This window comes from Candoia aspera, chromosome 2 (assembly GCF_035149785.1).
Source record: "Candoia aspera isolate rCanAsp1 chromosome 2, rCanAsp1.hap2, whole genome shotgun sequence".
Lineage (NCBI taxonomy): Eukaryota > Metazoa > Chordata > Lepidosauria > Squamata > Boidae > Candoia > Candoia aspera.
The window spans coordinates 151711491-151855669 of record NC_086154.1 but is presented as its reverse complement, the minus strand read 5'-3'; the positions used below and the strand labels follow the sequence as shown (position 1 = coordinate 151855669).

Sequence of the window (144179 nt, the reverse complement as noted above, 5' to 3'; positions counted from 1 at the left end):
TATGCCAGTTTATATGATAAGCAGTGGTTTTACATTATATGAGTCATCTTCTGACTGCAGTACTATGTGAAGTCTCAAATCACTTGAAATTAAAAGCAGTGCAAAAATATTGCAACTAGAAGCTTTATTGAGGCAGACTGCTAGAATCATGGGACACCTTTATTGCCTGTTCTGGTTACCAGTTCATTTTCAAGTCCAGTGTAAGGATTATTGCAATGCGTTCTACGTGGGGCTGCCCTTGAAGACCATCTGGAAGCTATAGCTGGTTCAAAATGCAGCAGCATGAACAGTAACAAGCACCTCTTGGTTTACCCGTGTGTCACACTGCTATGCAAGCTGCATTGGCTGCCAGAGAGCTTCTGAATGTAATTCAAGGTGCTGGTTATTACCTCTAAAGTCCTGTATGGCATAGGGCCTGGATATCTGAGGGACTGCTTATCTCCAATCGTTTATGCCTGCCCAGTATGTTCCAACAGAATGGGTGCACTCCAGTGCTCTCCATTAAATGTTGTCATCTTCTGGGATCAAGGAAGCATGCCTTCTCTGCTGCAACCCCCACCCTCTGGAACAGCATCTCCCCACCCCTCGCCAGGATAAGGAAAGCACCCTCTCTCCTAGGGTTTTGGGAAGCTTTGAAAATCTGGCTTTGGTCCCAGGCCTGGGGTTGATGTTTATTTTTGGTCTAAGGCCCCTGTTTTGTTTTGTTGATTTTGTTGTTTATTAGATCATTTTAGTCTGGGCCTGTCTGTCTGATTTAATGTTTTTAGCTGTTTTTATGTTGTTTCTAATTTTGTACACCACCCAAAGTCCATTGCAGTTGGGTGGCTAATAGATTTAAATAAATAAATAAGGTGATGGTTAATACATTTAACTCTTAAATGGTTTGGGATTAGGCTATTTGATGGACCATTTCAACCATGTAACATTGTCTGTCTTGGAAAATAAAACCATTGTGTCACTCTTAGGATATGCTTTGCCTTTGTGTCACAACTGATGGCAGCATGCAAGAGGTCTTTTTAGTAATATCATCACATTGGTAGAACATCCCACAGTAGAATTACATCAGTGTTTGCAAGCAGAATAGAATGAATTTCTTTAGATTAGCATTTCATTCAGTTCTCTCTCTGTTTTTAAGTCATTGTACTCCTGGTTTTTTTTAGCTGTTAAAAACATGATAAGGAAATCATCTCTCTCAAAGGGTTCCAGTGTCAGAGGTTATGGGAATCCAGCACTGTCCTGGGCTCATGAAGGGAGAAGGAGAGGATTAATATTCATACTGTTTTGGGCATTGGGGACAGTTTTTCTTCCAGTGAGAGGGACATTTTTTAAAGCAGCTAACTCCATAGTGAGTGATTTTTAGTCCTGCAGATCCAGAATGCTCTCAATCTACTTATTCCATACTCCTTTTTTCCTGTCCTGAAATTGCAGCTCTGATGTCAGAGTGGAGAGCTCCAGATATTTTTTGCAGAGTCAAGGAAGAGGAAGAAAGATCTGGTTTCCTTCCTCTGAAGTCAAAGTTTTATCTCTAACCTCCTAAATCTGTAAAGTTTTTTGTTGCTTGGATGCCCTTCTAAAAACCATAGAATGCCATACACAATGATTTTTTACATACTTGTATATCTTGTAAGCTGCCTAGAACAACCCCTTTGGGGAAGGGAAAATATATAAATGTACGTTTATTTTAAATCATTAAAATTGAAATACTTCTTTATTATTTTCTCAGAAACATGCCCTGATGGAGCAGGTGGCCCATCAGACTATAGTGATGCAATTCATTCTAGAGCTGGCTAAGAGCCTGAAGGTTGACCCTAGAGCTTGTTTCAGACAATTTTTTGCTAAAATCAAGGTGAGTCTTTTGCCCAGGTAAGTAAAGAGAAAGCATACTGTCAAAAACAATGCAGAGGGAATAGAGTAAAACTAAGCATCCTTTCTTTCATAGGAAAGCCTTGCTGACAGCAAGTGACTTCTGATTATGGAAGTCCAAAAGTGTTACTGTTTGATATTGGACAGTCTTAATGATTGAATCTTTTTCCAAACTCCATTCAGACAGCTGACCAGCAGTATATGGAAGGTTTTAACGATGAACTGGAATCCTTCAAAGTCCGAGTGCAGGGCCGGGCTAAGGCACGCATCGAAAGAGCTATGAAAGAATATGAAGAAGAAGAGCGGCAGAAACGGCTGGGGCCAGGGGGCCTTGATCCTGTGGATGTATATGAATCCCTCCCATCAGTGAGTAATGCAAGGAAGCTGGTGCCTCTACCAAAATCAGTTGATCCTTTTGTTTCACTGTGTGTTCATACCTGCATATTAATTGGAGTAACTAACAAATACAAAACATTTAAAGCAAATTGCTTTGCCTTCTGCCTTCTTTAGCTGCTGTGATATTTAAAAAAAATGCCATAGTTTGTGTGGCAGTCACAAAACTGATTTTCATTTACTCATGTATCTGTGTGGCAGAGTTAGTTCCATCTCAGACCAAATTTGCTGGGTAATTTTTCTGCAGAGCACTCTTCATCATTTTAAAATTAAACTAAAACGGTGATTACAAATGCACAGCATACAGTAAAAGCATAAATAGAAAGAAAAGAGAAAAGAGAAGAGAAAGAAAGAAAAAGAAAGAAAGAAAGAAAAAGAAAGCAGTAACATGATGATAAAAGATCTGGGAGAATAAAAATACGTTTGCCAGTAGATGAAGCTGAATAAAGAGGTCTTCTCAGCTCATTGGGAGGAACATTCCAAACCGGTGGTGAGGGGGGCTACCACTGAATAGGCTCGTTCTCAGTTAGCATTTACTGCACCCCAGCGTGGCAGGGCACCTGGAACAGAATTTCTAGGGACAAATTTAGAGTCCAGTAGTTAAGGCTCTGGGCTAGAAACCAGGAGACTGTGAGTTCTAGTTGCGCCTTAGGCATGAAGGCCATCTGGGTGACCTTGGGCCAGTCGCTCTGCCTCAGCCCAACTCATCTCACAGGGTGGTTGTTGTGGGGAAAATAGGAGGAGGAAGGAGTATTTGGTATGTTCGCCACCTTAAGTTATTTATAAAAATAATAAAGGCAGGATAGAAATTAAATTAAATTACAGTACAGTACAGTACATTACATTACATTACAGGCATACCTCGTTTTTTTGCTCTTCACAGATACTGCGGTTTTTAAACAAATAGAAGGTTTGTGGCAACCTTGCACTGACCAGTGGCATTTTTTCCAGCAGCATTTGCTCCCTTCATATCTCTGTGTTACATTTTGGTAATTCTTGCAATATTTCAATTTTTTTCATTCTTACTAACCAGATGATGATTAGCATTTTTCAGCAATAAAGTATTTTTTAATTAAGGTATGTACCATTTTTTAGATGTAATGCTATTGCACACTACAGTATTGTGTAAACATAACTTTTATGTGCACTGGGAAACCAAAAAATCCATGTGACTTGCTTTATTGTGATATTTGCTTTATTGTGTTGGTCTGGAACTGAACCCTCAATATCTCTGAGGTCTGCCTGTATTAAGAACATAAAAGAAAAAAATATCCTTTAGATACTATAGTTGTATGAAGAATTTTATAAAGTTAGCACAGCATCTTGACTTATGACAGGAAATGAAGTGGGAATCAGTGAAAATTGCATGCAATTAGCATAATGTCATTAATTTTCTTATATATCTGTTTCCTTATTGTGCGTAAATTGTATATTGTTTTTCCTTCAAAAGCGGTACATAGCATGTGTGCAAAAATTTACACAATATCATTTAAAACATTCAGCCATAACCCACAAAAATAGTCCAATTCTACATATTGCCCATAATTTATTTATTCATTCATTCATTCATTCATTCACATTTCTATTACCGCCCATCTTCCCCCAAGAGGGGAACTCTGGGCGGTTTACAATAAAATTATCCTTTAAAACCTCAACACATAAAATTACCAAATCAGCATCTACAGTACTAAAAGAATAAATATAAAATCCAAGTGGGAAAATTTCCATTCGATAGGGAGAACTCTATGTCACCAGCCACCCCCAGGAAGAGCTATTGCCCTTCCTATCCCAGGTGTTGTCTAAAAGTAAGGTCCAAAGGCTAAATTGCCCCCAAAATATTCAGGTGGGGAAAAAAAATAAGTGTACTTGAAAGCATTCTTAGCTATTCTGTGGCTGTTGATAGGAAATGAAGGACTATTTTGGGATTCATGCAGCATATGTGGTTACTTTTTTTCTCCCACCTGCTTGGGAGAGGGAAAAAAGTACCCAGAGATTTTTGTTGCTGGCTTATTTTGAAGGGAGTAGAGGGAAGGAGAAAATGATTAGAATGCTGTGTGCTTTCCCAAAGTTACTGAAATCATCATCTGCTTGGCTCACTTTGCAGGGGTATGTGCTAAAATTAAGGCAGAAGTGTCTACTGGTAACAATGGGAATAATCTAAAGGTCCATAAAACTTAACAGGAGCTGAGAATGACAATGGACATAATGGTAACCACATATAAATAAAAGAATGGATTCTGAAAGTGAGTGGACAGAAATGAGATCTTTATCTAAAAAGGTAAAATGATCTCGTTTCTGTCCACTCACTTTCAGAGATCTTTTTTACCTTTTTAGAAACTGAAATTAGAATTTATGATTCATAGTAATCTAATGTGAATTCTGTATTAATACAAGCAGGTCATCTTAATTTATTTACCTTTTTTTTTTTTTTTTTTTGGCAAACCAGTCCTAAAAGAGCCATTGACAAATAATTATTCTAGTGATGTTTTGCATTTGGAACATTTATCCTCAGTATTATTATGTAAACAGTTTATATTTCTCCTGTTCCATGGTATAGGGTTATGCTGAACCTTAAAAAAAAACTTACCTATGATTCCTTTTGTTGATGCATTTCCTTTCGAGTAATATGTAGAGTTCCATTTTCTGTCTGGCTGGCAGTTTGAGGGGCGGTGGGGCCAGGTGATTGAGGTGGTGATGGGGCAGGGATGCTATGGTGGGAACCGGAGGGCGGGCCATCTTTGGAGAAGTCACCCCCCGGTGTTTATTACCAGTGGTGTATTCCAGCCCTCTGCGCTCAAACCCAGGCCCTGGACAGCAGACTCGTGGTGGCCCTGGTCTCTGGCTGTTGCTTCTTAATGCCAGGTCAGTTAACAACAAGGCCCCCCTCATATGTGATCTGATCACTGAGGAGGGGGCAGACCTGGCATGTATTACCAAGACCTGGCTGGGCCCAGAAGGAGTAGCAGCTTTGTTGGAGATGTGCCTGGCCGGGTTTTGGGTGTGGCACCAGCCAAGATGCCAGGGCAGGAGAGGAGGGGTGGCTGTTGTCATCCGGGAATCTCTACTGGCCTTCAGGGGCACTGCTCCATAAGTGGCCGGTTGTGAGACCCTGTTCTTCAAGTTGGGTTCCCGAGAACAGCTGGGAGTGTTGCTACTGTACCAGCCTCCCTGCTGCATAGCAACCTCCCTGCCTGAGCTGCTGGAGGCCATCTCGGGGTTGGCAGTGGAGTTCCCCAGGCTTATTGTTCTGGGGGACTTCAATCTGCCTTCCCTGGGGCATGCCTTGGAGGCGGCTCAGGAGTTCATGGCCACCATGGCAGCCATGGGCCTGTCCCAGATTATTTGGGACCCAACTCGAGACAGTGGCCTCACACTAGACTTGGTTTTCTTGTCAGAGCAGTGGCAATGTGATCTGAGGGGACCCTGGTGTCCCTGAGATTCTCTTATGCCACCCAAGGAGGCAGGACCCATTTGATGGGTCTGCCCCTGGCGACTGAACACAACAGGGTTTCAGAGGGAGCTAGGGGTTATACATGAGGACCTGCTGCACAGTCCAACGGAGGCCCTGGCTGTGGCCTGGAATAGAGGTGGCCGGGGCCTTGGACAGGATCGTGCCTGTGCGGCCTCTCTTCTCCCATCGAACCTGGCATTCCCCGTGGTTCACAGAGGAACTGAGGGTTCTGAAGAGGATTAAGAGACATCTAGAGCGCCGCTGGAGGAAGACAAAGACAGAGTCTGATGGAACACAAGCTAGAGCCGCTATTGAGGCCTACCTTGTGGTAGGAAGAGCGGTGAAATGTCAGTATTTCTCCACTCTTATTGCATCTGCGGAATGCCGCCCAGCGACCCTGTTTAACGTCACGTGATCCCTCCTGGGGAAGGGGGGTCCAGTGACCTATCTTCCGGGCCATGCTGAGGAGTTTTCTGAGCATCTGCAGGATAAAATCACTCGGATCCGCTCTAAGCTGGATTCCAAGCATGAGGCAGAGTCTGTGGAGATGCTGAGGGAATGGACTTACCCTGTTATCTGGGAGCAATCTGATCCTGTTGGACCCAAGGAAGTGGACAGGATCTTCCGGACAGTAAATGCCACCACTTGTCATCTAGACCCATGCCCCTCCTGACTGGTGAAGGCAGTCCAGGAGGTAACGTGGTTGGATCCAAACTATGGTTAATGCATCCTTGACAGAGGGGGTGTTTCCGGCGGCCTTTAAGGAGGCACTGGTGCACCCCCTTCTCAAAAAGCCATCGCTGGACCCTACTGTTTTGGACACTTTCGCCCAGTCTCCCACCTCCCCTTTTTGGGGAAAGTGGTTGAGAAAGTGGTGGCATTGCAGCTACAGAGGGCTCTGGATGAAACGGATTATCTAGACCCCTTTCAATCAGGTTTCAGGACCAGATACGGGACAAAAACAGCATTGGTCGCACTTATGGATGACGTCTGGTAGGAGCGGGATGGAGGCAGTGCATCCATCATGGCTCTTCTTGACCTCTCAGTGGCTTTCAGTATCATCGACCATGGTATTCTTCTGGGTCAGTTCAGGGAGTTGGGGGTGAGCGGCATGGCCCTGCGCTGGTTCACCTCCTTCCTCCAGGGCCAGTCCCAATCGGTGGTGATAGGGAGCCAGAGGCCTGACCCTCGACCCCTCCTTTATGGGGTTCCGCAGGGCTTGGTACTCTCTCCGCTCCTTTTTAACATCTACGTGAAACCGCTGGGTGCGATCATCCATCACCACAGGATGAGGTATCATCAGTATGCTGATGATACTCAATTATACATCTCTGTCTCAGGTGAAATAAGTGATGCTGTGACCGTCCCCTCCAGGTGCCTGGGGGCTGTAGGGATCTGGATGGGGAACAACAGGCTTCAGCTGAACCCTGGTAAGACAGAGTGGCTGTGGGTTAATGGCTCTTCCATATCTGGGACTTCGTCATCTTTGGTTCTGGATGGGGTTGCACTGCCCCAGACAGACCCGGTGTGTAACCTGGGGGTCCTCCTGGACTCAGGACTCCTGCTCAAAGAGCAGGTGGCAGTCGTGGCCAGGAGGGCCTTTGCACAAGTTCGTGTTGTGCGCCAGTTATGCCCTTTCCTGGACCGGGAGGTCCTTCTCACGGTCACTCACGCCCTGGTCATCTCCCATATAGACTACTGCAACGCGCTCTACATGGGGCTACCCTTGAAGAGTATCTGGAAGCTACAGCTGGTCCAAAATGCAGCTGCGCAAGCAATTTTTGGGGCCCCTAGGTCAGCACACATTACACCATTGCTTTGCGAGCTGCATTGGGTACTGGTTTGCTTCCGGGTGCAACTCAAGGTGTTGGTTATTACCTTTAATGCCCTTCATGGCATGGGGCCAGGCTACCTGAGGGACCATCTCATCCCTATTACATCTACCCGTCCCACCCAATCATGCAGAGGGGACATGTTACGGACCCCGTCTGTAAGAGAATTCCATCTGGTGGGGTCCAAGAAGTGGGCCTTCTCTGCAGTGTCTCCCACCCTCTGGAACATCCTTCCCCCAGTCATAAGACAGATTCCGTCTCTTGTGGCCTTCCGAAAACAACTAAAAACCTGGTTTTGCCACCTCGCTTGGGGCGGGAGGGGGAGTAATCACCCCTGGAGATGGTTAGCGCTCTAAAATGTCCTCTTAGATACACGTGAGTGATATTCCAACTAGTATTGGCATCTGGATTTTATACTGTATTTATCTTCAATATTATATTTGTATTTACACTTATTGTGGTATTTTAATGTTTTTATCCTTGTGATAAACCGCCCAGAGTCCCCCCTTTGGGGGGAGATGGGTGGTGGCAAAATTTAATAAAATAAACAAACAAACAAACAAACATGACTTATGTAAACAGTAAGCCGTATAATTCCAAAGTTTTTGTTTGTTTGTTTTAAATCCAATCCTTTTCTTTCTCCAGTTCCTGCTGTCACTTAGAACTTTTTCTGGTCAACACCATCTTTTTTGTGATTTCTTTCAGGGCCTCCCAAGAGTGGGACAGTGACTTCCAGCCACCTTTTCTGGAATGTTCCTTCTTAGCCATTAACTGTTCTTTTATCCTGGGGTGGATTTCACATTTATGAAGGCTGGACAAAGTGCCCCCATGGTTTCCCAAGTAGTTATGTTGCTCATGTTCCTCTCTCAGCTAGTACCATAATCAGACACAGTGAAATTCAGCCATAGCTCTTCTGGCCTAGCACTGCACAAACAAAATTGCCTGTCTTAATTTGTGGTAACTTCTTGGGATCAAAGGACTAGGTGATCCTGTTCTCCTGACTGCTGTTTTCCCTGACTCTCTGTTCTTGTATTGCAGCAGGTTATGCTGGGTTTTTTTCTTCTCAGTTATAGATGCCATTTAATGTGTCCCAAGCAACTCCCCAAGTTCTTGATTAGAAGTGTTTTCTAGCTTTACTATCTGGAGATATTTTTAACTAGCTGAACTTTACCACTTTCTCTGACTTGTATTTTTGGAGGGGACTTTTCTTCTGTGAAACATTAGGTTAGATGCAAAAATACCAGACTGGGAAAAGTTCTTTCCTTACAATTGCTTTTTCTCATGCTTCACAGAAAACTTAATTGTCGTTTTGAATTTTTAATGGAATGATGAAGTAGTGTTAAGAATGCTTGTCTATGCAGATTCTGTCCTTTGATTGCTACAATATTTCTTTTCCCAGGAACTTCAGAAATGCTTTGATGTGAAAGATGTGCAGATGCTTCAGGATACTATCAGCAAAATGGATCCTGCTGTGAGTATCCTTGGAACTGGTTTAAGAATTAGGTTCTAGTTTTCCTCCATGCTACAGAATTTTATTTCCAGATAATTTCCAAGAAATATTGGTTCCTCTTCTTACATACTTGCATATCTATGTGCACTCTCCTGTCTGACCAGTGGCTTGGAGATACTTAGACACAATGTCATCATTAATTATTATTTAACTCTCCTTGTGCCTTGCAAATTTGAAGAGCCTGCAACATCCTTAATTATCTTCAACCCTCTCAATTTCTGGTATGTATCTATGCAAATTAAATGCCGTATTCCTTGGTTGTTAAGAAGCCAGTAATGGAAGCAGTGGGTTTTTTCTGGTTAATCTTTCTTTTGCAAAGAACATCCTCAGTTCAGGTATTCTTCCACTTGGGTAGATACAGTATTGACTGTGCCTCCAGTTTTTTGTTCATTAGTGCACAATTTTTTTATTTAAAATTTTGCATAGTCCAAAGATACCAAAAGTGTTATGACTGCAAAGGTTGAGCCTTGGTAAATTTCTGTATTAGTAACTGAGTTTGGTAAGTTTGTTGATTACTTACTTTGCATACTCAGAATGATATCTAATGTCCTAAGCTAGAGGAGAAATGTGGGGAAAACAGTACTTAATTCATAATATAGCTGAATGTCATGAGCTGGACCAGCGTGCTTACTGAAATCAGGAAACTGCTAATTTTGGCGCCATCACTTGTCTGCCTTCATAATTATCTTCCTCTTTGAGGGTATACATGCTATTTTCAAAAGATAACCACCACTGCTTAGTGTTTTTTCAAATATTTTTCTAAACTTTAGCTTCTGCAGTAAGTTTTGGAAGTGAAAGGAGGCCCTATGAATTCATTTCAATTGTTAGGATATCTAACATGCAGTATATTTTGTATTTCTTACAGGAAGCAAAATACCATATGCAACGGTGTATTGATTCTGGCCTATGGGTACCAAATGCGCAAACAGCAGAAGGAGTGGAAAAGGGTGACAAGTCGGAAGGTGTCTATGAGGAGGTTAAGAAGGAGAGCTCTGAGGAAGAAAAAGGAAACCCCTGAAGCCTTGGCCACATGTCTTTAAAGCAGATTGCCCCATTTACTTCTGCCCTTTCTTTCATATCAAACTGTTCAATGATGATGTGCTTTATGCATTTAGGCACTTGATTATTGTATGAGCTGCTTCTTGACTGGCTCTCTTGCTCACCCTATGAACACAGTTCCCAAGTTGTACAGCATTGTTATCTATTGGAAGCCAACATTTCAGGGGAGTCCAGGCAGGCTCACAGTGGCTTGGCATAGCAGTTCCACCTTCTGTCTTGCTGTGGTGATGCAAGTCAGTGTTCTAGTTACAAATGTGCTATTAATATCTATCTTTTTGTTTGACAACGAGTGAAAGCTATTGAGCAAATAAAAAGGTTGAAATAGCTGAGACTGATACGGTGTCAATGGGCCATTGTATGTATCTCCTACAGATTCAAAATATTCATTTGGTTTCATTCCAGTTCAGGTTGTTTGAAGAGTGTGTGTAATGTACAAGATACCATCCTTAGCATCTCAGGTTTTCTTGATAAATAGAGCTGGAAAAACACATCTTCTTGAAACCTTGTGAACATAGCTGAACAACCCTAACTATGGTGGACTGTCCTGGGTCGAGTGGGGCAACGAACAAGCAATCAAGGCAGTTTCTTGAATATATCTTGAGAGCTGTTTGGGGCTTTGGTAACCACTGTGTGGCATATCTTTGATGCTTGGCTTTTTATTGAAATGGTCTAAATCTGTGAGGACTATCTACTTTGCAGTCTTGGGTGTCTGCTTTGCTTTGCCGTGCCTTACAGGAAGTCCCACTTAGGTTTGTCTGAAAGGGAAGTTTCTCATAGCCTACCTTTTTACTAGTCAGCTGTTAGAAAGATAATGCTGCAGTGCTACATTAAGAGCAACAGAGAGGAGCTCACTATAGCAACAGCAAACCAAACCAGAACCTTAAAGTAGGAAGCTATGAGCCTGCTTGCTCTTTCCCAAAATCCAACAATTCCTTGAGTTGTAGTTTCATGTGCTTGTGATTCACTCTACCTGAGGCTGAGAGATATGAAAGCACATTAGTGTTTTGATTGGACTCTTATTCTGAACAGGTGATTGAGCATTATTTTCTCCTTTTTTCAGTTTTATCGGTTGGACTGGTACTTTTGAATAATACGTCCTCTAGCTTGGGGAAGAGGAAGCAAAAATTCAGTACAGTTCTTGATGCACGTTGAGTTCTACTTGCATATTCCCTAATTTTTCATGACTGTTGATACAGAACAATTGATTAGCTCAACCTCATTCATTGAAATAAATTACAGTTTTGCCTAAAGAAGTTGTAAATACATGTTTAGCATTTTACAAAACTTCTTGTGAACATAAATTCCTACTGCGACAAGGAACTGGTTCCCATTCATCAAGTACTGTAGATCAGGGTTTCTCAACCAGGGTTCCATGGAAGCCTAGGGTTCCACAAGAGGTCACTAGAGGTTCCCTGGGAGATCAGGATTTATTTAAAAAATTATTTCAAATTCCGGCAACTTCACATTAAAGAGGCAAGTTTCATTCTTTATTTTTAGTTTAAGAACACTCTTAATGCCTGTAATATAAGCCTACCCATGAAACAAATATAATTTGTAATTTCTGGCCTGTATTTGAGCCTGAATGTACAGGGGTTCCCTGAGGCCTGAAAAGTATTTGAAGGGTTCCTCCAGGGTCAAAAGGTTGAGAAAGACTTAGAAGCTTTAGAAAGAAAGTGAAGAACCTAGGGGCTAAGATGGTATTCTTATCCATCCTTCCAGTTGATAGAAAAAGATAGAAAAAGGAGGAATACTTCAGGTGAACGGCTGGCTATGGAGAATGTAGTGATGTGAGAGGTTTTGCTTCTAAAAATATGGCCTGTGTTATCTTAATTATGACTGCTGGCCCAAGATGGACTACACCTAGAAAGACCAGGAGTATATATGTGGCTGAAGCATGTCAAAGTTCATGGAAAAGAATGCACGCTGGAAAGCAATCATTCTGGAATTGGAGGGTGAGTTGAAATGATAGGCTCTGCCTTTAAAAAACAAGTGCTAAAGTGAGGTCAATGAGGCTACGAAAATCAAATTAAACATAATAGTAAAGGGTATGCTTAACTTGATTCTCATAGCCTTATTGACCTCAAAGTGACAATACACCTGAGTTTAAATGCACCCTTGAAAGTTCCCTTTATCAGTGATTACTTTACAAATCATTTTACTGTTTGCCTTTACTATGAATTTGTAGGCACGCTACTAAGATAAGCAATAAAGTTGGTTCTACTATGTTATAACACAAGCCAACAACATGAAAATATTTGCTTTTCTAAGAAAGTAAGAAGGATGGCTCTTTACCACATTTTTCTACTAAAATCAAATTCATTAGTTATCCTACATAATTTTTACTTATTCAGATTTAATAATGCTTGTTGAAGAAATGAGATAACTTTAAAATAACTTTGCACTTGCTTTTTACATTAAGAGGGGTGTTTTTGTTTTTTGTTTGCATTTGTTCCGGAATTTAGGGAGGTTTTCTTAATGGACTTAAACACTGTTGGAGTTTGATTTTAGTTTTGTTTTTAAGGGCAATTTTTAACTAAATGGATATGGAAAGGATTTTCGGGGGAAAGGGGTAGTTTCCCTTCATTGATATATTTTATTATCAGTGGAGGTAAATAAGACATTTGGATATGCCAGTGTTTCTCCAGCTCAGCAACTTTAAGAGGTATGGACTTAAACTCCCAGAATTCTTAACTTCTTAAAATTGCTAAGCTGGAGAAACACTGGAACATGCTGCCCACTTTCCAATCAGAGATATCTCTTTCCTGTGTCCAGCTGATGTATCATGTGAAACTATTCTAAGCAAGAAAAACAAACAAAATAATTACAATAGATATTCTATTACATCCAATTAAATGAAGGTAATTTTCTTCTTGATAAATAGTTCTCACAGCTAGGAATAAAACAATGGGGAGACCACTCTTGGAAAAAAAAAGGGCAGCCTAATGGAATTGTGCAGTTGTCTTGATTCCCAAACTTTTTCAGGCCAATGGCTGTCCTTCGTCTTTGAACTAAGTGTCTAGGGGGACAGGCTACAAATAGGCAGTATAAGAAGTGGATGGATGGGCCAAGACAAAAGCTAAGTGTCCTTCATCCATCTATATACTACTAAAACTCTGGTTTTTCTATGGGTAACCTTTAACTGGGTGAAACGGTGCATTGTAGTGCAACAATTTTTGAGCCAAGGTACCTCATATGGCCTAAGTTACAGAATGCGTCCAAAATCCGGGACCCATGACTCCCATGGCATTGAAATTTGGCAAATTTTATAAAACATTTTATGAAATAAAAATGATCATGAAACATTTTATGACATAAAATGTCATCAAACATTTCCTGTGGTCAACTCCTGGTGTTTGACTGGGCTATACAGTTCAATATGAATGACATGGGCTATTTTCAAGCCTGCGGCATCTCTGAACATCTCCCTGTTCAGAGGAGTTTAAAGAACTTTTCCAGTGACGGCAGTACATTAGAAGCTCTGCCATTGTTGAAGACATTGAGGAATTTGGTGAAGAAATATCTCTGAAACAATGACCAACGGGTCACAGGTTGTCTAGTTTAAAACAAAATTTAAAAGTTACATGTAATTTTAGTTTAATTAAATAAAGTTAATATAGTTGCTCCCCATACAGAGTATTTTTTTCTCCTCTCACATTAAAAAATCCAATTATTGAGAATGGTGGGGAGATGCTAAGGACTACACCCATGGTACATGGTACAGCCTTTGGGATGTCAGTTGCGATCGTCACCAGTTTTCAAAACCATCAGATTGTTTGCTTGGGTTCCACTTAGGTGGTTTGATTTTTATCATGCCTTTTGGATAAACTGTCACTAAGCATGTGCTGCAGGGACTTCGGTTCCAGCCTGTGACCACTGGCCTGTAGACTATTACAAAGATTTATCTCGTTTTCCATTGTCTTGAATATCTGCATGACATTATCAGAAGTTGTTTGAAGATGTGGACAGAAATCTCATCAATATCAGTTGGAAAGAAGGCAGACCAAAGAAGAAGCAGAAACACCATCTCCAGGACCATTGCTGGCTAGAAGACAGCTACAGCATTTCCCCTCTACTATGCCTGTTTCCTCTTCTTTTTAGTTTGCTTGTCCTCCCTGATCACAGAAATTATACTGGCAACTCTTCCCCAATTTCTTGAATGTTTGACGTACCAGATCACACTGCTGAATCGTATTCAATATGTCATCAGGTGCAACCCCTAAATCCTTTTCACACACATTATTACCAAATACTGACTAAAGATTAAATTTTAACCCCAAAGTCCAGTCCTCCTGAAACAGCATATTGGAGACAAATTTCAGAAACTGGGTTTTATGCGAGAGGTGCTGCTGACACTGGGGCAAGAACAGGCTGGGGCAGCTTTGAACGAAGGATCCTTGTGACATAAGTGCAAATTAAATACCAGCTGGAATACCATTAGGATACTGAGATCTTTTTCAAATGAGCAGTGTATCTTGATCTCCTCACACTTAATACATTCCACAGAGCCCCCCTCCCTGCCTTTTTGTATTTTGGACCTTTGAGTCTGCATTGACTCCTGGCGATTGCCTGGACAGGTCCTGCAGTTTCCTTTGCAAGATTTTTGGAAGTGGTCTGCCCTCATCTTTTTCCGAGAGTGACAGGCCCAAGGTCACCCAGTTGGCTTTGTGCCTAAGGTGGGACCAGAACACACCGTCTCCCAGTTCCTAGACTGATGCCTTTAACCACTGGACCAAACTGAATTTTGTGTCACTGCAATTCTACATCTTACCATCAGGTAGATTGGAGGGCACATTTCAGAAAACTCCTTATGCAGAGATATCTCTGTCCATCTAGGAACCCAGAATCACTGGCCCATGTGTTACGCTATTATAATTTCTACCTAAATAGTTAAAACTAGTTGTAACAGCTCTCCCTAGACTTTTCCCCAGATGACCACATGAATTATTTCCAGCCCATGTCTGTAATCAACAAAGACCACTCTGAAAGTTTTTCTTTTGTCTGTCTCCTAAAATATTTGCTCTCCTGATGCTGTCATTGTGGGGGTTAGGGAGTTGGGATGCTTCTGGATTTGATTTTACACGTAGAGGCTAAAGTGGTAGCTTTAGCTGGTTTCCCTTGGATACTTGTGTCATTGGTCTCGCTTTCTGACAAGGTCAGATCTCACCCCAGAGAATTATGCGCTCCTTGATTGGATTATTACAATCTGCTCCACCTGCAGCTGCAGTTGGGGGGTCTTCAGAAATGCCAGCTGGTTCAGAACGGAGCATTAAGAATGTTTGTAGGTTGTAAAAGCTGTATAGAAGAAAAGATGAAGGGAAGCAGAACAGCACTTAATCCAGATAAGTAGATTCAGGATCCGGTGTGCACTCTGAACATGGTCCTGGACTTGATACTTTTTCAGAGTTCTGCCATCAGCGCAGAAATCCAATCTGATGGTTCTGCAGTGCTTTGGAGCCCTTGGCAGCCCTTGGCAGATTCCGTGGCTTTTCTTGTGCTTCTGGGGTTGTGGTAGACAAGGCGCCATACTGCAGCTCCCTTCTGTGGAGAACGCTGCGTTTTATCGGCTCACTAAGGTGTCCCATTCGGGTTCTTTTGGGATGGCAAAGCTAACATTGCTTTGGGTGTCACGGACTTTCTCGGCTCTCGGGTTAAAAAATCGGCTAGTCGTGAGCCTTAACTTTGCTCTCCCTTGTGCTAAGGATTGTTAAAATCAGAGATGGGGGAAGAAATGGGGGGTGGGGGTGTAGTGGGTTTTGTGTTGGGGGTTTTATTTTTGTAAGCTGCCCGGAGTCACCGTGAGTTTAATAAATAAAGATGATCCAGGACTAGAATATTCCAGAGAAATGAGGAACGTTTCCATTTCCCTCTGGACTGTGTTGACCCTCCCCCTCCACCATGCCATTCCAGGAGCAGCTTGGTGGGTTTGGGAAGTAAATTCTACAAATTGGAAGCACTTCATGGTATTATGGTTTGAATGAAACAAGTCTGTTTTGGGGCCAGAATACCCCATTGAAGTCTTTGCTGGAAATCAGTTTTCATTCAACAAGATGGCATCATCTGAATAAAGAAATACAGACATTTGTGTCCCCAACCAGCACACTTACGATATCAGCACAAGCCTTTCTTGTATTTACGTCCATGAGTACCTGAAATAATCAAGAGCGCATCGTACATCCCTAGCTTATTCCCAGTTCAATGTTGAGCACTGAGCAGGGAATAAGCATTCCATTTATTCTCATGCAGGCTTTATTCCCATCATATACTGCTCCTACCACATTCAGCAACCAACTTTCAACTGCATATTTATGCGAAACATTCCATAATTCACTTTATCATATGCTTTCTCTAAATTCACCTACATATAATCAACTTTCTTTGTCACATTCATGTATTTCTTCATGTTTTACTAAACAGCAGGCATCTGGTCTGCACATCCCCTACCCAATTTAAAGCCACGCTGCACTTCTAAAATTGGTCATTGTCACTTCTCATACCCTTTCAATCAAATTGTGCCAAATATTTTTCCAGACATACTTAACAAACTATTCCTTCCATATTTTTTGCATTCACTCTTGTTCACGTTCTCTTCGTATAGATGAATAATAATTGCATTTTTCCAATTTTCAAAGATTTCAGGTGCAATCTTCATGCAAGTTAAAGAAGTTGCATTGAGACTCCATAAGCAAACCAGATACAGAGATAGATAGATAGATAGATAGATAGATAGATAGATAGATAGATAGATAGATGATAGAGATGATAGATAGATAGAGATAGATAGATAGAGATAAAAATAATTCTCCAGTTGCACCATCTGCTTCTGTAGCCTTAATATTTTTCAACATGTTCATGGAATGAATGACTTCTTTTCCACCAGTTTTGCCTTGGACTCTAACACTTATCAGATTCATTTCAATTCTTCTTGTCATCACATCACTATTATTCCTATCTAAAATATTCCTTCCAGGAATCAGTTTTGCCACATTTTGGCTCCTATGGCACAAGCAAAGCCCAGTTTTACCCCAAGCATGTTCACATCGGAGCCTCTAAATAGGGACTAACTGTCGCCAACATAGTTGCCTGTAAGGAGGAATGTATAGTTCTCTGAATATTCATTTACAGTTCATGAGTCCTTCAGGCACTCTTGGGTCAAACTATTATAAACACTTGAATCAAGCCTTATTTTTTGACAAGGTTAAGTCTTCCAACAAAGAGAGAATTGGTGCCAGGCCAACATTTACCAAAGCTGTTTTACAGTACTGTTTTTGAAATCAGGAGGCAACAAGGTGATAAATGCCACTTGTTCTGTGCCAGCATCTTTTCTGTGACATAATTACAGTTGTATGAAAAATAAAATTACTACTACTACTGCTTCCTGCTTGCATCTGTAGAACTGTTTCCTACTCTTTTAGCCTCCTTTTATTGCCTTAAGAAACTAGCTAACTAGCTAGCTGTCAGAGAGCATTGCCAACAACCCTGAGACAACCAAGTTCTACCATTTATCAGGGGGGCCTTCCCAGGAGAGGCCAATGTTGGGACTAGCTATGCCAACTGCAGAGCTGAATATGTGAAAACATTTCTTTCTCACAGAAGGCCTTCTGACCATTATTGTGCAATAACAGTGTCACTGTAAAACAACATTTGTAGTGTGAAGGCATTCAAAGCACCAAACCCAAGGCAAAGGTATTAAGAGAACTAAAAAGAAAGCAAACAAACAAACAAGGCAGTTTGTTCACATGTATTTGAAAGAAGGAAATGGGCACCTCAGTTTCAGTATCTAAAAGGTAATCATCCAAATGCAGAATTGCTGGGGCTGATTCATTTACTTCAGTGCCATCTGTGTGCATGCAAAAATAAATAATAACAAGTACGCACCTTTCATGCAAAACTAAGAAATGAAGCTGCTATGCAGTGATAGGAAGTAGTCTTGAGTGTCTGCTTTCTCATACCAAATCTAAAGGGCATTGGAGGTGCTGTAAAGGACAGCTTTGAGTGGTCAAGTGGTATTAACCAACTACAATGTTGACTTTTTCTGTACACTTGAGGGTGCCCCAAGTGAGTCTTCCTCATGAGAATCTCCTTTTGTATGGGGCAAAGGAGGCCATCTTTTATTATCAGCAAGTAGCCAAGACTAGAGAAATTGCCTGGCAGACCAGAAAGGAAACCAGAGCACCAATCAACTCTTTGGAAGGGAAGGACTGAGCAAGAATGTGACCTGAGACCTTCAGGCTTCACTCTGGCCTATTCCTTGCTCACCTGAATAGCTCTGAGGCCCCTTATAGCTGGGTGCCTGGCTTTGAGGAACAGCACAGAAGGAAATTTGGGGGACCAACAGGAACATTGTGAGAGAGCTCCTCCTAATCTTTTTGAAGGTGCCAAGATTGTTGCTTAAGGCACCAAGATGTGCTCCGCCATGGTTGAGAGCATGGTGATTCCCTTCATCTCCCAGGGCTCAAACCCACAAGAAACCACTGTCCTGCGGTCTCCTTGCAAGGAGCAACCATCCAGGGCAGAAGTGGGTGATCTCCTGTCCTCTCCTATCCGGACAGGTTCCGTGGGACTGAACTACTCGCTGGTCCTTTGTGTCTTGTCCCAGCCCATGGAAATCACTGACACACAGGTAAGTTTTATATATTTACTAAAAAGGTTTTTGAACAGAACTTTAGTGGCAAAAAGGTTTGAACAAACAATCATAGTCTCTCATGCCCAAAATATCCAGCCCACAAAAACTCAATCAGCTTACATTTGAGGCAAGAGGGAGTTCAAGTCATAACAAGGTACTAGAGGGTCAAACAAATGTGGTATGAGGGTCCAGGGTCACTTGAAAAGGCAGGCTGAGGAGTTAAAGAGCACAGTGGTGAGGTAAACGGAGAGTTGTCACCAATAGATCCATGAGGCGTACAGCTCCCCTTATATAGGAGCAGCATGACCCGGATACGTTCCTTTGGCAGGCTGGGGTTCTCTCTGGCCAATTGTCTTTATGACAGGCCCTTGCATTGTGGGGAGGTGTTAGAGGTGGACTCTTCATCTTCTGAGGCCAGCAATAACTGCTTCTCTTGGTTGCTTGGAAATGCTGTTTTCCCTGTGTGTGGCTCTTTCAGCTGAATCCCCTCAGGCTGATGACTCTCCTGTAACTCCCCTTCATCTTCTGAGGAGTCTGAGCTGGCCATGACACTATCCCCCACCTCAAGGCCCTCCTTTCCTGCAGATTGAGGCTTGGGCTTCTCTGGGTACCATCTATGGAACAGGTGTGTGAGGCAGGGAGCATGAACATCACTGACCTCTTCCCAGGAATGCTCCTCTGGTCCATAACCCAATCCACCAGATACTGGAGGCGGCCCCAATGGAGCTGGGAGTCCAGAATGTGGGCTACCTCATATTCAGGTTCCCCTTCAACAACAATGGGTGGTGGGGCCAGTGTGGAGGAACAATGAGGGTTGGGAGGTGCAGCAGGAACCAGTGAAGAACAATGGAATACAGGATGAACATGGAAACTGGAGGGCAACTTAAGCCAGAAAGCAACTGGGTTGATGATATCTTCCATTTGGAATGGTCCCAGAAAGCGGTAATCCAATTTCTTTGATGGGCGATGAGTATCAAGGTGCTTAAATGAGACCCCCACTAAGTCCTCCACGGCTATCGGTAGACCTGCCTGGTGATTACAATCGGTAAAGCATTTATAATAATCCTTGGCCTTTTGTAACTGTTCTTGGAGAACTTGATGAATTGCTTGTAGTTCCCACAAGAGCTGATACAAAGCTGAAACAGAAGACGCTGGTGAAATCAGTGGAAAGAATCGGGGGTGGAAGCTATAGTTAGCCATGAATGGCGTCATTTGGCTGGAGGTATGTCGAGCATTATTGTAAGCAAACTCTGCCTGTGCAAGGAGGACTGCCCAGTTGTCTTGCTGGTAGTTTGTTAACAAAACATCTGAGATATTGCTCCAGAATCTCATCCACCCATTCCGTCTGTCCATCTCACTCTGGTGTTGCACAGAAGATAAGTGGATCTGGACCTCTAGTTCTTAGAAAGGTTCCTGCCAAAACATAGCAGTGAATTGTGGGCCACAATCTGAACCCATGGCCAGGAAAACCATGTAAATGGTAGATACAGGTAATCCTCACTTAACGACCGATCACTTAATGGCCATTCAAAGTTATGACAGCCTTGGAAAGGGTGCTTTAGGTGCCCGTAAAGCACTTCTGTCCAGTATAAAACATTGCACCCCCTGTGGTCACATGACTGCATTTTGGGTGCTTGGCAACCAGCTCCCATTTAGTTGCCAAGTGCCCTATGATCATGTCATCGCCTTTTGCCATCTTCTCTGCTGGCTTCCCCAGAAAATAATGGGGAAGCCGACAGGGAAGGTTGGAAGTGGAGGGGATGGAGGGGAGGGGAAACCCTTCAGCAGGCTGCAGGAACCCTGCAATCTAACCCTGAAGATTTCTGCTTCTTTCCTGCAGCCACACGAAGGATGTCCACTCCATACATGTAGGGCAGTGAGAACCCTTCAGCAGGCTGCAGGAATGGAGCTCAAATCCTGAAGATTTGAGGTTTGTTCCAGCAGCCCCACAAAGGATTTCCCCTCTGTGCATGGAGGGGAGGGGAAACTCTTCGGCAGGCTGCAGGAACAGAGCTCAAATCCTCAAGATTTCTGCTTCATGTGATCGTGGGGTGCTGGGCAACCATTCATAAATGCGAGCCAGTTGCCAACACCTGAAATACAGTCACATGACCACGGGGTGTGTGTGTGATGTTTCACAATGGCCAGAAGTGCTTTATGGGCCACGAAGCACCCTTTCCATGGCTGACATAGTTTTGAATGGTCATTAAGCAAGGACTACCTGTATCTACTGTTTGCATGGTTTACCTGACCACTAGTTCTGTTAGGATGTTGTAAGTTTCTGTGAGTAGTATGCTCATGGGGACAAGGTGGTTGAATGCTAGCCAGCTTGTAGTAGCACTGCTGCTATGGCCACATCAGAAGCCTCAGTTTCTACAATGAAGGGTTGTGCAGGGTCTGGATGCCGCAGGATGTGTTCTGAAAAACTGCTTTTTAGGCTTCAAAAGCCTGTTGTACATCTTCATCCGAAATGAAAGGTGTTTTCTTGCGCAATAGGCAAGTCAAATGTACAGAGAGATCTGCAAAGCCCAGTATAAAATTTCTATAATAATTGACGAAGCCAAGCAAACGCTGAACATCTTTAGTTCTATGTGGTGATTGCCAAGTCAGAAGAGCTTTTACTTTATCAGGATCCATGGTGACGCCATCTGAAGAAATGCAGTAACCCAAGAAATCAATAGTCTTCTTCTCAAATTCACATTTCTCAAGTTTGGCAAAAAGATTATTTTCCCTGAGGCATTGTAATACTGTCCTAACATGCTTCTCATGGTCAGAGAGAGAAGTGAAGATGAGGATGTGTATTCAAAGTGGCCATAGCGGGTGTGAAAGGCAGTCTTCCATTCATCACTGCTCCGGATATGCACTAGGTTGTAAGCTCCACATAGGTCGAGTTTGGTAAAAACGTTGGCACCGTGTAACCTCTCTAAGAGCTCCGAAAGGTAGCCTTGGGGTGGCGATTCCTGATGGTGATCTGGTTTGGCAGCCAGTAGTCATTACACATCCTGAGCTCCCCTGATTTTTTCTTGACAAACAAGACAGGAGCAGCTGCAGGTGAGGAAGAAGGCCTTATAAACCTCCTCTTCAGATTTGTCTCAATGAAGTCCTGCAACACAGACTCTGCAGACTGTGGCTCTGAATGTGGGTAAATTCAGGCTACTGGAATCTTGGCACTGGGCACCAGGTCAATGGGGCAGTCAAACTCTGGGCGTTTTCGGCGGCAAGTTGATCCATGCTGATTTCCATTGCCTCTTGGCCGGTAGCTAATTACTCTCCCGAGGTGACCGGGAATTCATCTTCCAAGGAGTCTGAGCTGGCCATGACACTCAAGTCGTAGTCACGGTCATTGTCCCTGATCATTCGGAGATGTCTTAGCTTGCCACTCCTCACACAGAAGCTTGCACATATCAGCTGTTCTGATCACTAGACAGATGGCAAGAGACAAATACGAAGGGCCTTCACAAGCAGTCCCTGCGTCTGTTTCTTACTGGGCCAACTGTTAGTTTAAAGATTCTCTCTCTCTCTTGTGCTTCCCTCTCTTCAGGATTCAGTTTATATCAAATCTTTTCTATCTTCATGTTTTTTTTAAACTAAAATCTAACTTTTACTTCAAATACAAAGAGTACCAGTTTGCATTCATGAATAACTAGACTAAGCACGCTATCTACATTCTATATGGCTATATTATGAGCATTTATTTTATTTCTTAATGGGTTGTTCTGCTACTTTTGTTGGGTTGTTCTAATTACTCAGTATTTTTTTAGCACTTCCTATATTCTCTTACAAGTGTTCCTGCTCAATTCAATTCTACAACACTAGGGCTCCTGAGTAGGAAGCAGATTAGATTTCTCATTTGCCCATAGTGATTCCCATTGACTATTCGAGATGCCGAATACCTCTTTTATACAAAACACGAAAATCAGAAGGGTGCAGTTTCTTCTGGATGGGTGACAAAAGCTGCCGTCCTCTCTTCTCCATGACTCAAAGCCTGCTGCATCTCAAGTCTCAAGTCCCTTGCCTGCTCTGGCCTGTGTCCTTCTCCTTTCAAAACCATCCCAACAACTGATACGAATGAAAGGCGCTCTAAAGTGAGAGAGGGAGAAAGGGCTTCGTGTGAGCAGGGCTAGTGGAAACAGTCCCTGGGTCTTCTGATATGAACCTGCATGATCCCTCCCGTCCACCAGGAAGGGGGGAGTAGGACTTACTGTCCCAATGCAGGTGGAGTTGCTCCTTGGCTCCAGACCTGCCTCCCAAAGGACTGACAGAAAGAGCAGCACTGATTTCATTTCCTTCTCCACTCTTAGCAGTATTTCAGCACCAATGTTCTTGCTGATTTTTACAACATTTTTACTCTTTGATCACTGATGAAGAACAGAATGGAGCAAACACACAAAATAACCTAAGCAACCTGGTCAAAAGTAGCATTTCACTATTTCTTGAACAACTTTAACATGTCAACAGCCAACTTAGGGTGAACATTACTACAGGGAAGGCAAAAACCCCACAGGCCGAGTCCAGAGGCAGATTATGGGTAAAATTCCTTCCCAGCCCCATCAACCGGCGACTGACTTTTGTCCAGAGCAAGGGGATGGTATGGCACCCTAGCCCTCTTTCTCTGTGGTGCTGCAAGATGTTCCCTGGTGCGGGGGGAAGTGTTCGAATTCCTGAAAAGACATAGAGATATCAGGTGATCGGTTTCTCTGCTCACAAGCCTTGCCTCAAACTTAACTGAGAGGAAGCCCATCAGTGGACATTCCTCCCTTCATGGGAAGGTCCTCTGCTTTTGGCCCCCACGTTTACCAAGCCGACTGAGGCCATGACAAGTCCCACCCCATCAGAGGAAAACCATGTCCCTCTTCCCCTCCATGAGCCTCCATCCTACAGCTGGGGCAGCTGTGGCCCAGCTTCTTTCACCAGTCCATCAGGTGGAAAGGCCTTCATATTCAGGAGGGTATCATTGCTGCCTACAGCCTGCTACCAAGCACCAGAGGGCAGCCAGCAGCCCATCTGGAGAGCGGAGGGAGAAGGCTTTCGTACCAAAACCTTTGTGTGGTAGGTGACTTGCCTGACTGCAGTGTTAGACCAGAGCGTCAAAATCCTTGCCTGCCTCCTGTCCTTCCCCACACTGCGAACCCAAAGCTGTTCCTCTTGTCACTTTGCACAGGCACTGCTTACAAGCAAGGTAGATGGGAACTGTCCCTTCAGTAAGGAGGCTGCCATTCTGATGAAGCAGGTGACCTACAGAGGAAAGGAGGGAGAAAAACACACCACGGTCTCTTTCCAAGCCCGCTTCGACTGAATGCAGCCGTAACTCCAGAATTCCCTGTGCCCTTGAGCCCAGGGGAAATGAGAAGCTCAGCAAGAGGACTACAGGCTCAGGCCTTGCCTGATCTGAAGGAAGGTCCATGGCCCAAACAGGCCAGGGACTCTATGGAAGACTGCAGGGGCGGGGGGCGTGCTTTTTGGGCTGACACATAGCTATCCCTGGGCAGGAGAAACCCTGAACCTGGGGGATGAGACCTCCTGCCTGATGGCCCACAAAGAGGCTTCTCTTTCCATTACCAATGAACATAGCAGCCGTTCTCCTCACTGAAGCCTCCTTGCTCTCAGAGTACAAAAGGCAGGTGAACACTTCCATCTCCAACTGCCCCTCCAAGATAGGGAACCAAATCTAGGAGAAGAGACAGACAGAAAGACAGAGGTGGGAGATCACCAAGTGCTACATGCACCACCCATGCCTCTCATCCCCAGAGGGGAACAGAAGCCAGAGAAGGGCTCTTACCAGGTGCTTGGTGATCTGATGAAGAAGCTCCTGCAGGCTGTAAGTCCCCCCCACTGGGAGGGTGCCCCCAAGGTCCCAGTGGAGAGCCTCTGCCAGGCGCTGCAGTATATCCTTTGCTGCCTTCAAACAAAGAGGAGAGAAAAAAGCTGGTGCCATTCTTCTCCTGCTTTCCTCGAGTCCACGGGCCAACCTGCAACCCTCTTTCCCCAGGCGAGCCGGGCCCTCACCTTTGCTGCTTCCTCCTTAACGTCTTCCACATGCATGAGCACCGCAATGAGGGTGTGGATGGCTGCTGTCCCCTCAAGTTCTTTCTGGTGCTGCAGAAGAGACCAGATGTATTTCAAGGCTGCCCATCGGATGGTTGCTTCCTCCAGTGAAAGACCAAGGAAAAGGCTTTTTTCCTTGCCCTGCAAGGAATGGCTCCCATGTAGCCTCACAGTTAAGATTTCCATTGACTTTTCCCTCCTCTTCCAAGGAAGGAGGAGCTGAAGACTCATGTGATGGAAGAGTGAGCAGTACTGGGCAGCCAAGGAGGCATTTAGCGGCATCCAAACATCCTCCTGCTCCTGGAGGCCAAGCTGCTCTGCCAAGCCCAAGAACTGCAAGGTGATGGCAGGGCTGGAACTGCAGAGCCCACCAAGGATTGCATGGCAGAGCTTGTTGGTATATGGTGTTTTCTGCCAGAAATTTTAGCTGCAGAGAAGTTACTATGGTAACAAATCACTTTGGCAGGGTGAGAAGGTCAAACTTAATTGTCCTCAGGTTGGGGTGCGAAAAGGATGACCATATAAGATAATGCTGCTGATTACCTGGGGGGAACTTGCCACAAGAAGGTTTTAGTTTCATTTGTGCAGCCTCTCGTTCCAGCAGCCTCTCTTCCTGCTCTGCGTGTGTGAGTATATGAGCTTGTAAAATATGTCTATGTAAAAAGCTTTGGTGCCTATCCAGGGCTCTGGATATGGAACTGTTTATGTTTTATGCTTTTTATAAATACACTTATTTTTATATAAATGCCTGGTGTGTGTTTTTTCTGATCTCTTGGGCCAAATGCTTTCCAGCACTCTGAACAGGTTATGGGCCCAGTGACAGCACCAGAGAGAACAGGGAGATCAGCTCCACACCTCATTCGCATTTTAAAGGCATGTAACAAAGACCTGTGAAGATTTATTCTTGGAGTCGCCTGGAGGCTTTCCAGCTGCTGCTGGTCTACAGGACAAAGAAGCCAGCTGAAGTGACTTGCAAAAGAAGGAAGAAGCCATGGCTGCCTCCCAGCCCTCAGTGATGCTGTTTGAGCATCTATCAGAGACCAACTACTTAAATTGGAGTCTCAAGATGGAGATTATCTTTGCAGGGAGAATCTTTGGATGCCAATCAGTGAGGAAACCCTCCAAAATCCCAGTGCTGAATGGCTTAGACAGAATGAGCGGGCTAGAACCACCATTATCTTGGGAGTTGAGGACAATCAGCTAGTGCATGTGCATGGCATGCAGTCTGCAAAGCAACTTTGGGACGCTTTGAGAGACTTGTATGTGAAGGCAACAGCAGGGAGTAAAGTTACCCTGACAAAAAAGCTGTATAAGTCCTATCTAGCAGAGGGAGATAGCCTTCCTGAACACCTGTATCATATTCAGCAGCTGTTTGTTATGCTGCAGGAGAGAGGTATGGAGTTTGCACCTCTCACAAAATCCTATATCCTTCTGTCCTCATTGAATGAAACGTGGGACATGCTGATTTGTACCCTAGAGGCTATGCCTGAAGTGGACCTCATCCCATCGTATGTAACACAGCGCTTACTCGCTGAATGGGAGAAGAGACAGGAAAGATCTCCCCCATCTCTTCTCGAAAGCTACAGTGCCAGAAAGCAAGTGAAAGGAAGGGGAATGAAGCTGAAGCAACAGCACTAGCTAGCCAGTAATGCTTCACTTGTGATTCAGCTAGACATTTGAAGAAAGACTATGCCTTGATACCCAAAAGTAGAAAGACAGAGAAGAACAAAAGGGCAACACAGAAGAAGGCTCTTCAGACAACCCAAATTGCACAGGTTGCTGAGAAGGGTAATTCTGATGTATGGGTGTTAGATTCTGAGGCCAACTGTCATTTATGTAATTGTAAAAGCTCTTTTGTGTCACTGTCTAAAACTGATGAAGTTTATCTTTGGCTGATGGGTCTGTGACTCAAATTATGGGTCAAGGTGACATGTATTTATCCTGCTTGGGAGAAACTGTGAAAGGTGTGTTGTATGTTCCAAATTTACAATAAAACCTTTTATCTGTAGCACAATTAGCTGCAACTGGGTATGTCATAACATTTAAGAAAAATGGTTGTGAGATACATAAAGATGGGAAATTGTGTGCTACTGGTATTTTAAAAAAACTCCTTGTACATTGTGCAAAGTGCAAGGAAGCCAAGCTGCAAAGCTGTAGTTGGCAACATTCCAACACATGACCAATGTGTACATTTGATGCATAGGAGATTTGGTCATGTTAATTTCAGGTATATAGCACAAATGCCACAGCTGTGTGCTGACCTAAAGGTGAAACCCTGTGACAAATACTTAGACTGTATAGTTTGCAAAGAATGCAAAATACATAAAGCTCCTATGAGTAAGTACAGTGACAGAGTTACAACTGGACTTCTAGAAATTGTACACTCTGACATTATTGGTCCTTTTGCTCCAAGTTTTGGACAAGCCAGGTTTGCAATACCATAATTGATGATTTCTCAAGATACACGTTTATCTACATCTTAAAACAAAGATGAGGCATTTGAGAAATTTAAAGGTTTTGTGACATGGGCAAATGGAAAATTCCCTAGGCCTGTATCTGCACTCCAGTGTGATAGAGGAGAAGAGTACTTTTCTCACAAATTCAAAAGATTCCTAGCAGAAAAGGGGATAGAACAAATTCTTTCTTACACCCCTCAGCAAAATGGTGTTGCTGAAAGAAAGGGCAGAACCTTGCAAGACAGAATGTTATGCTTGCTTAAAGATTCCAGATTATCTTTTCAATTTTGGGCTGAGGTGATATCCACTGCCTGTTATGTGCAAAACAGACTGTATAACTCTGTGATTCAGGACATTCCATTCCACTTGTTTTATGGTGTGAAACCAAAGGTAAACTATCTCAAAGTGTTTGGTAGCACTGCATGGGTTCATATTCCAAAACAGCAGAGAAGGAAAGGAGGCCCCACAACAAAGAAAGCCATCTTTGTTGGCTATGAACAAAGCCAAAGGAGCTTCAGGTTCATAGTGGGTGATAAATTAATAATTAGCAAAATTTTGTAGAGCAAAACTGGGAGAGATTAAATTCTAGCTCTCCAGTTGATCTATCAACAAGAGAACAGCAAGGACTTGCTGATAGTGATCTTTTGCCTAGTGAGGACATTAAGCCAGAAAAGCAAACTGAAGATCTGTCTGATGAGATAGATGCTTCTCAGGAAAGTGATAGGAGTCAAAATTTAAGCCCTGTATTACCTCGCAGATCTCAGAGGAGTAATTAAGGTGTTCCTCCATCATGTTTTCAGGCTGAAACAGTAAAGGCTTTTCACATATTTACAGAACCTGAATCCTTAGAACAAGTAAATGCTTTGCCACCCAAGATTGCACAAAATTGGCATTCTGCCATCCAACAGGAATTAGCATCCTTGAAAGAAAATAAAACCTGGAAACTGGTAAATCTACCTCCCAATGAACGCTGTCTAGGTTGTAGGTGGGTTTTCAAACTGAAAAGAGATGCTGATGGAAAAATCCAAACATACAAAGCAAGGTTGGTTGCAAAAGGGTTCACTCAAAGGAAAGATTTAGACTTTGATAAGACTTTTGCACCAGTTACTAAAGGTGAATCGATTAGATTGCTGCTAAAAATTGCTGCACTCAAAGGAATGTCAGTTCACCACTATGACATTCAAACTGCATTTCTCTATGGTGATTTAGACCACAAATTATATATGCAGCAACTCCCTGGTTATGAAAAAGGGGAGAATCTAGCCTGTGAACTGCAGAAATCAATCTATGGATTAAAACAGGCTGCTAGATCCTGGAATCAAAAATTAGATGAAAAACTGCAGAATTTTGGTTTTGAAAAAGGAAAAGCAGATCCATGTGTCTATGTGAAGAAAGACAAACAAGGCTGTATGTATCTGTGCATATCTGTTGATGATCTGCTGCTGTTCACATCAACAGAAAAACAAAGGCTTGCTTTTGAAGCCTGCATGAAAGGCCATTTCACATTAAAAAGCCTTGGAACAGTAACCAATTATCTAGACTTGGAAATATACAGAGAGAAGGATGATAGCTTTCTGTTAAGCCAACGCAGTAAAATTCAGAAGCTCCTAGAGGAGTTTAACATGCAAGACTGTAAACCAGTCTCCACCCCCATGATATCAGAATTTCAAAAAGAAATAGGAGAAATTCAGTTAACTGAGGCAGAGAAATATAGATCTGCAATTGGAAGCTTACTGTACATTGCAAATCATTCTTGCCAAGATATCTCAAATTCTGTGTCCATTTCAAGTAGACAGGTAGAAAAGCCTACGTCTACTGGAAAAGCACCATCGAAGAGGTTAATGAGATATTTGCAAGGAACAAAGAATTATTGCCTGAAGCTAAATGCCTTTGGAATAGAGAAATTGCAGGCTTTTGCCAATTCTGACTGGGGAGCAGATCTCAGTGACAGGAAATCAACTTCTGGGATTTTAATTCAATTTGCTGGGTCAAGCTTAGGCTGGCACTCTAGAAAGCAAACACTTGTTGCTCTTTCAACAGCAGAAGCAGAGTTTTATTCCCTAGCACAAACCTGTAACGAGGTTGTATGGTTTTAACAACTGTTTAAACAACTGTCTTTTAACAACTAAGACATAGGCATGGAAATGAACCAGCCTATAACTGTTTATGAGGATAATCAAGCTTGTATTGCAATGGCAAAATCTGAAGCTTGCAAGAATAGAACAAAACATATAGATATCAGATATCAATATATCAGATAGCCAAGGGGGAAATAATGTTAAAATATTGAGAATCAAAAGATATGATTGCTGACATTTTAACCAAGCCTCTTGTTGTACCAAGAAACAGAGAGTTGACAGAGAAAATTGGTCTGCAGCTCACTCCTTAGCATAAAAAGGGGAGTGTTGGTATATGGTGTTTTCTGCCAGAAATTTTAGCTGCAGAGAAGTTACTATGGTAACAAATCACTTTGGCAGGGTGAGAAGGTCAGACTTAATTGTCCTCAGGTTGGGGTGTGAAAAGGATGACCATATAAGATAATGCTGCTGATTGCCTGGGGGGAACTTGCCATAAGAAGGTTTTAGTTTCATTTCTGCAGCCTCTGGTTCCAGCAGCCTTTCTTCCTGCTCTGCTCAGGCGTGTGAGTATATGAGCTTGTAAAATATGTCTGTGTAAAAAGCTTTGGTGCCTATCCAGGGCTCTGGATATGGAACTGTTTATGTTTTATGCTTTTTATAAATACACTTATTTTTATATAAATGCCTGGTGTTTGTTTTTTTTCTCTTGTGCCAAACGCTTTCCAGCACTCTGAACAGAGCTCCTCGGGGCTCATCATCTGTAGAGAAAATGGAAGATATGAAAAACTTTCCTCCAATGAAAGAGAGAAGACAACCCTAACCTTTTCTGATCACAGTTGGGTATCTTAGCTAGAGAGTTCCTCCTAATTCTGAGCGAGATCAAAGTGAAGATGGAATGTGAGAGCAGCAAGCCATCATCATTCCAGGACTGAGTAAAAGGAAGAAGTGCCACCTCCCCACATGCTCGATCTTGCCTAGACTAGAGGGGTTAGATCTTATCCTAGGATAAGAAGGCCCACTGGCTAAATCTGTCCAGGCCAGCAACATTATTGCTGTAATTCTAAAGAGAGAGAGCGTGCAGGAAGGAAGTGTCCTCAATCATTGTTCCTGCAAGAGGAGAAGTGCCACAATTGTCTATCCTCTGTAGGTGAGGGCCATTTACCACCTTGTAGTTCTCACAGAGATGGAGAAGACCCTTCCTGCTCAGTTGATGAACGATCAGGCTGGGGTGTTCCAGTCAAGCCATTAGGAGCTTCCTGGTCTTCTCCACAGGGGCTTGGCTCTTGTAATTAGCTAGCAGCTGAAAGAGAGCAGAGCAGTAGAAGGCCCGTCAGTGGCTGGAGGAGGAAAGAGGAGTGAGCTAGCTTCACTGGGGAGAAGGGGCCCAAAGGCCCCCAGGGAAGATGCTTTACCCTTGCTCTTGGGGGAAGCAGGAACATGCCTCTAGGCTCTCCTTCAGCTGCAGGGAAAGCAAGATCGCTTCTGGAGCTTGATCCCTCTCAAGGGACCTAAAGCTGGCCTGCGTTGACTCCCATTTTCTCCTCTGCATCACCCTTGGCAGCCAACTCCCGTTGCCTCCCTGGCTCAGAATCCTACAGACTAAGGTGGGGATTTTCTCATCTCAACAAAAAAGGCCATCACTGCAGCTGAATGCTCCTTTGCCTTTTCCTTCTCCAGGACAGAACTCAGATGTCTCTGGAGGCTGCACATGGCAGAAGTGGAGGTCTCAATAAGGGCCCTGCAACATACCAAAGCTCTTTTGAGAAAAAGCCATCAGACGGACAGGCCAGGTTGGGCTGGAAGAGCAAAATAAAGGTTCTCTTTGGGGAGAAAAGCTGCCCTTTGCCCTCTGACATGGTCACCAACATGGCCACGCCCTGGAGACAGTAGCTGGGGCAGCACAATTTCTCCCTGCAGGTCTCCTGCAGGGGCAGGTGTGCCTCCCTGGCCAGCAGCACCTGGATGATCTCAACTGTCTCCCTGCAGAGCAAAGAAGGCCAGAGTCACCAAGGCATGATCCCGTAGTCTGAGGGGCAAAAGAAATCTTTTGTGCGATGCCCACAGGGAAGCTTCCCTCCATAGGTTCTCTCCCTCCTTTCCCTGGAACACCACGAGAAGAGCAACGAGGGGAAGAAGCTCCCGAGGGACCTTTCTTCTTCCTTGCAGCCGTTCGCCACCAAATGGAATTGGCTGCATCTGTGTGAGTTTGCCCCTCCACCCCACCCCAAGGGTGTTCTGGAAACATCATGAAGGCTACAGATTCCATTTTCTTTCTTTTCCTCAAAGCTTCGAGACAGACCTCATGAGAAAAGCAAGGTGCCCAAGCTGGGAGCACTGCGTGCTTGAGAGCTTTTTTTCCTGGGGTCTGTGCAACACCTGGCCTATCTGAGGAGCGGTCTTGCTGGGCCAGAGTGGCATTGCTAAACTAGAAGTGCCGTTTGGACATGCGAAGGGAAACGGAGGAGGAACTCAGAAGTCCAAGAAGAAGGAGGTTTCTCCTCCCCAGTCCCACTGCTTATTCCAGAGGCAGATGGTCCTCTCCTTCCATCGGTATATTCTGCAGCCTGGTGCCTTTGATGATGATGTCCATCAGGCAGAGCAGAATTTCAGGGAACCAAGCTGCCAGCACCACGGGGCACTCCTCCAACTGGACAATCCTCCCTATGAGCCTGGTTGCTCTGGCCTGAGGAGAGAAGGAGAGCCTGCCTCACCCACAGAGCTCCTAAGGAAAGTTGGCTAACAGAGCCCACCCTGCCTCTTGGTAGAATTGCTTTCTCTGACAACCCTCACCACCCAAAAAGCCAGCCAGCCTGCCTGCCTGCCTTCCTTCCCAAACTCCTTCTCAACAGGATTCAAGAAGTGCCTTCTTGTCAGCCAGTGGGGAGCCCACAGATACAGGTAACACAATGGCATGTCCAAGAGGGAGATGTTGCAGTCTGTGAGTACCAGAGGACCACCTCCTTCCGAGCTGGACCCCTTACCATAGCTGCAGGAAGATGATGGGTGGACTGTTTCTCTTCTCCTCGAGGTAGCCAAGGGCTCTCCTTCACCTTGGCCAGCAGCAAGGACAGGACCTTATCCCAGCTGCGGTAGGACAAGGTGACAATGGCCCAGAGAAACTCACCGCAGGTGCTGGAAAGAAAATTGGGAGACCAAGTTGGACCCTTCTGTCTGTCCCAGGTCCACAGGGAGAAATACAGAAGGGTTGGCCTGATGTTGGACTTCCCTCAAGGGAGGAAGAACCTGCACCCCTGCCTACCTCTACGGGAGCTCTAAGATGTGATATGTGACCAGTTTCATGTTCTTCCAGGCCATGACATGTAGGGAGGGCACAACCTGGTCCAGTCCAAGGGAGGAAATAGAGGCCAGGCAGCAGATCTTATCTGGTGCTTTCTGCATATGTAAGAGAGAAAGAAAGAGGAAAGGGAAGGGGATGGTGAAAGGCTGATTCCTCCAGGTGAGGGCTGAATTGGAGGTTGCAAGAATAGGTCCTTCTCTGGGGAAGCCTTCAGTTTAAACCTGAGCGTCAAACCTTACTCGACATTCCCACAAGGAAGTTGACTGGGTCCAGATCTGGGTCCAGGTCTGGGTCTTGCTCCAGGTCAGGGTCCAGGTCTGGGTCCAAGTTGAAGTATACATTTCTTTCCTTGATCTGCTGTTGAGAAGAGAGATATGGGATGATTAGACCTAGATTAGGGGTCAGTTTGTGGAAAGGGAGTCATCTGAAACTAAGGTTCTGGAGGAGGACAGAGAAGTATTGCTGAGAGAGAACAGTGCAGGATCCGACCAAGGGCCGCTCTGTTCCCTGGACAGGTCTCTCTGCCATCAGCTGGTCGGGTGACATTTTGTCTCACACCCACAGTGCACCAGCTTCCCCATAGGTCCTTCACTCCACTGTGAGAAGAGAGAAGCATTTCTATCTGCAATAGCCACCATCTTGCAAGGCTTCCACCAAACGCTGTTTTAAATAAGTGAGCGGAAAAGACCTAATGCTTTTCAGCCATGTATTCTGGGGAAGGGGTAGCAGTTCCTCAATGGTTGTACAGCTGAAAATAGGGCACCTCTTTGAAATGAGACTGGGCTCCCAGGACTCCTCCTTCAGGCTGCTGACATCCTCTATGGTCTCTTCACCTTCCTCGGGGGAACCCTGTGAATGACAATGACTCCTCTGTGGCCACAAAGGGAGAAGAAACTCAGCAGTGCTATTTCCATGGAACTTGGGGATTCCAGAATAAAGAGAAGGCCTATCGAATGCAGGATGCCTGACCAGAATGGTGCTTCTGTTGCACGATGCATCTCCCGAGTTGGAGGAATCCCCTGCCCCCAGGCCACCCATCCCCCAGAAAAGTAGGCTTTCTACGTTTTGCCTGTCAAAGCCCTGCCTGGAAGCTGGAGAAGCTGGAGAAAAAGGAAAGGTATGGGCAGGGGGTCGCAGCCATTTAGGCCACCAGTCAGCTGCAAAGGGCCCTTCCCTGCTGCTTTGCAGTGAATGAGCCAATCGCAGGAGAGCTTGGGTACACATTTCCAACCTGTGTAAGTTGCCCCAAGAGTCAGGCTTTCTCTCACCCCAGCACCCTACAGCACCCCTGCATGGTACATTCAGGATAGGAGAACTGACCTGAGGGCCCCCCTCCCCAACAGAAAACAGTTCACCCTTCTTTACCCATGGGCTGGAAGAGATGTGGGCTTCCAATGCCTCCTCAGCAGCCTGTCCCTGTCTCTTCTGGGTCCTAGGAGAAATGTCCCAAGAGGGCAGAATGAGAGGAGGGATCCAGTATCCCAGCCTCTTGAAAACACATCATCAGCCTGTGCAGGCCCCAAAGGCTTTCAACCCTTCCTCTTGGGGAAGCTGCCACAATATCTTCACCCTCTGAGATGCCGCCTACCTTGACAGATTGGGAGTTGTTTCCCATTTCACATGCCCCAGGCTGCTGGTTTTGTCTGAGGGCAGGGTTTCTTCTGACGAGTCCTAAAATTACAACCCAAAGGTTTTTCATCTGAATGCATACTTCTGACAGGTAGCCTGTTTTTTCCATAAATATCACCCCAGCCTCCACCACCACGCCATCCGTCTGCTGATCTATCTTCAAACCCACAGAGACAGGGCTTCTGCCATTGCAAAGGTGAGGAGCTGGTCATGCCTTACCGATGCAGTGGAGATCTCCTCTATCGTGTAGAGACCCTGCCTCTTCTGCTCCGGTTCATCATCACTGGGGAGAGATTAAAGGGCCCAAGGATCAAAACTAGCCATGGGGCCTCTTTCAAGAGTGGCCACATGGATGGGCTAAGAAGCCTGTCAGCTGGCCTGCCAAGGGGGTTGACCTGAGTCCTTCTTCCTTCATTGGAAGCAGGTGTTGAGAAGGAAAGGAGCTGAATCTCCCTGAGAAGGTGGCTGCTGAAACAATCTTTGCTCCCTCCCCAGGTGGCCAAGCAGCAGCCCTTGCGACTGGCTGGGTGGGAGGGTGGGACGGGAGGGTTCTTGTTTTCCTTTACCCAGCCCTCCCTTTTCCTTTTGCGCTGTGTCATTTTAAGTCATGCTTTGGACAATCAGAAGCTTGCTCACTTTACTGTGCTTTAAGCATGAGCTCCCTGCCCAGGTGCCTTCATTGTCTGGTTCCCCCCTAGGCCCCAAATAGTCCCCCATCCCATTGATTAAAGAGAGAAGAGAAAGGCTTCCTGTCCGGGGGGCTGACCATGCATCGCATAGAAATCTATCTCTCCCATCTGCAGACACTTCTCATAGCCTTTTTTCTTTGGGACGGTACTGCAGCCCTCTTCTTGGGGGGTTCTGAATCAGCTGAGAGCAGGTACCTTGCTGAGTCGAGAATGGACTCCACATCTTCCAGGCTGTGGGTCCTGGAGGGCCCCTGGACTTCCATTGAATTCTGCAAATGAGATTTGTTCGTATTAAGGCATAAATCCAAAGCTCTCTGCATCCCAATCGGATGGCTAAAGCCTAGGGCGCAAGGTTCAGCCCCCTAGGAAGAGGCCTTAGGTTAAGAGGTTGTTGCTTCCTGTTCTCCAAAGAGGTTACACTCAAGGTCGGGTGCTCGGCAACTTTTCACAAAGATTCTTCCACCATTCGGAAGACGCATCCCTCTCTTCTTTTACCTCGGAGGGGGTCAGGAAAAGGGGGTGCTTAGGCACTCAGCCCCTTCCTCGGTCACCATTTCGTCACTGGATGTCCCTCCACCAGCCGTGACCTGACATCTGGCAGCTAGTTTACAAACCACCCATCTGGAATCTTGCACTGGGGGCAGGAGAGAAGCCAGGCACGAAGGCCGGAGCAGAGGCAGATGGGTCCTCTGCTGGTCCCTGCCCTGGGATGCCCTTTCCAGATGGTGGGGACAATGGAGGAGGAAGATGCAGGACCGTTGAGGAAGAGGCTCCTCAACTCAGGAGGGGGGGAGTGCCTGGAGGAGGTTCAGAGCAGCTGCGCCTTAATTGCACCAGGAAGAATTACTTGAAAAGTAATGGGAATGGGGCGGGAGGATCACTTGAAAAGGCTCTCCAAATCTTGTTCCCTTGCCCTCCAAGCTGTAAAGGTCTTTCCAGGAATCCAAGGGGCTCTTGTTCTTGAGTTTGCCAACCTGACTTGGAAGAGGCCCCACGGCTAGTTTTGACAGTGAGTGGGGCGGGAGTGTTATGGGGATCGCTGGCGAAGCTGGAGAAGATCCCCTCCTTCTTCTCCACCGATCCGCATAACAGGGAGGATTGCTTGGAAAGGCTCTCCAAATCTTGTTCCCTTGCCCTCCAAGCCATAAAGTCTTTCCAGGAATCCAAGGGGCTCTTGTTCTTAAGTTTGCCAGCCTGGCCGGGCTTCCCAGGTGAGAATTCCTCCCCCCCGCCCCGGACTTGAGGCCTCAACTGCCACCGGCCACATTGCCAAACCTTCCTTATCCCTGAGGTAGAAGCGGTGACCCCATGGTGAAAGTTTTCCTGCTCCTGCACTTGTCTCTGTGCCTCTTGGGTCCTGACTGGAGGAAGAAGGTGAAATGTTGAAGAACATCCAGCTAGCTCAGCCTCCCCTTTCCAAGACCAGCTAGCCAACCTGTCGGTCTTTTTTTCCCCTGCAAGCCCCTTGTGGACAGCAGGGGGGTGGGGGGGCATGAACCCTCGCAGACTCTTGCAGCCTGTCAATGGTGCTCTGCTGAGCCCAGGTTTTGGGAGAACGCCTTGGTACCTGGCAGGAGGCACAGGAAGATCTTCCACCCTGTTGCTCCAGAAGCAGGAAAATGGACACCTTTTCAAGACTTTCTGTGAGGAGTGGGGAGCAGAGAAAGAGACCTGAGCCAAGGGAGAGAGAGAGTCAGGGCCCATGGCTTTCTCCCCCTTCCCGGTTTCTTGGCAGCCAAGAGGGCCTTGCTTACTCTGAATAGCCTTCGTAGCACCATAGCAGAGGCTGGATGGCCCTGCAGCGAAAGAGGTTGGTGGCGCAAGGATCAGCTACCAGCAAGAGAGGCCCAGAGGAGTGTCTGCCAGCTGGCAGGCAAGTCCACAATGGGAGTGAGCAGCCTGGGTTTTGGCCTGTGGCTTTATAGGGAAGTCCAGAGTCTCGTTCCCTCGGCAACTGGGGAAACATCCCTATTGGCTACTGTTTGTACCTACACAACAATGGCTGCTGTCTTGTGGCCAGGAGGGCCAGGCAGCCTTGTGGCTGACTCTCTTACTGGCCTTTGGCTCTGCCTTTCGTGTGGGAAGCTGTTTGTGAGCAACGCAAAAGCACAATCACAATCACTCGTGGCACAAAGCACAGAGAGGGGCCAGAGATGCCGACTTGCTTCTCTGCGGACCTCTTGGGCAATCTGACCTTCCTTTCCCCTTTGGGCTAGCACAGCCTGGTATCTCCTGCCCTCCACTTAGTGGGGTCCGAGTCCTGTCTGCTCAGGGGAGAATTTCCCTTCTTTTTCCCAGTGTGGGGGCCTGAGGTCCAAAAGTGGTGACAGAGTTGGGGGGGCATACAAGAGGGGCGGGGCAGTCTCTCCGATGTCATTCAAAGCCACCTCCCCTCTCTGCAGGCCAGCCAGCCTGGATGGTGGTGGTCATGTCAGAAGCCCAAGAAGGCCACCAGTCACTCATCAGAGATGCAGAGTAATGGCAGGATTGGGGGCTGCCGTGACAAAAGCTGTCCTCTTTTCTCCATAACTTAAAGCTGTTGCATCTGTTCTTTGCCTGCTCTGGCCTGACTGCTTCTCCTTTCCAAAGAAGCAGAACAAGAAATAAAACTAAAAGACCAGGAGGTTTCCCCATTTGAGATGAGAGATTTACAGTATGTTTGAAACTAATAAATCCTCGGCCAGCAGGGTTGCACTGGTTCTGGTCCTACCAGAAGTCATCCACACATTCAATCAGTGCTGCCTCAGAACAATACCTGGGCCTGAAACCTAGCTGAAAAGGGCCCAGCTAATTCAATTGTTCCAGGGCCTTCTGGAATGCAGTCCCACCACCTTCTCCACCATCTTATCCAAATGGAAAGGTTAGAGATAGATTGGATGCTACCCAGCACTGTTACTGTAGCTATGGTTCTTGAGGCCAGGACACAAGACAGTGGGACCACCCAGTCAGTCAAGGATGAATTCCACAGCTTAGACAACTCGAGGTCATGTCCTGGGCCAGGGTTTCTCAATCAGGGTTCTGTGAAAGCCTAGGGTTTTTTTGATTGCGAGAGATCACTAGGGGTTCCCTGGGAGATCAGGGTTTATTTAAATACATTCATGTATTTCTTCATGACTTGCTAAACAGCAGGCATCTGGTCTGCACATCCCCTACCCATTTTAAAGCCACGCTGTAAGGATTGCCTATTCTAATGGATATCAGACTCATAAGCAGGGTTTCAAAGATATCTGATTTATTGAAGAATAGCATGCAGGATCAGAAAGAAAGCTGAGAATGATGAAAGCGCGCCAAATTCAAACTAAAAACCCTCGGTGCAAATGAAGTCCCTCCCACTGTAGAATCTTCTCAAGTCCACAATCCCAGGTGCTCCTAATGGTTTCTGATGGTCTGCGGGAAAAGTCCTTGAACAGAGCAAATAACCCAAACACATCCCATTGTATTGATTTCACATACAGAGCTTGGTACAAGGTCTCACAGCAGCTCCCTCCCAAACAGAAACGCATGTCAGCGCCATGGCATGTGAAAAGTTACGATGTATAAACTACATTGAAACAGTGAACGTGACATATTGCCCCCCCAAAATGAAGAATACATTAAGCAGCAGGTTTCAAAGGATAAGCAAGGTGGAAATGGTTAACTAAATCAGGAGCGTTAACATGGTGAGCAGACACCCATTCAGGATGAGGAAACTGTTTCCATCGGACCAGATACTGCAGGGTGCCCCGAAGCTTGCGAGAATCAATGATGTCCTTGATTTCAAAGTGTTGTTGGCCGTCAATCATAATTGGAGCAGGAGGAGGAGGTTGAGGGTGCCAACGTGGCGAGTGGTGCACAGGCTTAAGCAAGCTGCAATGGAAAACAGGGTGCAAGCACTTCAAGTTGTGAGGCAGGTCCAATTTAACAGTAACTGGATTGACAATATGAACAACAGGAAAAGGACCAATGAATTTGGGAGCAAGTTTTTTAGAGGGTTGAGGTGATTTAATAAATTTAGTAGAGAGATACACCTGATCCCCAACTTTAAAGTCTTGTTGTAAAGAACGATGCTTGTCAGCTTGAGACTTGTAAGCAGCCTGGGCATCAGCCGAAGCTTGTTGAATTACTGGCCAGGAATCAGACACTTTAACAGCCCACTCAGATGCAGAACACGTTGGGGAAGGGGGCTGTGGCAGTTCAGGGATGGGAACAAAGTCGTGACCAGAAACCACGCGAAAAGGGGTTTGTCCGGTACTTTGATGCACAGCATTATTGTAAGCAACTTCAGCAAAAGGTAACAACTCCACCCAATCGTCCTGATGGTAGTTAATGTATGCTCTAAGGAACTGTTCAAGAGTGGCATTTAAAATCTCAGTAGAACCGTCAGTCTGTGGATTGGACGATATGGACAGTGCCTGTTTAGTGCCAATCAATTTTTAAAATGATTTCCAAAATTGGGAAGTAAACTGTCTGCTGCAGTCCGAAATTAAGTGGGAGGGGCTACCGTGAAGGCGGCAGATGTGGTGGAAAAATAGGCGCGCTAATTGTGGGGCCGAAGGGATGGATGCACATGGAATGAAATGAGCTTGCTTAGAGAAAAAATCCTTTACAACCCAAATGACAGTTTTCTTCTGACTGGGAGGTAGGTCCACAATGAAATCCATAAAAATCTGGTCCCAGGGGTGGGACGGGCTGGCCACTGGCTGTAAAAGCCCCTGTGGTTTCCCCCCTTTATGCTTGGACATGGCACAAACAGGACAGGAAGCAACATAGTCTTTAACATCACGTCTTAAGGTCGGCTACCAAAATTGGCGGTGAACCAAATGTAAGATTTTAACAAAACCAAAGTGTCCAGCAAGTTTATCATCATGGGAACGCTGCAAAACATCAGCTCTTAAAGTTTCAGGCACATAAAGGCGGTGTTCCACCCAAGCAAGACCTTCTCAAAAGAAACATTGTCTCTATTAGCTAGCAACCAAGTATCAGATTTCAGTGCCTGGAGAAAGTCCTTCTGTAACTGACAAGGAGCTTGCACTTTCCGTTTCCCAGACTGTGCTGGGGGAGGGGGTGCCTGGGCAGGGGTTTGGCTCTGAGTGACAGCAACCAATCCCAGTTGTGGTTCAGTGAGAATAGTCCCAACCACATCTGCCACCTGGTCAAGGTCCTGAAGTAGACGTGACAAAGCATCAGCCAGAAAGTTTTCCTTTCCCGGAATTAATTTTAACTGGAAGTTAAAGCAACTGAAAAACTGAGCCCACCGAATCTGTTTAGGGCTGAGACGTCACGGGGTGCGGAGGGCTTCCAAATTCCTGTGATCGGTCCAAACCTCGAAAGGGCATTTAGTGCTTTCAAGGAGATGGCACCAAGTTTCTAAAGCTGCCTTTACTGCAAATGCCTCCTTTCCCCAAACATGCCAGCGGTGTTCTGTTTCAGAAAATTTCCTGGATAGATAAGCGCAGGGTTTTAGGCGATTTTCTGAATCCCTTTGTAACAAAATAGCCCCAATCGAGGAGTCAGAAGCATCGACTTGGACCACAAAGGGGCGTTCAGGATCAGGGTGCTGTAGAATAGGCTCAGCAGTGAAAAGAGTTTTCAACTTCTCAAACGCTGCCTGGCATTCAGGCGTCCAATTCAGCACTGCCCCAGGGTTTTTTACTTTGCGTGTCTCCCCCAAGCCCTTGGTATGGAGTAAATCAGTGAGGGGCAGAGCAATCTCAGCAAACCCCTGGTTAAACTGCCTATAGAAATTACTGAAACCTAGAAAACTTTGTAATTGCCTCGGGGTGTGGGGACGTTCCCAACTCAGAATCGGCTGATTTTTTGCAGGGTCCATTTCTATTTCCATTTCCCCGGTCAGACACTTGATAGCCCAGATAGTCAAGTTGGGTTTTGTGAAACTCACATTTGGAAAGTTTGGCATAGAGTCTGGCATCTCTAAATTTGCGTAACAGCTGTCTGAGGAGGCGTTCGTGTTCCTCCTCGGTTTCAGTGTAAATAAGAACATCATCTAAATAAAGCAGGACCCCTTTAAATAAATGATCATGTAACACTTCATTAATTAATTGCATGAATAATCCAGGCGCCCCTGTTTTCCACTCATCCCCAGCTTTTATGCGAATGTGAAAGTAGGCTTTGCGAAGATCGAGCTTGGAGAAAATCTTGCCCTTTGACAAATGAGCTAACATGTCCTTTATGAGGGGAAGGGGGTACTTGTTGACAATCGAGACGGAATTTAACCCTCGATAGTCTGTACAGAGCCGAAGCGTGCCATCTTTCTTTTCCCGGAACAACACAGGAGCCCCAACTGGGGAATTAGCAAGTTCAATGAATCCCCTTGATAGATTTTTGTCAATGAAGTCCCATAGTGCCTCGAGCTCCTTTTGAGTCATAGATAAATTTTTGGCTTGGGTAATGAAGCATTGGGGACCAACTCTATTGCACAGTCAGTTTTCCGGTGAGGGGGTAACTGATCTGCTTCCATCTCCCCAAATACGTCTGCAAATTCTTGGTATTGAGCAGGCAAGCCTTCTAAATGTGGCAAGTCAGGGCTCAGCGTGGCGATCGCTGCCCTTCCAACCCCTGCACGGGCGACTATCTCTGCTGTAGGAGCTTGGTAAAATCCATCTTTAAAAGTCACAGTTCTGTGCTCCCAATTTAAATAGGGGCTTCGATAGGTCAGCCATGGGATCCCCAGGATTACCAAGGGATTGCCAACAAGTGCTACAACAAATTTCAAAGTCTCATGGTGGCTGCCCATTTGCATTACCACAGTTCCAGTGAAATGGGTTGCCACCCCCCCCCCACTGCTGAACCATCCAGCTGTGTAAAGATCAAAGGACGCTGGAGGGGGAAACTTGGCAGTTCCAAAGTGGCAACCAGATCAGGGTGAATTAAACAGCTGGAACACCCAGAGTCAACGAAAGCCCACACCTCGGTAGACCTTGTGCGGGAACCCAATTTCAGTTTTACTGCTAAAATGGGACAGTCAGCACTCACCATAGCATCTTTGCACCCATCCTCTTCCACCTGCCCGCTGGTGCCCTTCACGGCAGGTGGCTGGCGTTTCCCGCCGGCTCCTTAAATTCGTCTTCAGCCTCTCCCGAGAAGTAGATTAATTCCTCAGTGTCAGCTGTTCCTTTGGCCGCTGTCATTCGCCACGAAGCAGGGGGAGATTTGGCCGGCGGCTTTCCCGCTCGATCTCTGGCCTTGGCTTTCGGGCAATCAGCTGCTCGATGGCCCTCCTTTCCACATCGGAGACACTGACCCCTCGCGTAGCGCCAATCTCTCTCCTTATCCCAGGCTCTCTGGCTTGGCCAGACAGCAGTCGCAGCACTTTGGGGTCCTCTCATGGTGGCGTGTGGTTTTTCAGATTTTCTGGTTTGCAGGAAGGTCTGCTGAGCGTTCTCAGCCTTTCCTACCAGACAGATCCAGTCGTACAATGACTCGGGGTCGTCTCTACACAACGCCCAATGCAGGATGTCTCGGTTGAGTCCCTCTTTAAAACCCTCTATTAGAGTTGACTCAGACCAGTCAGTGATTTTACCAGCCAGAGCTTTAAACTCTAGAGCGTAATCAGCTACTGACATTTGGCCCTGGGTAAGATCCTTCAGCGCCTTCTTAGCTCTTGCCTTGGCCAGAGGATCTTTAAAATGCAGCTTTAACACCCAGATGAAATCATCTAAATAATCAAGTGCAGGGGAGTCAGCATCACTTAACTGAACATACCAGTCAGCTGCTCGACCCTTCAACTTGGTGGCAATGGCATTTATCTTAGACTCTTCGGAAGGGAAGCATGCCCCAAACTCTCTCATATAACTCTTAGCATTAGTCAAAAATAAAGATAACTTTGTTGGATCCCCATCAAATTTGACAGAAAAGTCTCTCACTCCGCCTATGGTTGGAGTGGAACCAGTAGGCGCTTGAGTGGTTTGGCCCCAGGTTACAGTAGCCTTACCTTTACAGGGTGGGGATACTGATGGCCGGGCTCTGCGGGGTGGAGATTCATCCCGGAACTGTCTCCAGCCCTGTTCCGCTGGCGGTCTAGATGGGAGGATGGGGGATGGTTGCAGGAAGCTGGGATCTCCTCCACATCTCCCCCGCCCCTCCAGTGACAAAGACAAGTTTTTCAACATGTACTCTATAGATTCTATTTTGGCTTCCACCACTCTTAGTCTCTCAGGGGTTTGAGAGTCCCTTCTCTTTCGCATGCCTGGTTTCCTCTCAGTCGACACGGTAGTAGATTCTTTGTCTGGGGTTAGTGGGAACCGATATTTCCAGGACACCCCTGATGTCCCTGGTTGGGAGTCCCCCACTTCATCCAAGATGTTCAACTCGGTGAGCGATTCGCTTGGTGCTGGTTGCTTTGGCTCTTCCCCATTGTTGGATTCTTCTGAATCAGAATCGGAATTCGATTCATCCTTTGACAGGTCTCGGGATTCTGAAGGTTCTGTAGTGATGTTCTCTGCTTTTGACCGTTGACTCGGGCATCAAGCTAGCTGTTTCCTTGAGTCCCCTGGTCGTGGATTTCAACTCAGCCATCGTTAACTATTTTCCCTCACAAGAAACTAATCTTGGTAGGAGCTAATGGTATAATTTTGGGATTCTCAGCTTTATGTAAGGGTTGCCTATTCTAATGGATATCAGACTCATAAGCAGGGTTTCAAAGATATCTGATTTATTGAAGAATAGCATGCAGGATCGAAAAGAAAGCTGAGAATGATGAAAGCGCGCCAAATTCAAACTAAAAACCCTTGTTGCAAATGAAATCCCTCCCCCTGTAGAATCTTCTCAAGTCTACAATCCCAGGTGCTCCTAATGGTTTCTGATGGTCTGCGGGAAAAGTCCTTGAACAGAGCAAATAACCCAAACACATCCCATTGTACTGATTTCACATACAGAGCTTGGTACAAGGTCTCACAGCAGCTCCCTCCCAAACAGAAACGCGCGTCAGCACCATGGCATGTGAAACGTTACGATGTATAAACTACATTGAAACAGTGAACATGACACACGCTGCACTTCTAAAATTGGTCAGTGTCACTTCTCATACCCTTTCAATCGAATTGTGCCAAATATTTTTCCAGGCATACTTAACAAACTATTCCTTCCATATTTTTTGCGTTCACTCTTTTTCACGTTCTCTTTGTATAGATGAATAATAATTGCATTTTTCCCATTTTCAAAAATTTCAGGTGCAATCTTCATACAAGTTAAAGAAACTGCACTGAGACTCCATAAGCAAACCAGATACCTCTAGATAGATAGAGATAAAAAATATTTATTTTTCAAATTTCGCCACCACCCATCTCGCTACAGAAAAAATAATTCTCCAGTTGCACCATCTGCTTCTGTAGCCTTACCATTTTTCAACATGTTCATGGAATGAATGACTTCTTTTCCATCAGTTTTGCCTTATAAGGCAGCTGCCAAGAGGTGTGTGAAAGAAAGGGGCAGAATCCCTCAAGGCCCAAGCACATGGCCCTGATGAAGAGAGCAGCCTCCATGCTGCCTCTCCCAGGGTGGAGAAGGGGGAAAGGGAAAGAGGAAGTGGGAGTGGCAACAAACAGCTTTCTCAGAGTTGCATTTTGGGCAACTTAATTTACATGTCATTGAGGCATGCTGGATTTGACAAAACTTCCAACAGATCCCTCCTGTCCACCGGGAAGGGGGGAATAGGACTTACTGTCCCAGTGCAGGTGGAGTTGCTCCTCGGCTCCAGATCTGCCTCCCAATGGACTGACAGAGAGACCTCCACTGATTTCTCTTCCTTCTCCACTCTTAGCAGTATTTCAACACTCTTTGATCACTGATGAAGGAACAGAATGGAGCAAACACACAAAATAACCTAAGCAACCTGGTCAAAAGTAGCATTTCACTATTTCTTGAACAACTTTAACACGTCAACAGCCAACTTAGGGTGAATGTTACTATGGGGAAGGCAAAAACGCCACAGGCCAAGTCCAGTGGCAAATTATGGGTCAAATTCCTTCTCAGCCCCATCAACCGGCGACTGACTTTTGTCCAGAGCAAGGGGATGGTATGGCACCCTAGCCCTCTTTCTCTGCAGTGCCGCAAGATGTTCCCTGGTGCGGGGGGAAGTGTTCAAATTCTTGAAAAGACATAGAGATATCAGGTGATCAGTTTCTCTGCTCGCAAGCCTTGCCTCAAACTTAACTGGGAGGAAGCCCATCAGTGGACATTCCTCCCTTCATGGGAAGGTCCTCTGCTTTTGGCCCCCACCCTAACCAAGCTGATTCAGGCCACAGCAAGTCCCACCCCATCAGAGGAAAACCATGCCCCTCTTCCCCTCCATGAGCCTCCATCCTACAGCTTCCCTCACCAGTCCAACAGGTGGAAAGGCCTTCATATTCAGGAGGGTATCGTTGCTGCCTACAGCCTGCTACCAAGTGCCAGAGGGCAGCCAGCAGCCCATCTGGAGAGCGGAGGGAGAAGGCTTTCGTACCAAAACCTTTGTGTGGTAGGCGACTTGCCTGACTGCAGTGTCCTGGTCACCCAGCAGCTTTTCCAGATCTGCAAAGACAAACATTAGACCAGAGCGTCAAAATCCTTGCCTGCCTCCTGTCCTTCCCCACACTGCGAACCCAAAGCTATTCCTCTTGTCACTTTGCACAGGCACTGCTTACAAGCAAGGTAGATGGGAACTGTCCCTTCAGTGAGGAGGCTGCCATTCTGATGAAGCAGGTGACCTACAGAGGAAAGGAGGGAGAAAAACACACCACGGTCTCTTTCCAAGCCCGCTTTGACTGAATGCAGCCGTAACTCCAGAATTCCCTGTGCCCTTGAGCCCAGGGGAAATGAGAAGCTCAGCAAGAGGACTACAGGCTCAGGCCTTGCCTGATCTGAAGGAAGGTCCATGGCCCAAACAGGCCAGGGACTCTATGGAAGACTGCAGGGGGGGGCGTGCTTTTTGGGCTGATACATGGCTATCCCGGGGCAGGAGAAACCCTGAACCTGGGGGATGAGACTGTCCTAACTGCCAGGAAACACGCTGAGACAAGGAACTGGTCTCTAATGTGTTATTGCTTGTACATAACAGGAATCCTAACAAACTGAAGAAGCGTGGGAAAACCCCAGCCATATAAACCCCAAAGGTTAAGGCGGTTCCGATCTGTGTCTCTTTGAATGGCTACCTAATTCCTCAGTGCTACGCATGCACTTAACAGTCTGGATGGGAGCCCCCTGCTCGCCATCCTTACTCATGACAGAGACCTCCTGCCTGATGGCCCACAAAGAGGCTTCTCTTTCCGTTACCAATGAACATAGCAGCCGTTCTCCTCACTGAAGCCTCCTTGCTCTCAGAGTACGAAAAGCAGGTGAACACTTACATCTCCAACTGCCCCTCTGAGATGGGGAACCGAATCTAGGAGAAATCTAGGGGAGCCCAGAGCCTCGTTCCCTTGGCAACTGGGGAAACATCCCCATTGGCCACTGCTTGTACCTACACAAGAATGGCTGCTGTCTCGTGGCCAGGAGTGGCTGGGCAGCCCTGTGGCTGGCTCTCTTGGTGGTCTTGGCTTTTGCCTTTTGTGTTTGTGAGCAACGCAAAATCACAATCACAATCACGTATGGCACAAAGCACAGAGAGGGGCCAAAGATGCCGATTGCTTCTCTGCAGGGCCTCTTGGGCAATCTGACCTTCCTTTCCCCTTTGGGCCAACAGAGCCTGGTATCTCCTGCCCTCCACTTAACGGGGTCCGAGTCTTGTCTGCTCAGGGGAGAATTTCCCTTCTTTTTCCCAGTGTGGGGGCCTAAAATCCAAAAGTGGTGACAGAGTTTGGGGGGGGCATACAAGAGGGGCGGGGCAGTCTCTCCAATGTCATTCAAAGCCACCTCCCCTCTCTGCTGGCCGGCCAGCCTGGATGGTGATGGGCCAGCCTGGTTTCTGCTGATGGAAGCAGTTTTGCCAGGAAGCGGATTGCATCAGTATTTTGCTGAAACTGCCCTTCAAAACAGGGGCACTGAGATTTTACTGATGGGAGCCAGTGCTTTTCAGATGATTAGCAGCAAGGTGCAGAGTAGATACAATGGCTTCATTCCTCACTGTACTTAGCCTGGAAGAGTGACTGGTTCAACGTCAACCAGTCAGCTCTGTGATCAGGTGGAGACCTGAATGTGGATCTTCCTGATCCAATACCTGAACCACTACGCTATTGTCATTCTAACTAGATATATATAACTCAGTTCTCCACGAGTCATAGCTTTTAAGATTGCAATTACGAGATTTGCATAAAACAAACACTGTAACTCTTTTCTGCATTAGCATGTTACTCAACCTTGGTCTATGATATGCTTTGCATGACATGCTAACTCACAATTTGCTTAAGCACAATTTTTTGAATAAATTACAATTGGCTGGGTTTATACTACATGCTAAGCTACATTTTGGTTGAACAGATTATATGAACCTAGTCAGCGGCAGTACTTTCTGTTAACAAAGCTTGGCAATTGGACTTCAGTATGTAGCCTCTACATGATTTATGGGGATAGAAAAAAACTTGCTGATTTCCATGTCTGCAACACAGAATCCTTTTATATTGCCATAAATATGGTGGAGGATGGGTGTAATCAGGGTTGTTTGTTCTACTATGTACTAAATAAAATAAAACATAATTCTGGTTGTTTTCTAGGTTCTGTAGCTCCTCGTGTTGTAGGAGCCTGAGGGATCAAACCATCAGCATCTTGGTTTCCCATGGGGTGTTAGTGCAGCATTTTAAGCTAGCTGTTTAAAAAATTAACCATCTACTCTACAAATATCCAAACGTATTGCCTGTGCTATTTGTACCCATTGCCATTTACATAATGTCAGTACCACAGATCAAATGACTCAGTCATCAGGTTTTCTAGCGATTTCATTTGCCACCAGTTATAATGAGGTTTTCTAGTGATTTCATTTGCCATTTTTCTCAGCTAACCACATCAGTATGGGAATACCAGGGAGAATCTACAACCTTTTCAACACCCTTTTTTAGTTAGCATATCAACAAAACATTGAAAGTAAAATAATGTAATACAGGACAACAAACAAAAATTATACAACAGCTAATAGAGAGAAAGATGTGCATTTTAAATAGCCATCTAATATTTTTGCCAAAAAGACATTTGTATGTTTGGAGATAATCTCTCAGGAGTTATTTTGTTAATTCAATTTAAAAATGGAAACCAGAGTGAATAAACAATCCTTAACTAAAAGATTCTTCAAGGTTCTTTGGTGTTATGAAAATTTGTCAGCCAATGCCCTTTCCCACACTTTTAAAGTATGAGAGCAAAAGAAAATTTAGTTTTCCATCCAGCTACATGAGAGCTATCAACAAAAACTGAATTCTTATGTTGAAGCATTTTATAAATCCTGGAGGAAAAATGAATAGAGTCATGCTAGAACCAATTCTCAAAAAAATATTTATTTATTTAAAGATTTATAAGGCCACCCAGCTCAGACAGTGTGACTCTGAGTGGTGTACAATAAATCAAAAAGAAGAAGAAAACAAACCATCTACAACAAACAGACAGTATATAAATATAAAGTGTAAAATGGCAACCAAGCACCCAACATAACGATCAAAAGGGGGACTCCCACTCAACCAGCCCCTAAAGCCTGGGGGAAGGACCAGGTTTTAAGGGCTTTCCTAAGGGTGAGAAGAGTTGGGGCCGTTTGGATATGGGGGTGGGGGGATTGTTCCAGAGAACAGGGGCAACCACAGAAAAGGCATGCTTCCTAGGTCCCGTAAGATGACAAGATTTAAAAGAAGGAACCTGGAGCATGCCTTTCCTATGGGAACATGTGGGACAGGCAGATATTCTTGGGAGAAGGCAGTCCCTCAAGTAACCTGGTCCTATGCCATGCAGGGCTTTAAAGGCAATCACCAGCACCATAAACCACCCCTGGAAGCCTATCAGGAGCCAGTGCAGCTTATGGAGTAGCAGTGTTATGTGGGCATAATGTGATGTGCCCATAACTACTTGCGCTACTGTGTTCTGGACCAATTGAAGCTTCCGGATGGTTTTCAAGAGCAGTGCCATGTAGAGCACATTGCGATAGTCAATCAGGAGGTGACCAAGGTGTGAGTGGACCATGAGCAAGGCCGGTCCAGGAATGCGTGCAACTGGGACACAAGACACAGTTGTGCAAAGGCTCCACTAGCCACAGTTACCACCTGCTTTTTGAGCAGGAGCTGTGAGTCCAGGAGAGCCCCCAAAATGCACACCAAATCTGAATGGGGTAGTGCACCCCATCCAAAACCAAAGATGGAAACTCTGCAACTCCTGGATCGGGGGGACCCAAAACCAATAGTCACTCAGTCTTGGCAGGGTTGAACTGCAACCTGTTCTTCCCCATGCAGACCCTCACAGCCTCCAGACACTGGGAAAGAACCCTGACAGCTTCACTTGGATGGCCAGGGGCAGAGATGTGTAGCTGGGTATCATCAGCATATTGATTCCTGATCCCAAACTGACAGATGACCTTCCCCATGGCGATATTAAAAAGGAGAGGGGAGAGGCAGAGCCCTGAGGCACCCCACAGAGCAGGGGCCTAGGGACCACTCTCTTCCCACCAACTCTGATTGGAACTGGCCTTGGAGGAAGGAGAAGAACCACCACAAAACTACTGTTATTGTTATGGCTAAAACGAAATGAGAATGTATTTTTAGGACATCTTCTTTTGCCCCTGTGAAAGTGACAGAGACATGGTCCAGTTCCCCGTTCACATAATCCCACCTGACCTAAGGAAACTACTCCCTTCCCAGGACAAAGCCCCTTAATCCTTTCCTTATCCAAAAGAAATACTACTTATCTTAACAAAGGTGGAATGAAACTGACTTCAGGCAGTGGAGATCCAGCTCCATGCAACTGTCCGAGGTAAACTTATTAAGAGAAAAGTCAACAATATAACTTGGGAAAACTGCAAAGGTTCTCTGTAAATTGGAGATATGTATCAAATCCCATCAAGTTCTACCACTAATTAACAAGGATACAATAGATATTTTCAATGCTGCTGCCACTTCTAAAAAGTGTGTTTCTTCTTAACAGTAAAGCAGCTCTCCTTACATAGACAAAACTTAATCCTGTTTTCCTTCTATGATCCCAAAATCCTGATAGGAAATTAGAGCCCTAGAAATTCCCACTCCACAGTTCTTAATTCCTATAAAATATCTCACCTTTTCACTTTTCATTGTGTTTCATTCCTCTTCTTTTTGCTTCAATAAAGGATGATCTTCCTCTTGAGGGTTGTGCTCCATTTTTTGCCTTCCATGAAAGTTGTGTAATTTATAGGTTTCTGGGGAAAAAAATAAAACAAAACAAAACAGTAACTAAATGGGCATTGCCACCAAAGACAGTAACAGGTATAAATTGGATTGCACTGTAATCTAGAAATAATTCAATTAATATAAGTAGGTAATAATTGAATATAATTTAATATGGTGGAGTACATCCATTTTTATAATTCCTGATGCCTTGATGAAAAAGATTTTAACTGAGTATCATAAACGTAAAAATTCTTCCTGTCTTTTGATTGAGGCTTATTAACACAGTGGGAATGGATGCTGTCGTCTTAATTAAGGCAAAGTTAGTTCTGTAGCACACACACTCTTGTATAGTTGTGTATATGAAAACACAGGAAATCTCTTACATTATATTTTCATATATTCCCACTTATTTGCTCCCTGTAGCCTTGGCCTCTTCTTTCTTCAGCTCTGTTGTCTATTATCTGTCTAGAATAGATTGTGAATTTCACTAGTGAAGCTTCTAATCTTGAGAAAATGTGTGGTTTCAAAGAATCCATCCATAATCCCTGTTACCTCATGATGATTTGATTTACCATTTTATCTTCCCCTTCAGCAGAATACAACCTATGTTAAAACACTCAGTAATATACTTTGGTTTTCTTTAAATGTCAGAGGGTGAAATTTGAAACAAATCCTGTAAGTGTTAGTGTCCACGAAAGAAAGTGAAGCAATAAATGCTGTGAGAATGCTAAAAAATAGTAAGGCTGCAGGTCTAGATGGTATAACTGGGAAATGTTAAAATATGGATATTTTGCTTATGGAGTACCTGGGTAACTTTAGCACATGAAGACTGCATCAGTGCCTGGTGACTTAAAAATTGCTGTTATTGTTCTGTATAAGAGGAAAGCTACCAAGAGTGAATGCAAAAACTAGACAGGGTTTTTTATTAAGTGTACTTAGGAAGATGTTTGGGAGAATTCTGATTGAAAGGGTACAAAAGCATCAAATCAAATCAGATCCTTATTACCTTCAATGAATGTAGAATCATGGAGATGACCTTGGGGAAACTAGGCAAAGACAATGAGGGTTTCATAAACAAAAGCATGCTTTAAGCTTGCGAAACAGCGAAAGCATGAGAAAAAAGCTCAGATTTCTCCTCCCTAATTCACTATAGCATAACAGGAAGGGGAAAACTTAGGCTGTCAAGATTCTGCTACTATTGCCTATATCAATAAATCAGATTTGTGGAGTCTGTTTCCTAACCTGCCCTACTTCAGTGATCTGACAGTGAACAGCAATGTGTACAATTCCAAAAATAACTGAAGCAAATGAACTTAAATATATACAAATGGGAAGTAAACTTTTAGAATTTAATTTAATTATTCAATTTCGGCACTGCCCAACTCTAGAATGATTCTGGGCGTTTCACAATAAAATAAAATAAGAAAAAACAAGAGAGATGACGAAGAAAAATAAAGAGCAAGATGCTGAATCCAATCAACCACATATAAAACATAGGCAAACCCATCCCATGAGGGGCTCCAGCCTCCCCTAGTTCAAGGCCTGGGAAAACTGTCAGGTATTCAAGCCTTCCAGAATGCCATCAAGGTGGGATCTCAGGGGGAACCTCATTCCAGAGGAAGCATGCTTCAACAGTCCCAAAGGATCACAGAGTTTAACTGAAGGGACCCAGAGTGCACCAATCTTGTTGGCCCGTGTCGGCTGGTCAGAAACCACAGGAGATAATTGATCCCTCAGGCAGCCAGGCCCTATGCCATGTAGGGCTTTGTAGGTTATAACCAGCACCCTGAATCACACCCAGAAGCAAACAGGTAGCCAGTGCAGCTTACAGAGCTGGGGTGTCAGATGGACATACCAAGGCTTCACCATGACTGCCCACACCACTGCCTTCTGTATCAGTTGAAGCTTCGGAGTGATCTTCCAGGGCAGCCACTCGTAGAGCACATTGCAGTAGTCGAGTCGTTTTGTTTAAAGGACAGAAACTGATCTGGTATGCTACAAAGACTATTAAGCAGGCTGAAATCACTAGAACTTCTATGAGAAACAGGTGCTAAAATATTTGAATTCTGATTCAGTGATTATTGAAATGTGAAATTATTTAAATGATAACTCAAGGCATAAATAAAACATGAAAAAGAATGGCACTGGGGATAGATGAGGGGAAATTTGTTTACTTTCAATGACAGTTGCTTAAATTTGTTAATCATAAGATAATAAATTGGAGGTTCTGTACAGCAAGAACTTTACTAACATTGAACAGGCATGGCGACTGAGCAAAATTTTGCTACTTTCCTAGAGGTTGTTTCTGAGATATTTACTAAAAGGGAGAGAACAGGTTCATCTATTTTGTGATACCTGGATATTTAGAGTGGTATAATTAAACTTCGCATCAATTTGAAAAGAAGAGACAACAGAGAAGAATTGAGCGATTGATTCAATTTCTCCCAGTGGATGGGACAAAGTTGTTTATGTGTGTCACTGAACTCCCTTCCAGGAGTGTGAAAGGCAGGACATTGAATCTGATTAAATAAGAACTCTATGTTGGGCAGTAGATATTACAGAGATACTCCCTAACAGCCTAGGCTGTACATTTGGGGAATGGAACTTAAATTCTGTTGTAGATTTATTTATTTATTTATCGATCAAATTTCTCTGCTGCCCATCTCGCCTTTAGATCCAGGTCTAAAGCTCTAAAAGACTTTTCTTATGGCCAAAATCAAAATTAAATTTTATCCGGAGATGCCATGGAACCTTTAGCAGAATTTATTTTGGTACGCCACGAGGGGTGAAGTTGTCCTGCAGAGGCAGGAAGGTCAGGAGGCTTTTGGAAAGAACTCACTCGAGCTAGTGGGAGACAGGGCTACAGTTGGGCCTGTATGTAGTAAAATTAGCCGGACCGCCAGTCTTAGCAGAAAGTTGGAGACACCTTTAGGCATGCAAAAGAGCACACTAAAGAATTTAGATTGCATGACTATTATATGATAACCATATGTTTGTGCTCCATAGATCAGATAGTTCAGAACCTTGTCTTTGGAGATTTTAATCAAGAGTGACAATGAGCGAAACTAGAAAACTGAGATATGGCTTTATGCTATGTACAAGGTATATAGACCTGAGAAATGAAGAAATGTATGAAAGTTTATCAAACTTTTTATAGTATAATAAAGACTATGAAAGAGTGAAAAGTCTTGAATTATGGAATGCTTTGCACACACACTGAGTTTAGGTTTGGTTGCTAAATGCCATTAAGAGCAGAATATGATGGAAGTAAAGCATGCCGGAGAATAAATTGAATGCTTAACAAATGGTTCAGCACTGAGCAAGGAGTAATAAGGATGTATGATTTCCCTTCTATTTCATGTATATTATATACCCTTAAATACACGAAATACTGTAGAAGGGAAATAATCAGAAATGCTTTTAATAACATTAGAGATATGGTGGATGGGGATATGGATTTAAGTGTCCTTTTGTATACAGATGGTGCCATGTTGTTAGTGGAGAACTTAATGATTTGCAGCAAATATTAGATAGATTGTACAATGCAATAGGGAATACAGATCTGAGCATTAATGTATCAAAGGCCAAGTTACTTTTATTTCAGAGAGAAAAAGCAGTGAACAACTATATGACATATAGAGATGGTGAAAACTAGAACAGGGAAATGAATTTTGGTACCTTGGTAGAGTGTTTACTGATAATTAGAATACTGATGGAGAAATTTTAAGAATTGCAAAACAAACATATGAAGGAAGAATGAATGGGTCAGGAGGAGTAGGAAGACTGAGAAAGCTGTGATTGGATAGAACTGTATTGTGAAAATGAGGTGAAACATTTAAAGGCAATATATGAAATGTTGTACGGGCAAGGGCGGTTTGCAGATATATTGAGTGGTGTTAGTGTAAAGTAGTTTTAGCTTTGTTTGCTTTATGGTACCTCATGCCTTTAATTTCTACATCTCACTATTTCTTACTGCTTTTCTGTGGTCTGCCTAATGTTGCTTACCCCAAAATGGAATAGTTTGATGGGTATGTTTGCATGTTGAAAACAGTGCCTCCTCTTCGAAATGTTTATATTTATATAAAGGATTAATGGCTGCCCTTGGAGTAACATCTTTCTCACTGTCTAGCTATGCAACACAATCTCTTTGGTTGCCTAGGAAGATTATTTAGCTATGTGGGGCCATCATCATTTTTCAAGTTTGTGTTTGTTTTGTTTTCAGTCATTTTGGCTTGCAGCGGTCTCTGCTAAGATCTTGTCCTCTTGACTATGTTCCCAGTTTTCTTACAAAGTTTGCTACACAAATGCCCTCTATTGACTATTCTGTGTTCCCTTTCCACCCACATGCATTGTATGATGCAGAGACAGCATATTTTATGTCACGATCCCAAAAGCTCTTTGGAATAATCCAATTTGATTCATGAAAGACAGAAAGCATAACAGAGAAGGCAGAGATCAGGATGTACTTCAGCAAACTTGATCTAATCTAGAAACTTTAGATAAGAAGTAGCACTTGGTAACTAAGTAAATATGGTTTCTCCAAATCCTGACAGCATCTGAGCTCAGATAGTAACTAAGTGCATGAGCTATAAACAAATAACTTACCAAGTTTCTTCTTGCCCTTGCTTTCATTTCCAGGGGTGGCTTTAAGCCGTTATCTCTTGGCCCCAGATCCCTTCATCTGCAATATTTCTTTTAAAGGGCTGTAAGGATTACTAAACAAATGCCTAGGAAGGGTTGGGAATACTGAATTGCTGTATAAACTGTTGGCTCGATTTTCAATTTGCCCTAACCTCCTCTACTCAAAATGAAGGCAATTGTCATACCAGTTTTATTCAAGGAGTTGCACGGGGCAGTGTTTGTTTGTTTATCTAATGGTTGCCCATCTCACAACAGTGTTCCTAGTCTTGGGTCCCAATCTTAATGGCTGCCAAAGCATAAACAGAAGAAAATTCTGCTTATCTTCTTCATGTTGGTGTAACATTTTATTGCATTTGTGCTCCTATTCAGCATCTATATTTTTCACAGCCAAGCAGCACTCAAACCTGTTATTCCATAGGTACATTACCTGTTGTTATTAATTGTGTGGACGCGTTCTTTTTCTCTAGGAAGAGGACTGTCACATTGCCTTCAGGTTGTTTCTGTGGCCTGCACTTCTCCTTCAATATTATTTTGAGATGTAGCATCACCTTAAGCCTAAATATTAGGACTGGGTACATCATATTTCATTTTGGGGATAGATTCCAGCTTGTCCTAAAAATATCTGATTGTGGTACTGTCACTGAACTGATTCTATCCCGTCATGCTCCTGCATATCGACTTCGGGGTTGGGTCCTCTGACCTGACCATTCAGTTTGAGAACCAACGCTGGAATGAAACCTGGAAGATTCAACTCCATCTGGTCAGGTTCAAAAAAGAAGCTCCATTCCTGAGCTTTTTTTCGAGAAGTGTAGCATATTCTAGACATCAGCACTGGTGCTATTATTTACATAATTAGAACATACACGAATCTATGTCTAAAGGTGGCTAATTAAAATTTTATGTAATGTATTAAACCGCAATCATTAACAGGGATAATTATAGGGTGTATACGTGAGGCTTCTTTCGGATCGGCACGTGGTTTTCGGATCTAACCCGGCTGGCCTTCAGATTGCACTGATGGACATGCTCTTTCTTTATCCACGCCGTAACCCAGAGGCGGACAGGCCCCAGCTCAGGCGCTGCAACCCATCTGGCAGAACTGGGTACACAGCAGCATGAAGCTACAGCGGGTGGCAAGCCCAGACTCGTTCGCGCACCTCGCAAAGCCAATCATCTTTAAAGGTTCCAACCAGGTCGACCAAGTTTTCCTCTGGTAGCCAATGACGCCCCGTTCACGGCGTAGCCCGATAGAGGGAAGGAGGAAGAGAGGCAGAACATGAACCAATGGGAGAAGTCGTCTCATGGAGCCAATAATAAGCTTTGTCTCAGTTTGACAATCCAGGCAAGGAGTGAGGGCGGGGGCTGGAGCTGCTTCTCTTTGGTTTCTTGAGGCTGTTTTCGCCGCGGCGGCGTGAATGTCGGGAGGGGGCTTCTCCTTCTCCTGCCTCCGAGGGGGGCTTCTCCTTCTCCTGCCTCCGAGGTAGGTAGCTCTTGAGCCGGGGGAATTGGCGGATGGGGACTGCACGGTCCCAGTCGAGGGGCCGAGAGACTAGAGGAACTGGCTGATGGCTCTGGAGGAAATGGCGCGCAGAGGGGGCGGGAAGCCCGGAATGACAGGGGCGCCGAGAGATGCTGAGACTTTAAATGGCTTTGGAAAATGGGGATTTGAACCAAATGCATGGGGAGCCGGAGGTCTGTCAAGTTTCTGTCAGCCGTAATTGTTGATAACAATGAGCTTCCATGTACTGTATAGAGGGCATGTTCCTTTTAACTCATCAAATGTGGTGGTGGTGGGGGCCAACGGTTCAAAACAGTGACTAGAGAAATCGCTGAAGGCGGTATGTTAACTGTAACGAAAATATGACCACAAAACCTGTGGGGATGGCGAGGAAGCCAACCGTTCTTTAAATGTATAGATGCCTTAAAATCCCAACGTCTGTCAAGAGAATGAATACCTAACTCCCTTTCAATGATCCTGTCAACCACACTGATTCTTTACAGCTTTTATTCCTCTGTAGTGTAGGAATCAGACGGAGGGACCTGTAAAATAAACATTTAGATACTTAATAAAGTATGAAAGATTAATAAATATAATATTTATTAATGTGTATATATATGTTAATTGAATTAAGCAATTGGATTTGGTTTGTTAGAAAAATAATGAAGAGGGCAATATAAATATTGAAAGAAATGTTACTTACGACACAGTTTTAAATTTACTTTTAATAATTGTCAATTGTACAAAAAATATAATTTATAATTAAGTGATAAGCCATCCAGTCAGTGTTTATTCTTAACAACCAATAGACAGACTTCCAGGGTGATGGATATTGATTTGAATAGCTTATTATGTTTACTTTTAGCTTTAACGTCTAAATTTTAAAAAGCAGTGAGAAGGCAAGATCAAATTAGTGAAAAGTATCAATGACTATAAACTGTCATACTCAATCTATATGTATAACAATACCTGCTATGAGTGGCCTTTAAAAAAAATAGACCTGTTTGTGAGCTTTGCAGAAAGAAGTTGCTGGCTACTGCTGGAATCAAATATTCTCTCAGATAGGTCTTTGGATTGATCTAGCAAAGCAGTTCTTATGAGAGAAGCAGAAAAAAAGATTATGAAAAACTAAAAGTGAGGAGCATCCAAAGGTTAGAGATGATAGAATATATAGGCTTGAAACAGGTGATAGAGGTGCATTTATCTTAATATTTTATTCAGATGAATGTGTACCAACACTACAGATTATTTTATAGAATATCTCATGTCTGATAAGCATCCAGCAATCTCTACAGGTCTATCTCCGTACTGCAGACAAAATAGTGAGCTCACATTTTAATGAGGGACATCTGGACTCACTTCCTTAGCCAGTATTCTGCCTCAGATTAGGAATGCCAGAAGGACAGGGATGATGAAATAAAACAAATTTGAACTTTAAAAAAAATTGTATATAGTTAAATACATTCACAAAGTGACTTATAGAAAATGAAACATAGAATAGGCTTACTCCTTATTTATGCTAATTATCATTAGCTAATATTTCTGTTCTTCAGTAGGCTTAGCCAGCAGGCTTTTCTGGAGGATGGCAAAATTCAGAGCCAGCTGCAGTCTCTTTTAAGTGTCCACTGGAATTGTTTGCTGTAAAATGTCAGTGATGAGGTACTGTAGGTTTATCAGTCTGAGTCAGAGCAGATCCAACTGCACAAAACATAGGGTACTTATATTTTTATGAAATATAAATTCAGACTATAATTGTTAACTCAGCATAGATTCACTTGTGTCACTTGGAACAAGCAGGATAGAAAGTGTTATCTTAAATCAGTACTTGATCCCAAATCAGGAAAGCCAGAAAATTCTTGGTAGCTGGTTACAGAAGGATCAATGTGATTTGTGTTCATACCATAGTCAGGTACGATCTCCTTAAGCTTAACTTGATAGCAATTAACTTAATTATCATTTGTTAGGTAGTTGCCAGAATTCCTCCAGTTGGAGAAGATGCTATGTGATCAAGTATGTGATCAGTATGGGGATGATACCCAGTTATACATCTCTACTTGGGCCATCTGAGTGATGCTGTGGAGGTCCTGTCTTGGTATCTGGAGGCTGTGGGGCTCTGGATGGGAAATAAAAGGCTTCAACTCAGCCCTAGTAAGACTGAGTGGCTTTGGGTTTTAGAACCCCCTGGTTATGGGGACCATCTCTTGTTGTAGATGGGGTTGCACTGCCCCACATATCCTGTACACAATTTGGGGGTCCTCCTGGACTTGCAGCTCCTGCTCAATCAGCAGGTAGCAACAGTGAGAAAGCCTGTTGTTTCTGAAACCATCTGGACAAATGCCATAAATCAACATCAATTATGTAAATGGTGTAAATTACACCAATGACATAATTAGGCAGATTATTCTCATTAGTACCCAGGAGAGGCTTTACACAGTTTCATGTTGTACATCAGTTGTGCCCGTTTCTGGACTGCAAGGCCCTGCTCACAGTCACTCACACCTTAGTCACCTCCTGACTGAATTATTGCAACATGCTCTGCATGGGGCTGCCCCTGAAAAGTATTCAGAAGCTTCACCTGGTGCGAAATGCAGCGGCAAGGGCAGTTAAAGGTGCCAGTCATTTGGCACTTGTGACGTCTCTGCTCTTTGAGTTACATTGGCTTCCAGTATGCTTCAGGGTGCAATTCAAGGTGCTGGTGCTTTACCTTTAAAGCCCTTCATGGCTTGGGGTCAGATTAGTTATGGGACTGTCTCTGCCCAGTGGTGCCTACCAGTCCTGTTAGTTCCAGCAGGAGAGGCACGCCCCGGGTCCCATCCACAGGAGAGTGTCACCTGATGGGACCCAGGAGGAGAATCTTTTCTGCCATGGCACCTCCCCTTTGGAACATCCGCCCAGAAATCAGGCTTGCCCCAACCCTGATGGCCTTTCACTGGGCACTAAGAACCTGGCTTTGCTATCAAGCTTGGGACCCTGGTAGTATGAATGAGCCTATTTCATGGTTAGTATGAGTGTTTATGAGTGTTCTTGACTGCAGTTTTTATGCTATTTCTGTGGTTTTTAATTTTGGTTGTTTTTATTGTTTTTAACTCTGTTTCAATAGTTAGCTGCCCAGCGTCATGTATATGAAATGGGCGGCCTATAAAATGATTGATTGACTGATTGAATGAATGAATGAATGAATGAATGAATGAATGAATGAATAAATAAATAAATAAATAAATAAATAAATAGCTGTAGCCATCAGAATTCTGTTATTTTGTGTCTGCTTCTGAAATCTCATGTTGGAAACATCAAAATCTCTTTGGACAACTGGTGATGCTGGAGAATGTAAGGAAGAGATTACCTTGACAGTTTGTAGAAAGTTAAAAAAGAGAATGTCTGAAAATTAGGAAGGATTTGTGGCTGTAGAATTGAATAGACAATACAAGAGCTGGGATTATCTACCAGTAGAAGTGGGCAACATATGGCCCACCACATTTTGTAGACTGCACTGCAGTTATCATCTCTCACCATTGGCCACCCTGGCTTGTGTTGATTTTGAACTTTATCTTGGAAACGGTACCTGTAAGTCTGGATTGACCACTGAACTGGTTAAGAGAGAGAGTTGCCTAGGGTAGGTTTCCAATCCAGATTATCATAAACTCATTCAGTCATCATTTATTTGTTTTGGCTTCAGCCTTTATTTCCATCTCAGGCTGTTATATGGTGATACTAGTTTTGACTTGCTTTACAGGATTATTGGAAGGATTATAACAAAATAATGCAGTGTAAAATATTATAACACAATAAAATTATAGGTGAGCAGACCTCTGGCCATATCTAGTTCCAGGCCCACTTTTTGTGGTCCTTAAAGATTGAAACGATAATAGCTCCTGTTTTTTTTTTTTTTGTGGGAAAAGAGGCTTACTGAATCTTTAAAAAGTTCTCCTACTACAATGTAAAGAAGGAAAAACTAGCTCCAGTAAGTTCATAGTTGATCCTAACAGCTATTCACACAATTGCCCTCAGTAGCAAAGAAAAAGAAAAGAAGATACAGTATGATCCCTGGCTGCGAAGAAGCTGCCCAACCCTAATTTAAGTGAGAAGAACTCAGTTGTGGGAAGTAGGGGATTTTGGGGCTGGATAGACTTTTAGGCAAAGAGCCAGTGGTTTGCTTCTGCAGATGTTGACTTGATTTTCTGTGAAGAATAAATAAATTTTCTGTGATGCAGGGTGAAAAACTGAAGGCCTGAGAATTGTCTGCTGTTGACATTTAAGGAAGCTGCCTACAATTACTCTAATGATTGAGGTAGCCTATAAATTGAATGCATTTTGAAAACATTTCTTGAAATCAGTATAGCTTCATAAAAGTATCATGACATAGAATATTTCTGTAAGGGAGAGGTGGGAAATTTATGGCCCTCCAATATTCAGAAGAGCCATATATTTGATTTGTTGCTGAACTGACACTCCCAGCATCCCTTAGTATTGTCCATGCTATGCTGGGGCTGCTGCGTATTGTAATTCTGCAAAATCTGATAACCACAGGATTATGTATCCTTGCTGAGATGTTGTTAGGAAGAAAAAGTGGGCAGACTTAAGTAACATATTTGTTCATGATGCTACAGTGGTGCACTTGTGGTGGTATGATGATGAAAGGAATGTCTAAACATTATGTATGGTTTGAAGAGACAGTAGGAGATTATATGGGTAGGCAGCTCCTGTTTCACATTTTTTAGTGTTGCTACTTAACTTGTTTATGAAGAGATCTGGCCAGTCCATTCTGGTCTGTCCTGTAGTTTGTTGCTTTTAGTATGCTAAGTACTTGGGCCACCAGTAAGGTTGCCCAAGTAACAGGTCGTAGGTGCAGAAGTGCTTTTGTGTCTGTGATCTGAGAGACAGGCTACTTCTGAACTTAGGTCTAATATTCTTCTGAAAGAGCATTAAACCTGTGTATGAAGGTAGTCTGACCAACAGACCTCAGATGCAGAGAAGGGGTGGTGCAGAGTTAAGAGCACTGGGAAAGCTCCCTTGATCAGAGTTCAAAAGTAGCTCCGCTGACAGCTCATAGGTACAATGGGGGGCACAGGCTGGAGTGGGAGGAAGTACTCAGGAGCAGTGAGCTGTATCTTTAACTAGTGCGGCAAGAGAATGTCAATGAATGAACAAGGAGTCCAGTTCTAACTTCGTGGATGGCTGCCAAAGCTGAAATAGAGCAGGCAAAATGCACACACACACAGACACCCCCCCCTTCAAGAATGAGATACTGTAAGTGTGTGTTGCACAAACAGCACACTGGAACTGCACCTGCATGATACTGGTCCAGGAGTGTTGGCTGATGAGTTGTAGTGTCATATATGAATCTTTAAAAATATATGAATTCTTAAAAGTAGTGAAATAGTAAATAATAATAATACACCAATACTTTGCACAGTATACTACACTGATACTACACTTGTGAAGAACTCGATGCGAATGAAGGCCAACACCAGCTAAAGAGCTGGCAGCTGTGATTTCATATTGTTGTGTATGCAATAATAACGCAGCCATGCAGGTCCCTTCTCAGCAGAAGCAGTGGAAAAGCTGTAGTGCACCCAGTGGTGACAAAACTGGCAACACACAGTTGGCAGAACTCAGCTCTCTTTTCCAATTGAAATTGACCTACTGTGCAGAATAAGACTACAGACGCGCCTCTGAAGAATTAGCATTCTTTCAAAAGCACACTAAACCTGTCTTCATAGGGAACCTTCATAAGACCTGACAAACATTTTCAAAAGTGCCCTCAGGTATTACATGGAAGGCTTCTGTGGAATCCAGTCTCTTCTGCAGCCCGAGTCAAAGTGGCCATGGAGGTCAGAACCCAGCAACCAGAGGCGAGCAGCCTAAAGTGGCCAATAAGATTTGGCCAGAGTTAGTCCCCTGGCTCCTTCAGCAATCACATCATGGGTGAAGCAAGTCAGATTCGATTCAGGACAAAAATTGTATTAGGACAAGAGGAAAACACTACTTAAAATCTGGAATAGCTAAGGGTAATTTTAAGCTGCCTTAGCTGATAGGGTGAGAGGCTGAGATGACGGCAATGTCATGCGGACAAGGCAGAAATAAGATGTTATTGAGGCATGATCATGCTGTAGTTAGAGGGAAGTGAAAGCAAGCCCATAGACAGTTCTAAACTGAATCATGTAGCAGAAAATACAGCAAATGACTAAATGTTTTCTGCTTCACTTAGCATAAAGTTGGTTCTTTGCAGTTAGCTGCGGAACATGCAGAAGAAATTACTGCCTAATATTTGTAGGAAAGTCACGTTATGATTAATACACGAGGAAGAAGTTGCAGAGCAGTAGGACATTTTTTAAAGCATTTGCAGACATTCTGTACTTGCATAAGGGACCTCTAATAGTAGATAGGTTGGGATGCGGTGGCTCTGCGGGTTAAACCGCTGAGCTGCTGAGCTTGCCGATTGGAAGGTCAGCGGTTCGAATCCGCGTGACGGGGTGAGCTCCTGTTGCTAGTCCCAGCTCCTGCTCACCTAGCAGTTCGAAAACATGCAAATGTGAGTAGATTAATAGGTACCGCTTCGGCGGGAAGGTAACGGCGTTCCGTGTAGTCATGCCGGCCACGTGACCACGGAAGTGTCTACGGACAACGCCGGCTCAGCGGCTTAGAAACGGAGATGAGCACCACCCCCTAGAGTCGGATACGACTGGACTTTACGTCAAGGGAAACCTTTACCTTTACCTTTAATAGTAGATAGAGGAGGAAAAATAAAGCTGCAGGTATTGTAGACGAATGTGTAGAGAATTTGTGGCCTGCATGATGTTGTTGGACTTCAGTTCCTATCATCTCTTTTCATTTAGTGAGCTGGAAGAGACTGATAGTACTTTAAATCCAATGACAACGAAGGTCTACATATTCCCACCCCTCTTAAAAGAACTTTATTTTACAGGTGTATTGGGCTTCTTGTGGATACATTTCTAGCTGGAAAATGAAGCAAACATTGGTTACTTAATAGAATCAGCTATGAAAACAACTTGATTAAGGAACCACTATATCCTAACATCTAGTGGGACGCGGTGGTGCTGCGAGTTAAACCGCTGAGCTGCTGAGCTTGCCGATCGGAAGGTCGGCGGTTCGAATCCGCACGACGGGGTGAGCTCCCGTTGCTAGTCCCAGCTCCTGCCAACCTAACAGTTCGAAAACATGCCAGTGTGAGTAGATTAATAGGTACCACTTCAGCGGGCAGGTAACGGCGTTCCATGTAGTCGTGCCGGCCACATGACCACGGAAGTGTCTATGGACAAACACCGGCTCTTCAGCTTTGAAATGGAGATGAGCACCGCCCCCTAGAGTCGGACACGACTGGACTTAATGTCAAGGGAAACCTTTACCTTTACTATATCCTAACATAAGCTTTGGTTCACTGCATATAATTTTTTACCAGGACAGGGAATAGTCCCCCTCAGAAGGACAAACAAGCCAAAATTTCCACAAGCTAAAATTTGACTGTTAATAAAGTATACAAGTAAGAAACCAAATGTTTGAGACCAAAATACTATTTGAACTCAACTGAAGTGTCCATATCCCCATATATTATCCTAGTCTTTTGTCTGCTCCAAAGTTTCCTTTTGGTAGAAGATGCTATTTGTCAAAATATTCAGAATTGAAAAAGGAGTTAGGGTGTGCACACTAAGCAAAGCTTTGGAGCACTCTAAATTATACTTCCCCTTAGTTCCAGAAGTTATCCACCTTAGAATCTCACAGCCTCTCTCATTTCTTGTAATAGCATACTTGATTGGATCTTATGTCAAAAGAAACATTATGTTAAGGGATTTCATAGATAACACTCAGAGATTTCCTCCTTGCCTAGCAACTAGCTGACCTTAGGTGACCTAAGTATACACAAGGTCATTTCTCATTTGTACATGGAGAGAAAACTATCTGGGAAGTCCAGGACTGTAGGCTAGACTGGAAAGCTGAAAAAACATCTCAGAAAAAGGTAGTGGTAACCCTCTTCCATATCATGCCACAGGAAGTGCATGTTTGTCTCCATGTAGATTACCAGGAGTTGAGCTTGGCTCAAAAGTGACTTTACAGTATTTATTTTATTCCAGGTCCTTATGGATGCTCAAACAGCTGGCAATTAATAATGGCTTCCAAGGTATATTTCATAGAATCATAGAATTATAGGGTTGGATGGGATCTTGGAGGTCTTCTAGAGCAGGAAACTTCAGAGCATCCCAGAACATCCCAGACAAACAGCAGTCCAACCTTTGTTTGAAAACCTCCAGTGATCTAGCACCCACAACATCAGGAGGCAGGCTCTTCCATGGCTTAGTAGCTCTCACAGTCAGGAAATCACTCCTTATTTTGGGCACATTTGAAACTTGAAAAGCTAAAGCGTTTTGCTGTCTTACCTTACCAGGTAATCTGGTAGCTAATTTGTACTTTCCCTTCCTTTTCTGTCTGTCCTTCATTGCTGCTCTCCTTTAATGATTGTAGATGGGGACAGAAATTACAATGTAGGTGCATTATAGAGCAGGAATATGAATTCTACAGCCACCCGAATTTTGGATTCCAAATCCCATCAGTCCCAGGCTGTATGACTAATGATAAGAGGTGTAATACAATTACTACACTGTAGACAGTTGTATATGCTTTAATCTGCTATAGTGAGAGTAATTCCATCCCCCCACAATAGTGAGATACACCCAGATTCTGCTCTTTATGTGGCCATACAACCCTCACTACAACAAGCTATGGATCCAATTCCTTAGTCTAAGAACTAGTCAACAGAAGATCTCTTGCCTGTGAAGATTCATTCAGAATTGATTGGTGCATATCCAGTATATCATTGCCTCCAGTCACAATGGAGCACACAGATTCTCAATGAAAAAAAAAATAGAACTACCGGTCACTGTTATATAAGATACTTTTGCCTCTGAAATCCTGCCTCTATTAAGGTTAATAACTGGAAATTGGAGATATTTTCAGTCAATGTTGTTTGGTACAAGGATAGATAACCTGTGGATCACATATGCCACTCCCCCCCAGCACTCCATTTGTGTCTTCCAGTACACACACAATCCTGAGTGGGCAGGATCAAAAAGTCCAGTGAGTTTGTGACAGAGGTGATTTTAGGGGTCATATGAGTGCCTTCAACATTTAAAAGTCTCTCTGTACACTTTCTTCTCAGGTTTACCATGAGTTTCAGTCCTCATTCCCAGTTTTTTCCTATGAAAAAACTCTTCCACATTCAAGAAAGCCAGTGCCATGTGGATACATCAATTCTTTTTTTCTTGTTAATGTTGTTCCATGGCTGCCCTAAGAATATCTAAAGGGAAGAAAGTCCAGCAGGTAGCAAATCTGGCTGACCATATTTGGACTTAGAAGCTAAACAAGGTTTGGACTGGTTTGTACTTGATGGGAGGAATACAACAAGGGCTGCTAGCAGGATTTGAAAGTCACAAAAAATGCCTGAAGAAATTAGTAGTGAACCACTTCTATATTGCAGCCAAGAAAACCACCTGGATAGGTCCATGAAGTCCATAGAAGAAAGTTCAATAAATGATAAATCGTGTTGGGTCAAATACGTGCCCTTCATGAACTGGAAATCATTTATTCTAAATGTTTCCCTTGTAATTTTCATTAGTAAGAATGTGTTTTTCTATGTAATTCCTAAATTAGGGTTTTACAACAGCCTCCTTTTAGAAGCAGTTCAACCAATCTGGGTTTGTTTGTTTTTTGATGGGGGCAGGAGCAGAGAGAAACAGCTGAATGGATGGACAGAATTCTGCTCTTCCCACCTATTAAGTATTAATGAAGAGTTAGTAAGCAGTGGCATTTTCAAATTGCTTTGTTTGTTTATTTAAGAAATTTATATTTTATTGCTGGCTTGTATAACTACCAGGGAGACTTAACATTCATTATGATTCCTTGTTTCTCTTTAATGTGAGTACCGTGATGGCTTGAATGATTGGATGCTTGAGCTAATATTATATTGGTTATTGTTTATGCTGGCTTCAGAAAGATGTTTTTACTGGGAAAATGGGAATACAGAAGCAATATTGTTCTGTTCACTTTTAGAATCTCAGCTGAAAGATACTGAATCTGGAAGCTATAGACCTATTGTTTGGTAAATATATCTTAATTTTGACCACATTGCTTAGTCTACCAGCATGATTCCCCTGGATTTTTAAGTAAGAGTACAAATATAGTATCTGGTTGCCATTAGCAACAAGCTATTTCATTCCGGTGACATGCAAGGAAATTTTCTGGTAAGCTTCACTTAGAATAATATCTCTAAAAGGAGTCATCAGCAGCATAAGAAGATGGCATGCCTTTTTAGAATTATGCTATCTTGCATCTTGAGATAGCAAAGAGCATAATTTCCTTAGAGAGGAGAGAAATATCCACTCCACCCATTTTTTCTCTGACAGTTCCTGTTCTGCACACATTAAAAAAAATGTTTTTTTGTGCAGAACAGGAAATGTGAAAGACTTACCATGCTGGCTACCAGAGTGTGTATTTTCACCTAAATGTATAGATCTTTGGACTTGAGTTGTGTCTATAAGCTAAACTGGAGTAGGCAATTTTTTGATGACCAGATGGTTCATTTAACATTTTGGGGGTGGTTGGGACCTGCAGTGGATATGGTTTTCTTATAATGATTTACTCTTGTAAATGTTTTAGATATTCTAAATGACTTTTTCCCTGTTTTCTCCAGCTAAGGACTGAACGTTAGCATGATGCCGCTCTGCCACTGTGCAGTAAAGCACAATGAATCAGGCATGGAGAGGTGCCATTTTTCACCTGCTGGAGGCCTGAGGGTATTCTTGCATTGGAAGGGTGAGGCAGAGGAACAATACCAGACTTACATGAAAGGGACTCCTTGTGCTGAAGAAATTTGCATTGATATTGCACAGAGGATAGGTAAGCCAATAAAATTAAGGAGTGACTTCTAGGATTATGCCCAGTACAATTTGATGGCAGCCCTGGTTGTGGTTGTTTTTCATTTCTCAGTAATCTTTTTATCTTTTATAGGAATTACACCAATCTGCTTTTGTTTGTTTGCACTCTATGACCCACAGACCAAACTGTGGTTCCCTCCCAACTATGTCTTTGATGTTGATAATGGCATCAAGATGACTTTGCATTTTCGTATGAGGTAAGAATATTCTTTGTTTCCATGGGTGTTCCACTTTTTTTTTGCCTGCAAGTTTGGGGTTATAGTCTCACAGCAGAATAGTTACTATCAAAATAGTTATTTGTTGAAGATATTTGAGAATTTTTATAATTGTAATGAGCTGCCTTTGTTTTTAATGTTTTTAACCAAATTACTAGTTAAACAGTGTATTTTAAGAAGCTGTAGTAGCAGTAAGTGATAAGCAACTTCCAGTCTTTATATGGAAGAATTAAGAAGTAGTGTTAACCTTTATTCTTCAGTCTGTAGGAAGTTATGGAACTATTGGTTTATGTCTATGAGAACATATATTAATCAGTCCTTATTCTACCTTTCGAAGATAATTTCAGTGAAGTGATGTTCTAGTTATTGCAGAATTAATACTGAAAGTAGACAGATCGTTGAAGGGTAGAATAAGGAGAGGTTTAAAAGCTTTCTAAATACCCCTAGACATGTTGCATCATTATTGACAACCGGATGAATAGACTAAATGCCACAGTTCCCTACACTTAATCTTGTGGCTATATTTTTATTTTGTGTATTCTGCTTTTAGACTCTGAAGATGTAATTTTTGTAATGCCCTCATATATGAGAATAAATGGCAAAGTATACATAATTTATTTCTTAACAGCATAGATAACTGTGATAAGCAAACAGAATTGTCATGGAACAGTGTACTGTAATGCAGCGGTTCCCAACCTTTTTGACACCAGGGACTGGTTTCGTGGAAGACAATTTTTCCATGGACTGGTATGGTTTTAGGATGATTCAAGTGCTTCCTCTTTTTCCCGACCTTTTATTTTTTTTTCTTTATGCCATTTGGAGATACCAGCCAATGGGCTTGCTTTCTCTGACAGGAGGCAGAGCTCAGGCAGTAATTTGAGCGATTGGGAGTGGCTGTAAATACTCAGGCTGTAAATTTGCTTGCTCGCCCACTGCTCACCTCCTGCTGTGTGGCCTGGTTCCTAACAGGCCACAGACTGGTACCGGTCCGCAGCCTCGGGGTTGGGGACCGCTGCTGTAATGTAAAGATTAATTAGAATGTGAAATAGAGAAGCTTTAAGTACTGAAGGTACTTAAGGTAGACTTCAGCAATTCATGGAGCGAGAATTGCCAGATGTACAAGCTGGGTTTAGAAAAGGCAGAGGAACTAGGGACCAAATTGCCAATATCCAATGGATAATGGAAAAGGCCAGGGAGTTTCAGAAAAACATCTATTTCTGTTTTATTGACTATTCTAAAGCCTTTGACTGTGTGAACCATAACAAATTGTGGCAAGTTCTTAGTGGTATGGGGATACCAAGTCATCTTGTCTGCCTCCTGAAGAATCTGTATAACGACCAAGCAGCAACAGTAAGAACAGACCACGGAACAACGGACTGGTTTAAGACTGGGAAAGGAGTACGGCAGGGCTGTATACTCTCACCCTACCTATTCAACTTGTACGCAGAACACATTTTTGGTTTTGAGAAAGGAAAAGCAGATCCATGTGTATATATGAAGAAGGACAAACAAGGCTGTATGTATCTGTGCATTTATGTTGATGATTTGCTGCTGTTCACATCAACAGAAAAACAAAGGCTTGATTTTGAAGCCTGCATGAAAAGCCATTTCATATTAAAAAGCCTTGGAGTTGTGACAAATTACCTAGGTTTAGAAATACACAGGAAGAAGGATGGTAGCTTTCTGTTAAACCAACGGGGAGATAATGTTAAAATAATGTGAACGGAAAGACATACAGAGTTGTCAAAGAAGTTTGGTTGGCATCTTAATCTGTAGTATAAAAAGGGGTGTGTTAATGTTTCCTACTACAGATTAAGGTTGCTATGGTAACTAATCATTTTGGCCAGGTGCAGAGGTTGAATTCAACTGTGCCCTTTTCGAATGTAATTTTTGCACCTGGGGGGAAGGGAAGAACTTGCCCGGACTTGTTTTAGTTTCTGTTCCTCTCTGTGCAGACATGTAGAGAGTCAAGCTGCTCTCACTGAGAGCCCAAGACTTTTAAATATGTTTTGCTTTCGTTTTGCTTTCTGTAAATAAATTATTTTTATAGAAATGCCTGGTGTGTGTGACTTTTCTGATCTCTCCTGGGCCAAAGGCTTTCCCAGCAATCTGCCAACACACATCATGCAACATGCTGGGCTTGAGGAATCCAAGGCTGGAGTTAAAATTGCTGGAAGAAACATTAACAATCTCAGATATGCAGATGATACCACTTTGATGGCTGACAGCGAAGAGGAACTGAGGAGCCTTATGATGAAGGTGAAAGAAGGAAGTGCAAAAGCTGGCTTGTAGCTAAACCTCAAAACAACCAAGATTATGGCAACCAGCTTGATTGATAACTGGCAAATAGAGGGAGAAAATGTAGAAGCATTGAAAGACTTTGTATTTCTAGGTGCGAAGATTACTGCAGATGCTGACTGCAGTCAGGAAATCAGAAGACGCTTAATCCTTGGGAGAAGAGCAATGACCAATTTCGATAAAATAGTTAAGAGCAGAGAACTCACACTGACAACAAAGGTCCGCATAGTTAAAGCAATGGTGTTCCCCGTAGTAACATATGGCTGCGAGAGCTGGACCATAAGGAAGGCTGAGAGAAGGAAGATCGATGCTTTTGAACTGTGGTGTTGGAGGAAAATTCTGAGAGTGCCTTGGACTGCAAGAAGATCAAACCAGTCCATCCTCCAGGAAATCAAGCCAGACTGCTCACTTGAGGGAATGATATGCAAGGCAAAACTGAAATATGTTGGCCACATAATGAGAAGACAGGACACCCTGGAGAAGATGCTGATGCTAGGGAGAGTGGAGGGCAAATGGAAGAGGGGCCGACCAAGGGCAAGGTGGATGGATGATATTCTAGAGGTGACGGACTCATCCCTGGGGGAGCTGGGGGTGTTGACGACGGACAGGAAGCTTTGGCGTGGGCTGGTCCATGAAGTCACAAGGAGTCGGAAGCGACTAAATGAATAAACAACAAATACTGAAAAAACAAAAAGCTTATTTGTGCCTTTAATTATCCTCTGGAAACAGACTTGTGTTGTTTATTATACACCTAGAAATTCATTGAAATGCTGGCAAGGTTAAAACAAGGAAATGGGCTTATTTTGAAGGGTCTGAGATTTTTAACATAACCATTTCACCTTGAAATGATACTTATATCATCAGGTATGTAGCGCTGAATATATTGCAGATATTTGTAATCTGTAATGTAAACCTATTACATAGGACACGTAATCCACCAAAGTGTTGCATCAGTCAGTTTTTTGACAACCTGCAAACAACAGTTTTGATGAGAACTTTGTTGTGGTCAGGTTATTATATCATCAACATATGAACAGAAAGAGAACATTTTTTGCAGGATAGATTGTCTCCCTTGAAGACTTATGGATTCTGGAAGTGACATCCTTTTGCTTTCCTGATTTTGGAGGGTTATGAAGTTTGGCTATACAGGTAGTCTTCGATTTAGAACAGCAATTGGGACCGGAATTTCTGTCATTAAGTGATGTGGTCATAAAGCAATCCATGCAGTCCTGGTTGCTGTCATTAACTGAATCCCATGGTCATTAGGCAAGGCAGCTTTCTGCTGGCTTCGCACAACCAAAGTCAGCGGGGAAGCCGGCTGGCAATTGCAAGTCCCAGGCCTGCAGGAGGAGAGTGGCAGCTGCTGGATGGGGGAGGGAGCGAGGGGGTGCGTGAGAGGTGCCGCACAGGACAGGAAGGGTGTGCGAGGGTACAAGGGTGTGTGTGAGAGGTGTGGGTGGGGAGGGTGTGTGAGGGTGCGCAAGGATGCAAGGGAGGGTCAGGGAGGGTGCACAGGAATGCATGAGAGGCACTGCGTGGGTTGGGGAGGGTGTGCGAGAGGCGCTGCATAGGTCAGGGAGGAGATGCGGGGGTGCGGGTCAGGGAGGATGTGAGTGGCCAGTGCAGCGTGAGTGCATATTAATATTTTAAATAAAATAATTTGTCTAAGGAAATCTACTTGGGTGTAACCCCTCAAGCTTTCCAAAAGCACAACAAATGGCTTTTTTCAAAACATGTTTATGAGGTCTGAGATATTCTGGTAACCTGAGGTATTGTTTTTATTTTATTTTATTTATAATATAGTGAAATGATTGGGGTTTTAAAACAGTATTGAATATTTTTTTTTATGCAGTACTGTGCTATACGAGAGTTTTATTTGCTTTGTGTATTCCGAGTGACAAGAATATTATGCGTTTGTATTCAAAATCCATAATTCTCCTTTCTTCTAGAAGCATTAGGTGTATACTTCTTGATCGGTAGTTTAATTTTTTAAATATTGTACTGAATAATAAAGTTTTGCATAAAATTATAATATTCAGTGGCTCAGGAAGTAGACCATTGGTTTAATAATGAAAAACTCTCCATCAAATGTTATTGGAGCTTTAGTTTCATAGCAGTCTTCCTCTCTTAAATTGTGTTGTGTGTTTCTTAGTCAGTGTGGTTTGACCATATGCTTTGACAGAGTTAGTTATTTCTGCCTGAAAGCATTGTACAGAATTAAAAACAGCTTCTTGTTTGCTCTGCTGAATCAAGGGCATGGTGGTTCTCAGTTTGGCTTTCTTTCAGTACATCTCTATGTTCACTGCCTTGAGTTATTTATAAAAATAATAAAGGCAGGATAGAAAATAAATAAATAGTGAGACTGCAAATGGGGCCAGGAAACCCTTTTAAGAGGAGCATGATAGAATGGAGTAAGTCTTCCCTCCCTTCCCTCGCCCCCCATCCCAATTTAAATCCTACATCAGTTTAAACACTTCATGCATCTTATGAAATGAGCTCAAGCTCATGGAAGTTTATGCCTTTTAATAACAGTTGTTAATCTGGAAAAAGTGATGTCAGACTCCTTCACATTCTCAAGTTGTGTGCTATTATGGTTAGAAGGAAGAGGACAGAGAAAATCTGCTTCAGTTTGATTTTGTGGGGGGGATAAATAATGTGGCTGAATCTGAATAACTGGCATGATTTTTCTGTTTTGTCAAATGCAGATAACTAGCATTTACTGATTTAAAACCAGAGCAGGATTGTTGGTTTTTTTTTTTTTGATGGAGCCATGCTCTTGATAAAAACTTTCATTCATTCAAGTTTTCATTCATTCTGCTGTCATACTTCAGTTTAAAACTTGTCAGATTTTCCCTGATTAATAAATCTTATTTTTGTCCTGCCCTAAGATCATTTTTGTAAGGCTGATATATAAATTCCCTAGATAAACATTTACTTTTTTCCTTTGGTTTTAGGTATCATTCTCTTACCCTGAGGCTATTTAATAAAATTAAATAGACCTTACTGCTTTAATATGTGAAGGTAGAATATTAACTAGAACATGTTATATGATTAGGTGAAAGACTAAATGTTACTAGCAGAGCGAGTAATTCAGCAGGCAAGTAAAGTTGACTTAATTAATCACTCAGCATCATTAACTGATCTGGTCCTTTGCAGTTGATACTGAATAGCTGTTAGTGGGATGCTGCTGCCTACTGACTTTCAAATAGTCCTACAAATTCCTCATGCTGGAGATGCTTTCCAGTATCTTTTGCTAATGAGCAGTCAAAGAGTGGCTCTTCCTGACAAGTTGTAGAAAAGCTGATTTAGGTGAAAATGCACTTTTTACCTGCAAGCATTCTTATAAGGACGAGAGCAGTGGGTAGATGAATGCCAGCTTTTGTGGACTCTCCTCTTTCAGTATGACCAGTGCCACCAATTCTCTAGTAAAGTTTGTGATCTCAGCCTTAAGACACAGTAATTTATGTTAATGCTTTTTTATATAGACTGCAAACTTTAGAAGGATTTGTATTTGGAAGAGTGCTGTTTTATATACTTACTTACATTACATACACATCCTTACAGGTGGTCTGTCCCACATTCAGAATCTTTCATCACTCCTCACTCTCAGAATCTTTCCGCTTAAACCATTGAATTATCGTAGTACGTATTTCAAACAAACAGGCCTAATTCTAAACAGTTGCTGATCAGACACTGCTGTCTCATTTATTCTTGGGTCTTTAAATGGCCCATTTTTTCTGCATATTCTCATCTTGTTCTCTTCCATCCATTCATGACAGAATTGTTTTTTGCCCTGGATCATATTTACTGTATTTAGAATGTTGCACAGTTTTTTCCCTAAAACTCAACCTTGCGTCTTCAACTACAGTATTCATTAGAATGTAATATGCAACTATCACCCAACCTATAGATTTCTACTTTCTTATGCATCCACAATAACCTAGATCCCACCGATTCATACTTCCTGACATACATTTTAGCCCTTTCATTCAAAATGAAATCTACACCTACATGTCTGAGCTTTACCCTGGGCCCAGAGTCATTTGATTAATAACTCTGGAATGAGGTTCCCTCCAAAATTTGAACAGCTCCCACTGTACTGGTATTTCAAAAAGCCCTAAAGACCTGACTCTTCGCCCAGGCCTTTGGCAAGGACTGATGCCCCCTTCTTCCTTCTTGTTCCCTTCTGGGTTTGTTTTCTTTGCCATCATTGTTCTTTTGTCTTGTGCTGTTTCTGTGGTTTTTGTATTTTTTTTTTTACTCTTAAATGTTTTTAACAATTGTAAACCTCCCAGAGTCACTGGGAGTTGGTGGCATATAAATTTAATAAATTAATAATAATAATAATTAAGATGGGTGGCCACCAGATCTGTATCTCTTTACTTCCATCTAGTGGTTGTCCAGAATTTTGCAGTCTAGGTCTGGTAGCTTTCTCAGTGCACTCAGTTAACATACTTGATGTTAGTGGCTTGAGAAGGTAAGCCTTGAAAGAGTAAAGGCTCATGGCTTGTCTTATGCCTACCGAGGTTATGTTTAAAAGCAAGCGACTCAGAAAAATAGTTGCTGCAGCACTGGGGATGCCAGCAGAATGAGTCATTGGCATTCCTCTCTTGCTACTCTTGGAGACAACTCAACTAAAATCAATGAAATACTATAGCTCAGTTTGCCAGAGCTACAGTAGTTCACAGCAATAGCTGTGAGGAGAAGTAGCTAAGAGAGTTATTAGGAAGCATTGTCTGCAAGGCCTGTGTGCTCTCTTAAGTTTCCCTAGTACGTAAGTGTATAAGCAGCATACTGGTTTCTTTAAATCAGTCTTGTCAAGCAGTCTTAATTAATATCTTAGAGGAGCGTCAACATTGTTTGTTTGTTTGTTCAGGTACAACAATATACTGTTCAGTTAGCTTTGATCAGAGCTTTTGAGAAAATGCATATTAGCTGTCAATTGAGTTACCCCTTCAGAGCTATGACACTGTTCTTTTGCTCCTTAGAACGTTAATTGAAGCAGCAATATTAGCGTTCATACACCGCTGTTTTTAAGTGCTCACGTTTAGATATTATATCCTTTATTGTTCCAGCAGGTCTGTTTGGTAGAGCATTTTAATCTCATGTTGTTGTTAGGGGTCTAACTAAGGCTGCCTGATGTTGCAATTGAGTTCATGGCTGAGTTGAGTCATACTGTTTATCACTCTGGTAAATCATCTCTCTTGATACTATTTTAACGTGGTTAAATTTAATGCCTTTTGCAAAAAATAAAGGAAGGTAGCATTATATTTTAGTAAAGTGGTTCAGATCCTGTTAAAGTTTAGAGATATATGATTGCCAAATCAGAAAGACTCAAGGGGGTTTTGAGTTGCAAAAGTTGCAGAAGCGTACTTGGTCTTGTCTGTAGCTGGTACATCCTAACGGAGCTTTGTCCCTGTATCCCGAGTTTCTAGGGAGGCCCGTCAGTTTTGGGTGACAGCTCCTCTCGCTTCCCAGCTACCGTTTTAATTCAATAGGCTCGTGTTTGTACTGCATGACTTCTTTGGGTTCCTTGTGTTCACGTGCATTTCAGGACTAACTGTAATCAAGCTTCTTCCAGGTTTCCTTCTTCACTGAATCAGTTGGCTCCAGTGCTCTTTTATATTGCATTTGAGTGGTCAACCCCTTCCCCATTTTGAAACGTTGAACCATTTTTTTCAGCTGATGTGCTCAGCTTTCAGATGCTTGCTTCAGTAAGTTGGAGGTAATGCTGCAACTGTTGCTTGCCCTGTTACAGTTGTTTGCTCTATAAAGAGCGCGCACTTTATATTTTCTCAGGACAGGACAAGTTCAGACATGCTGAACTTTCTTGCACAGTAAGATACTGCAGTTTTCTTTGTCTCCTAAGCCAAGTTTACATAACCGCAGTGGGTAATTTGGATACCACATACCCAAGTATATTTTAAAATAATAATCCATAATTCAATGCAATGTCAACATCATAAATGCTCTTCAAACGAGAAATATTTGTGACAATTCTTGGATCTGATTCAGCATCTTGGATAGCCATCTGTTGGGGATGGTGTAGTGAATCCTGGAGCATGCAGGGGGTTGGATTTGATGACCTCTTAGGTTCCTTCCAAATCTATGATTTTGCCCAGAGCTGTTGAGAGTCAGGCAGCATACAAGTCTGTGAGTGAGTGACTGAGTAAATAAATAAATCAGCCTTTCTGAACCTTTTGACCCTGGAGGAACCCTTGAAATATTTTTCAGGCCTCAGGGAACCCCTGCACAATCAGGCTCAAATACAGGCCAGAAGTTATAAAATCATTATATGCGTTTCATGGGTAGGCCTGTATTACAGGCATTAACAGTGTTCTTAAACTAAAAATAGCGAGTGAAACTTACTTCTTTAATGTGAAATTGCCTGAATTTGAAATAATTTTTTAAATAAATTGTAGTCTCCCAGGAAACCCTTAGTGACCTCTTGCAGAACCCTAGGGTTCCATGGAACCCTGGTTGAGAAACCCTGAAATAAACAAACAAACAAACAAACAAACAAATAAATATTGTGTGATTTTATGTATAATGCCTATCAATATGACATTCAGATGGCTCCATATTTGTAATAATGAGTAATTTCTCATATTAAATGCTATAGACTTCTTTCTAGAACCATTGAATTGATTGCGCTATTGTTGCTCATACAGGTATTATTTCCGAAACTGGCATGGGACAAATGACAAGGAGCCAGCCGTATATCGCAGCACTCTTCGCTCAGCTGACTCAGAGGACAAGTCATACAGGAGTGAGCAAGGCAGTGCCCTTCTGGATAAATCATCATTTGCCTATCTCTTTGAGCAAGTATGAAGCTTCTTTTGATATTTGATCTGTTTGGACTAAGCCTGATAGATGTCTGGGGCATACTATCACACATGGTTGTAGCTTAGGAGAAAGTGCCTGGAAGAAAGACTCCATGAAATGTAGGAATGGCAGGGCTGTACAAACAAGAATAAATAAAAACGGTTGTGGTCATTGGTGAGTTCCACAGACTCAAAAGATGCTTCCACACAAGGCTCCTGACGTTACCAGTCAAAAGTTACTGTGCAACTGCTTGGTCTCCATCATTAATTGGTTTTCTTTGGTGGCTTTTTGTAAAGATTAAGGAATTTGTGGGAAACGTGAGAAGGGATGAAAAGGAAAGAGGATATCTGTCTATTCTAGCATTTCTGTGAATGAGCCAGGAAGATTGCACAGTGAACACCAAGCCCTATGAAATAGTATTGAAACAGGTCCCCTGTCAAACTAGAGCCAGGAAAGTAAGCAAACTGAGCTATATTTTATAAAGAGTAAAACCTAGATAATCTGATCCACCCTAAGATACGGTATTTTCATACTGTAAATGTGAAGAATACCTGCCCAATATGAACATCTTATTAAAATCTAGTTCAATTGCTTAGTAAATAGTTTGAGCATTCATTGACCAGATTATTCTTTTCCTGTTTACTCTTATATGTAATAGATATATTGAATACAAGTGAGAAAAAGATTGGAAATAATGTTTGTTTGCACTTGCATCAAAATGGTTCTTCTTCACAATGAAATGGGAAATTGTAGAGATGAAAAATTACGTTGGTGGAAAGAAAGCTCTTTACTGAGATGGTATTTGGCAGTTTCAGATTGGGGCAGGTATTGCTAGAAAACAGCTGAAACTGATCAGGATTGGATTCCAGATATGTGGCCAAACAATAATGACTTCTACAGGGGCTTTCTTGTTTTTCTTCACTGTTGTGCATCTATTAATAGTTTCTACATACTTAACGTATATATCTATCAGGGTAGGCTATGATATAGAGTCAGTCCAAGAATTCATTTCCATTGCATTGAACGTACCACTAACATTCCTGTACAAATCTCTAAAATAGCATTGCAGTATTCACTCACTTCAGTTTTATCCTAAAATTTCCATCAACATCTCCATTCATGTTCTTTGCCTTCTTCTTAACTGTTCCTTGTTCTTTACGGCTACATTCCTAGCAACTTTTTCTCTATGCAGTATACACATTACGCAATAGTTTTCTCTCATCCTTATTTTTTGCAGCATTATGTGAAAGCTTAGTAGTTTGTATAAGAGAGGATGCTTTGCCTATGTAAGATTGCTATACCAATCTTGGGCAATATTTTAGTTTGATCCCCAGTAAGAGAACAAGAATCGTTCCCAAGGAGATAGACCTGAGATCTATTATTTTGGAGAATTATTTTCCTCAAACTATTTTGGGTGATTCTTTTTCAGGGGAAATATGACTTCATTAATGATGTTGCCTCCCTAAAAGACATGCGCACTGAGCAGGAAATCCACCAGTTTAAAAATGAGAGCCTGGGAATGGCTGTCCTCCACTTGTGTCATCTTGCACTTAAGAAAGGCATCTCTCTTGAGGAGGTGGCAGAGAGAACAAGGTATTATCATTGTTTATGGAACTGCAGCTCTATTTATGGTGTGCTTTTCAGCCATGTTGTCCAAGATTTCTTTTTAGGGAATTGTGTATATTATTTATTGAATTAAAAACACTCTTACACCTGTTGGAATTGTTTAACTTATAGACTGCTACTGATAAGAGTTTCATGTGCGTTGGACAATTCAGTGAGGAGCCTCATCATGCAACTCCAGGCTATGATTCCATTAGAACCTTCTCTATCACATGTTTTCTAATAATAGAGAATATCCTGGACAGAAAAATAGCAGTTGTGTGTATCAGTTTGTGACTGATTTACGATTACAAGCAAAGTCTTAGGGTAAAGAATGTTCATTTGCCTTAACAAAAATATGATTTGGAGACAGTTAAGGAGAAGAAAAGAAAGTAAGGACAAACTTGTTTACTTTATTCAGAGAAGGACAAAAACACGTATTTAAATGTGTAGAATAATTTAAAAATTAATGAAGGACAACAACTACCTCAGTTTCTAGTAATCAGTTGATGTTGGGGGACTTGGGAATGGAATGTATTATCCATATCTATCTATCTATCTATCTATCTATCTATCTATCTATCTATCTATCTATCTATCTAATTTTGTCATTTGTTTTACTGAAGAAAGACAATTCATATGAAAGCTGCTCTTGGTAACAGTTTGTCTGTGTCCCTTGCAGTTTCAAAGACTGCATCCCACGGTCCTTTTGCCGACAGATCCAACAGAACAATTCCTTGACCAAGTTCCGCATGAAAAATGTTTTCAAGAAATTCTTGCAGCGTTTCCAGCAGCACACAGTGAGCACTGGCAAACTTACAGAACAGGATCTCATGCACAAGTACCTAGCTACCTTGGAAAACTTGGCTCCACGGTTTGGGACTGAGCTCTTTGCAGCTGTTTCACTGGAAACCATTTCGGAGGGTGAGAAGATGCCACTTTACATCAATGGTGGTCATACACATCAGGAGAATTCCTATGCCTCTCCTCCTGGTAGCAGGCCTGTCACCCATGAAGTCTTGGTCACCGGCATTAATGGGATTCAGTGGCGGCCCATCCTTGCTGAGGTAGGATCATTTGGGGGTTCATCTTCATGTAATTCTGGAGATCTCAGCATACTATTCCTGGACATTGTGGGGTACCCAGAGGCATACACAGGAGGGGGGGTTAACAGTATCAAATGGCAGATGTGACCAGGTGATTGAAGCTCCCCCCCACCCACATTTTAAAGGGGAGAAGTTTGGGTCATACCATCCACTTTGACATCATTAACACACAAACACACACAATGCACAGATATCCTGGGCTGGCCCATAAAGATGCTTCATTCCAATTAGAAGTCCAAATGTCCAAAGATTTTGTCTGGGTCGAATACAACTTGAATCTTAATTAGTGTAGAATTCTTAACAGCCAAAATCCTGGTTACCAGTTCAAAATAAAGCTTTAAGCAAATGCAATTTAACATTCACTATTAATTGTGGAGGGACGCGGTGGCGCTGCGGGTTAAACCGCTGAGCTGCCGATCGGAAGGTCGGCGGTTCAAAACCGCGTGGCGGGGTGAGCTCCCGTTGCTCGTCCCAGCTCCTGCTCACCTAGCAGTTCGAAAACATGCAAATGTGAGTAGATCAATAGGTATCGCTTCGGCGGGAAGGTAACGGCGTTCCGAGTCGTCATGCTGGCCACATGACCCGGAAGTGTCTATGACAACGCCGGCTCCATGGCTTAGAAACGGAGATGAGCACCGCCCCCTAGAGTCGGATTCGACTGGACTTTACGTCAAGGGAAACCTTTACCTTTACCTTTTATTAATTGTGGGGACTAAAGTCTAAAAGGTATTTCTTGAGAAATCTTTTCTTTGAAAGCAATGTACTCGTCCACCAAATGAGGGTTTGCTGCCCACCCTGCATATTTATTGATTTTGACTGAGGATGGTCCCTTGACATTGTGCTGAGCTTCAGAGTTATTTGGAAAACAACCTGAAGAACGAATGCTGAACAGCCTTCCTGAACCTGGTGTCCTTTAGATGTGTTAGACTGCAGCTCAGAGTTGTAGCAGCATTAAAAGATTTGCTTGCCAGGGACAAAAGGATGTACTGTAGTAGACTTTCAGAAAAATAGCTAGGTAATATAATTCTAGCTGACTGATGCTGATTGAATAACAGCTGAAAAATGAAGTTTTCAGGTTCCAGTCTGATTCAGTCAAGCTGGAGCAATCACAGTTCCTCAAAGTAGTGAGAAAAATGTCTTACCAGCAATCAGTTTTTTCTGTGGGGGGTTATCATTGTGCCTGCCAGTACTAGGTGTTTTGTAATCTGGACAGCAGTCAGTTAATACTACCCAGATACTGTAGTTTTAGATACTGTTAGCTGAATGCAACAGAAATTGCTCTTTTAGATATGCTGGGTCTTGTTTATTATCAGCATCATGAATTGAACTTGGACAGAAATAGAAAGCCATAGAAGATGGTGGAACATTAAACCAAGGCAAGCTATAGCAATTTGCAATTTCTGAAATGTTTAGCTTGTCATATGCAGCCCATAGTACAGTTCATTACAAATGTAGCAATTGCTACATGTAGGTTCCCAGCTATCGCAACTACAGATAGTCTTCACTTAATGACCATTCGTTCAGCGACCGTTTGAAATTACGATGGTGCTGAAAAAATGGACTTACAACCTGTGCCTGAAATTATGACTGTTGCAGTGCCCCTGCAGTCAAGTGATCAAAATTTGGGCACTTGGCAGCAAGCCCGCACTTATGACTGCACAGTTCTCTGTCTACTTGCTGCCCTGCAAGGCAGGATGCAGGGCTTCCAAAAGGGCAGAGATGGGGGTGAGATAGGTGGGTGCGGGGAGTTGAAGGCAGCTGCTTATCTAACTGAGGTTTGGGGCTCGGAGAGACCAGCCCAGAACAGCTTGTATTCGGGTGGGTCCTTGGCTAATGACCAGTAAAAGTCATTTAACAATGGCAAGGGGAATTGCCAGGATTGCTGTCAATAACTGATGCCATCTTGCTTTATGGCCACATTGCTTAGCAACAGAAATGAGGACTACCTATATTATGTAATCTCCAAGAAGAGCTCATGTGGTACTTTACTTAAAGAACATCAGATTAGTATTGGGAAGTCCTGAGTTCACTCAGCAGTGAACTTCACTAAGAGGCTAGCCTGAAGTCACAGTATTTTCATTTAAGGTATCTCACATAATTATGGTGAGAATAACATGGATTGTAGAGAGTCATATACATTGTCTTAAAGTCTTTGGAGGAAAGGCAAATTATTAGAAAAAATCAATACTGTATAATCCTTTTTAATATGAAAACCAGCCAGTCAATATTATAAATGAATGTACAGTTTAATATATAAATACGGGTATGTAAATTGCTTGTTGTAGGCATTCTGATCATGTTTATGGCTTTTTTATAACCATCAGCATGTTTAACCTAGATGTTTATAAACAGCATGTTTAACCTAGATTTTTTTAAAATAGAAGGTATGAGAAACAAAACAGGCTATGCATAACAGATCACATATTTGATACCACTAATAGGCTATTGAAGACTGGCATTTTTCATGGGACCCATAAGCATCCTTTTCTCTCCTTCCTTTTGCATGTCTTCTGGCTAATATTCAGGCTAAAGACTTGGTGAACTCAAAAACATGCTTATAAAGTTTCCTAATTTGCTTTTATAAAGGTTTTATGCTACTGTTGCTGTTTTGAATTATTGTCCTCCATAATAGGCTAGCACAATCACCTGCATTTTTGCTTCTTAATAGTAGAAATTCAACAATAGCCCAGCTGACAGATTACTTCCAACTTCTAGAAAATGCAGATCCAGCTCACCTTGAGGGCCCAATTTGTAGTGTGGCTTATGAAATCCTAAGTTTCTGCAAGTGAAGAATAAAGTGAAATTACTCAAATTCTGTAATGTATTTGTGGGGTGTATATGCAATGGAGTGGGTATTTTGTTGGCAGAGTGCTAGAAAGCATTTGGCCCAGGAGAGATCAGAAAAGTCACACATCAGGCATTTGTCAGGGTAACTTTACTCCCTGCTGTTGCCTTTACATACAAGTCTCTCAAAGCGTCCCAAAGTTGCTTTGCAGACTGCATACCTCGCACGTGGACTAGCTGATTGTCCTCAACTCCCAGGATAATGGTGGCTCTAGCCCGCTCATCCTGCCTAAGCCATTCAGCACTGGGATTTTGGGGGGTTTGCTCACCAACTGGCAGCCAAAGATTCTCTCTGCGAAGATAGAGGGCCCAATTGGGCCCATCTTCAGGGCCCAATTCAAATAGTTGGTCTCTGATAGGTGCTCCAGAGGCATCGCTGAGGGCTGGGAGGTAGCCATGGCTTCTTCCTTCTTTTGCAAGTCACCCCAGCTGGCTTCTTTGTCCTGTAGACCGGTAGTTGCTGGAAAATCTCCAGGCGGCTCCAAAGAAAATCTTCACAGGTCTTTGCTACCTGCCTTTAAATTGTGCATGAGGTGTGGAGCTGATCTCTCTATTCTCTCTGGGATTTTACTGGGCTTACTGGGTTTACTGGGCTGTTTACTGGGCCCATAACCTGTTGGCAGAGTGCTAGAAAGCATTTGGCCCAGGAGAGATCAGAAAAGTCACACACCAGGCATTTCTATAAAAATAATTTTATTTATAGAAAACAAACATATTTAAAGGCTGTTTGCTGAGAGGAGAGATTTCTCTCAGCTGCATACTCTCTGCAAGCCTACACAGAAGGGAAACTGAAACTATAACAAGTTCAGGCAAGTTCCTCCCTTAGGCAATGCAACCATTAACACGTGAAACGGGGACAATTAAATTCAACCTCTTCAAAATGATTTACCATAGTTACCATAGTAACCTTAATCTGTAGTAGAAAACAATATATTAACATATTTTGATCCTGCTATTCATTGTCTTTGGAAGATGGCATATGTTAATTGAGGGTGTTACTGTGTAATATTACACAATTATATTGGAATCCATGCCAAAGATTCCAGAACTCACCTTAACATTCTGTCTTGCAGAAATCACAAAGTCAGACCCATAAAGTTTATGTGGGGAGGAAAGTCAAGACTAAAGACCACAAGTCCAAGCAGTCCTACCAACCAGTGGAGCAACATGAAGCCAAATGGGCACACTTTTGTGACTTCCAAGAGATCACACATATTGTTGTCAAAGACTGCAATGTCAGTATCCATCGCCAAGACAATAAGTGTCTGGTAGGTATGGGTGTATCCTACTACTATCATCTTACAGTTTTTGTCCTGAGTTATGACATGTGTTTTTGGTGAAAGTTGGAAGTAAGTAAAGAACAAAACATGAGTAATGAGAGTTAAATGTGTTCAAATGATTTTTACTGTTTAGCATCATCTGCTAAAATAGAAAAAAGAATCAGTGATACCTCAGCTACCAGATTCTGAGGCTTGTCACTGTTCTTACCTGTGTTAAATTTGATGGCTCTGTATAAGGCAGTGAATGTGATATTAACTGGATTGGAGGGTGGGGGGTCTAAGCAAAATATTGGTGACAAACAGTAACACATTTGTACAGCTTCTCATGGGCATTTATTTTGGCCCTGTAGCTCAGAACTAATAACTGTGCTTCCCCTCTCCCCCTTTTTTTTAAAATACAGGATCTGACTCTTTCATCCCATGAGGCTGCTCTCTCCTTAATTTCACTAGTAGATGGTTATTTCAGATTAACAGCTGATTCTAGCCATTATCTGTGTCATGAAGTTGCCCCACCACGACTGGTTATGAGCATCCAGAATGGTATTCATGGACCCATGCAGTAAGCAGCAAAGCCTCCTGTCATTGTTTTTCCCCCCCCCAAGATCTGGTTTGGTATGAGGGAGCTTCCACAGCATGTCTAAAAGTTTTTTCTTCCTAGGGAAGAGTTCATTTTGGCTAAGCTGAAGCGGGAAGAGCAGGAAGACGGGCTGTATGTCCTCCGCTGGAGTGTTCTTGATTTCAGTAGATTGATCCTATCAGTACTGAAGAATGGCCAGGTAAGAGATGGGAGAATGGCAGTGAATTTTGATTCTATAGAACAGTCTTCCTAAGCTGGTATCCTCCAGATGTGTACTTTAGTTTCAGAATTCCCAGCCAACAAATATTGCTGAGAATTCTCAAAATCAATGTCTGTGCATCTATGGGGTGACCAGCTGGGGAAAAGCTACTATAGGCTTTCTAAAAGTGTTGTTTTGATCTTAATGCTCTGTGGATTTTTTTTTAGATGAGTAAATAATACATATTTTAGACAGCTCCCTAGATACAAAGGCAATGTGTTTCTAAAAGAGGAGTGCAAAAATCCTCAGTTAATGTAACCATAGGAAACTGCCTTATACCAAGTCAATTAGTTTTTATCAAGCCCAGAACTGTTGGCATGGATTCACAGTAGCTCTCCAGGCTTTCAGAAAGATGTTTATCTAGCACCACATGAAAACCTCTGCTTCTGTAGCATGTGTTCTACCACTAACATTGACCAAAGAAGAAGCTTTGTCTTGTTTGGGACTCATCAGGCATACGTAGCCACAGATCTTTCTATGGGGTTCTTTGGAGTTCAGACTCTCTATCAGGAATTGAATTCAATTTCTGGTAGCAGGTTTGAACCCCACAGAAAATATGCCTGATAGTACCTCTGATGAACCCCAAATAGGATGAAAGTGGTCCTGTACTGCCTTTTTGTGGTCAATATAAATAAAAAAACAACACAGGATCTACACTGTGTAAAAATAGAGAAACCCTCCCCTTCTCCCCTGAGAGTGGAAGACATGTAAAACTTTGTACATGAGGACATAATGTAATGTAGCACCTGTAACTTTCTGACCTGAGAGCTTCAGAAAAGGAAGGTGGACTGTATATACCACTCTAAAAATTGATACTATCCACTAAGTTAAAGCCCCCAACTATGCATGGAAATTATTTCTTTTTAGAACCATGGTATGCTGCTTCAAGAGCATGCTACTAACTGACCATATAAATAGGTATCCATCTTTTACTTTTTCCCTTGCTGTTTGTTTTCAACAGAGTGTCAGTACTCAAGGTGCTGCAAGCTATAGACAGTTCCGGATCCAGAAGAAAGGAAATTCCTTTGTACTTGAAGGCTGGGAGCAAGAGTTTCCTAGTGTCCAAGAACTGATAAATGCTCTCAAAGGCTGTACTCTAAAATCTGGAAATGACATCTTCAGTTTGAAGAGATGCTGTCTCCCAAAACCAGGAGGTACACACCATATCACCTTTAAAAAATTGCCTTCTCCCACTGTGTCGGCTAACAGTGAAATTTGTCCATTGAAGAAGATGGAGCAGGTCATAGGGATGTACTATAGGAAGAGGAGGCATCAGCCTGCTACCAAGCCTGGTGCATTTTTTCTACCACAAGCCCTATAATTGCTTAGCGTTGGACTGCAAAATTTGGTCAGGATGTAATAATATAATTCAAGTGCGGTGAATCTAAACAAATAACTTAAGAAGGCAAAACCCCCCTCATTAGGGATTCCATGGTATTGCAGGAAAGGTTATTGAGTAAATAGGAACATATCGACGGCTCTTCTCATTTCTAGATGTACACGCACATCCCTCTCCCATGTATCTTGTCTTAGAAGTTGTTCAGTGGATGGCCCTGTTTTGTGCTCAGGACCTTACACAGTTAGGTACATTTGTAGGCCAAAATCCTCACTATGCACTTCAGTGAATGGAATTGTTTTTATCACAAGAGGCTAAGACACAACTGTGCTATGACACGTTAAATGAAAGGGCTATATAGTTTCAGTGACAGGACAGTACCAGGCTCATTAACCTCATATTAAGTAATTGACAGAGTATTTTGGGGACTTCCAGTGGGGACATGGAGGACTGAGCAGCTGTGCCCGTGGGCTCCGTGGACGGAACTGACAATGCGGCAATTTTTTTCGGGCTCAGGCAGGTTTTCCTGAAGCCCAGGAGTGTTCTCCAGATGAAGGAAAACACCAGGAATCACCCCATCTGTCCTCTGGACGGCTGCTTGCAGCCAGAAGATCGCAAACAGCGTTTCGCGTTCGACTGGTAAGAGCTAGCTGGGAGGCTGGGCCGTCACCATTTTCCAAGCCGCTCTGTAGCCTTAAAGGGACACTAAGACTGGCCACCCCATTTCTAAATCACCAAATTTGTATATTTTTTAAAGAATGCGTACCCTAAGAGAGGCTTTCTGCAGCAAGGAGAAGCGGGCTCTCTTGGTGCTTATTGTTATTTTTGGGATTACTTTTTTAAAAAAATCTTTTTTAAGTTTTAGAATTCGTTTCCCTTCCAAATATAAAGGAGGATTGAGAGTAAACAATTGTCTTCCTGTTATTATTTTGGTATTAAATTTGAAGATATTAGCATTCTCCTACACACTGAATCGACTGATTTAAACCTTCAGCTTTCTGTTTCTACTTTCCTTTGGGAACTGTTTATCTCACTTTCATTTTGTGTAAACATACTTCGGAACTCCTTCATATCTTCGACTTTCGCTGGTTAAGCTCCTATGGGGTGCCATAATCTACTGCGTGAGACATGGAGGATTTTAAACAGATTTTTTTTTACTCCTATCAAGTTTTTATACAAGACATTCAGGACATTGTGGAAAATATGAGTTATAAAATGTGTCATCTGTATGTAGTGGTTCTAAGAATTTGATTTAAGGTCATTGTTTCAAACTACTTTTCTTTTTTGGATTTATTAAGATTAATATTATTAAAACTGTTGTATTATTTAATATAATGGCAGATAATTTATGTGCTTTTTAGTTTGACTTTTATTAGAGTAGACAGAAATGTATAGAATAGTAGTAGGAAGGGAATAATTAAATAAGTGTTATTTTGTGGGGGGGAGTTGTTTAGGAGGTTTATATGAATTTTTTCTCTTTATTTTAATATAAGGGGAGGGAGTAACTGTACTTAGTGATTTTTATAATGTGCTAAAGGGGAATGATTTATAGAAATAATGTGATTTTTGGTTTAATATAGAGTAAGAGATTGATTATGGAAAATTTTTGTATATCCTTGCTGTTAAAAGTCAGAAGTCACATCTTTCTTTATTAAATAAACCAAGCAAATGTAATCTCAGTGTAGGGTGCTGCTGCTCTCCTTTGTGCATGAAAGGAGGAAAGTAAAGCTTCTGGTTTTAGATAATTTTTAAATACAGTTTCTCATTTCTTAAAAAACAATTTCTATAAACTCTAGCTAAAATATCAAATTCAGGAGGAAATTATGTTTGCATCATGGTTTCATAGCTATAGTTTACAGAAACGACTGTTCCTGTATTCAGACAGAAGCTATTATTTATCATCTTTGTGTGAGTAGGTAGGAAGAATTGCCTCTATTCTTTCTTGATTCAAAGTTTCATAATAAGAAAGCATCTGTGTTCCACAGGCAAGTGGCATAGAAGGCCTCTAGATGCGTGCAAAATCTTTAATTTCAAAACATTTTTGGGAGTGAAAATCCACAAAATATCCTCCTTTGAGTATGAAGGGGAATGTTTTGACCCATAGATTAAAAAATGGTATTCTGAGCTTCAGACACTCTGTTTCAAGCTAAACATGGGGAAATTTGTGACATTGTTTCAGGATGAGATGTTTTGCACAACCCTTTCAGACACCATCTTAAGGTCTCAGGTTGTCTGTCATAGCACAATATCCTGCAAGGACAGTTTTTAACTGTTTTTTTGTAATACAGTTTTCTCTGCCCTTTTATTCTTATTTCATTGGAGAGTTACATGGTTGTATTTTTTAATATAAGCTTCTGCTGTGGTTTATTTCAGATGTTTTGCTGTTTGTTTATTAATCTGCCCAGAGTGGTTCTCTAGGGGACTTATAGAGCTCTTTAAAATAGTAACTAGCCCATTGGGAAGGATCTTAGGAGAGGAGAGGAGAGGAGAGGAGAGGAGGCAGGTGGTTGGGCAAAGAGCATGTGATAAACTTGTTCCAATTATATTGTGATTCTCCCTTTTCAGGGCCATTTTTATTAACTATCCTAGGGAAGGCATTCCTGGAATGAGACAGAGGGAGAAAAGTTGGCAAATGCCATCTCAGAAGCCTGTTCCTTCCCCATCCAACACAACTATTGCGGTCAATTGTTCTAAGAAAAGATCACAGATTGTATTTGTGTGTTTGTGTGTGTTTGTGTGTGTGGGTGTTTTAATGATGAATTAATACAAAAGCTGGCTGGGTAGGATTTGCATAAAGATGGATGGATGGATGGATGGATGGAAGGCCCTTAAAACCTGGTTCTGTCAACTAGCCTGGGGATCCTATGATAGAGTGGAGTCTGCTAAATGGCTTTCCCCCCCCCCCCATTCAATCATGTATGATCCTTTGCGACTGCCTGGACTAGTCCCTGCAGTTTTCTTGGCAAGTTTTTCGGAAGTGGTTTGCCATTGCCTCCTTCCTAGGGCTGAGAGAGAGTGACTGGCCCAAAGTCACCAAGCCAGCTTTCATGCCTAAGGCGGGACTAGAACTCCCAGTCTCCTGGTTTCTAGCCCATTGCCTTAACACTAGACCAAACTGCCTCTCAGTAGATGGCTACATGACAGTTAATTGAATGCATTCTTTGTATGTTTTGCCTCCATTCTATTTTTTATTTTGTTTTTATTTTTTAAATTTAAATTGGCTGTTTTAATAGTTTTTATGTATTTTGGTTGTTTTATTATGTACACTTTCCAGAGTCACTATGTGAGATAGCGGCTATAAAAATGTGATAGATAGATAGATAGAGAGATAGAGAGATAGAGAGATAGAACGAATAATTATAGTAGTAAAGAACACAAGAAGAAAAAAATGAAAATATAAATATATAACATTTTAATAGCTACTATTGCTATGTAATGCAGGCATTTAAACTTAGATCTAAATGATAAAAAACTATATTATCTGGGAGAAGAGGTATGCTTAGCTGGGCTCTGAGAAGGCACTAGCATGAATATGAGATGTACCTCCTGGGAAGGGCATTCCACAGGCATGGTCCCAAGTCTGAGCAAGTCAACTCCCTTGTAGACTCCCCCCCTCCCATAGCTACATTTGCAGTGGCGGTTGGAGAAGAAACTTCAAAGAGGTCTGGGTTGGCAAGCACATACTCTATGAGGGAGGGCAAGGTTGCTTATTCCCAGAACTAGTATCTAGTGAGCATTAAGGTATTGACAGAAATAGTGAGTTTCAGGAAGAATTGTTGGTTGAATTCATTTCTGGAACAACTTTTAAAACATCTGCATAATACATTTTTAACCTTATTAAGTGCAGTTTCTAGGGAAACCTACTTTCCCTGGTTGCATTAAACAATTTTTTATGCATGCTAGTTATTTTCTGGGAATGGATAATATTGCTAAAGTTTCCTTATAAATGTTTGGGTTTTGTGCTACTGTTTTAGTGCAATTTCTTTGATCAGAACTTTTGGACTATTTGTGTTCTGCAGAGGTCTCCGATCTGCTCATCGCACGAAAAGTGAAGGACAGCACGAGACAGATTCTGAATTTGACTCAGTTGAGTTTTCATCAGATTCGGAAGAATGAGATTACCCAGGTCAGCAAAGTTGGCTTGTACACACTGGAAGCTGAAAGTTTAGGTTTGTAAGGGTATCAGCCAGAAAGGATCTAGCTTTCTCTGCCAGTTTCAGAAGGAATACCAACTAATGGCTTAGAAGCTACTCATGGCTTAAAAGCTACTAATAGATCCAGTTTGGTTTTCCTGGGGACTGAAAGTAGAGCTTAGTTGAGTAAATCAAGATAAATGTCTGACAATGGGGATTACTGTCTTCTTTTTTCACCTTTGGCAGAAACAGGTAGGATTTTGCATTTATTGATTTTCAAATAATTATGAATCCAGTTTGTGGCTTTGTGTGGAATTAAAGGATTAAGTAGTTTCTGTGTTGTAAAGGAAAGTGGTTTAACTAAGACTGGTGTATTGTTCTCCATCAGAGAGCACACTTGGGACAAGGAACACGCACCAACATTTATGATGGTGTACTTCATGTTTGCGGTGGGGTCAACAGTGATGATGAGACAGAGTATTTTTCTACTGAGCAGAATAACAATAGCCGTGAGATGCATGTGGTGCTCAAAATGTTGGACCCAAGCCATAGGGACATTGCCCTGGTGAGTAGACATACAGAAACATATGTTTGGAAGGGAACACTAGTAAATCTCGTGGGCGTGTAGTATTCTATCTATTTATCTGCTATCTACTGAAGAGTAATGATAAGCTTGCTCCAGAGACCATTGGCAGTGATGACCATGTATCCCTTCCAGGTTTAAAAGAACACCATATTTCTGATTGCCAATAAGCAATAATGGGAAAGGGTTGTATGTCCTATTGTAGGTTTACCATAGGCAGATGGCTGGGTGCTGTGGAAACAAGACCCTGCCTGATACAGGCCTTTGGTTTTGATCCAGCTTGTTGTCATGAGACAACTGCTGAGCAGCATCCTTCTTTGTGATGGTGCTGATATCACTCATGACTTTTTCAGTTTGCAGCTTAATTAAGCCCAATGGTGGAAAACAAGTTCTATGTTCTTAAGATACAGTATATCTCATTTTTAACTAAACCAACAGTAACTTTTGATTATTTCAGTGCAAAATTGTTTATTACCGGCATTTCTAGCCTATCTTATTCCCCCATATTTGAACAGTAACACTGTCTGTGAATGATATATATCATTTTAAAAATAAGCAGGAGAAATGAAAATACATCTGAACAAGAACTCATGTCGAGAAAGCGTTTTTTATTTCTTAAAAAGTTAATAAAGCTTATTTAGCCTAGCTCCTAAAATGTGAAGCCATTAGTGGACAGCTAGGACCACTGAACAGAGCAGAGCTTAACACAGCAAAAGATGTGTACAAAAAAAGAATATTATCTAAAATAGCATTAATGAGCACGTTAGAGAAATATAGGTTATTGATCTTACACACTTAGCCCACCCAAGGATAAAGAATTACACACTTAGACAAAGTAGGTTCAAAAGTAAGTAAAAAGTCTTACTGATTTATTTGGTCTAGTTATGTCCATCTCAGAAGAAAAGTTGATTATTCTGGTTCTTCTTTCTGTTCCCTAAACTTAATTTACCCTCAGCCCTCATTGCTGCTGAAGGCTGCGTGGAGAAAGGGGCAAAATCCTGACTCTAGGCCCAAGCCTGGCCCAAGATGGAAGGAGCTGCAAAGCATGCTTCTTCCAAGAAGGTAGAAGAAGGAGGAAGAGGAAGTGAGGAATGTGGGAGGGGCAACAGCTTCCTCAAGAAGCACATGGAGAATTTGCATCCTAAAAGGAACTCATCCACATGCTAATGAGGCATGCTGATTTGCTGATACCTCCAACAAAATGAACCCACTGTTCTTTTGTGGAGAAAAACAAAATAGTAAATAAGAAATTAACTATTGTTTTATGGCAGTAGGTGTCCTGTTCTTCAGACTAATTAGTAGTTTAGGAGCCTGTGGCTGGATTAGGCTGTCCCTGCTATGTTCCTTGGCTGGTGGCTTGGATGTGATGCCTCTCCTTTCTTCTCTGCAGGCATTCTTTGAAACAGCCAGCCTGATGAGCCAGGTGTCCCACATCCACTTGGCCTTTGTCCATGGAGTTTGTGTATGGGGTTCGGAGAGTGAGTATTAATTGTACCTTTGAAAGGTTCATCCCTGTCTTGTCTGCTTATTTCAAATACCTTTCTCTTGCTTCCTCAGCTACCCCACAAACTTCAAGATTATATCCTTGCATCCCTTTTGATTCTTATTTGCTTAATACTGTTTTATCTTTTTTTTGTATCTAGCAGAGTCCCTCCTTGAGGGGGAGATGGGCAGTGATGAAAAAAAAAAGACAAATAATTCATTAAATAAGGGTGTTAAACTGACACCACTTACCCAATTAAATCTTGACATGGTTGTCCTTTATCTTCAGTTCCTAACCAACAGATCATCTTTCTCTTGGGAGTACTTTAGATTAGGGTGGGCTACTTTAGGATGACCAAGGAGTGCACTTAATATTTCTGAGATATCCAGGTGCCACAGGGAACTGGATTATTGTGCTGAGTGGGGCTGTTTTTCCCTCCTTTTTTTTTTACAATAGGAAGTTCTTAATTTTAAACAATTGTTAAGCTTTTGTTAAGTTTTCATCAATGACTGGACTTACTTTATGTCTCAAAATGGTGAGAAAAAGTGGTTCTGGAGGCTGCAAAAAAGGGGCTTCAGGTACGTGTGGTCCTGAGTTTTGAGTGGGTACACCCCTGTCTTAGATCTATCTTAGGTATGTCAGAACAGTGAAAACAGCCCATTCCCATTTCTGCCCATGTTTTGTAGCCAATATTACACTTGCTGCTACGGAGCCACGATGCTAATTCGTTTGTTTGTTTGTTGCATATTTCACCCCTTTTTCTGGTTTGTTTTTCAGATATAATGGTGGAAGAATTCATTGAGCACGGACCCCTGGATGTTTTTTTGCGGAATAACAAAGGGCGGATAACAGTAGGCTGGAAATTCACTGTCGCAACACAGTTAGCTAGTGCCCTGAGTTACCTTGTAAGTCTCTTGGTGTGGATTTGCAGTGGGTGGGTCTCCTTGAAAAGTTTGGATGCCATTTTGGCTGATCCCCATTCTAAGCTTATACTGGAGATGATTTAATTTGAATTCCTGCACTGAGCAGGGGTTATGCACGGTGGCCCAAATGACCTCTTACCATTGTAGGATTCTCTTTCTTATTTATCATTTCAATTGCCAGTCCTTCGCCCCAGGAATCTTTGGAACTGTAGTTTGGTATAGATATTGATCAGAAGGGCTATGCAGTACTTTGGATTTGATTCCGAAAAGGTGCTTTATACCCCTGTGATTCCAGAAAAAGACACAACTGCGTTAAAGGTTGTGGACAACACTGTACATATGCACAAACACGCATCCATGCACTTCAAAGCATGTTTTTGGAATTGAATCTGAAGTTACATGGCTACATTGATTAGAACCTTCCCTGAGTTCAAAGAACTGTATTTCTTTTGGGTGAAGAATGAACAGTGAAATAGTTTACATCTGCTTTGTAAGTTATGCTGCTGGAAACAAGCATGGGAGATACAGAAAGGTCACTCTAGAATCTTCAAGTCTCATAAGAAGAAAAATAAGCATCGTTGGAACTGGAGGTGGTTATGCATTGAGAAACAGTTTAAGACTGCAGCTCCTTGTTTCCAGAGATGCGGTGTTCTGCCTTGAGGGACAGAATTGAGATGTGGGCGCCTGTGATTCTCGGCTTGAAGAGCCAAAAGGGAGCGACGCTTGTAGGACAGATTATTTTCCTTGATATATAGAAAAGAAGAGGAATAGGCAGTAAATAGGGCTTAGATATTTTGGGGACCACCTTTGTCCCGTTGTTTTTGCCCACCTAGTAAGATCTGACAGTGCGGACATACTGTACTTCAGGTACCACCCTTAAAACAGTGTCCTCTGATGGGACTCAGGTGGCCCATGCCCCCTGTTGTAGCCCTTGCTCTCTGGAACAGTATTTCCCCAGAGGTTCAAGTTGCTCCAACCCTCCTATCTTTTGAACAATCCTTGAAGGCCTGGCTCTTTCCCTGGGTGCTAAATGGTATGTGCCCTTGGGGTGGGGGGTGTTATCAGTATATTAGTGTTTCCTCCCCTCCAGTTTTTTTACCTTCTTTCACTTTTTATTGTACTGAATGTTGCTTCTAAGTTGTATGCTGCTCATAGTCTCAATGCATTGGGTAGTTTATAAATGTGATAAATAAATGATGTTACAGGGAGTTTATGTTAAGAAATTCTAAATGTGTTCTTTGTTTATTAAACTAGTAAACTTTCCATTTAACACTTAAATGTCTTTTGACGAAACTGAGGCATAATGCAAGAAAGACTGAATTTGCTTATACAGGAAGCTAGAGGTGGAAGCTCACTCTTCTTTTTTCTAAGGAGCAGAATTTTTTTTCCCCCTGACACACATCAGCTGTAGTATTTCTCAATCTACCATTGTGTTTGTTTATGTAGGAAGATAAAGGCCTAGTGCATGGCAATGTGTGCGCCAAAAACATCCTGTTGGCCAGGAAAGGTTTGGAAGATGGCTTGCTCCCCTTCATTAAGCTCAGTGACCCAGGAGTCAGCTTCACTGTGCTCTCCCGAGAAGGTAAATCATTAATATTTGGAAACTAGTTTCCTTTTCACATTTGTGGTCATTGGGGGTGCATAGAGGTGATCAAGCTGAATATACTATATAGCAAGGTGAAAGCATATCAGATCAGTAGGGGGAATCAGTATAAATGTTTTTCCTATCCTATTGTATGGTGTGAGTGCTTGAATGCATTTGGACTTTCTTGGATAAGTATTTTTTAATAGAAGATCTTGTATTTGTAGTGATGGTAACTGCCTTATTCTATCAGGAGCAAAGTTGGCTTCAAAGGGACTGTATGGTGCATTCCCAATCTTCTGCAAAGCCAAAGTGAGCATTAGAAAAGTCTGTATTGATTTTATAGTATCTTTAGCTAGCTTCTCATAGGGCACAGCCCTTCAGGAACATTTTTAGCACAACCCTTCATTCATGTTAACAATATTGCCCTTGGAAAATATCCCTGTGGTTGTGAACCATGAGTTAGATTATACTTCTTTAATGTTTTCTAATTTGACCTTCTTCCTACCATGCTAGTTTCTGTGAGCATTCAATTGTTTTTCTATGGAAAAACATTTTATCATATGACCCTCTTATGTACAGTTAAAACAGACATTTCATTCATTCATTCATTCATTCATTCATTCATTCATTCATTCATTCATTCAATTTCTATTACCGCCCATCTCTCCCAAAAGGGGAACTCTGGGCAGTTTACAGTAAAATCAAAAATCAAAAGCATATAAATTACAATATACCAACCAATAAATAAAGATAAAATAGATATAAAATCCAAGAGGCGAAGATCTTAATCATTGGGAGAGCTCTATGATAACTAGCCACCCCAAGAAGAACTGGTGCTCCTCCCATCCCAGGCTGGGAAATATAGGTGAAAGCCCTGCTTTGTGGAGAAGGCCTCCTCACTTTGCTGCCTGAGTCAGGTCAGCCAATATCATAAAGCAGAGATGGGAACCAGCAGTGTCTGAGTCCCATTTTTGTGGCCATCAAAACTGTCTCTGACCAGCATTGGTGAGAATTGTTGAGAGATTTTCCTATCATTTTGAAGTGGGCAATGATGAAAATCAAAGCCCTAAGATATACCTGCTATAAAGCTTGCTTGCTTGCCCTTCCTTCCTTCCTTCCTTCCTTCCTTCCTTCCTTCCTACCTTCCTTCCTTCCTTCCTTCCTTCCTTCCTTCCTTCCTTCCTTCCTTCCTTCCTTCCTTGTCCCGCCTTTATAATTTTTATAAATAACTCAAGGCAGCGGACATACCAAATACTCCTTCCTCCTCTTTTCCCCACAACAACAACCCTGTGAGGTGAGTTGGGCTGAGAGAGAGAGTGACTGGCCCAAGGTCACCCAGCCAGCTCTCACGCCTAAAGTGGGCTCTCTTATGAGTGCAAAGTTATTTTCTCTGCTGGTGAAATGATTCACCAGACCCCAGCCCTTGTCAGCAACTAGTAATTCCATCTTTAAAAGTAGCATGGATTATTTAAGGAGGGATATGTTTGTTTGCTGGTTTGTTTAAAGGAGACCATACGTGTAGAAAATCAAGTTCCAGTACTTTTTATGCCCACATTTTTACAGGGGAAGAATTATGGACGGTCCTTCATGAGTCATGCTCACCTTGCATATTACATGCAAAGGAGGCCTACATGAAACTGCCTGCATGTCACTGTCTGAGTAAATAAATCTGACTGTAATCAATATATGTACCAGATTTTGCATCTTGCCTCTGTTTATTCCTCTGCTCTCTGTACAGCAGTCCCTAATCCTTGATTTCTTCCTCTGCTTGTAAAGAACGAGTTGATCAGATCCCATGGATTGCTCCGGAATGTGTCAAAGATGTAAGCAACCTTAGCACAGCGGCTGACAAATGGAGCTTTGGGACCACACTGCTGGAAATATGTTTTGATGCAGATGTGCCACTCAAAGAACGCACTCCTTCTGAGGTAGCGTCTCCCTCTGCTTTTCTTTTGCAGTACCACTATATTGCTGCAGACTTTGGGGTAGGTTTCTTACAGAAAGGGGTGGACCTAGTCCCAGCCCAAGGAGAGTGGCACAACCGAAAACGTCTTCTGTAGGAATATTGGGCTGCTATGCTATTAGTCTAGGTAATTTTGTTTGTAAATGCATAACTAAGGTCTAGATTATTGCATTAAATAATATATTCTTTGATAAGAATACATACAATATATTAGCTATGGAACTAATATATTATGGTTGAAAGCCGGAAAGATCTGCAGGCTTGAATTCATTTTGATATGAGAAGCATATAAAAATTACACTTTAAACCCAAAAAATGCACATCACCATTCAAAAATAAGTAACATTAGATAGTGACTTATTCTCACAATTTCGTCTACAAATACAGAAAGATCTTCTCTATGTTGTAAGATTAGTGAAATTAAAGTGCTTGAATAGAACTGTCTACACAGAAATATTCCACTGAGTTCCACTGAACATATTTCCAGATAAAGGATGTAGGATTGCTGCTTTAAATATGTTGTAGCTATTAGGAAGAAGCAATACAGAATAAAGAGAAATAGAAATTTGAATTAAAATTGCTGGGAAGTTTCAGCAGCTTCAGATATGCTGATGATACCACTCTGATGGCTGAAAGTGATGGAAGACTTAAGGAATCTCTTGTTGAAGATGAAAGTGCATAATAAAAAACCAGTGTAATAAAAAAACAGAAATAAAAAACCATGTCAGCAGGAAATCCCAGTTTAATGCCAGAGAAGTTGAAGTACTAACAGACTTCATCTTCTTAGACTCAAAAATTTCCAAGGATAGTGACTGTAGCCATGAAATAAAGAAACATCTGCTACTTTGGAGAAAGGCTATGGCAGAGCTAGACAAAATATTGAAGTGCAGATACGTTACCCTGATGTCACATGTACATATTGTCAAGGCCATAGTTTTCTCCATTATAACATGGATCTATGAAAACTTGACCATCAGAAAGGCAGAACAAAGAAAAATTAATGCCTTTGAATAATGGTGCTGGAGAAAATTGTTGAAACTATCTTGGATTTCAAAAAGAAATTATTCAGTACTAGGCTGCATACAGAAGCACTGATAATGAAGTTAAAGCTTAAATATTTTGGGCACATAATGCAAAGACACGAATCACTGGAGAAGAACCTGATGCTTGAAAAACTTAAGGCAATCCCAAGAGAGGCTGGCAGAGGACAAGGTGGCTAGGTACAGCCATTGATGACACAATCATGCGCTTAGAGGGAATTAAAAAAAAAAAAATCAGCTACTGACAGACCGTCCTGGAGAAATTATGTTCGTTGGATCTTGAAAAGTCAGATGTGACTGAGCAACAATAACATCACTTAATTTGCACCCCATTTCCAGGTAATTCAATAGGAATGGAGTAGCTTCCTAAGGTGTACTTATAATGCAGTGATTTTGTTCAGGAACTGAAATAATGGAAGAGGAGTGAGAGAAGTAGGATTCGTGGACTGGATAGCTGGCAGATTTTAATGGCCACTTTTAAGACATAGCTGTAGTGATTAGGCATCTAGATCCCATTTTAAAGCTGGTTGGCATACGGTGAAGACTAGAGACCTTACTACAAAAGAAATGTCACTGGATTCTCTATTATATAACCTGATTTCACTTGGCAATGTGGAACCCTTCGACCATAAGTTTCTATTTTTCCTACAGAAAGAGCGTTTTTATGAGAAAAAGCATCATCTTCCAGAGCCATCCTTCAAAGAACTAGCTACCCTAATCAGCCAGTGCCTAAACTATGCTCCTGGAGAGCGACCCTCCTTCCGGACTATCTTACGAGACCTCACTCAACTGCAGCCACATAGTAAGAATCCCAAAGGGCTCTTGGATAACAGCATTTTGGTAGCCATACCACAGCAATCTTTTTGCATCCCAGGACCGTGCTAAAAAGTAATGGGATCTGTATGGCTCATGCCAGTGCATTCCCAGAGGAGGTGGGCTCAAACTTCCGGGCGGGGGGGTTCCCACTCAGTTTGGGGGAGGTGATTTTTGAAAAGGAAAAATAGATGCATTATGGTTAGCAAAAACTCAGTATAAACACGTTGTTTCTTTGTTCATTAAAACAAGAACAAATGTGTCACTGAATTCTGGCAGCATGGTGGGGGGCTGCAAAATGGGAGCAATCTCTGTCTTGTGTAACATAATAGTGTTCTCTCACTTCCTTTTGGGTCACAGTGGATACAAGAGGCCAACTGTAAAGCAGGCTCGATTAAGATGCAATGAGGATAAGCAGAGACTCAGTTTGTGACCTGGTGATAACTGCTTAAATTCCCAGTGGGGGGAAAAATAGATGTTAGTCCTAAAACAACAGAAACTAGAAGAGAGAGATTGTACAGCATTTAGGCTAACCTAGAAATTTGTTTGGCTCAAGCAGAGATTAGAAAGTTACGAGGCTATGAAAATTTAATCCTTCAGTACTAAACTCCAATAAAAGTCACTTCTGATATGTATGGCATAGGCTTCCTGAGAGCATTTAGTACTTTGTAAGTTGAGTTTCTTCCCTTCTAGCCATTGTACATCCTCTACACCTTCCTTCTTGTTTTCCAGACCCTCTCGACATTAGCTCTGTGAATCCTGCATTCCCTGTATCAGACCCTACTGTCTTTCAGAAGCGCTACCTGAAAAAGATTCGAGATCTGGGTGAGGTAAATTGCCTTTGTTAGGAATAACAACTTATTTTCTTCCTCTGTTCTTAGAAAGTAAGAGCTAAAACAGATGATTCTAGAGTCATCTAGAAACAGATGACTGAAAGAGCTGAAACAGATGATTCAAATCCCTTTGTGATTTTTAAAATCTGTTCCTGCAATTAACTTTTTCTATCTGCACGTTGAAGATCAAATGTCTTGCACACCTGCATTTTGGGAACCAGACATATTGTTTCCTATCTTTTAAGAAGCAATAAAACAAAGATGTATTCAGTGGGGAAGTGGAACTGTGCTCAGCATTAGTTACAACTGTATCACTGTGGTCATATGAGCAATGTTAAGAATGGGGCTATACATTTATAAATGTACATATTTAGGGTTCTTTTATTACAGCACCCCTGTCATATTAAAATTGAATGTGCAGTTACTGATAAGGCATTATAGCACCATGGAATACTTGTCTTTGTTTGACTGGCAGATTCAATCTGCTCTCCCATCACATGCAGGTTAGAGTTGGTTTCTAAGTATTTGCATCATAAAAGTGAAAAGAGATACATTTTGCAACACTGATGCTACCATTAATGATAATCTTGTTTAGAAACAAGCCACGGTTTTATTCCCCAGCACTCTAGTAAGACATGGTTTAGAACTTCTTGGGAGCTTAATACTTTTTTTTGTCTAGTTCAGTACAGTGAAATCTCAGTTGTACAGATCTCAGTGCAATGGACTTTGCATCAATGGGCCAAATTCTGTCACAATTTACATTATTTGTGTACAGGTAATGCCATAGTTTCCCAAAGGATGTAATTGTGAATGATGCAAATTACATCATTTGCATCAATTTTTGCCATTTATGCAATGATGTCATCACACCCATGATGCAAAGATGCAAATAATGTAATTGTTGTCATTTGTGTTGCCACAATGAGGTATCCTTTGTTTTATTGGGTTCTGGAGCATAATAGACATCTGCCACCAACAGTTAATCTGTTAAAATGAGGTTTTACTGTGGTCTTGTGTTAGGGCTAGATCTCTCTGGAAGCAGTGAAGCAGTTGTAATTACAGTTCATTGGACATGAAGCTGACCTGTAGTTCACAAACCCACTATAAATTGCGGTGGTTTTTTTTTACTTGTGAATCAAAAATCATAATTTTGTTACTTCAGTTATCATGCCAAACTGTAGTTTCCAAAATCATTATTCAACCTGCCTAATTTGAACCTGAAACACTATTTTCATTTTTAACAAGCCATAAAATATCTTGCTTAGAACAGATGTGCAACATGTCCATTCAGATGTTCTTTCCCCTTTGTTTCAATTCAACATTTGCTCCATAGTTTTGCTAATTTCATATAATGATCTTACCTTGGTGATTGAACTGTGACAGAAGCCTATTCTGCTTAAGCATCAGCTACGTGAACTATGAAGTAGGATCACAAATAGAGAAGATTCGCTTTAGTCATAGAAAGATTCAAGAACGGAGAAAGATAATCATTCAGACTTGATTATGAAAATCATTGTTTGATTTTCACAGCATATCAACAACACTGAGTGAAATACCGGACTAGCATTACTCCTTGACTTGTATGTAGCAGGGGATTGTTCTGAGAACATTACTGAGATTAGTTCTCCTTCTGAAAAAAGTTCTGTACATCCAGGCAGTTGCAGTGAATGTTTCCAAAGAAATATAGTTAAGGACATTTGGCTTCTGAAATTCAAAATCCTTATCTTGTTTCTTTCTCTGTCACTCTATTAGGGCCACTTTGGTAAAGTGAGCCTGTATTGTTATGATCCCGCCAATGATGGCACTGGTGAGATGGTAGCAGTGAAGTCATTGAAATCAGGTTGCAGCCAGCAGCTCTTGACTAATTGGAAAAAGGAGATTGAGATCTTGAAGACACTCTACCATGAGAATATTGTAAAATACAAAGGCTGCTGCAGCGAGCAAGGTATGGAATCTGCTAAGTTGGTCCCACAGGAGCAAGATGGTGGCTAGCTTAGCATATGCATGCTACTTCCAGAATTAGTCCCAAGAGCTCCCAGTTCATATCCTAGCTTCTTCATAGGCATAATTTTTGAATTGGCCGCTATAATTCTAAATTACATATTGCAGATTTGGGCAACTTTTTCAGGGTTGCGTTCCTATATGAGCAAACAATATGGTCCCTGCATGCACACTGCCTTTTCTTCTCATTTATTTAGCCATTTGTTCTCACCCTCACTCAGGTTATAGTTTCTCCTTCAATCAGCCTATATACCTATTCCACTGTTTCTCCTCCGCTGTTAGCTAGGTCATCTATGCACTCTTATGTGACTTCTACAGTAAGATCTTTCAACTTATTTGTAGGCCAGGCAGGCTTCGTTTCTGCCATCCTTCCAGAAGCACGTTACCTCTGAGATTATAAATTCAATTAAACTCAGCAGCCTAGCTGTAGACCATTGAACCTTTGACCTTCTGGGTGCTCTTGAAAACACTTTAGTTTCCATACTCAGAAAGACAGTTGCTGAATCTGCCAACTTATTATAGGTTCCCTGGAGTGTGTCAGCTACATTGGCAGCAGGACAGGTTCCATTAATGTGGCAAGAGAAAGTATGCAAAATCAGCAGTAGGGAAAAATAGGTATGGCAAGTGGGCCTGATGAACTGCACAAAAGATACCTGAGGATCAAATGTGGACTGTGGGCCCTGTATGTGTGCTTTATTTATGCAGGAGTTTTAAAGACCAAATAAATCAGGGCAAGCAATGACACTTCTTTTAAGCCAATATTTCTTACATTTTTCAATTCCAGGGGAAAAGATTGTGCAGCTTATCATGGAATATGTGCCTCTGGGAAGCCTGCGGGATTATCTTCCCAAGCACAATGTAAGCTTGGCTCACATTCTCCTCTTTGCCCAGCAGATTTGTCAGGTAAAGTTATTTCAGTGTTAGATATAAAATTTGTGTGTTTCTTGATTGAGGGAATGCCTTTTTCTTGGGTCATAGTTCTTGTTCTGAAAGAGGAATTGATTCTTATAGCTAAAGCAGGATGGAGAGAGTTGTTTATGTAATTGTTCCTTATGTAATTTTTCCTTTGTGCTTCCCCTTAGTCTGGGGAAGTATTTTATTTTTATAAATGGAATGGGTATGTGAAATTCAGGATTGCTAACACTTTCTTTGGGTCTAGACATACCTACTGATTGCTTTGGCCTCTTTGATTGCAGAATGCAAGGTAACCCTATTTTCTTTGCAGGGAATGGCTTATCTCCACTCCTTGCACTACATCCATAGAGATCTAGCAGCTAGAAATGTGCTCCTAGAGAATGAGAATGTAGTAAAGATTGGAGACTTTGGTCTTGCCAAAGCCATCCCTGAAGGACATGAATATTACCGTGTCTGTGAAGATGGAGACAGCCCCGTCTTCTGGTGTGTAAACAATTGCAATATTTTATGGATTTTAGATACTTGAGAGAACTGACTGCATTGTAACTCATTCATACAGGCACTATACCACGTAGAAAGCAAAATCTTAATCATAATCATGGAGAAAAGGTAGTAGCCTTAAAACAGTTTCTTCCTGTTTATACTGAGAGGGCAAAGGTAAAATCTAAAATGAAGATTTCAAACAGAATTCAATGCCTTTCAACTCTGATACTCTTTTGGGGTGGTGGTGGTGAATGTTCCCAGCTTTTCTGGAAGTGATAGACTATTTTGTTTTCAGTAACTCGAGTGAATGATGATAATTGCATGCTTTTATATAGAAGAGTGCTTTGGAAAAGAAGGATTGCAGTCTTACAGTATATAAAAAGTCAGTTGTAAATGTCTTGTTTGGCAATTTTCAAAGCCATTTGACTGCTGTTGGATAATAAAAAGGGAGCTAGATGAACTTTGCTCTAATTAAGGTGCAGTTTGTCAGCTCTTTGTTGTTGTTGACACAGGTATGCTGTGGAATGCCTCAAGGAATGCAAATTCTATTACGCTTCTGATGTCTGGTCCTTTGGAGTGACTTTATATGAAATGTTGACACGGTGTGATTCGAGTCAGAGCCCTCCAGCAGTGAGTGAAATGATTATTCATAACTTTACTTAGCAGCACTGGGAACAAGTCAAAAAGTGCAGTATAACTGTTGCTGGGATGCATTTAGGTGACTCATCCATTGACAGCATAATGCCCATGTTCTCTGGCACCTTCCTAGGTACCCATCAGCTCCTTCTGATTTTAAAAAAAAAAGAAAAAATAAAGCAAAGCATCAGATTCTAGCATTATATTCAACAGCAGTACCTTTCAACCTTTTTGGAATTGTAAATAACATTTTGAGAGCTCATTTGCTCTCTGCTAAATGGATGTTTGTAGCTGGACAGGCTGTCCCAACAGCCGTTTTGTAAATGCACACCCACATGCTTTCAAAATTCTGTATGTGTTCCTGGTCCAAAAAGGTTGCCTGTCACAGTGTCTGTACTTCAGAGGACTGACTGTGCTGCTTTAGTTATAGTCTGTCATCTAGGATGCTGTAGCCCATGCTGGCCTAGGGGCTAGTGGCTGTCAGCACAGCACTACTGCATATATTGTTCAGTTTCCAGGGAATGTATAGCACGGTACAACATTCTCTTGGTATGCTTTTAGATCCTTCTGACTGACTGAATGCTCCATTGTTCGGTATTACAGTATGATTATTTTTCTGAAACAATTTTTCTCAAACCAACCTCTGCTGCCTCTGAGAAAAATGGTGTACAAGTTCCTTGTACAGTCTTTTGAAGGAAGAGGAATTTTTGGCATGTGGCATCTTCCTGTTTCCTAGTGGAAACACTGACTGATTTCCCCCTATTGCTTTAGAGATTTATTGAGATGATTGGAATGACTCAGGGTCAGATGACAGTGCTGCGGCTTATAGAGCTATTGGACAGAGAGAAGAGGCTGCCCAGTCCAAAAGACTGCCCTTGTGAGGTGAGTCTGTTCTCCTTGGTCTTTGATTGCCTGTTTGTTGTAGAAGTTGTAGTCTAGGAATCTCAATATTTTGCTGCATCCAGAGCTCCCAAACAGAATTAAGATAACTATTTTTCTCATCTTTGTGACATCTGCTAAAGGGTTAGAAAACAATGTATTATCGGAAATTATGGAATTGTAAATTACTCCAGGACACGTCCCATTCTAAGCTTAAATAGTCAAAAGTGATGAACAGTAAGTAATGCTAATTCATGCTTGATAGCTAAATATGGGATCAGGATTGTTGGTTAATATTTAAATAGATAAGGGATCAGTTGCTAGTGCCAGGGATGCATTTTAGAAGATAATGATATATAGTAGTAAGCAAAGGAAAAGTCTGTGATACTTTTTAAGCATGTTAAGAGTATTCTATAAATGCCCTTGCTACAGTCTTTTTAGTTTCAGCAAGTAATGCTGCGTTACTTACTGTGCAATTCTGTACTTACCTACTTAGATGTCCCATTGATTCAGTGGGTCTTACTCCCAGGTAAATGGTATTGCACTGCATTCTTACATGAATATAAGAATTCTGCACAAATCCTGCACAAATAATAACAGGGCGCAATTCAGATAAGCCTTCCAGTGATTTTTAATATTAGCTAATATCTGAGCGTGTCAGCACTACATCAGAAGGTCTACTTTGAGAGTGCTTCCTGGTATAAATAAAAACAATTCCTAAGGATTAAGGCCTTCACGTTAAAGATATCTCAATTTTCTTTAAACAAGTATGTGAATGTATAGGATTCTCAGAAGCTGCAAAGGCTTTGTATTCCAAAACACTTAATGCTGCTTGGAAGTTTAAGAGAAATCTACCATCTCCTGATGATCAGCATTTTACCCATTAGTGATGCCTTTTAGAGTAGAAATTACAGAATGGTGTAATTGTGAGGGTTAGGGTTATCTCTGTCATATATTGATTTGATGTGTGATTTTCCTTTTCTTTAGCTAGCTTGGAATCTAGAAAACAAATTGATGGGAGTGGAGCTGCTTAGATTTACTACCAAATCTATGCCACATAGTATTTGCTGAACTACCTTTCTTTTTTTGTATTGCGTGTGCCTTTTGAGTTCTAAATCTGTTCCTTTTCCCACAGATTTATCGTCTGATGAAAAACTGTTGGGAATCAGAAGCTTCATTCCGCCCAGCTTTTACAAACCTAGTGCCCATTCTCAAAGCCTTCCATGAAAAGTACAGGACCCAGGCCCCTTCAGTTTTCAGTGTGTATTGATGAGAACGAAGAGATTTTGTACCAAAGACCAAAGTCTTATTTGCACTCTGTGTCCTAGTGCTCTATGTGTCTGGAAAGCCACAGTGCCATGAAAGTTGCTTTCAGGTGACAGCATCTTGGATTCTGACTTTTCCTGTTTTGCTATCCAGAGCTGTGCAGTGTTTCTGCCTCACCTGGGGTTTTTTGCACTTACCAAAGGCGATGGAGCATAAGGGAAAGCCCACGCAGTTTCTCTGTCTAGATGAAAGGCAGAAGCTGCTTACAAAACGTTGTCCTTTGTTAGGTCCAACTGGGACAGAAGTCATCTGTAAAGTCTCACTATGGGACGTCCCGGTACAGGAAAGCAAGTTGGTGGCTTTAATGCATTTAATGGACTGTTGAGCTTATGATGCAGCTGTAATTCAAAGAACCACGAAAATGAAGACAACGTGCTGAAATGCAGTGTTTGGACTTGCTATTTGTTGTATCATATAGAACTGCTTACCAAATAGAATGAAGGGCATCTGGCCTTTATTTTCAGCATCTTTGCAAGGAAATGTGCTTTTTCTAACCTGGCATTTGGTCCCATTCACTCTTTTTACATCTCTTTATCACCCATAGTACAGCATTATTTGCACTTCTGCTAGGTAAGGGTCACTCATCTGCCCATGTGGAGCCAGAAGCACCCTTAGCTGACTCAATACTGGAAAAGTAAATATCTGATCACTTCTATTTCCACAGAGAATTTGTCCCCAAAGAACAATCCTTACTGTCATCTAACCCAGATAGATGAAGAAAGGATTCCCACTAATGGGAATTTGCAGCAGCTGCCATGTTTCCCTTTGAACTTTCTAAGAGCTCACCATGCTTTTTAAATGATATAATACAACTGCATCTTTTCTTGGGCTGAGAACCATTCCCAGAACCATTATTGGTTTGAAATGACCAACCAAAAAACTTCACCACCACCTATCCCCTGCTGTTTGCCAGTCAAAAACATTAAATTTGAAGGGAGGGTGAAAAGAAACTGCTGGCCTTAAATAATACTGAAAATGAAGACAAGAAATGCCTTTTGGCCACTAACTAGTTGCTACCTTCTGACATGCAAGCTTTAGGTAGCACAGTAAAGATGGCCTGAGCTGGTGGTCCCATGAAATGATCTTTCAAATGAAGTTCTGCTTTCATGCATGTGTATCAGAACTTGTTGGGAGTGAGACTGCAGGCTCTACTGTAGGATATGTAGATCTCCATGCAGCACTGCAGTCAGTACACCTAATACCTTCAGTACTGATTTCTTGCTAACTTGTATTCTTGGGTTCCTGACTTTTTGTAAGGGGGGATTGCATTTTACCCTGTTTTGCCAGTCTGAGATTGCAGAAAGTTGATGAGCCTGTCTCAGCTGTGTCACCTTAGAGCAGTGTTTCTCTCTTAGCCATTGTAAGATGTGTGGACTTCAACTCGCCAGAATACCCCAGCCAGTACAATCTTAGAGCACTCTTGTGGCCTCACCCCTGCCTTGGAGAATGGGAGAGGTCCAGTCACATTGGCCTCTGGGTAGCTCTCCATCTCTAAAGAATATTGTCAGAGTTCAGTATTTCTGGGATTATAACAAGCAGGGTGATTTAAAACAAAACAGTTCATTTATCAGCTGTGCCTTGCCAGCCAGCGTCTTGGAGCTATGATTTAATTTGAGGTGACTGCTTGTCCTTGAGCATTCTATCACCATTCTGCTTCTCTAAGATTAGAAGCAATTACTTCTTTTCTTTCAGGTTGCCGTTTAATTTGAAGTATACCATCAATAAAGTGATGAAGAGGAAAGGTATAGAATAAGAACCAGGATTCCTAGAAGTTATTGCCCATTTTTGCCCAGAAAGGTTTAATTAACTGGGGTCCACACATGGTTCTAATTCTCATTTGCCCAAAGCTGAAGATGGAGAGAGTGTTTTAAGATACATAATGTTGAGTCTTTATTATTCAGAGCTTATTTGTGTGACAAATGAGAAAAAATACAATTGTGCATAATTTTGATTATTATTTAGATTTGGGGACTTATTTATTCAATTTATTTGACCACCTAACTCATCATATGACTTTAGGTGGCTGAGGAAGTTGGCAGTCTGAAAATAATCCTAGATACAAATGGACAAAAACAACCTTTTGGTGAAGCCATTTTGATTGTCCTCTCAATTGTATAATAGGATCTGGTAGAATATAGCTTTGCGTGACTAGTCTTTGACTTGAGGGCCAAATACCTGTCAGGTTAATTGAAAGAATACAAATGGGGCACTGGCAATTTTTATGGAAGTGGGAGGGAGCTTAATACTTGGAAAAGGCCAATCAAATATACGTATCACGACTTCCACAGGGAAGGTAAAAACAGTTTAATTGCTGATCCCTCCCATCTCCAGCAGATGTGATGATGAAAGAAGCTGAGCAGCATGCTTCCTTGGAAGCGAGCTTGACGCTGATTCGATGAGAAAAATATATGCATGTACAATTGCAGCCTTAGGTTTATATTTGTTGAACAACATACCCTCTCTTCCCTACGGTGCATGGGAAACTGCTTTTGATGTTAAAAAAAAAAATTCAAAGCAGTTTGCAATGTGTTGGAAGAAAATAACAAATATTCTAGTCCACTAGCATATTCAGTCCCTTCAGTGGGCCCATTCAGATCTTTGGATCCTGACCTTATGTTAAAAAGTGTTTGTGGTACAAAGAGGTTTTATCACTTACATTGTGATTCCTTAAAGGTCTGTATTTTAGTTGCCAAGTCTTTAGGACTACTTGACATAAAAGACAAAAGTGTTTACAAAGTTCATAGAGGCAATCAGTTTTATTCTTTTGAAGGCTGGCATGCATGCAGAAACATTAATAAACTTGGAGTGCTGGCCTTAAAACTATTCTTATCTTCCCTGCTCCTATGCACAATACAATGCAACCTGTATTGCCAGCTCTAAGCTCTGGAGTATGGAATAATGCCATATTCTTATCTGGGAAATTATCTTTGGCCTACACAGTAAACTGGGAAACTTCACAGCATTGTGCCTTTTGCATCTGGAACTGCACTGAAAATTTAGGAGAAGGACCCCTTCTTCAACAAGAGCACGGGCAAGCTTCAGCTCACTCTCCCTTGCTTTTTCTGTGTCTACAGCTGCTGTGCGCATGCATATGTGAGCTCAGAAAGTGTGTGTGAGAGAAGACAGTATGAGTGTTCTGTACTGGAACTTCCTCCGACGTGAATGTATTCTGTCCGTCCAGTAGCAGCTAGAATGATGATATAATATGCTGGTAATAGCTTTCACTTTTTCTTCAAATAAATATCATGTACCTTTCAAATTGCTGTAGAATATTTCTTCAGTATCTCTTGATCCTAGAATATATAGCTAGAATGTGTTACCAAAGCATAGATTTTAAGAATTTAGAGTTGATTTTATCTACAATTAATGGGTCAGTTTATGAAAAAAATGATCATATGTCTTACAGCTATTCCCTACTGTTTTTTCTCCAACTGGAAAAGTTGCCTCCTGAGGCCTTTACCAGCTTGTCTACTCATCTGAGACCGGATTTCAATTAGTCCAAAATAACATCTGATCTAGCAAGGATATGTAAATTCATGAAGTGTTCCGTTTTTTTGAGAGCCAGTTTGGTCTAGTGGGTAAGGACCTGAACCTGGAGTGAGGAAACCTGAGTTTTAGTCCTGCCTTGGGCATGGAAGTCAGCTGGATGACTTTGGGCCATTTACTTTCTCAGCCAAGGAAGAAGGCAATGACAAATCACTTCCACAAATACTGCCAAGAAAACTGCATGGAGTCAAAGGCATGCATGCACACACATACCAAAAACCAACCTTCGGGTAGTTTTGTTTTGCCTCATGGCAATTTCATCATGTGATTCTTTGGGGATTATTTTATTACCTCTGCTAATATCCGGAAGAGATTATCTGGAACTGCAGACTAAGGTGTCATGATCTAACATCCTGGTTCTAACTTTTTTATTAAAGGGATATTAGATGTTTGCTCAGTCTAGATCACCAACTCAAATGTAATCCAACCAAGAGAACAAAATGGTTTGGAGGGGGTTGAACATTTTTTTAAAATTCATTATCACTAGAACTCCAAGGGACCTGATTAGCTCAGAATATCTTCTATCAGCCCAAGCTGATAAGCTACTTTATGATCTTATCTAGATTTTTATCTATTTCAGTACCACTCTTCCTCCTAGGGAGCCCAAGGTGGTTAAAAAAAATCTGAAAATCATAAAAAATCTTTACTTAATCTTGAACTTAAATTATGAGGTGTAAAAATTGAAACAAAATTCAAGTAAATTACATTGTCCTCTGAGGCTAGCCCGATTCCTAGTGACTTTATGAGGAGTAAGAGATGGGAGGTACCTACTCTCAGATCTGGACTGCAAAAATCGATATCGCTAGATATTTTCTCTTTGCTGCCATCTAGTCGGCGTCCAGATTTTTTGCAGCTCTACATAATCGAATTATTAAATGCCATATCTCAAGGCATGCTTACTCGAAGTAGCCCTACATCTTAATATGCCTAAAATGTGATGTCATTATTTCCTTTCCATAACTAATAGTCTTGTTGCGTATTACAGCAGTCACTAAAGTGCCACGAGCCCCGATAACTTTTCCTGAAAAAAACGAATACGGCTGACCTTTCAGGCAACTTAGATGATGCACAAAACTGTCCTGACCCGAGTTGATGTTTTCCCCTTTTCACTTCCGCCCACTTCCTCCCACGCTTTTATTTCTCTGACACCTTTTGCTGCTGCCCAGAATACAAGTACCAAATACACCTCCGGAGCGCGCGGGATCGACCGCGGCAATCTTTACACCGTTCCCTGAAGAGTTAATTCATACTCAAGTTTCTCATTGGACAACCCATCTAACGGCTGTACGGGAGGTGGGTGGGACCTTCTGGACCAATGGGGGGCTGATATGGCGCTGACGCAAATCTTTTCCACCTCCCCCTGCCGCTGGTGTTAGCTTGTGAGGTGGAGGTGGAGGTACGGGGCAGTTGCTTCCCAAGATGGCGGCAGTAGCGGCTTTTGGTGGGGTAGTTGATGGGGCAGCCGCCTCTGCTGGGTCGCTCCCAGGCCCAGGCCCAGGCCCAGGCCCAGGCCCAGAACCAGGCTCGGCCAACGCCCCTGAAGAGGTATTGCCGCCGCTGGAGCCGGCCGAGATAGCGAGTCGCTTGGAAAGGAGTGCCCGACAGTTCCGTAACCGACGCAAGGTGCTCATTCGTGGGCTGCCTGCCGACGTCGCCAACCAGGTAACCGAAGGGAAGGTGAATTGGGGCATGGAGGGATGTTTGAGGGGGACCCGAGCAAACGGGCAGGTGAGAAGGCAAGGAAGCACAGTAGCTGATTCTCACTGGTATGTACTCTCCCGACGTTGTCGGGGAAAAAATGCAATAATTTTCTTTTCTGCATTTTGTTTTTCCTTCTTTCTTCGAAACAGTTGTTGTGAACTCTAAAGCTCACTTTACAGTACTTAACGTCCAGCATGTAATAAGACGGAGTCTGGTCCTTGAAAGATTACGCCGCAATAAATGGATGACTTTTTAGTGTGTTGCAAATCTGTTCGTTGCTTTTCCCATACTGGGTTTACTTAGATATGGTGGATGTATGTGTGCATCCTGCTTTCTTTTCAGTTTAGTTTTAATAAAAGCCTTTTAGCGTTTGCTGTAATTGACGTGTCTATAATAAAATCACTGAGTCACAAAACTTATGATCGTGGAATTTCCTAGTTCTTTCCAGTATTATCTTCTCTTGTAGATCATGTCTGTGCTAGTGCACACATATAAACATATCTACAAAGAGTTATAAACACTGCAGTGCAAAATGCATTTATTTGCTGTATATGACATTTTAGAATCCAAACATATATGAATTAATAGAAACTAGATTATAGTTACAGTTATTAATAATATTGTGATCAATGATTGCAGCTATGAATGGCTTACTTTTATATCTAGTTGGACTTTGTATTGAACTGTGACACACCCATTCACACCCACTGCTGCTGCTTCATTATACTTGGTAGTATTTATTTTTTCCCAGTTCACATTTCTTTTCTATGGTTCTCTGTCCTCTAATTAAATAACATGTGATGTATCTTCTGCATGATCTTTCGTCCATGAAAGCTTGTGTAATAATAAATCTGCTGGCTTTTAAGGTAACAATAGACTATTTTTTAGCTTTGGCAGCAGACAAACTGATACATATCTGTTTCACTGCTGCAGTCCAGAGAATGGTAGAGAAATGTACTGTATTTCTTTTCATAGATACTTGAATGAGCTGAGATCACACAGTGAAGTTGATTAAGTCGGGAACAAAAGGAAGAAAAGAGTTTACTTAGACAAATGCTTATGCAACACACTATATTATATGTTGCCGAAGGCTTTTCTGTATGTACAGTTAAACCAGTTGTGACAATCTTTTAACAAACGACATGAAACATGAAAGTACTTACTATACAGTAGTAGAAAATCATAGAGAGGGATGAGGAAAATAGAATATTGTAGAAGGAAGCAGTACATTTGTAACTGATCATTTTGACAGAAAAGGCAGAGAACTTAAGTAGTGCTTCAGTGGCCAGGAAATAGTGCATATGCTCTTTTTATCATTTTTCTTATGCCTAGTTTTATATTTCAGTATACAAATTAATGTGCAGTTCTCATAAGCGGCCAATTAAAGTTTTACTCTGTAATACAATATAAACAACTGTGGGTTTTTTCCCTTCTAGGTAAGGACAGTTGATAGAACATGTACTTAAAACCTAATAAGAAGAGCTATAACCCAGTATTGTATGGCTTAGAGTTTTGAGAAACACAATAGCAAGACTCTTGAGATTCTACGCAATCAGTTGTGTCAGAAGATTCCTAGCCCTTTCATTGAACTGAAGCATGAACTGAAATTATAGTGTCAGGTGCTAGGACATCACTTACCTATTTTGTGCTATCAGGAACAACTGAGATCAAGAGGATGACTTCAACCTTGTCAAGCAAGAGCAAATTTATAGCCCTGTTTTACATATCCTGCCAATCAAAGCTATGGCTTGTTTGGTTTGGGCTTAGAATATATGTGAACCCAGACACTGTCATTTGTAGTTTATAACTGAGGGTATATTAAGAAGTCACCAGTTGTGATTTAGTTAGTAAAATAGGGTTAAGCAAACTGGGGCTTAAGATGAGCAAACCCAATCATAGAATTCCCTTGCTAGAAGAGATCACAGCTTGCAGGAAGATGGTGTACCTTGTTGAAGCCCACATAACTGGAAAGTGTCCATACAAGGAAGACCAATTTACATCATATTTCCCAACAAATAGTAAGCATTTGAAACGGACTATTCTAAACGAACATGTGATGTGCTTAAAGTTGAGAAAACTGATGACTACAGTATCTTTCAAACAAATAGAAATCTGTTCAAGACCTAGCAAAGTACAGGTGAACTTAACCCAAAATGTCTATCATTTAAAACACATTAAGGAGACAGCTGCTGTAAGTCTTCTGAGTAGACTTCCTTGGTAGAGAAGGATTTCTTCCAAGTTCCATTCAAACAAACCTCCAGTAATGACAGGACATGTTGATGTGAGTTCTGGATCTCATGATCCACAGAATCACATAGTAGAAGATAGTGCTTCAAATAACCTGATTTTAAATTGTTAGCATCTTAAATGTTGCTTGGAACCAAACCAAACCAGGATCCAGTATGTAGTACCTTACTAAAATCCTTTGCACCAAAAACCTTGCTCTTTTTGAAACTTGAGTTATTACATTCTTGGTCAATGGAAGATTCCAAATGCTCTTCCAAGTTGTCCTCTCCTATAGTGCATTGCTGTGAACAAGTGTTAATACTCTTGATTGTAATCACTTCACAGTTTACAAGTATGAGTGTGGTTTATGTGATGCATGTCTAAACTGTTTAAAACCATGACAATAACCATAACCAAAGCTGAACCCATAAAGCCTCGCAGGAAAGAGTGCATCTAGAATAGACTGTATCCCTACCCTGGGTTAGATTGTTGTGGGAACAGTGGAACATCTATTTGTGTGAATTCAGTCCCTGTTTCTTAGCCTATATCCAATCCACTACTATTTTCAGACAATATTCAAAATCCCAGTAACCTCTCTGAAATATAGTGAGAAGAATATTGTTGACACAACCCTACAAACCTGGATAATCTCCACTGGTTTCATGTTGATACTGAATAGCTTAAGGGACAGCAGGTAGGACCTTAACAATAGCAGTCCTCTATGGTTGTCCTTTAACATTTTTTTAAAAAATCTTGCCACCAAGGGAAGAACAGGTTTATAGCCAGTGTGTGCCTCCTAATCACAATCTAACCAAGTCATGATTGTCCACAGTGGAAGCGATCAGTTCCCCCCTCTGGTAAACCATAATCCTCACATTTCCAGGATTCTAGCCCTTTCTGAGAGCTGAGATTCAAGGCAAAACATGTTGTAATTCTGCCTGTTTTGTAAGAAAGGTCTATTTCTACTTTTTGGTATTTTTAGCCAACAAGCAATCCTAGCAATCATTAATATAAACACAGCCTGTACAGTAGAAGAAAATTCCTAGAAGTTCTTTTTGATTGTTTTTTATTTTTCCCTAGTGCGACAGTACTGCTACTTTATAAAACACTCCAGAAATCCGGGCTTTTAGTGAAGCTGTTATTAGATAGTGGTGTATTTACTGAAAAACAAAAAGTAAGAGCAGAGAAAGACAAGAATTTCTATCATTCTGAACTTAGATCAGGTCCAGATGTTTTAAAGAGTTATGCTGTAAATGCCTGTATGACTCTCATTGTAACATGCATATTACAAAAACCAAGCCAAGGTGGCTGAGAGACAGAAAGGTGTATCAGTCCTGCAAAGTAACCCAGGACTGTTATGCTCATTTGAAGGAGGGGAGAGTTGTATATAATAACCCTGCAGAATACATCCAGCATTGTTGTTTAGTTTCCTCTAATATTTGAAGCTTTTTCTTTGGGGTAGAGGAGGATTGCAGTTGATTGTCATTGTAATACAGTTTATCAGTGATTGGAGAGGCCTGTGGTATATTAACATACTGTATAGTATTAAGAAAGACTGTAACTTCTCTTCGTTCCTTCTGAGTGAACTCTGTTTCCCTCTCTTAGAGAGGCCTGGATGCTGAGGCAGATTAATATGTAGCTGCTCAGAAATTAGTTGTTTCTCACATATTGTAAAAAACTTATATTGTACAAACAAGCAGAGCCTGGAGTAAACTGCATACTAGATCAGTTGTCATGTAGTTGAAGGGAGCCAAGAAAACTACTAATTTATTTATTAGACATACTGTATATCTGTCTTTTCCTTCAGAATGGCACTTAAGGCAGCTAGCCTTGTTTAATTTGCCTTTGATTAACCAAAAGCATGTCTTTCTCATCTAGATAAGGCATCAATTTATTTACCTTCATCCAGTCTGTTATTGATTCCAGGTACTGCTTTAGGACTTGAACAGTTTTCCTGGATTTCAACCTTTGAGGATTATAACCAAAGGTGGAAAAGTAATGTTTGAATTCTGGGTTTACTCATTGAAAAATAAATGATAGGGTCCCGTCAGTTTTTCAAAGTCAGGTCTATTTGTCTTTGTAAATCTGCTACCCAGTCTATTCAATCATCAGAAAAATGAGAAATTGTGGCATTGCTCTCTGATGCTACTAGACCTTTATTTTAATAAATGTACAACTGGGCACAAAATCTGTAGTTTAAGAAGCAAATATTTAGAAGAGATAATAAAATGGCGGTAATGTGAAAGTAGTATTATGAGAACTAATTAAAAAAAGTATTGCTCACAGGTAAAATGAACAAATTTGGTCAAGTACAATATATCCATTTCTCTCCATCCCCAGGCAGTAGATAATCCCAACAGCCTCCACTGCTGCTTTCTAAAGAATGATTACTGATGTTTCCAGGATAAGGGAAAGGGTATAGCTTGGGGATACAGACTGTGCTTTGTGCCCAGAACATCCAGTGCTTAATATCTGGCCTCTTGGGTCACGCTGAAGAGATTTCAGTCTGAAATTCTCGAAAGAGCTATTCTTGTTTATAAGGTATTACAGATGTTCCTATTTTTCTGACAAATCATGTAAAGTTACTCATTCTATAAAGAATGTGGTATTACCAAAAGATCCAGTATAAGATCACTTTACTGTGTTTCTGTCACAGAATATGACACAGAGAAACAAAAGTTGCATGCTGGAAATAAGGGACAAATGTGTTCTAGCAACATGTGGTATCTAAGCAAATTGTAATCACATCCTGCATTGTAGCTTTGTGCTCCCTCCCAGAAAAAAGAAAATTTCCAGATGGTTTTGGTATAGTTAGCTTAGAATAATACTACAGTTGATGTGGACAAACCATGTTAGATTATGCTTTTCTGCCTGATCTAATTTTAAAACTTAAAAGTTTGCTACATCAATTCTTAAGATATATGCAACTAATTAACATTCTCAGATGTGTTATAAATTCAGTTGTATGCTACCTGTTCGTGGTACTTGGATTTGCTCTGTGAAAGGTGTTGGTAACCACATTAAATAATGTGTTCAGCACAGCAACAAAGTAATTTTCCTTAAAAAGTCTGTTTGTGTTGTTGGTCATAGCACTTCAGTTTATGTGACATCACAGGCATGCAAATGAACTGCCTGACTCTTTCTTTTGTGGAATACAAACAGAAATCTCCATAATTTTAGGAGAATCATTGGAAAGTGTGAGGAAACTATATTGCTCTGGGGAATGTTAGAAAACAGTGCAAACCCTTTGGCTTGACTCAAGAAGAGACTATCAGCAGCTTTAGTCGAGGACTATATATTAGTAAATATTTTGTGGTAAGTGTTCACTAAATTGATGAGGAAACTGAGCAGGATTTAACTAGCACTAGGATGAAGTTGGTTCAGTATTTATTCTCATAAATATGCATAAATAAGATAACAGAAATCAAAGTAAGGGGAGAAAATCTTACCCAGGCATATTTAGGTTTGTTAAGGGGAGGGAAGGGGTGGGTGATGTAGGCAAGTGCTTATTAGAGATCTAGTAGGCATATTTTAGGAACTAGGTAGTCTAAAAGAAAATGAAAAATGGATGTCTGCTCAAAGCCATGTTGCTAAGTAAGGAAGTAGCAAGACTCAAGTATGGAGACAAAATAATAGATATGAAACAGTTATCTCTCCTATATGTTTGGTTAAAACCAAGATAATTACTTGAACTCCCAAATATTGGTTTGGAGGAAGGGTATTGAAAAGGTGAAAGGAACATAATTTGATGAGAATTTTAATAACAAAGATCATGTTCTGTGGTTATCTTATAGAATGCAGAATTCTGTGTATGTCTGCCTTAAGATGTTGGAAAAGGGCAAGTAAACTAAACTATGTTGATAATGACTAGTGAAATTTTGGGGAAAAACAGAGAAAAATAAAATATAGAGAATGCAGAAGCGTGCAAATGTGTTGCTTTCTGCACGTGGCTTTAATTCTACATTTTCTTTGCATCCTTGAAAGTCAAAGTTTAATAAAGTGGCAGTGATCTGTGACCAACGGGTGTATGGAAGTCGACATGAACCTCTGCTCTCTATAGAGTACATTTGCAGGTACTGTAGGCATCTGACAGAAATTGTTTTCTTTTATATCAGAAAGAATTTTGTTTTTCAAGAAAGTAATTATTGCAAGGCAAGTCACTTCTATGGAAAGCTCTATCAATTCATTGCAGTTTGAAAAAACAAACCTTGTGACATTGGAAATACGAACAGTTTTGTTTTCTTATGATACAAGTTTTCATGAAATGGACTCTTATGCCTTAATAAAGCTGTGCAGTCATTCCCTTCTCCCCAGCATTAATTATCGCGGCATAAGACAGTATCTCAGGGGATTTGGTGGTTCTAATACTTTCTGAATGCTGTCTTTTATCCCCTTTCTAAGATAAATAAGATTTTCTAGATTAATTTTCATATCTAACTCTCTTAAAATATAGTATACTCTATTTGCTATACATTTTTTGGTGAATTTTGTGCAGTTTAGGATACAGATACTATTGTGGGATAATCCTTGCTAAAAAGAAAATCTAAACTGAAGAATGAACTTTTTTTAATGTTGCAGCCAGACAGAAAATTATAGTTCCCAGAAAAATAACAATGTTTTAAAATAATATTTCTGATATGTCATATTTGAAACTTGAATAAAACACACTTTTGTTATAAGTTATTGCCAAATACCCAGAATTTTCTTCCATTGTAAAAGCCATTATAAATGTCATTGAATGTCCTATAACACTATAGGAAAGAACAACAAAATAGCATAAGTGTGTTTAATGTACAGTCAGTATACAAAATACAAACACAGACAATTCTACGTTTCAAAATTAAAGAGCCCTGATTTTTTTTTAAAAACTGGTTTGTGTTTCAGTTTATATTTAACAGTAACTCTTCTGTTTGAAATACTGTGTAGTATCCAAGTATGCATGTTTGTCTTTTAGAACTTGATAATATTACACAGCTGTGAACGGGAACTGCTTAGTTGTGACCAAAGATTAGATGTACATTAAGGCTGGGCAACTTGTACCTTCCACTTGTTGGATTGGCTAATGGCGTCCTACGTCAAGATTGAAGTTCCTTGTGGTACTTGTAAGGGAACCAGCTCAGTGGGAGAAGGTACAGTATTTCTGCATATTGTGAAAATTCTGTCCTTTGGCCTTCTCTTTAAGCAGTTTCTGTAGCTGTTAAAGTAGTTTTGAAGTATTCCTTTTCTAACCTTTGAACCTTAAACAAATAAGCTAAAGACAGCTTCCATAATAGTTATACTGAAGTAGAGGTATTGACAGATTCCAGACAATGGAGAGTGAAGCAGCTTTTGATTTTAAAGCAGATAACCCCTAAGAGATGGGGAGGGGAAATATATTTGGAGGAGGAAGAGTGTCCTTACTAAAATTTTAGTTAATCAAATATTAACAGTTTATGTTGAGGTTATTCTACATGCACTTATTAACTAATATGAAGAAAAAGGTACAATATTAATCACATATGGGTTAGTCAGGTATACTGAACATTTATTAGTATGAATGACCAGGCTAGGCCTGACTTGAAGATTTTTATCCATAATCTTGAAATTAAAGCTGAACTAAAACATTCAGGATTTGACTGTTTAATCCTAATTCTTCAGAATGTAAACAAATTGAAATGAAAGTAGGTGGATTTAGAATTGTCTGGTATTGTGTAACAATTTCTAATTTAAATCAGATTTTTTTATTTTTAAAGGGTCAAAAGATACTCTGTTGTAAAAAGTCTTTAACTTTTGCACAGTCTTGAGGATTGTGTTTATATCTGTATAATATAGTGGTTCTAATTATCTGACCAGAAAAGATAATCAAATTTTGTAGGAAATCCTCATTTTATATATTGTCCAGTATTCCATTTCAACAATCAGTAGGTGAAATTTGACCCTGTGATGTGTCTTCACTGGTTGGTTGAGATCTCTTAATTTCCAAGTTTTATTTGTTTCTGCTGTAGTGTCACAGGGATGCTTCTAGAATTGCCTTTAATTGTACTATTTGTTTTTCCGAGAGCACAAATAACACTCGGTCCGCAGGGTTGGGCTAGGCTTATGCTGGAGGGGTGCACTGTAGTATTGCTTCAAATTCTCTGTAGGAGGCATATTTCAATTAGGTTTCTCACTTGCCCACCTATGGAGTAGACTTTCATTTGAAGCATTTTGTCCCATGTCTAGGATATGAAGAATCAGCTGTTTTGCAGAAATATGGGTAGTATGACCTTGAGTGAGCCTGACTTATTTATCTGGACTGTCCCATGTGGTATGCACTTGAATTGTGCAGTTTAAAGTTCATAAATTATTACCTGCCTGAGCAGAAAAGTGGAGCAACTGAAAATATGGCAAATGACCCATTGACTGGTTATTTTTGATGACCTGCAAGATCAGCTGCGGATGAATGCTTAATTAGTTCTGACTGTATTCTTGTCTCAAGTATTGTGTCACAATTGGTAACTTGTGTGTTCGCTCATTTTTTTCAACAAAACTGAATTATAATTCCTAACACTTGATGACTAGTCAAATCTCTCATTTCTCCAAATCACCAACCTTAGTTTGAAACTGTATAGGGCACAGGATTTTGCTGTGAATCAGTGGAAAATTAAATAATTAAATTAACAGTGTCATTGCATTTGTAGTGGTTTACTAGATCTGGGCTGAAAAATTGAGAAGAGCCATTAGATGACAATGAAGAGATATAGGAAACAACAACTCTTTGCTAGTGGTTGCTGAATTTCTGTAGTACTAAAGCAGAATATACAAAGGTGCAGACTAACTATAATTGCCAATTTTTATTTCTGAATGATGCATTTATTCCAATGATTTAAAAAAACCCTCAATGTTTTTAAGGCTGAAGAAATCTATAGTGATTATGGTAGGTACTAGGTTGTGATGTCCTTGTTCATGCTCAAATTGAGTTTATGCTTTTTTGAAAGGAATTCGTGCACCCTTTTGCTTATCTTCCTTAAGTTTTCCTCATTTTATTTGGTATAGGAGTGTGTATCTGTATCTGCTCTAGAAGTTAACAAATTTGGATTTGTTTGATATAAAAGGTGAACTCCAGTTTCTTGATGATGATACAGAAGTGATTTGTGATTTCCTTTTATACCCCTACAGTAAAAATAAGCTTGAAACAATTGGCCCCTGCAGTTTTACTTGTGATAAATTGCATTTTATTTGTTTAGTGTTTAATGTCAAAGTGTAGCATTAAAATATTGGTCAGTTTTGAAACTAGCACTTGAACCTAATATTTAGTTAGGCTACTTCACAATACAATATAATACAGTTATTAAAACAACTTCCTTAACACATTTATTTGTTTTAGACGTTGAGAATCCTAAGAACACTGTATATGTGATGGCTGACTCAGTAGTAAGGTGCAGTTATAATTTCAGCTTTGATCCTGGTAGATAAAAGTATATTTCCCTCAGATATAGAGCTTGCTATAACAAGAGGTAGTTTATTATTTATTATTATACTTTATTGTTTCGTCTATTTGACCATATCAAAGCATCAGCTGCAGTAAAATACAATAAGACAAAATAAGGTAAGATACAATATAATGAGATAAAACTACAAGAGGTAGTTGTTCATAACACTTTTATGACAACCTGAAACATTGCGTTGTTTGCTCAGTTAATTGTTTATTCAAACCTGTACGTGTTTGGAAGTATTCGTTGTTCAAAGCACCGATTATGCTTTCTCATAATTTCTGGCAAGACTGTGGACATCCCACTCTTACATCTGCTATAAATGAGGTATGTTATAAATTTTAGCAGTAGTGCTCTGACTGGTTTTTTCCCCTTGGCATTGTTCTATAGACTATTGAAAGGGGAGTGGAGTGTTGACAGGGAGTCATTTAATTGAAAAATAATAATCCTTTCATGGTTTTACATCAGTGTGATTTCTTTTGTTAACTTTATGCAGGAAATTCATGATCTTTTGAGTGACTACGAACTGAAGTACTGTTTTGTGGACAAATACAAAGGAACCGGTGAGTAAAATCGCATTTATAAAGTACTTTGCTATGAATGGTGGGTGGACTTTGTTTAACTCTTGATGGACATGAAACAGTCTACTTGATGGACCCACTCCCACTTCCTGAAATTCAAAAAGTAATTTCAGGGCTAAAGCCCAATGCTAAAGGGGAGAGGCTTGTCTAATATTTCATTTTCTTGCTTGCTTACACTAGTGCAATCATCTTGCGGTGATGGTGTGTCTTAGTCTTACTGGCTTTGTGTGATCTTTCTTCAGTTTTGAACATTGGAGCCTATTTGAGGTGGCAGTTGGAAAATTAGGAGCCAAGAGGAGTAAATGCTTTGAGGTCTTGTATGCTCAGCACGCAAAGTGTTTGTCCGTTTGTGGAAACAATCCCATTGGCTGTTCCTGTTCACTATTAAGCATGTTTTAACTTTCTGCTGATTGGATAAGGCTACTTTTATTTGCTACATCATTTAAAGAGTCTAGTATCCTTATGCATTTGCAGAGCCTTGTGTGGCGCAGAGCGGTAGGCGGCAGTATTGCAACCAAAACTCTCCCCACGACCCAAGTTCGATCCCAGCGGAAGCTGGATTCTCGGGTAGCCGGCTCTGGTCAACTCAGCCTTCCATCCTTCCGAGGTCGGTAAAATGAGTATCCAGCTTGATGGGGAAGGCAATGGCAAACCACCCCGCTATAGTCTGCCAAGAAAATGTCACGAAAGCAGCGTCCCCCCAAAGGGTCAGACGTGACTCGGTGCTTGCACAGGGGACCTTTCACATACTCATGCATTAGAAAGTTTTCATGAACAGGGCTTCTGGCATGCCCAAGAATTGGTTCTAATATTGGGCCATTTATTCCATCATTGGATTGGAACGTCATGAATAATATAGTTGGATCTTCTCACCCAAAGGCAGAATACCCTATTCTTGAAATACCCTTAATAAATATCCCTCCTGTTTTTCCATGGAAAATATCCAAAGATTAAATAGCTTTCCTTGATAATATTTACTTTGGAGGGTTTTAACTGCAATTGTATTGTGTTAGGAATAAGTGAATGGCAGGGAAAGAATATTTTTAAATATTGTCTGCTATGCCATTCCTAAAATTGAAAAAAAAATGACTGAGGCCAAGGTATTCTGTACTCTGCATGAGTTTATATCACTAAATCTAAAAAAGCACTGTTCTCCCTCTCCCTCCCTCTCTGAAGCTGAGTTTTTTTTTCAACATATTAATACATCAGATCATTGTAAAGCATGAATGCATGCACTTCCTGATAAAAAGTTTTGCTTGGTTGTGACAAGCATTAACTGTGGTTAATGCTTTATTGAGATCCAGGGTATGAACAAGCTGTCAGTAGCCCACAGCTGCTGCTCTTTTCATCCATTTGCATTGCATTGGGATGCAGTATTCTAGAGAGCCTGTCTTTTGCCTTTCTGTAGATAGATTTAAAGTTGCTTGATGAATATTTTCTTTCAGAAATAACAAAATACATATCTAGTTCTGAGAAAAGTATCATAAATCCTCAAATTAAGATAGTGTCCTAATTTGTTGCATAATGGCTGATTGATAAATCAGAAAACAGAAAGTTATACATGAAATGTGCTTCAGGTATGTTTAATATGGCAGACACATTACTGAAAAGTTCACAGAAAGATGAGCATTTTTCTTTTTTGAAAACTATGGAAACATAAAGTGCCATGAAAGAAGAAAATATTCTCTAAAGATCTATGCCCAGATTAATACAATGCTGACAGTTGTATGCATGTTGTTAGTGTGCCTTTATTTTACAAAATAACAAGTGTAAGGAAAAGTCTTTACAAGAAGAAGGCTACAGTCTGAGTTGACAAAGGGGAGGCTGCAGATGAAAGTCCCCTAACACAATTGTTTTCTTGAAATGAACCTGGTCCTGATCTAATCAGTGCCTGGACCCTTTACACTACCCTCACTTTCATTATCATGGAGAAGTGAATATAAGTTTGTGTGTAAATAAAGAACCAGGAGATTGTCCAGCCACTATTGGAAACACAAGGTGAACTTTTGCTGACTAGTCTACCAAGACCCCCCCCCTTTTTTTTTACTGTATAAATGTTCAGTCAGAAATCTATAAGAAAGCTTTGCTTATATGTTTGCTGAGGAGTGTTTTGCCAGTTGCCTTTATATCCCCCTTTTCTTGCAGCTTTTGTCACCTTATTGAATGGGGAACAGGCAGAATCAGCGATTCAGAAATTCCACTTGAGCAGGCTGCGGGACAAGGAGATTACAGTGCAACTACAACCCACAGATGCCCTCCTGTGCATTGCCAACCTGCCCCACCTTTACACACAGCAGCAGTTTGAAGACCTGGTTCGACCATTTGGGAACTTAGAGCGCTGCTTCTTGGTGTACAGTGAGAAAAAGGGACACTCCAAAGGTTATGGTTTTGTGGAGTACATGAAAAAGGATTCAGCAGCCAGAGCAAAGTCTGACCTGTTGGGCAAACAGCTGGGAACACGGACTCTGTATGTTCATTGGACAGATGTCAACCAACTGACTCTAGACCTTATTCACTCAAAATGCTTATGTGTGGATAAACTGCCCCACAGTTACAATGATGTTGAAGAACTGAGGCAGACCTTCTCTGCCATCTCTCCTCCAACATTCTGTCAGGTAAGGATCTTAGTCCTCTGGGAAATGGGCTGCTCTTTTGGTGTCTATGTAGCATTCCAATAACTGCACATGACTAGCTAACTGTTCCTATGTAGATTCCTTTTCCCAAGATGCTAAGTGAGAATAGGTTGTGTTGCTTATCCCCAGTCCAGCTGTAAGCAAATGTGGATTGTTCTTATGAATGCAACAGAATGTACATCAGTATGCCCTGTTCAAAAAGGAAGCTTGCTTCTTCTCCTTATCCCAATCGCTTAAAAATCTGGAATTTTCCCAGCTAGAAGAAGATTGATGTTTATTTCTCAATATTAATAGTTGAAGATCTTTCTGCTACAAAAAAGGTGGGAACATTCAGCTTCCAAAAATCTTTTTTGCTCTTTGTGAAACTTTTGATTGCATTGTCAAATTTTTGGCAGCATAATGCTCAAGAATCAACAAAGACAAGGAATATGCACAATTTTCATGGAGAAAACCTATCTGTGTGGTCACTAAGAGTTGACAACAGCTTGATGGCACATAATCTAATCAATGCAGTTTACAGAGTAACACTAGAACAGGCCTAATACAGTTTAAAGATCCTCTCCCAAAAAATTGGGAACTCCCATATCTCAGCCCTGCCAGGTGTATAATGCAGCCTTGCCTCACTTTTCACTATTAAGAGCAGCTCCCAGTTACCAAAAAGAATCACATGCCCCTGTGGTCCAATAGAGTATACTGCTATATGGGCAAGAGAGGCACACATTGATGGATGGGGTATTTCATAGAAGTCTAGTCCAGTGACTGTAGAAATTCTCATTCTTTATAACTTCCATTTGCCTCCCTTTTTTATGACTTGCATTCGCCTCCCTTTTTTATGACTTTCACCAAACAGTAGACTTAGAAATTAATCCTAAAACAGATTCATTTTTGCAGGATGCAAGTGATTCTGCAGTTCTGTTTCCCTGTAGTTGGTTTATGTTTGCCAAGCAACTCTGACTGAGGTTACCAACACTTTCTTTTAATGTTTTGATTGCACTGGAGAATTTTGCAATGAATGAAGAAGTAGAAGTCAGTTGTAAAATCCAAAAGACAAAAAGAAGAGACATTAAGCCAGGAAAGTCTGGAGCTCTTATCTCTCTAGCCTTCATCTTTCAGAACATGTTTCTTTGAAATTCATTCTATTCAGGGAGCCAAATGCCTGATCCTTTGGCTGGGTGCAGACAGTGTGCTAAGCCAAAAACAAAGTCATATAAACAATATTATAGCTTAATGGGATATGTAAAGTCAGGCTGTTTATCTGTATATGCATCCCAACTAAATTACTGATTCCATTAAAAACCTGAAGTAACTTGGTCATTTTCATAGTGCCTTTTTTTCTCCCTTTCACACAGCTGGCATGTGGTCAGGATGGGCAGCTGAAAGGCTTTGCAGTCCTGGAGTATGAGTCAGCTGAAATAGCAGAGATGGTTCAACAGGCTACCAACGGCTTTCTACTTGCTGGAAACCATATCAGAGTCTCTTTTTGTGCTCCGGGCCCTCCTGGGCGAAGTATGCTAGCTGCTCTGATAGCTGCCCAAGCAACAGTAAGGCTCAACTTACAGTATTGACTCTGTGTATAATGTGTCTCTTGTTAATTGGTGCAATATGCTCATGCTTTGTTATTTTAAGAATTTTATTTTGGCCTAAAGCTACGCATCTCAGTGGAATGACACAGGCCTCTTTATTTTTATTGTAGTTTAACAAACACTCCTCTTTTCATCAGTTGTCATGATCTACTCTTTATAGATGTCTCCTGTATTATCCAGTATCTTGATAGAGATAACCAGATTTCCAGCTCATCCCTCAAGGGGTAACACAAAATACATCTTGCAGGAACCACTTCCAGTGGTTGAAATAGCTGAAAAATTGACTAGTGCTTGACATTGCTGTAGTATAAATTAAATCCTCAGCTTTCACATGGATGCCCTCTTCCTGCAAATAGGAGCCATGAGTGTTATATTTCTTTCTCTGTCAAAGGATCCAGATACCTTTGTGACTCTGCTGTTATCTTTTTCAGGCACTTAACCGTGGGAAAGGGCTTCTACCTGAGCCCAATCTTCTTCAGATTCTGAACAGCTTAGGGAATCCTTCATCTCTCCAGCTCTTACTCAACCCGCTGCTTCATGGAGCCCTTGGAGGAAAGCAAGGCAAGTCCAGATAAAGGATTCTGGGTCTGAAAGCTAGTTTGGGGCATGACCTTCAGTATGTGACCTTTGGAAACTTCCAGCCTATAGGTCCATTGAGAATACTGGATTTCCTCTCACTATCTGAGTTAGAAAAGCAGTACAGGATGTATGCTTCATACTTAGGAGCTAGGCTTGGTTTCTGATCTTGGCTGCCATCAAGCTAGCTAATAACCTAGCTTAGAAAAGTGAAGCATAGCTTATTATGCCATACAGCACTTTCCCTCAAACACTGAAGCACTTCAGTCCTTCCTAGACATACCCAATAGGTTAAGCCATGCCTTCTACTAATGTATAAATTTCTCATTTTTATCAGACAAAGCTAAAATGGTACTAAACCTCCTTGTTAGGCTACCCAATGTGAGGGTTTGCAACTGTCTATCAAGCAATAACATAAGAGAAATTTTTTTTAAAACCTTCGAATTCAGTCATTGAAAGCCAAACTGAGTAAGATATTATGAGCCTCCAGTGATGAAAAATTCCAAAATTTGGTTTAGCTCTTACTTTTTGCAATACCGGGTAGGTTGCCTTGCCATTTTTTTCCTAATAGGATGAATTAAAAGAAACTTTCTATATTGGTTTCCTTTCAGGGATCCTTGGAGCACCACCAACAGTATCTCTTCTAACCAACCCAGCTTTGTTCACAGCTCAGCTTCAGCTGGCACTTCAGAATCAAACACAAGCACAGCAGGTAACTGTTCTCCAAGGCTGCAAATAGAAAAAGGGTGTTAATTTTTTGTCAATAAATGGGTTGTTGTACATAGTTTATGAGCTTATCTTTCTCTCAATCCTCCACCATTCACATAAAACAAAATCAGGCACACAACATATCCCTTCCTTGTCTAAAGTACTCATGCAGATGTATGACTCAGGTCTTTCTCAGAGTTACTTTTGCAGTTGGAGGTAAGGCATGTGTGTCCGTAACCAAGCTTTACAGTGGTCATTTAGCCTTTCGGTCACAGCAGCATAGCTGTATATTCAGCGACCGCAACTAGCTTTTGCTGTGCTGTGGTATGGCCGTTTGCAGAATTGCAGAATTGCATCTGGTGATAGAAGTGTCCTTAGGCACTTGCATGTATGCATAGAAAAAGTACTTTATAAGCTTTGCTTTCCAACTATCTCTTTCTCAATAGCTTTGCTATCTTTTAGTGACTTTATTTCTGTTCTTTCTTTGCTTTCTGCTCCAGAAGGCATTTCTTGGAAACTTGCTCTTAGTCCAAAACCAGGTCTGGGCACAGCTCCTACAGAACAAAGAAAACCAGGCCGTATTTCATGTGAGTGCTAGGCTTGGTCTCTGTGTGGAAATATGCTGGGTGTGTGCAGATGTGTGTAGTGCTTGTGCTCAGTGAAAGGTGCACTGCAGTGACCATTTTCCACCTTTTCCCATATTGTGGTGTCAGTGGGGAAGATATACAACGTAGTGCTGAATTTTTAAACTCTATAATTTCAGAGGGTGCAGCCTAGGAATTTAACGTTTAGGGTAGAATTAAGTAACTAGAGTGTTTTCTTGCCATAGCCTTTTGCACGTCTTTGTTACAAGTCCACTATGGAGGCTCAGGAAGTAAAGGAATGCTATGGAGGTCTTAATTCAGTATGTAGGTCTATTTTATTAACTGTGTATCTCTTTGAGTACAGGTCTCTGTAGTTCTGTAGGATTCTGTAGGATTAGGGTACTTTGTGACTCCAGAGATGATCAATTCTGTCCTATCAGCTGGGCTGTACTGAGGACGCATTGTGCATTGTATAAATCATACATAGATAAGAGCTCTAACTTCTGTATATTTTGATCATGGGCCACTGTTTCAGAAAAATGTAGTGTTTGTCCCCCATTCTTGTTAAGAGATGAGAGGTGGTGGTGGTTCTCAGTTTCAGACACAAAGCATCAGACCTGTTTAATACTTTTCCATTTCACCAAAGCCTCCTGGTAGTGTTACATCCAATAGGATTGATCTAGTTCCATTGGATTCAGGTAGTGCAAACTTTTCTTCCTGATGCAATCCTGCATTTTTCCTCTGTATTCCAGCTTCCCTAGAAACTACTGCCTTTGTGGTTTCAGTATTCTGTGCTCAACACTTTGGGTTTCCAGAAGTGAACACTTTGGCTTTCTAGGTTTTGCCTGCAACTATAAATAGAAGAGACCAGGGCAAATACCTGATAGAACATGCAGTGGTTTGAGGTGAAATTGTAGAGTTAGCCTTTCATCTTGTGGCTTTATATATGGCTAATACTCTTGATATTGTTGCTCAGCTGCAAGAGGACTGCAAGGATCTAGATACAGCTTAAAAGTTTGGATTTGAGATAAAAAACACCTTCCTGTTTGTTACAGCAATGGGAGGAAATGGGCAATCAGAACTTTTGGAACGAATTTTGAAATGCCAACATGCCTGTCAAAAAACTGATTGGTGCTGCAGTTCAACCCTTCAAATTAGTGAAGAAAGTGAGATACCGGAGTTTAAGCTACACACTTGTGTTGTGGAATCCTGTTTGTGTTGCATTTAGACTATTTGTGGCAGCTAAACTCAATCAAGGTCTTTCCTTCTACAAAGGGGTTAAAATTTTAAACTGATTCTATCAGAGTCATCAGGACACTTCCTTCCTCCAATACTCTGTTTTTCAAAACATGTAGAGGGGTATTAGCACTCTTCTGCCAGATGTTTTACGTAAGTTTACAGGATCCAGTTTCTGGCTCTCTAAGTGCACATCTCAGTATATGTAGCTGGATTTCTTTTTGCTTAGTTCACTTTTGGCATTGCCTTGCTTGACATTAGCTGCTTGTAGCAGGCTTATAGTTTGGTCTTGCTTGATCTTTTTATATACGTATATATCCTTGACTTTCATCCCATTTGTTGAAGCCTCTTACTTGTTTGCAGAAACCTGGAATCTTGGGAGAGTCTCCTCTTGGTTCCTTGCAGCACAATGCTCTGGGGATGTCAAACACTCCAGTTTCTCAGGCGGGAAGTCAGTTATTAGGTGAGATGTCCTCAGGTAAGTGCTTAGTTGTGGTTGTCCTATTAAGAAAGCTTCCAATCTGTAGTCTTTAAGCAGGGGCTTCTACAAGAAGTTGGGGAAGTTTTGTTGGTGTGACAGTCTTAGCACCAAGATCTTAATTTAGAAATTCTCCAGACAGTCCATCAGAAAGCTTAAAGAATTCTTTATTAAGGATCCAATTAACACAGGACAGTAATCAAAGCTCCAAGTGAGAATTTGGTGCCAAGACATTCAAAGTGATTCTTTCCCTCCTCTGATCTCATCCCTCCTCCCTGTCTCGCAAACAAGCTGCTTCTCACTCCTAAGTTTCCCCCTCCCATCTTTGCAGTTCGTTAGAGTGATTAACCACCCAGGTGTCTTATCAGCAGCAGAGCGTCCTTGGCTGAAATGGTTGGAGCAAAGGAACGTGAAGCTAACTTGGGTTGGTTCTCTCTCTGGGAATGCGGTGAATGCGTGAAGCCAGCTAAAGTGTGTAGAAAGCTCTACTGGAGAAGGAGCCTGACAGTTGGGTTGTCAAGAAACAGAAATGCATGGAAGAAAGATACAGACTGCAGAAGATTCCTGCTGCTTTCTAAAATTGTCTGATAGCCCACTAGCTGTTGGAATGGTTCATTTTCTCACTCAGTTAAGTTTTGATTTTCTTCATTCAATTCAGGAGTTTTTCTGAATTGAACTGAAAAGAGACCAACTTGAGTAGAGTAGACCGTGGTAGACTGTCCTTTGGATGGAAGTCAAGGTATTTTTTGTTTTGATTTTGCCTTGGATTTGGGTATAATTTTTGCTACTCTTCTCAGTAACTTGGTAAGAGTTCTATCGTTGAGAGTTCTACAGAGGTCTATAGTTCTACAATTCCCTGCCGCCCTGAGTGTCTGTAAAAGTTTATTGTGCTTCTGAGTCCAGTGAGTAGACTATGAATACAAACAAAATTTGATGTGACTGTTTTTTATCCTTAAAAAAGTAAAATAGGTGAATAGATTGTGACTAGAACTATACTGAGTTTTTTTAAAAAAATTACTTATATATCTATATTGGTAAGCTGCCAAGGAGTTCACGGATAGCCTGTGGAGCCTCTACTTCTAAATATGTTTATTAAGGCTGGAGGATATCAAGGTTTGCCATTAAATGCTCCTCAAAATACTGCCTCCACAAAAGAACAGCTATCAATCAATCAGTCAATTTATTTATTACGGTTGACTGGTACAAGCAGAGTCCTTAGTGAATATATATAAATCTATCTTAATAGATAAGAAACGAAATAAAATTTAAGACAAAGTCAAAATAAATTTATAAAACAACCTAACTAACATCTATGAGTGTTCCATAGCAGTCACAAAATAACAGCTATGGAATATTCTCTCCTTATCAGTCAATAGTGTATGTCAGCCAATAGCATAGGTTGAGAAAGGGGCAAGGAAAATTATTTGAGAAGACTTGAAACCAAATTAGTTTACAAATCAAAACAATTCATAAATGAATAAATAAATCCCAAATGCCTTTTTTTGTTTTTGGTCCATTCTCATCAACGTTATTCATGAGATTTCAGATCTAAAACATGTTTGGAAACTCCACTAGTCAGCCCTATAATAAAGAGGGTTTCACATGTTTTAGGATGCTGGGTGCCAAAATAAGAGTTGTGATGGGCTTCTATACGCTGAGAGATACCCCTGTCTCTAAAGAAGCCTGCTTGCTTTCTCAAACATCCAGAGGTTGCATTTTCATGTTACCTTCCTTTTATTTTGCAACATTTGCAGCATGCAGGTGTTAGAACTCAAGAGTTTTGCTGAAAGACAAATAGCATTTGGTTAGTTGACCCATGTCAACTTAGTTTAAAGGCAATTTTCTCTTTTGATCAGCCCTGCACATGTTCCCATAATGGCCTCAACAACCTTTCAGACAAAGCAAATCCATTGTGCCTCCAAGCTGTTATGTGTTTAGCTAAGAAATGCTATTGGATGGTGAAGCCATCTACCCGTTCTCCGTCTTCCTCCTAAAACCTGTCATTCCAGGGATTTGAGAGCAGCTTCGTGATTCAGGGAGCACAGAGTTGTGATATCTTTTTCTAAAGCATATGGTCTTGCTCCTTCTAGGGCGATTCATCCAAAGGGGAAGAGATGATGGTGTGAGGAAAGCCCTCCTTAGTTGGATCAGGAATATATGCTTACCTGAACACTAATGCTAAACTTACTACATTGCTTTCAGTGGAATGCACTTTTGAATTCCTCTTGGGATGTGCATTAATACTGTTGAAACTCTAGTTCACCGTTAATGCTCAGAAGTTATGGGTGCCTTGCCAAAAAAAAGGCAAACTAAAAATACTTTCAGTACTTCCAATAAATTAGATATTTGGCTGTGGGTGCAAATTTTGTCATACATTTTAATTTATGTTTACTACCACTCCTTATCTAGTTGAGAAGTATGTTTGCAGGTCTGTTTTCTTCCATGGATATCCATAGGTGGAATGGGGCAAGGAACTGTGAGGAAGAGTAAAAATATGGGCATCTTCCACCTCCCTTGTGTGAAATCTTTTCAGAGAGCAATGTTCCTTGTTTTTAATAAAAATAGGGGTGTTGTTGCTTAATTCTGTGAAACTGATTTTTTTCCATCTTATGTTTGAGGAAGATGCAAATTAAGATAAAGTGAAGGGTTCTCACCAGATAGAAGGCACATCTTAGCCATGGAAAGAAGTGCTTTGGAAAGCCCTACTTTTAGGTGATTTTGACTCAAGCTTCTTAAAGTAAAGCAAAAAAAAAAGTCTTAGACTACATGTGGCTTGCAGGTTGCCAATCACTGCTCCATTGCTGAGTAGTCCCATAAACATCTCTCTCTGACTAGCAGTTCCTTGCCTGACAGGTTTGGCAGCAATATTTCGATTGCTAGGTAAAATCAGTATGGAGTCAATATGAAACTGTTCTTCAGAAAATGTTGCTGCTTTGGCTTTGGTTGATTTCTATTTTTAAAATCTGCATTTCATAGAAATTGGATCTGATCAGAGGATGTTCTGTGTTGCCCTTTTGAGCACTTATATAACTGTGTGGCTTAGACAGTTTGGGAGGAAAGAGAAGGCATAAAAACTGCACTAATAGTGCAGGAGGTAATCTCATGGCTCTATGTAGTACAAATACAGTGAGGGATGCTCCCTCACCACACTGTTTTCAAGGTGATTGTTTTTTTCCCTATTTAAATGTGATTTGGAAAGTAAAAACTGTGGCTTCAGAGCTAATATAATTTGACCTATCATGCTTTTTTGCGGGAAGATTGAACAATCCTAATGTGGTGTTCCTCTGCACATCTTATCAGCTGTTATCAGGAGGAAGGCTACCAAGTACACAGAGACTCTTAACTTTGTGTATGAATGGTTTTGTTTCATAGACTTTACTCCTTATCTGTATGCCACAGAGGTTGCTATTAAAAGAAACAGTCCATATGTGGCAGGTCTGTTCTTTATGGAGTATTTTAAAAATGGTGAAATGAGGTGATTATTTGTTCAGCAAACAGACTGATGTCTTAGTCCTGCCATCTAAATCCCACAGCTGTCATTCAGATATACTCTTAACTGGATTCATGTTTTCTCCCCAGGTGGCTCTTTAGCAGCTGATGTGTCCCCAGGACCTGTGAAGTCTACCATCTTGCCTTCTGCAAACTTGTCCTTACCATCTTTTCTGGGACCAATGGCAATGGAGAGGGAGAATGCCATGATGGGAACACCGGCATCTCAGTTGACTTCACCTGGCTTACAGGGTCTCACTACCTCCATTTTGGGATCTATGATCAGTGGGCTTCAGAAACCCTCTGATAACAGACCAGACAATGGTCCTCAGTTAGCTGGTGTAAGTAGGGCCACAATATCTAATATTCAGCAAATGTCTGCGTTATTCAAAATCTGAGCATTTATTTAATGGCATAATTTTATCATTAATTACTGTAGTAATTTAATAGTTGAGAAGCAAGAAACTCCTGTTTTCTGCGATAGAGCTTTTTATCCTGTATACTGGCTAATTCTCTGATAATGCTCCCATTTCCCTATATTTCCAGTGCTTGCAGCTCTAATTTCATTAAGCGTTTTTTGTTTTGTTTTGCTTTTATAATTATAATACTTGCAGACATTAAAGTCTGAGTGAATGCAGGGTAACTGCTTTCGTAGGTTTATTTATAGAGCAGAGCTGGAATTAAAAATAACTGCCTAGTTTTAACTCTTAATAAGAATTCAGAGATTTTATCTATTGCTACTTAGGTAATTAACCCAGGGCCAGACTTAAGTAACTTGCCTTAATCGGAGTAAAATCCATCCAGCAGTCCAGGAAATGGTGATTATTGCAGTTTTCCTTTCAGGTTTCTCTCCTAGGAGAGCCACCAAAAGACTTCAAGATTCCACTCAATCCATATCTAAATCTGCACAGCCTTCTCCCTAGAAGCAAGGTTGGAGGTAAGCAGCAACAATGCAGGGAGGGTAACCAGGAGAAAATATTTGCTCCCCATCCCTCAATGTAAAATCATGTTTGGCCAATATTTTTTTTTAAAGAATAGGTGGGAATTTTGGATGTTGCAGTTCCCAAACATCTGAAAGATGCCAAGTTGGAAAAGGCTGTTCTGAATAATAAACATCTTTGAACAGGGGTTTGCATTTACTGTTTGACCTTCTGTTTATTCCTTAGTTGTTGTCCTCCCATCCTGGCAAGTAGCTTTCTTTGCAAAGTTTGGGATTACGTAACTTATTTATTTAGTTTAATTGTTTTACTAGGTTTATATGCCACTCCAGATATCAAATGACTCTGAGTAGCTTATCCTACCATATATAAACAAGGTTAAACAACATGAATGATCAAAAACTAAATATTACTTTGCTGAGGTATGACTTTGGGAATGGTGTCTCAGAAATTGGGATCATAGCATAATTCAAAAGGCTGTTTAAGCTATGCAGAAGTTCTTTAGCAAATATTCAAATATTTTATTTGGATTGCCCAATTAATCAGATTTGCAGGTTATTCAGATTGGCTTACGCCTTAGAGTAGGGATTCACAAACATTGTGATACTGTAACCACCTAAAATATTGAATGAATTGTGTGGACTCCCATATGATAAAGCTACTAATTTCATTAGGGTCATGGCTAGGCAAGAAATAAATATACCACTGAGCAGGATTGCAGAGCCCATAGGGTGGAAGGGCTGGAGATTTCAAACCACCTTTCTCAGAAGCCCTCTGTTTCCACACACCCTGGTCATGCCTCCACCTCCTGCGGTCGGGTAGTGACTTAATAGTTCTTGCTGCCACCACATACCTTCCTGCTGTAGAGAGGAAAATCACAATCCAAAATTACCTGGATGTTGGCAAGCCCAACAAGAAGAAGCCCAGTTGCTGTAAGTATGATATTCTTCATTTGTGCAGGGAAAACCAAATGCTTAATACAAGGCTGAAGAGACTTGGGCTGGTGGCAATATGCATGAGAACAATCTAGCAATATTAGTAAATCACCAGCTGAACTGTTGGCAGAGTGCTAGAAAGCATTTGGCCCAGGAGAGATCAGAAAAGTCACACACCAGGCATTTCTATAAAAATAATTTTATTTACAGAAAGCAAACATATTTACAGGCTCTCAGAGCTGCTTAACTCTCTACATGCCTACACAGAAGGGAAACTGAAACTAAAACAAGTTCAGGCAAGTTCCTCCCTTAGGCAATGCAACCATTAACACGTGAAACGGGGACAATTAAATTCAACCTCTTCACCTGCCCAAAATGATTAGTTACCATAGTAACCTTAATCTGTAGTAGAAAACAATATATTAACATGAACTAATATAATGCAGCGGCTAAAAAGCCAGTGCAATCTGAGGCTGCCTTAACAGAAACATTGTATCTAGATCACGAAGTTGTAGTGCCCGTGCACTCTGCTGGTTAGCCTGCCCTTGGAGTACTGGGTCCAGCTCTGGGCACCACATCTTAAGAGGGGTGGAGGAGCTGGAACGGGCTCACGGAGAGCTACCAAGATGATACGGGATCTTGAACCAATTCCTATGAGGAACGGATAAAAGGCCTGGCATATTTAATTTGTTGAAGAGAAGAATAAGGAGAAATAATGTTCAGGCCCACAGTTGACATTAAAGGAATGTTGATTCAGGCTGGATATTAGAAAGAGGCCATTCAAATATTACAGAGCGCTAGCCCTCTTTGATGCTCTACACATGGCAGTACTGGAAGAGGGATATGTAAATATTATGTGGAGCTTTAATGTCCGTATAATGCAGGCGGTCTTGAAACAACTGTGCATATTTTAATTATTGTAATTATAATCATTATTAATCATTACCTGCCTCTATTTTCAAAAGACTATCTGGTATGAACAAATATGGTTTATGCAAATTAGTAACAGATTCAAATGTCTTTCAATGTCTTTCAGTGTTTAAACAGGGTCTGGTGATATGAGCAGAACAAACAACAAAATTCATAAATCCTGCTAAGTTTTGTTCATACCACACAAGGTCTGGTGTGTTACCAGAAGACGTATGCTCAAATTCTTGAAAGTGCATAGAGATATACTGTATAAATTATATTTCTGTGTTGGCATTTCACTTCTTTCATTATGCTGGTTGATGATTCTGATTAACAAATATTCAGCCTGTAGAATTCATTACTAGAGAGGCAGAGATAAGTTGGGTAACTTCCAAAGAGGATTAAACAAATTGATCATGGTTGCAGATATCAAAGGCTACTCTTAGGTAGTGGCATCTCAGTACTACTGCTGGGGAAAATAAGTGAAAAAGCAGTATTCAATTTCTGCTTGCGGGCTCTCTGTTGATATCTGGTTGGCCACTGTGGAAACAGAATGCCAGACTATGTAGTAGTTCCTTTAGTGTCATTGAGCAGAACTTTTGTGTGTTCTCATGCTTGTGTCATAGTTCAATCTGCTAATAATATAGGAGGTTCAGAAGTGAGATGTTAATGCAAAGAGAAATGGTGGCTATTCCTAGCATGTGTGAATGCTAATGGAAAATCTGTCCTTAACTTACATAATGTAGACATTCTCTTATGTGATCCTGTATTTAATCTAAAGGAATTCTAGTCACATCACTGTATATTCATGGTTCACTTTCCTTGCAGGTGGGACTAATAAAACATTCAGCCCGAAGACTGGTGTACTTGGCAATGCTTCCAATCCTAGAATGCCACAGGCTTCCATGTCTGATCTTCTCCTGCCCTCATCTAGTCTATCAGAAGATAATTCTGCATTTGACTGTCAGCCTGTGAGTATTGGCAAATTGCTTGTGATTGACTGTCTCAGCTGGAACAACTGCAGTTATTTATATTTGTCTTCATATCCATAAGATGATTTATGAGGGGGAAGACATGCAGGCATGCACAGATTTTTGCTTTTCATTGGTGAGCATATAAACTATTAGGTGAATATTTCAGGATCATACTTGTCTTTAGTGGAAGCAATGAAAAGATTTGTTTTCTTGAAAAGATTTGTTTTCTCTTTTATTTCAAAAGGACTTGGTACCACGAATATATCCCCAGGCCAGAGAGACAACATCCCAGCTAGGTGTATTTGTGCATAAGCAGCAAAAGGTAAACATTAATTGAATAAAAACCTCTCCGCCAGCTAAACTGGACCAGGCATTAGGGAGCTGCTGACAAACTGCCCATTTCTGTGTCTGTTCCTTCTACTTTTGATATTCAGTCCATAAACTCTGTTGCTTGTGAAGTCAAATGGCACTATTCTGTGTATGAAGGGAATATAGCAGCAGGATTGGCCAGGGATGTGCATGGATCTACTACCAAAATGTGCAGAATGATATATTTTTAGGAAATATTTAAGAGGCGGCCATTATTGGCCAGAATGTAGGAGGAGGAGGAGAGGAATGGGTGAGAAGGGAAGCATAAGGAGTATCTTGGAGAAGGTATTGATCAGGAACACGGCAAGAAGGTTCCACTTCTTGGTCTTCTACAGTGTCACATGTAGGCTTCATAGTCATACTATAAAGCTCATAGTCATGGTATAAAATCCAGATGCCAAGTGCCTGTTTCTGGCTGCAGTCACTAAAAAGCAACAAGTTTACACTTAACATGATTCCTAGATAATGAAATAAGAGCGTTTGCATGCAAGCAGCTAATATGAACCCAACTTCTCTTTCAGGTTTCATCTCCTGGGTTTGAGCAGAACCATCTAGGAACTCCATTGCCCCCATTCTATGCAGGGTCTCCAACCTCGTATTTCACAAGTGGCCTTCAAGCTGGACTCAGACAGAGCCACCTGAACAAAGTAAAATTTTCATTTTTATTGTTAAAGTAGTTTGAAGTTCATGTTACAAATTAACTTTGGATAGCTTTCAGTATTATACTGCAGTTGTTTGCACGTTGCTCTAAGGTTACTTCAAAATATCAGTGCCACCACCCAGAGTTTCTGTCTTCTGTGATATTATGCAGTTGTTTCTCTGGACTGCGCAATTTTGGGCTGCCAATTGTCTGGTTTGACAATGGCCTGCTTGCTGTCCTATTTATACCTGAAGATGGGGGGTCAAGGTACCCTACCCAAGCCATTCCAGATACAACCAGTAAGGGATATGTAAGGGATATGGTTCTGGTAGAAAGAAAGTATTTACACAGTGGAATATCTGATATTCAGATTTGTTTATGGAAATGAAAAGTTTGGAAGGCTATTCTGAGTTGGTGCATGATAGCTGGGATCCAGGATACACATTTACTAATTTCTGTGTATCCAAGATACACCTTTACTAATTCTCCAGGAATCTTTCAGGGTACATTCTCCAATAGCACCCATGCCCCTCTCCCCAGATTATACATGGTGTAACTGAGCAAGGTGTCAGAAACCTTTCAGTTAAATCTGATGTTGGTTTGACTCTTTCCTTATCTTCCAGGCTGTTGGGATGCCACCTGTGGGCACAGGAGACAGTATCCTGGGATTAGGACCAACCAGTCCTTCCCACAGCAGCTACTCAAAGGTGAGATGATTCAGTTCAGAAGGAACTCTGAAACTTGGAGTTCCTCCTAAACTTTTCATTCCCCTCCCCTGCTGCATCTCTCCTTCCTCACCTTGCTTGTCCTTCTTTTGCAGACTCCCATTGGAGGCCAGAAGCGAGCCTTTTCTCACCTGCTACCCTCCCCAGAGCCTAGTCCAGAAGGCAGCTATATTGGCCAGCATTCTCAGGGCCTGGGAGGGCACTACGCAGACTCCTATTTAAAGCGAAAGAGGATATTTTAATCCATTTCTTAGTGAAGCACTCTTCTTATCCTCCCTAGCCCCAATGTGTACACTGTTTGTAAAAATGTTTTTACTGTTTTTTAGGTTTTTTTTAAAAAAATGCTTGTATGTAAAAACCATACTTTCACACTTCTAAGATCAGCTACAGGTCTGTCATGGACACTGAAGATGGGCCTTGGATGTTTGCTCCCAAAGAGCACCACTTTTTCCCAGGTGAAGCCGTGTGAGCAATCATGAGCAGCTTTGCCAAGCTTTAGTCAGCTGGACCCAAATCAAACAGAGTGTCTTTTTTCCACACGGACTCCTTCCTCTGCAATTCAAGTTGGAGTCTCCCGAAAGAGCCATGCCTTCGAAAGAGATAGAAGTTCCTGCCTTAAAGCTCCTAGGGAAGGCATGTGCCCTCTGGATGCATCGCAGTACAGTGGAGTGAATGGTGATGAGGAAGGTGGTGGTGATGCCTTGTGTCCACTGGAAAACAGTTCCAAACAGCTGCAGACTGTCACAATCACGCTCCTGGAGTATTCAGGTTGAACTGAGTCTTCACCTTCTCTACAGGCTTTCTTTTCTTTGGTTTCTTTTAAAGTATGGGTCTATTTTGCTTTTGTAATTATTTGTAAATTCCCTTTTTAAAAAAAATCTGGACTTTTAGTTGCTTCTTTTTAATAATAGCTTAGGAACATGGGATCTTGGAGTTGCATCCAAGTCAACTTGAATACTGTTTTTTTTAAAGTTTCTGTCCTCTTAGGTGTAGTAGTTTTTAGTCTAGACCAATTTCTTTTTGGGATACAAACTATTTTCTTCTGAGTGTGTTTTTTCTATTTTGACCATTGTCTTAATGCTAATCCTGTGGTCTGATAATCTTTTAGACCAAACTTTTGTGGCTGGGACAATCTTTGGGCATTGCTTTCTAGGGTGACTTGTTTTCTTGCAGTTATGCTCCTTAGTGGCACATCTGACTTTTTGAGAGAACCCAGCTTTTATACTGTGCCAGCAGTTGGGCAGAACTGTCAAAGTAGTTTCCGCTGAATTGGCAGTTGGAAGAGTTATCATGCCCTTTACACTGTGTTAAGGGAGAATAGATAGAAAGCACAATCTCCTCCAACCAGAGTAGTTTGGGCAAGATCCAGTTTAAACTGTTAACAAAGAAGAAGAGCTCAATCAGTTCCTTAAGCCAGTTTAGATTCAGGATAGGCAATATGCCCATTCTCAGAGGAGACCTATATATGGTTCATTTTGAGAGAGTGGGAGTCTGTGGCCTTCTCCCCAAGGGATTTAGAGTTCTGCCTTGATATAATGAACTTTTTCTGTTTCATAAACATGCTACAATATTTCTACTGTAGATACTGGCTGGTTTGCTGGATTTGTTGCTGGATTTGAAATCCATCAGCAGCTGGATACCAACTTTCTAAAGTAAAGCTATATTTATACCAAACTTCACCATACTGTTGCATTATTCATTGACAATGTGCTTCAAGCTAATGCCTGGTTGGAAGACTCTCCTGCCCCATATGTATATCTGATCCCAGAACTGCCTTATGTGAAAAAGGTGAAATGTGACAATTCCATATGAATAGAGTTCTCTCATGAAGTCTGAAGTTCTCTCAGTGGTGTGGTTTAGAGGCGTGCACACAAAAAATGATGCAGCAATTGTTGACCTCTTTTTTCTACCCCAGAGGTTGAAAAGAATATTAAATTCTTTCAGAGGTTGTCTTTTGCTTCCAAGTGGATTTCCCTTGCAAGTTGTCTGGTGGATGGAATCTCATAATTCTCAACAATAATAGCAGCATACTCTGGCACTTCTCTCCTGCAGTGAATTGAGCACACTCTACAAAGTATGTTGCCTTGTACCATTCCCCTCCCATGTAAACTTTGTGAGAGGAGAGACATGTTAATCTATGGTGGGAAAATAATCAGGATGACTCTGGTAGCACCTTTTCTAATGAATGAATTTTATTAAATGGCATAAGCGTTTGTGAGCTACAGCTCACTTAATCAGATGCATCTGATTTTTTTGCCCTCTATGTAACAAATCTAGTGGCAATGCCTTGAGTCTCCAGCTTTGCTTGGCTGTGTCTTCCTTTTAAAATCAAGGGCAGTTTCCATATACGTCTTTTTGCTCAGTTGAACACCAGGTGGCATCACACACCAATCAGAGCCTGCAAAACCTCAGCAGAGTTTCCATTGATTCACAATTCTGCTTTCTTGCTGGCCACTCTCACCAGAGAAAGGATCCAAATGTCTCTCTTTCCCTCTAAAGCTGAATGGCCTGTAATGTTGGATCAGTCAATTGCTGATTAAACTAAACAGAATTGTAGCTTTAATAAAAACCTGTTTTGTCAGCAATCACCTCATTTTTGTGAGACAAGCAGGAGGGTTGATTTCTTCAAATCTTTACCATCTCCTGATTCTAAACCCAAATGCCAGGAATATTAACTAAAAAGTCTAAATTTTAACATATTGATGGTTTAAATATAACTCTCAAACTGAGCTTTCAGCATAATTATCATACAGGTGAGTGGAACCTGAAGTAGCGTTCAGTGATTTAGATTATTTCTGAATTCCAGAGGTCAACTTTTTTTGATTCTCCAGGAATCCCACATTACCTTGCTGCTGTTCTCATTTTCATACCCTGGCTGCCCTTCTCATCCATTTACAGACAGCATTCCTCTCTGCCATCCCTGCTGTTTGCTGGGTTGCTAAAGAAAATCTGGTCTTAGGCAGCCAGAGTGATCTGTTGCACCATTTGGATGCACTGAGTACAGTTCTTGAAAATCCATAGTCTAATGATATCTCCTGCCACTCCTACTTACTTAGTAGGGTCCCATTTGCCGTCTCAATGCAGTTAACAACTTGGCTATCGAATGGGTATACATACATGTGGGTTACCCCAAGCCAGTAATCAGCTATTTTGTTTCTTCCAGAAAGTGTTATATTGATGAAATTTATGACACTATGTGGAAAGGCTTTATTTCGTTGTGCTGTAGGAAAAGCAAGTATTGTAAGACAGCTGGACAGATCAGGTACTTTCCTTTTTACAACATGGAATAGGGAGTTCCCAACCACATAGTTTGTGTTGGCAAAGCTTGGAGCTCTCCTTGACTTCACTTTTAACAGGGAACATTATGTTGGATCCCATCCAACACCAAACAGGACCTGAAAGGGGCAGCACTCTAATCCAACTCTGCTATGTATGTTTCTATTGTGTACCTACATGTTGTTTTCAAAGCCCTGACTGCCAGGTCATTCCAACCTCTCTCACATTGCTTTCCCTGCGGGTTCTCTTTCACAGCCATCATTTCCGCAAGAAGGATCTCTGGACTGATGTTCTTTCATTCTCCAAGAACCATCCCTACTAATAAGTTGATAGACAAGCTGGGGAGGAAAACATTCAGTGGATTCATACAACAACCTAGGCTAGTAACAAACTATGACTTTTTCAAGAATCTGAAATTTTTGTAAATATAGGCCTGAAGATACAAACACAAACCCACTCAGTGGTCCCACTTTTAGGGACTACCTGCAAATCATGTCCATTCTTGCGTCCAGGCTCCCAGCACACAAAATTCAGTAATCTTAGTAGCTAATTTCGCTTTAGGATCTCTCCACCACACAAATATGCTCATACTATACTCAAAATACACATATCTCTTCCTGTTTACTATCTACCTCATTGTACTATCTACATTAAATAAACATTTACATTGTCACTTAGTGCTGTGCTGATGTCTGGAGGCTGTCCGAACTCTGGATGGGGCAAAAGAAGTTCAAATTAAATCCTTCCAAAACCAATTTGCTTTTAGACAAAACCAGGTTACATCTTGCCAGTTTCCACCCATTTGATTCAGATACCTGGAGAAGGCCTGCTGAGATTCTCGTGAGGTTAGCAGGACCTGGATGAGGCAGCAGGCCTTCTCTAGGGCAACCCCCATATTTATGGAATATATTACCCCTAGAAGCTAGGAAGAGAACTTCCTTTCATGTATTCTGGAAAATTGTGAAAACCTTCCTTTTTCAGTGAGTGAGTGTTCCAGCTGATTGGTGCATGGGAGTTCCTCCAGACATGGGCATGTATCTTTTTTATTGTTTTATTATTTATATATATATTTAATTTGTTTTTACTCTGTTATATTACCCAGAGTCATAAGATTGGGGTAGTTAGTAAATATAGTAAATAGGATCAAACAGTGGGAGAACGTTACTTTTCCATCTATAAATGTTTAACAATGGCTGTGTTCATGCAACATTCACAACAAGGTTAGTCAGAAATCTAGCAGCTGCATGTGCCCAACATGCTAAGCTTGGTTCTTTTCAATCTGATCTGGGAGGTGGGGTGAGAAGTTTGGTATATTGTGTAAGTCCAACTTGTGGTCAGCTTATGGTATGTAATTTCAGAAAATTGATTAATTTGGTGACTTCATTAAACCTGCTGTGGGAACAGATCTCAAATCTAATTCTCTTCCAAGGCAGTAAGACTTCAAGAGAACCTCCACTGATATCATAATTGTCTGTTACTTGTCAATTAAGTTTTAAAATATTTTCTAGTGGTTTTCAAAATAGGGAAGTTGTTGGGCTGTATGTTCTTGCATTTGTGGATAGAATACATGTGTGTCTACGTGAGCGGAGAGAGTATGCATAAGTGTGCACTCCTGCTTGAATGAAGTTTAGGTGAGTACATGAGTGAAGGTTGTGTTTATGTGTAAGTGCACATGAACAATTGTGTGTGTGAATGTGTTGAGATCTAGAGACAGAACAGAGGTATTGCAAGGAATACTGCATTCCTATAGGAAGGCTATAGGAACTTCCACTGCACCAACCACCACAATCAAAACTGTATTCCAAGCAGGCCTGTTTTGTGTGCATCAGTAATCCTTTTACTATGTTTGACTCCGATAACCCATTCTTCAGGGACTCCTCATCCTATAGTTTACTACAGCACTAGTAATAAAGTCAACTGAAGTATAGAGAGCCAGTCTGGTCTAGCGGTTAAGGCAATGGGCTAGAAACCAGGAGACTGGGAGTTCTAGTCCCGCCTTAGGCATAAAAGCCGGCTGGGTGACTTTGGGCCAGTCGCATTCTCTCTCAGCCCCACCTACCTCACAGGTTGATGTGGGGAAAATAGGAGGAGGAAGGAGGAGTTGTTGTGGGGAAAATAGGAGGAAGGAGTACTAAGCATGTTCACTGCCTTGAGTAGTTTATAAAGATAATAAAGGCAGGATAGAAAATAACTTAAAGTGACAAACTCTGAAAAGGAGGGTGTGTGTGTACAGTACCTGCACATGAATAGTTAGATTATACATGTATAGATAAAGAACGTTTGTGAAATGCACATTAATGGAGATTGTGTGTGAATGAACAGGTACACAACAATTAGTTTGTCAGCATCTCTTCTAAAAGGAAGTTTCATTCCTATTGATGATGATAAAACAATACAGTACCTCTTGATAGATCAGACCCAGCTAATCCAGTCTTCTGTTTCCAACAACAGCCAGTGAGACTTAACATAAATTTTGGAACAGATGTAAAATGAGAAAGAGGCAAGGCAGGAAAAGCACTTGACAAAAGTCACTGTGGCCAGATGCCCAGGATTACATAAATTGAACTAGCGAGCTTTAGGATCTGCCAATGATTTTTCTTCCTCGATCCCAAGATAACAATCTTCCAGTAGACTCAAGTATCCACACAGCTACCTGTGAATTGCACAAACATTCAGACAACCGAATTCCTTCGCCTAGGGTTGCTGTCCCGGGGACTGAACTCTGAATCAACAGCGGTGGGCTCGAATTTCATCTCTGCCACAAACTCACTAGGTGGCTTTAAGCAAGTCACTTTGCTCAGCCCCAACACCTTCTTTCCCCGTTAGGTCTATGATCTACCTACCGTACACGGCATACAAGTCCGTGTACGCGAACTGTTCTCAGTACTCAGGATCAGCCTGCTCAGGCCTGATGCTCTCCCGTCCAACAAAAGCAGAGGAGCTCAGGCTGAAGTGAAGAAGCCCCCGCTGAGCGTCGAGCGCAACAGCTTCTCCCCGCCTAGAAATCGCTTCCCAGCCCCGCCCCTTCCTTACTTCTCCTTCCGCCTTTTGTCTCCCTGGAAACCGTTGCCGACCTCTGACCCCGCCCGGCAGTCACGTGGAGCGTGTAATGGCGGTCTCCTGGGCTGCGAGTGGCAGTGTGAGTGTGACCCTGGGCTGGGGATGGCGTCGCCTCCAGTTGCACCTCGGAACTGCCGGGCGATTTCTGTTTCGGGGCTTTCGTACTGCAGGTGGGAAGGCGGCTGCGGCTGGGGGCTTTCTTCTCCGGCCTCAAGGAATAGCGGAGAGAGGGAAGACCTTTCTCCACCAAGCGTTGTTCGTTTTCTCCTTGTTTTGTGTTTTGAGAGGATTTGGACTCCCAGCGAATCAAGAAGGGTAGCGCGATAATCCCTCCCCTCCCTCTTTCTCGTTTCTTCCTTTCCTCCGCACCAGC

General features: G+C 41.6%; 4 protein-coding genes across 4 annotated transcripts in view; all 4 read left to right on the top strand.

The window, feature by feature from the left end:
- CDC37 (cell division cycle 37, HSP90 cochaperone) overlaps positions 1-10443 on the top strand; it is a 21519-nt gene extending 11076 nt beyond the window's left edge. The window contains exons 5-8 of the mRNA XM_063294324.1: positions 1724-1846; positions 2047-2229; positions 8939-9010; positions 9915-10443. Coding sequence (XP_063150394.1) covers positions 1724-1846; positions 2047-2229; positions 8939-9010; positions 9915-10067 — 531 coding nt within the window. The 3' untranslated portion in view covers positions 10068-10443. The remainder of the gene's footprint in view (positions 1-1723; positions 1847-2046; positions 2230-8938; positions 9011-9914) is intronic.
- A 45771-nt stretch (positions 10444-56214) lies between these two features.
- TYK2 (tyrosine kinase 2) lies at positions 56215-108447 on the top strand. Its single transcript, XM_063294323.1, has 24 exons — positions 56215-56286; positions 67007-67212; positions 67324-67447; positions 76435-76588; positions 78018-78181; positions 78873-79257; positions 83214-83408; positions 83822-83979; positions 84079-84196; positions 85218-85410; positions 89612-89718; positions 90114-90290; positions 91699-91786; positions 92569-92696; positions 94161-94296; positions 96076-96227; positions 97954-98104; positions 98848-98945; positions 100701-100893; positions 101734-101852; positions 102175-102347; positions 102860-102977; positions 103755-103865; positions 104998-108447. The coding sequence occupies exons 2-24, from the start codon at positions 67026-67028 to the stop codon at positions 105130-105132; spliced, it is 3564 nt and encodes a 1187-aa protein (XP_063150393.1). The 5' UTR covers positions 56215-56286; positions 67007-67025; the 3' UTR covers positions 105133-108447.
- A 1657-nt stretch (positions 108448-110104) lies between these two features.
- RAVER1 (ribonucleoprotein, PTB binding 1) lies at positions 110105-139149 on the top strand. The gene is made up of 15 exons (XM_063294322.1): positions 110105-110396; positions 120609-120675; positions 122839-123308; positions 124676-124867; positions 125341-125470; positions 126097-126197; positions 126694-126780; positions 128377-128491; positions 132071-132321; positions 132824-132917; positions 135591-135733; positions 135981-136058; positions 136627-136752; positions 137369-137452; positions 137566-139149. Exons 1-15 carry the CDS (start codon positions 110154-110156, stop codon positions 137710-137712), a joined length of 2328 nt encoding a protein of 775 aa, XP_063150392.1. The 5' UTR covers positions 110105-110153; the 3' UTR covers positions 137713-139149.
- A 4695-nt stretch (positions 139150-143844) lies between these two features.
- The window catches only part of FDX2 (ferredoxin 2), a 10193-nt gene continuing 9858 nt past the window's right edge, over positions 143845-144179 (top strand). Inside the window, exon 1 of the mRNA XM_063294321.1 lies at positions 143845-143976. Within this exon, the coding sequence (XP_063150391.1) occupies positions 143856-143976 (121 nt within the window). The 5' untranslated portion in view covers positions 143845-143855. The remainder of the gene's footprint in view (positions 143977-144179) is intronic.

Excerpts from the sequence above, each read along its gene's own strand:
- TYK2 (XM_063294323.1), top strand. The coding sequence starts at position 67,026 with ATGATGCCGCTCTGCCACTGTGCAGTAAAGCACAATGAATCAGGCATG. Across the intron at positions 79,258-83,213 it reads GGCGGCCCATCCTTGCTGAG|AAATCACAAAGTCAGACCCA; the intron begins GTAGGATCATTT and ends TCTGTCTTGCAG. Across the intron at positions 102,348-102,859 it reads GGAGACAGCCCCGTCTTCTG|GTATGCTGTGGAATGCCTCA; the intron begins GTGTGTAAACAA and ends TTGTTGACACAG.
- RAVER1 (XM_063294322.1), top strand. The coding sequence starts at position 110,154 with ATGGCGGCAGTAGCGGCTTTTGGTGGGGTAGTTGATGGGGCAGCCGCC. Across the intron at positions 110,397-120,608 it reads CTGCCGACGTCGCCAACCAG|GAAATTCATGATCTTTTGAG; the intron begins GTAACCGAAGGG and ends AACTTTATGCAG. Across the intron at positions 126,781-128,376 it reads AAAACCAGGCCGTATTTCAT|AAACCTGGAATCTTGGGAGA; the intron begins GTGAGTGCTAGG and ends ACTTGTTTGCAG.